The sequence below is a fragment of the Ictidomys tridecemlineatus genome, chromosome 11 (genome assembly GCF_052094955.1).
Source record: "Ictidomys tridecemlineatus isolate mIctTri1 chromosome 11, mIctTri1.hap1, whole genome shotgun sequence".
NCBI lineage: Eukaryota > Metazoa > Chordata > Mammalia > Rodentia > Sciuridae > Ictidomys > Ictidomys tridecemlineatus.
In genome coordinates, this window is record NC_135487.1 from 111142125 (window position 1) to 111279190 (window position 137066).

The 137066-nt window shown below is 42.3% G+C and overlaps 1 protein-coding gene across 1 annotated transcript; it reads right to left on the minus strand.

The window, feature by feature from the left end:
* Nucleotides 1–11084: 11084 nt before the first annotated feature.
* Tbx15 (T-box transcription factor 15) lies at nt 11085–118412 on the minus strand. The gene is made up of 8 exons (XM_005334930.4): nt 118093–118412; nt 60165–60378; nt 55440–55541; nt 53488–53659; nt 52256–52423; nt 41153–41217; nt 25252–25349; nt 11085–13544 (listed from the first exon to the last, which is right to left on the minus strand). The coding sequence occupies exons 1-8, from the start codon at nt 118295–118297 to the stop codon at nt 12760–12762; spliced, it is 1809 nt and encodes a 602-aa protein (XP_005334987.1). The 5' UTR covers nt 118298–118412; the 3' UTR covers nt 11085–12759.
* Between the last annotated feature and the right edge of the window lie 18654 nt (nt 118413–137066).

The window sequence follows — 137066 nt, forward strand, 5'->3', positions numbered from 1 at the left end:
ATCCCACTCCTCACTCTATATCCAAAGGACTTAAAACCAGCATATTATAGTGACATAGGCACAACAATGTTTTTTAATTATGTTTCATTCATATATGACAGCAGAATGCATTAAAATTCTTATTACACATATAGAGCACCATTTTTTATATCTCTGGTTGTATAAAAAGTCTATTCACACCAATTCGTGTCTTCATACATGTACTTTGGATAATTATATCCATCACATTCCACCATTATTTCTAACCCCATGCCCCCTCCCTTTCCCTGCAACCTCTCTGTCCTATCTAGAGTTTTTCTATTCCTCCCATACTCCCTCCCCCTACCCCATTATAAATCAGCCTCCTTATATCAGAGAAAACATTCAGCACTCGTTTTTTGGGGATTGACTAACTTCACTTAGCATTATCTTCTCTAATTCTATCCATTTACCTGCAAATGTCTTAATTTTATTCTCTTTTATTGCTGAGTAATATTCCATTGTGTATATATATATATACCACATTTTTTTATCCATTCATCTACTGAAGGGCATCTAGGTTGGTTCCACAGTTTAGCAATTGTGAATTGTGGCTGTGTATTGTAATGTGACTGTGTCCCTGTAGTATGCTGTTTTTAAGTCCTTTGGGTATAGGCCAAGGAGAGAGAGAGAGAGCTGGGTCAAATGGTGGTTCCATTCCCAATTTTCCAAGAAATCTCCATACTGCTTTCTCTATTGGCTGCACCAGTTTGCAGTCCCACCAGCAGTGTATGAGTGTACCTTTTTCTGGCATCCTCATCAACACTTGTTGTTGTTTGTGTTCATAATAACTGCCATTCTGACTGGAATGAGATAAAATCTTAGAGTAGTTTTGGTTTGCATTTCTCTGATTGCTAACGATGATGAACATTTTTTTATCTATTTGATTTATTTTATATCCTCTTCTGAGAAGTGTCTGTTCAAGTCCTTGGCCCATTTATTGATTGTGTTATTTGTTTTGTTTTATTTTTTGGAGTTTAACTTTTTGAGTTCTTTATATACCCTAGAGATTAATGCTCTATCTGATGTGTGAGGGGTAAAGATTTGTTCCCAAGATGTAGGCTCTCTATTCACCTCACAGATTGTTTCTTTTGCTGAGAAGAAACTTTTTAGTTTGATTCCATCCCAATGGTACAGAATAGAGGACACAGAGACTAACCCACAAAATTACAATTATCTTATATTAGACAAGGGGTCAAAAGCATGCATTGGAGAAAAGATAGCCTCTTCAACAAATGGTGCTGGGAAAACTGGAAATCCATATGCAACAAAATGAAACTAAACCCCTATATCTCACCATACACAAAACTCAAATCAAAATGGATCAAGAACTAAGGAATAAAACCAGACACCCTGCATCTAATAGAAGAAAAAGTAGGCCCTAATCTTCATCGTGTGGGATTAGGCCCCAACTTCCTTAATAAGACTCCATTGGCACAAGAATTAAAATCAAGAAACAATTAATGGGATGGACACAACAATGTTTACAGCAACTGAATTCACAATAGCTAAACTGTGGAACCAACCTAGATGCCCTTCAATAGATGAATGGATAAAGAATCCGTGGTATATATACACAATGGAATATTACTCAGCATTAAAAGAGAATAAAACTATGGCATTTGCAGGTAAATGAATGGAGTTGGAGAATATTATGCTAAGTAAAGTAAGCCAATCCCCCAAAACTAAAGGCCGAATGTTTTCTCTGATTAGTGAATGCTGATTTATGATGGAAGGGACATGGGAAGAATGGAGCAACTTTGGATTAGGCAAAGTGGAGGGTGGAGAGGGGTTATGAGGATAGGAAAGATGGTGGAATGAGATGGACATCCTTACCCTAGGTACATGTATAATTGCACGAATGGTTCATCTCTACACTGTGTGCAATCAGAGAATAGAAATGTTGCACTCCATTTGTGCATGATGAATTTAAATGTCTCCTACTGTCATGTACCACTAAATAGAACAAATAAAAAATTTAAAACAAACAACCAAAAAAGCATTTGGAAGTGCTTGGGAATTGATGAGATACCTAAGTGTTCAAGTTAACTTTTACTTATCTTCCCTTTTACTTATTTTTTTAAACCAAATCTACTCCAAAGAATCACCCAAAAAAATCATGATAAGACTTGTCTATCTTTCATGGAATATCAGAGATGGCAAAGACCTTAGAAATCACCTCCTGAGATGTCTCTATTTTAATAAAGATGGGAAATGGAGGCCCAGAAAGGCCCAAAAATGCTATAACTGCTGGTTGGCGGCAGAGTTGGGACTTGAATTTACAACTCTTTTAACCCACCCTTGCCATTATCTGCCCATGAATGACCCAGTGAAAGCTCATGCTAACATCCCTACCTTTCGCAGTCGCCAGTGAGACATTCCCACCAATTGCAATCTGGCCTAATCAAGTTTCTCCCTAGTTTACAGATTCTCCAGGTCAGTTAAATGGAGCAGGTCATCATGCTACTCTATCATGCCTTCTTTGAATCAGCTTTGGCTGACAAGGTTGTTTCCCCCTGACTTCAAGAAGACACTTTGACAAACACAAGCACAACTATCATTATCAAGTTCATATTATATCACCCTCACTGGGATTGGGACTTTGATTTCACCTTAACCCAATCTTTAACAATATGGGAGGTTAATTGTGATTTCTATCTTTTAGCTAATAAGTGATGGAAGCAAAGGCTCAAATCCAACCCTTTTAAAAATAGTTCAAGGCCTCTTTCCCTGCATGTTGCCTTCCATGGTGTAGCAGGAAAAGCACTGGATTCAACCCAAAGCCTGTAGCTTCTTTAGAGGCAAAGCATGCTAATAAAATTTCTGCTTCCAGGGGGAAGTCAATGGAAATCAAATAAGAGAGCATTTCATTCTGTCATCTCCTGACCTATAAAACAGAGGAGACCAGACTCCTGGAGAGTCACTGCTTCCGGACCCTGGAGGAGTTTTGCTCATTTCCCATTGTTACAAATTTCTGGATTTTGACCTCAAGCCAACTTCCTGATCTCTAATCACAGCACCACTCCATTTTGTGCTTGGTCAGTCTATGAAATCTATGCTCCCTTCAACAGATGAAAGACTTCAGGCTTAAAAATTCTACAAAATGTGTCCTTTGATTTTTTTGTGGTGAGTATCTAGGAGAGCTGAAGACAAAAGTAGTTGCTTATTTAGGTGACTCTACCATCTTCCTAACTGCTTCTTAATGTTGCCTAGTTCCCATTGGGGCCTGCTGCTTAATGCAGTGAGAGAAAAATGATAGTTTATGTTTGCAACAGCAGAACCCACTGGAATTCATGTTTCCTGTAGTACAACTTTTTGCAAAAAGCAGCATTTTCCAGGAGATAATGAGCTGAAACGAATGTATCCCCGACTACTGGTTCTTCTTTAATTATTTCTCCAAACAGAAAGGATTATGTCATTGAAAGTATAAAATGCACCTAAAAAAATATTCTTTGGTAAAGCCCAATAGAATCAAGGTGTGACATCCCCACGAACAGCCAAGTCACAAAAGAGCTAGTCATGCCAGAGGCCAAGTTAAATAACTCATAATTTTGGATCCATGGGTCCTGCTAGCACCCTCCAGTGTAGGTTTATGAAATGCCTGAACAAGCAAGACGGCCCCTGTTGAATCTTGCTTGACTTGGCCCCCGCAGAGGTAACTCTTCTGTGATTTGGCTGTCCCCGTGCATCTCACACCTTTCCACCAGTCCACAAGTGACCTTTTCACTCTGTGCTTGGCTTTTCTGAGGTGGGTTAAGTGTCTGCACACATTCCCGTCATCAGGTTCCAGGGTGGAGATGACGCGGTCATACATGGTACTGCTCTCCAGATAGACAAGAGAGACTGAAGTTCTGTTCAGACTCCTGCCATCTTTTCTGGGACAATTATGGATATAAGAATATGGCCAGATAATGAAGGCCCTGCATGTCACCATGTTACTGCTTCTTGTAGTCCCTTCAGCTGCAGGGCACTTTTTTATCAAACCAAATTTGCACATATCTGATTGTCCTTAGATCCTTAGAAGACTTATCTGAGGTCAAGGGTTTTTATTTCCGCATATTGTGGAGCTATTTCATCTGATATGAAATTTCCAAAATTCCACAGCCATACTGCACCAGATGGCAGAGGGCTTCTGCATTTCCTTGGAGCATGATTACAGGTCACCCTAATTATAGTCACTGGCTTCAGTTTATTCTATGTGTTGGTTAAGCAATCTTGCCTTCAACTGTCTGTCATCATTTCCAGGAACCCTGACCTGAACTCCAGGTTGACCCAGCTGCTCCCATAGATTCCATGGGTGCATCTCTTATAGCATTTCCTGACTCCAACTGTTCTTTCTCTTCCTGATCTGTCTCTGCATTAGATTGTAATCTCCTAAATGGTATGGACTGGTTCTCACTTATTTATTATTACCAAAACTTAGTCCTATCTCTGTACAAAATTGGTGTTGAGTACAAGTTGATGAGCCACTGCTGAAGGTTTAATTGAACAGGTTAGGGTGAAAATGATTTCCAGGCTTGGGAATTAATTCTGTTCCAAAAACTCTTTCAGTTGCCAGTATTACTTTGTCATGAATTATTAAGTATGGCTTGAGATGACAGACAGGACATACATCAGGCTAGAGTAGTCACTGCAGAGAAACTGATTAGTTTAATTCTCAAAGGTTAACTTTTTTTTACCAAGTCTCGTTGGAGGAAGATGACTCCCCCATGTTTCCACTTTGTAGGAGACAAGAAATTTACAAGCCACTTGGACAGACCCTTTGTTTGTTCTATACTCCACATCCTCCAGAGCATCTTCCTCTAACCTTCCCAAAGGTTGTACTGAGATTCATGAACATTATGAAACCACATCATACTCTGTCTCAATCCATGCACTCAAGGATGCTCCCACCTTAGACTCCTGTCTTAACAGCTTCTCCAGCTTTGGATCATCCCGCCTCCACGCTGGTTATTTTGCTGGACCTTCAGTTCTGAACAGTGATGGAAGTCCTTCCCTGACCATGTTTCAGGAGAATGAGGCCTTGTTAGGGTGGGTTGTGGAGAGCGTTTACAAGAAGATATAGGTAAGCTCGTGTTGCAAAGAAACCAAACCAGCATTTAGGGAAAGGTTCTATTGATGAAGCATGAAACCCTCCCCAGACCAGTAGGCTATGGAAATGGAAAATGGAACATGGGCCAGTTTAACCCATCTGTTTCTGGGAATTATTCAGGATGAAGGTATAGCTAATTTTTCCCTGACAATAAAACTAAGTGCTGAGGGGATCTGAAATATTGGTTTCTCACACAGGGAGTAATTTGGTGAGTTTCCTCTTCCAGAAACCCGGTTGAGAAGCCATGAGAGAATATGGATCCCAAACAGATTGGATCTTTGGGGATTTCCAATGACACTACGTGACCAGCATTTCATGCTTCCGCCTTAGGATAGGAAGTATCCTCTGAAGACCTGCAAACACTACAAGCTGAGTAGAGGATGATCCTGACACTAGAAAAAGCCTCCGTTGTGTGTTGTGCTTGGGCTCTTTCCGGATGAAACCAAATGAGAGGTGATTCTATTCTATTATATGCTTTTTAAAATTTTTGTTTACTATGTACTTTTTAAGGCAGAGAACATGACTTATCTATAGCATTCTCAGCATTTTTCTTTAGTAAATAAATATCTTATATTAATTAACAGTGCAAGCTCTAAATCAGACTGTCTGAGTATGACATATGGATAGATTCTTAGCCTCCCTGCATTTTTTCTTTCTCATATAATGAAGTATCATAAAACTAATTATATCAATTTTGTAAAGCAATTGCTGGGAATTAAAGAAGACCATCTATGTAAAGCATTTCACTGGCATATACTAAGCACAGGATAAGTATTTCTTATTTTGTAGCTTCTATGACTTAAGGAAAGCTCATTCTTCAATTCATGAATCCTCAAGGGCTTGTTTTAAGAGAATGGGAAGGAACTCCTACCGAAAGATATATTTACAGATGAACTAAACTCCAGCGTGGTGAACTTGGTGGCTCCAGATTTTATTTTACAAAGCAGCTGAGAAGCTGGGTCTAGAATTAAGACTTACCTTTGCCTGCTGGGTTTATAGGAAAAAAAGGATTAGATTGACTCAGGCTAGATGGCTCCTAGGCTGGCAGAGACTCCCTATTGTCTAAAAATAATATGTTTCCCTTTTGCCCAGACCCTCAGCTAGATTCTATTTCTCACTTTCCTTGCACTTTGGTGTGGTCATTCGAGTCCTGACCATTAGAGTAGGGGAGAAATCATATAACCAATTCCAGTCTTGGCTTATAAATACGTATCCAGTTCAACGTTTCATTCTTTCCCCGTCTGCTACCTGAATGGAGAGGTGCTAAGCTGTGTGTTGAAGACGGTGAAACCATAAAATGGAAAGAGCCTGGCTTCCTGAATCACTGTGGAGAAGAGCCAGTAACCCCAACGATTATGAGATGAAGGAAAAATGAACATGAATATGCTAAGATTTGGGTTTATCTATTAAGTCCCCTGGAGACAGTTTAGGAGGGGCTCTGCCTGCCTGCGTGTTGGGGAAGGTTATGAGTACAACGAGACCAGGAGGACTCCAAGGGCCTTTGTCATGGAGTCAGAACACTTTCCCTGACTGCTGGAGGTTGATTGTGGCAATCCTTTGGCAGCCCCCTTTGTCCACTTTGGCTTCACTGGGTGAAAAAAATACCGAAAAATGACTCAAAACCCCTTTGGTTTTCTGTGCCCCTGCAGAGCTTGCAATAAAGTCTAATAAAAGCAGAACGTGTGAGTAGGAAGCATCTGAAGTGGGAAACGCCGTTAGGCTGGCCCGTAAAAGATGAGTGCTACGGGTAGTAAAATGAGCTAAGAAGGAAAACATGATGAATGTTTTCTCGGATTTAAGCATCAAGGTCCCCTTTCACCGTCCCACGTGGCACTGCGTGCCTGGCTAGAGAAAGCAAGGGGTTCTGAGCAGAGTCCAACCCAAGGACTGTGGCAGCTGAGCTATCCCTGGGGCCTGGCTGGGGAGTGGGGTGGAGGTGTTGGGGGGAAGTCACTTGATGCTCCACCACCTCCCAGCCCCCACTGGTCCTTTCTAGGTTGATGTTCCCACTGAGACACGAGAGGAAATCCTGAGTTTCCCAAGTTACAGGGCCAGGACACCTCACATAGGCAAAGGAAATCCAGAGTCGTGGTGCCAGAAGCAGCAGGGAGAATATCATGACATATGACTTAGGACAGCGAATGTTTTCACCCTCGGTCTGCAGCCACAGCTCAATGACCCACACAGAGACGGGTCTGTACTGCGCTGCCCCCCACCCTCACACCAGACCACCCTCCTCTCTCCTCAGCGTCTACAGTTTCCACCAATCCTTCAGAGTTCCATTCACGTCTAACCATTTCCCCGAACCCATCTCTCTTTATTTTAGTTCCTATAAATCTCGTTTTTTAAAAAAATACAGTGTGACTTTCAAGTTCGGTGATTTTGTGCACATTACGAACCCCTATGAGTTTCAGTTTTCCCATCTATAAAATAGGGATTGAGATATAAATCCCACAGGTTGATTGCAAGGATTGTGGGATACTGCCTTGCACAATGTGTAATATGTAATAAACACTCAATAAAAATTAGTTTCCTTCTGAAATTCTGCAGCATATATGGTCTTTACCATGGATTTAATACTATAATTGCTTATACTGTTCCATATGAACCTATCTCTACTCCTCCAGCAGGTTGAAATCTCTTTCAAGATAGAAATTCCATTCCATATATCCCAATATTACATAGAAGAGTTTTGAGAAAGTTGTAGGATACCAAACCATATTTATTTTTTTATTTATTAGTTTTCATTATTAATCTGATTGTTGCTATTTGATCATTAGTTTTAGTCTTTTGCTGCAAATAAAAGGAATGCCTCTCAATCCCTGTTAAGAAAGTCATGAAAATGTGACTTTATTGGGTCCATACAGAAGATAGATTCAGAAATTAGGAGTCTCTAAATGGCCCAAACACGGAAGCCTGTGGTAAATAAGTATTGGTGCTATAAAGCCATTGTAAGGACGAAAATGCTTGGCCTCCGCTGAGGCAAAATGAGCAGAGCCTCTCTTCCAGTGAGGATATGGCCCCCTCAGCATGTCTTCAAGTGAGCAAATTCTAAGGTAACGTGTGTCCTAGCACAAATGTCACCAAGTAGAGCAGCCCTCTAGTAAATCCTACCTACGTGGACCGTCATCCCCATTCCCCAGTCACTCTCTATTATTCTATTATTTTAATTTCCTCAAAATAATTATTGCAATCTGAAATTACGTTATTTAATTACTCGCCAGTGTATTTGATATCAGCCTCCCACCAGGACATGAGCCCCTTGAAGGCATGAGCGTGTCTGATCACTGACGTCTTCTCAGTGCCTAGAGAAGCACTTGATGCAAAGCAGACATCAAGTAAATATTTATTTAATTGAACCATATTAAGGAATGAAGTTGGTCATGGATGTTGAGATAAAATCTTTCTTTATTTATTGATGACCATAAGCAAGAAAAAAAAATGCTTTTATAAAACGTATCTTTGTTCCTGGGTTTCCTTGAGAAGACAATTCTCCCATAACTTATTGAATGCAATCAGTACAGCAGAGTTTCTCTGAGATTGTCAAAGTACTAAGCAATGAATCAAACATTTGGCATTGACCAAGTAGTCTTTCTCTTGAATTTCAGCCCTCAACACTTCCACTAATGAGAAAATATTTCATAGAGGAAGATGGTAATCTGTAGTCTGCTAGAAGTTTCTGAATGTGTCCAACTTGATTAAATTGCTCATTTTTATCAAAATGCTATCTTTTTCCCTCAAAAGTTATTTAACTGCCTTTTAAAGTATTTCATTATGAAACCTACCAATTCCTTGCATCTACAAAAAACTCTGAACATCTTTTAAAGCTCAATTCAAATTCTACCTCCATAAGAAAAAAAATAACTTCAGCCTCACCTTCTTACCCTGAGTATCTTCCCTGAATAACCAGAGGCTTTCATAACGTTTGCCAGAGAGGAACCCGACTGCCTGAAAAGTGAGCCTTTTCAGGGAAGAAATCGTGGCATGTATGTTTTTATTTTTATCCTTCACTATGTATGATACCTTTTAGCTCCTAAGTTAAATGTACATTAATTTATAATAGAATACCTTATGAAGAACAATAAATCTTAGTTTAGATCCCTTTAATTTGGAGAGAATAATAATTCAGTCAAGCAATCATTTTGCGCTGACCTAGAAAAATGGATTTGATCAACAAATTGAACAATAAGAGTAGATTTGTACTGAGGCTCCGTAAAGAGGCCATGAACTGTCCCGAGCACTGGGGATGCACACATGGATGAGAAAGACTTTCCCAAGGAAACACAAGCAAGGATGGTACATCTCAACCTTTAGTGGCACAATCCTTTTAATAAATAGCCCTTTGACTGTAATTGCTGTGCCTATTACCAAGAATTTTCACTATTGCCCTAAAAGGAATTGGAAGAACATATTCTTGACAATTCTTTATTCAGTTTGTTGAAAAAATTACTTCCTCAGGTACAGATGGAAGCATATACTGTAACTCAGATGTAATTGACTGGGCTTATTCTAATAAATACTAATTACAGAAGTATTCTGTGTTTAATATTCTACAGGATTGCTTAAATGATTGTTTTTATTATTAAATGACAATTTGGAGATTTCTATGCCAAGTGACTTGCTTGCCATGTCATGACTATTATCTAAAATCTCAAAGGGCATTCAGCCAAATGGCAATGTTAAGTATGCCAATAAATCAAAAAGAAATAGTTGGTTTTGGTCTACCTTTATGCCAAAGAATAATACATGGCTTCCTAATAAGGGTGTCTTTTTAAGTTTTGAAACCGGTCATACCCAGACAGCCTGAAATACATGCAGGTAACCAGTTGGTCATTGTCTCGACAGTGTTGGCAATGACCTAAGGGTTGATAGTATTAACTGGCTTTGTTGAAGTTATTTGCAAAAATCAAAACAATGATTAAGTAAGGTTTTTGCTTCTCCAATTCAGCTCCATTTCTAATGAAAGAGTGTTATAGTTGGGAACCTGAGCCCCTCAAATTAAGTTCTGATAAAATGAATCAGTGTGAAACCAATATAGCTGTTCACCAGCAAATAGTCTGGGGTAGGGTAAGAGCAGAAGATTTCATGTCCTCATTCTGTTGCTCCCCAAACACCTAAGTATGGTCAGGTCACACTCTTTATAGTCCTACTTCCCCACATACAAACAATGCTTCCTGCTGCCCTGTTTACCCTTCATGGTTATTGTGAGCCTTAAAGGAAATATGTGAAAGTACTTGTCAATGGCATAGCTCAAACACTTTATTAGTTGTTTTTTTTAATAAATTATCAGTTGGTGCATGAAAGCTCAAAACCACTTCTCCCATGCCATAGTGATTTGTTCAATTTACAATTAAACATATCAAGCAAACTCCAATCTCAGAGGGATTCTTGCCTCAACCCCTTAGGTCATGTCTCCTTTCCTGATCATCCACATCCCTTCCAGGACTGTTGGAGCCCTGGCTAAATGACATGGTGCTAACTGCACAGACCTAAAGGTCAGACTTCCAGCTCCATCACTTGTTATCTGAGGCCATCAGCCAGTGTTTAAAAGCTTGCTTCCAGATTTACAAAATGATGATTTAATAATACCCATCTCACGGAATTGTTGGAGGACGAGATGATTATGTAAAACCCACTGTATAGTGTCTGGCACAGAGCAACAATAAGGATTATTATTATACTCACATGATTTTCTGCAGCTGAAATGAAAGAAAAAAAAATCCCATTAAAGTCAGAAGACCTGGCTTTACGTCTTAGTTCCCTCTCTGATGGATTGTATGGTCCTGGATAATTTGCTCAATCTCTCCGCAGTTCAGTTACTGATCGTAAAATGAGGATAATGATATTTACTTTCTGGAGTCTGTATGAAGATCATAGAGGGTAGTATATATGAATGTGCCATGCTCATCGTAAAGCAGAACACAAATACGCAAGCCTGTTATTTCATTTTTCTGTAAAAACAAACACTCAAAAAAAAATTGCAAAGATTTTATTTAGCGGCATTCTGTGCTTGGCACTTAGAAACAGTTCCGTGCATAAGGGCAAATTTTTATACACCTTTTCTTCATACATATTTTACACACCCTTTTATTGCCCCCTTTTTTAATATTCAATATTGGATTCCCCACTAGGCATATAAATACATTTATCTACAACACCTCAAAACCAAAAAACCTTAATATTATCTGTATTATTTTACTTGGCATTATTTGCATTTCCACACCATTTAAAAATTTTAGCTTGTACCAAGCTTCACTTTGTTTTCTTATCATTAAAGGATCTGAAGGGAAAAGGAAAGATGAAAGAAAAAACCCCAAACTTCAAAATGCAATGAACTATTTGACAAAAAATGGAGATCTACAGGCAGGTGGAAACATGTAGGAGACCCATCTGTAATTCCCTGGAACGTGACAGAGTTTCTCTGCTTTGGGGGCCAGTGGTCTGGCGGTCCAGCTCAGGCTGTGGAGGCATGTGGAGGCCAGGCCTCTATTTGCTGCCTCTACTCTTGATATCACCCCGGGGAATTATAAAATTCTTCCTTCTTCACGTTTCTTCTCTTTCCCCCCTCTGCCAGGCTGCATGCTGTGGGATCAGCGACTCCCATGTGCTGCTTCTCTCTTCTGGATCACAGTGGTCAGAACGTGGGATGGAGATACATTCCTCCTTGCCTGGGCCCCTCTCACTGGTGCCCTGACCATGCACAGTGTCCCAGAGAGATTTATTCCTCAGTAACACCATGATGCCTTCTATATCCTGCAGCGGGGAAACAAACTCTAGCGCATTTCCTTGGTGAAACTCTTCTCATTGCTCACACCTTCTCTCTATCTTGCTCTCCATTTTCTCCTTCTCTCTCTCTCTCTCTCTCTCTCTCTCTCTCTCTCTCTCTCTCTCAGAAGCTCTCACTCCCTTTTTTCCGCACCACTGGGAATATCAAGGACGGCACACTCCGTGGAGACAGCCCAAGTTTAAAAGCAATTTAAGGAAGCCAAGTCCAGTCCTAGTTCAGATGTCTTTCCACCACCCTCATAGGCAGAGAGGGATTCCAGGATACACCGTTCTTTCCAGAAGCAGATTAAGCTGCAGGCAAGAAAGGCTGATGGCTACTTCTGGCCCAGTCCATCTAGTGTTGTACATAGACAAATTCTTGGTGAAAGCACCCACTCTGGGCCTCCATCCACAGAGTTCACCCAGTTCAGAGTCAGTGTGCAGGGTGATTTGTGTATGTGTAAGTTGGTATATGTGCATGTATGTATGCATGTAAGTATGTATAGGTAGGTCTGTGTGTGTGTGTGTGTGTGTGTGTGTAACTTTTCATGGCTGCTACATGCTAGCATCTCTCTTAACATTATTATAAAACGATTATTCAGTCTCTTCAAAAGCCACTCTGGCATAGACGATGCTTTATAAAACTAAGGTTTGGGAAGGCAGGAGAATGGCCACTGAGCTGTGGATGATTCACTGCAAGTATTCTTCAGTGGCTCAAAAGTGTCTCTTGTTGTTCTTGGGTATGTGTTTTCCCCCTCCAGGAAAAAAAAAAAAAATACACAGTTCCTGTTTTCCAAAGGCACTGGGCTCCCAAAGAGGAGGATCTGCCCACGGAGACTCTGGGGGCTTGACTCCCGTAGGCTCCATGGTGTTTGGACTGACCTCTAAACCATGTGTACAGACATCTGGGAGGAGGAACCTGGGACTGCCCCGTACTGCCGGCCATCACAAGTGTTGGCTGCCTGCTGATTATTAGGTGAAGGGCTAATCATGTGCATGCTGTGCTCCATCCCTGTAGGCAGGTACTGCCTCTCTCCAAAAGCCCCATTGGAGGGAGAAGAGCAGAGTAAAGTGCTTTGAGAGGCGCTCAGTTTTTCTGGGCTTGCAGCTAGCCTAGGGGAGGTGGGGAAATTGTATCCATACAGGTTGTAGGGGTTGTGGAGAGAAAAGGCATTGTAGGAGCTCTGCTGCATGTGGCTACCCCCAAACATGTGTGGTGATGAGGAGCTGGAGGCTGCATTGCCTGCCTGCATCACATACTGAAACTGGGAAGTGGGGAAGGACCCCAGCTGACCACCGTAGGCTTCCATCTTGCTGTTGCTGGGCAACGAGGGAGGAGTTGGTATTCCTGAGATGAGGGATGGAGTCCTCTGAGGCATGAAGGTTTCAGAGGGCTGAGCGGCTGAAGCAGTTCCACTCTGGAGCCTGTTGTAGCCACTGTCACTCAGCCCCGGGTAGCTCTGCAAGGCAGCCATGTTGCTTCGGGCACAAGGTGGATAATCAGAGAGGTTTAGATTACACAGCTGGCTCTCCCGACAGCCCACGTTGAAAGTGTTGGGGGCCAAATGAAAAGTTGGAGGAGAACACGATGGAGATAAAAGATGAGAAGAAGCCGATGGGGATGGTGTCCCAGTGCTGGAGGTGGTTGGGGAAGTACCTGTGCTGCCTCCTGAAAAATAAAACATGAATACCATTGAGTATTTTTAGTTGGGTTTGCCTGGGCCAAATGCGAGCCACACAGGGTGCCTTCAAATGCCCGAGATGGACTGAATTCTATAGACCCACATCTTTATTTTCAATCAAAGTCCATACCCAGTGATTCCACCGTCTACACACACCCAAAGGCACACACTCTGCAAAAGAGAGGATGAAGAGGATGACACAAAAGAACACTAAACTCTTTATTTTTCTGTAAAAGCCTCAATCTTATTTATTCAATTATAATAAGATTTGCAATATCCATTTTTCCATTTCTTACCGTAAAATTCACTTTTTAATAAGACCTCTAGTGATCCTCATTAAAATCCACTAGCTCAACTTTTCCCATTCTCAGTGGAAATGCACGAAATGCCTATTTTAACCAGTGATTGTTTCCTACTTTTCTATCTTTAGTCTTTCCGCTCAAAATATAGCATACTAATGCAGGACTCTAATCTGAGTGGAAACCAGGTGCTGGAACAGAGTGCTGTATCGGGACTGAGGCTTGGGAGGGCAGAATAGAGAGAGAGACCAGGTGGTCAGACTTGAGGCCTGAGATTAAAGTTCTGTCTTATGAAAGACATCTGAGCATAATTATATGAGCTAAGTTATCATAAAACAGGCTAATCCACAAGAAAATCATTGTGGTCCAGAGGCTCTGCCGTTCTTCCTTCAAAGGAATCTATCCAGTGTTAGAGACTGCAACAAATCTGTGATCAGAGTCCTTGGAATCTTGATGTTTATTGGGACAAGAGGCCAAACAGTCCTTAAGCTGATGTGAAAGTCAGGAGATAATGGGCTGTACTCAAAGCTCTGCCACACTAACTACCCATATGATGCTGGGCACCTCACTTACCCTCTATGGGTTTCCGTTTATTCATCTAAGAATAAGCAATTAACTTAGCTCAGTGGCTCTCCAGCTGAGAGGACCTGCCATCTCAAAAATGATGATGCTCCAGGATTCCAACTCAGACCAACTAAAGGAGGGTTTGGGGGGGGGCATGGGACTGTCATATCAAAACCTCCTCAAATTATTCTAATGTTCAGCCAGAATTAGGAACTAATGATACAACCTGAATTCTTCATTGCATAGGACCAAAAGTAGTGATTCTGTGGCTTGAATATATGCATGAGAATCAGCTAGAGGGCTAATTAAAATACAGATGACTGACTCTCTTCCAAAGTCTCTAATTCTGTGGGTCTCAGGTAGGGTCTGAAAATTTGCATTTCTAATGAGTTCTCAAGACCAGAATCCACACTTCATCTTAAAGGACTTCTAGATCCTTCCACTTCTAAAAGTCTTTGAATCTGTATTTGAACAGTGTTGATCTTAGGACAAGTGGATATAAGATCTGGATGAGTAGTTGATACACATGCTTGTAAAGGCCAATTCATTCCAACCTATTTTAAATGTGTTCAGATTAAGAAGGCCAAAAACGACCTTTGCAAGCCTTCTCTCTTCCAGGGTCAAGAAGTCGCAGAGTGCAACATCCACTTCCTGTCTCTCCCAATGGAATTTAAAAATGGTGGTGAGTACTGGACCTGTTGAGCCCTTCACTGAATTCCAGAGTGAGCATCTGCTTTGTCTGCCTGTGGGATCTCCCTTAGTCTAATTCCCTCCCTCCTGCCATTATGGTACTGCCCCACAATAGCTTCTCACCTACTATGGTCTCCAAGGGGTGCTATACCCTTTAGGTCACCTACAACTCGACAAAGGTAAAGGGCATTTTACCAGAAGCAGAAAAAAAATGTTTTTATCAGCAAGAAAATTGCAAAGAAAAATAGGAGGATTCCAGAGATAATGAGTTATAGAGAAACCACCCACAGTGTTCTAGGGAAGGAGAAAGAGATCCCAGATGTATGGATAAAGAATCAAATGCCTCAAAGAGGAAGTTGAATTTAATTTTTAGATGGACGGAAAAAGCACTTTGCTTATATCCACAGGTATATAATACTAGTTGTTGATGTACAAATTTGGTTCTTGTTAATAATTTTTTCTACGACCAATATTTTTTCTTTTTATGATTTTTTCTTTTTTAATTTTATTTATTCTAATTTGCTATCTATGACACAGAATGCAATTCAATTCATATTACACAAATAGAGCACAATTTTTCTTGTCTCTGGTTGTACACAAAATAGAGTCACGCTATTCATGTTTCCATACGTGTACTGAGGATAATGATGTCTGTCTCATTCCATCATCTTCCCTACCCCCATTTCTCCTCCCTTGCCCTCGGTCTCCTTTGCTCTATCTAAAGTTTATCCAGGACCAATTTTTTATAAAGCCCAACTAATACCATCTCTTCCTTAGTCAAAAGAATTTTCCTAATGAACTTTCAAGATACCGTTGGATTTAGAGTTCACCCCATCAATTGTTGACTTTGAAGTCATTTCAGGAAATTTTTATATCTTGTTTCTGGTTCTCAAGTTCCTTTTACAGAAATAAACAAATTACAAACATAAACAAATTACCTTTTTGCAGAAGCAAAATGGTTTTTACTCCACAGTAATAGAAAAGACCAACACGTTAGCCAATAGCTAGCCATGGTGGGAAAAGCTCACGCCTGATTCCAGATCACTGACCTCCTCCCTGCTCAGGACCACAAGCAACACATTCTACCTCTTAATTCTCAGTTGGGAAATGAGGACTGAGACTCCGTTTCTGTCCTTCTCAGCACTGTCACTGTGCCTGAAGTTTAAAGTAATGTAAAGCATGAGTAGTCAACCGCAAGTCCTTTATAAGGAATCATTTTGATATGATGAAGGAGTTCTGGAAAGGGAAAATTCTTGGAGGAGGAGGAAGAACATCGCCTGCTTCCTGTTTTGGAACAGCCAAATACCTTAGTCCACTGTGCCTTACAGAAAGCTCAGAAATTCATGTTCTTTCTCCTTTCCGACCCTCAACACCATAAACTTCACTGAAATAAGTGCTGTGGCACAAATGGAGAAACTTGACTCCGGCTGTAAAGAGATTTGTGTTTTACGAGATAGGAATCTGGTGTCTTTTCTTTGAAAGCCTGTCCTGCTCTCCCTGATCTGGTGTTTATGTGGCCCCCGAGGAGACCACCTGTTCAGCACACTGTCCTGTCCTGCTATAGGTATGCTCCATCAGGCACTGGCCCTAGCCCTGCGGCAGGAAGTGCACGACGGAGCACAGGACTTGCTACAACTCTAAATGGTTTTCTCAGATGGCCCAAGATGGAACGAATGGTACTGATTTAAGGCCTCGATTGGTTTCACTACAAAAAAAAATAAATAAATAAATAAGAAGGGAACTATTAACAAGTTACAGGGATTTCTGCTGAGCAGATGAGAGGCACATGTTAAAAAGTTTGTAGTCAGCTTGCTTTGGCTTTTAAATGACATTCACTGGAAATGAGATTTGGTGGCCTGCTGAGCCTTAGGGGGTGGGAGCCTCCATAGAACTAGTGTTTAAAGGGGTGGGTGTGGGGGGAAGCAAGCCTGTTCAAGAGAAGGTCACATGGCTTCCATCCAGTTTGAAAAAATGTATGCACACAAGTCCTCAATACAGATAATGATTATTTTTCACAGTTGAGAGAGAGAGAGAGAGAGAGAAGACTATGGTATCCATTTTGCAAAATAGAAAACTGAGACACTGAGAAGTCTTTATTCTCTTGTGATCTAACAACCTGCCAACTGTTAAACAAGTTGGGAGTACCAGCCAAGTGCTAAATAAATTTAAAGAGGCAGACCACCTCCTCTGCATTTTAACACTTGAATGAGTGAAGACCTCTCAGCACAGCAAAGCTAGGCCAAGAAGTGCCATACAGAAGGGGTCAGAGCTGCCTCTCAAAGAAAAGCTTGCCTCCCTTTCCTGTTCAGCATAGTCTGCCTGTCACCTTCATCTCCTCCGTATCTGCCAGGTTCTGGATGCTCTCAGAGTCTTGACATGAATTTATTTTGTGATCAAACATGCTGCGGAGAGCCAGACAATCCTGGTTCCTGTCCTAGCTATCTGACTGGCTTTGGGACCTTAGCAAGTTAGCCTTCAGCTTCACATTCAAGGGGGAAAAAAAATGAAAGAATACACATTACAAAGTGCTCACAATAGCACTTGACATGCAGGCATTACGTATTCTCTTTTATGAGACAAGGAGTAAAGAAAAGAGAAAAAGAGAAATCTTGAGGGCAGTGGGCGCCAGTGAGGATGTCCCTTGGTGTTGACCTCCAACCTTAGAGCTGAGTCTCCTGGGCTCACAGAGCTACACACCCTTCCCTGACAGGCTAAAGGAGTCCCAGTGCTAGTGCTGTGAGTGACAGAGCACTGGGGTAAGAGACAATTGAGCCCTATTCCTAAAGGCTGTACCAATACTAGCTCCTCTGTGAATCCTCTCTCTTCTCAACCCAGGATGAAAACAGGCTGTTCCACAGCCTCATCTCTTCACAGATCAAGCAAAGCAAAAGAAATTGAAAGAGCACAAATTAGTGTGTCTTTCCCACTATCCTCTGAGGCCTTCATCCACCTCAGATATAATGCTATAAATATAATCCCATAATATAATGCCATAAATAACTTCATACTCTCAGTCGTTCTAGCATCAAGTTCCACTCCCCATTCCTCTCCATCCTATTTTACCCCTGGACTAAAGTAAGGAGGTACATTAAAATTCACATCTGACATTAACTTGCTTCCAAAATTCAAGGCTAAAAGGCAAAACAACCCAAACGAGTACATGTTCAGCAGTGATCCCACACAAGGACAACAACCTAGGATATATTTGTGTACCACAAATACAAGATGAATGTGATGATGAAAATCCAGAATATCAAACCTGCTGACTTTTGCATCTTTAAATTGATCATTTCCAGATTGTAATATGGGGACTTTCATATACAGTTTCCTTTGGGGTTTATTTTGTTGTGCTTCCCGCCCCCCCCCCCGAAAAAAAACAACAACATTGAAGAACAGTAAGATAAAACCCCATCTGGGATAGTAAAGGATAAATTTCCATGTTATTACTTGTTTCTAAGAGCCAGACTCTTCTCTCCTATAACTTCTCTCCTTCCCCTTAATTTTCTATTCTTGACATTAATTCTGTCACCCAAACACTTAACATTAGCTATGACAGCATAAGAAATCCTAATAATAGATAGATGAAAAAGTGACTCAATTTCAATTTTATTTTACATACTTCCCATCACACACACACACACACACACACACACACACACACACACACACATATGGACAGTCAAGGTCCTAAATGATTGACCCCAACTAGTTCTCCTGTTATTTCTACTTAGGATGTATTGGACACTTCCTTCACTATTTTTTAACCAAGATTGTTTTCTTCTTAGTTTATACCTTTAATGCTCCTTTTTTTCCCCTAATCTCTTTTCTTTTTGAATTTTAGCTTAAGTTAGTGAATTCTTGCCAAACACAATGACACTATTCCCTTCATATAGCACCCAGCAGAGTTGAGTTCACTCATTCCTTCCATGACTCTTTGAGTACCAAACATGAGCCAGATATCATGCCTGTACCCAGAATTTTTTTTCCAGTACCTGGGATTGTGCCAATCTCCCTTTTTATTTTTTTTATTTTGAGATAGGATCTCACTAAATTGCTGAGGCTGGCTTTGAACTCGTGATCCTCCTGCCTCAGTCTCTTGGGTCACTGGGATTACAGATGTGCGTCATTATGCTTGGACCCAGAAATGTAATAATCATGTGGGGGAAAATGGGTGAGAAAAATGTAAATGAAAGACATTAACCAAAGAATGACCCAGATACACCAGAGCACACTCTAAAAGAGGATTCAGCTTATTACAGATAGCAGAGAAACTTCCCCAGCGAGTGAGGTTTAAGCTGAGTTCTCAAAAATAGATAGCACTAAAAAGGCCAGGGGATGAGAGGGAGCCTCTCAGGCAAAGGAACAAGTTGTGGCAGGAAAAAGCACAGCATGCTTGAAAAGTGGCATAGGCTATAACGAGATCAGCCACCGATAATGAAAGGGACCACTCATTGATGCTTAGTAACTCCTGGGTGCTTTGGGAAGCATTCAGTTATCTAGGGCACTAACTTATCTAATTCTCATTGCCCCCATCTCTATGTTAGAGGGGAAGCAGGAAAAACAGAACATGCGAGGTCTAGTGGGCTTTGCCAAGGATATGTCTTCTACAGAGAATGTAAACTGTGACCATTGAACGTTCTCAGCATTTGGAGTAAGGGGGTGAAAGGAAGAGATGTGGAGAATGGCTCAGAGGAAAAGATAGAGGCTTGGGGGACGTCATGGTCATTCAGGTGAGAGATGACAGCAGCTCAGAGTGGGGTAGCAGAAATGGGGTTAGAGATGTGGACAGAGTCCAGAGCTTGGTAATGGTGGTTCATAGAAGGTAGGACCGGGAAAGAAATATACAGGATGACCAGCGGATGGTGGGAGGGTGCCAGGTTTATGAGGTGGATGGCAGACTTACTTCTGGAAACATTGAACAATTAGGGAAATTAGGAGGAAAAAATACAATGTTACCAATTACAGGTTGAGTTGCCCTTGACTAAAATGCTTGAGACCAGAGTGTTTTAGATTTTAGATATTTCCAGATTTTGAAATAGTTTCATATACATAATAAGATATGTTGGGGATGGGACCTAAATCTATAATTCATTTTTGTTTCATATACACTTTACACATAGAGCCTAAAGGTAATTTCATGTAATATTTTTTTAGTAATTCTGTGCATAAAACAAAGTTTCACATTATGGAATTTTCCACTTGTGAGGGTCATATTAGCGACTCAAGCAGTTTTAGATTTTGGAGCATCTCCGATTCTGGATTTGGGGATGAGAAATGCTCAGACTGTACTGTTATTTCAGAGGGTTGAATTGAGATGGTCTCTACCTCCCATGTGGAGCATCTCATTCTTACAGTGTAAACCATTCCTCAAAATCAAAATGTTCTTCTATACCATACACACACACACACACAAAAAGAGGGCTTTATGAAACCATCTAGAGCAAATCAGTGCTGGCTCTGTCCTTGGACTGGATTGTCACACAGCTCATATGGCTTGCAGGTTTATGGAGCTGAAGGAAAAGACTGATTGCCATTCTGTTAAGAAGCTAGAAGATGGCCCTAAATTCTAGAAATCTGCTGATGCTGCCGTGGTTGATATGGCTTCAGGCAAGCCCATGTGCGCTGAGAGCTTCCCTTACTCTCCTCCTCTGGGTCATTTTGGTTATTCGTGATACGAGACAGTTGTTGTGGGTGTCATCAAAGCACGGACAAACTGCTGGAACTGGCAAGGTGACCAAGTCTGCCCAGAAAGCTCAGAAGGCTAAATGAATATTACCCCTACCACCTGTCACCCTCGTCTTAAGCCGACGTGGAAGAACAGCTTAGAACTGTTTATCTCAATTGGTCATTTAAGTTTAATTAGTAAAAGGCTGGCTAATGATAACAACGCATCATAAAACCTTCAGAAGGAAAGAAGACCATTTATGGACCATTGAATGGAGGTGGCAGTTTTAACTTACTTGTTTTTAAAGTAGTTTGGAAACAACTTGACCAAAAAAAAAAAAAATCTGTCACAGAATTTTGAGACCCATTAAAACAGAGTTTAGTGGACATTGGGGAAGGAGTGCTTTACAAAATTCTGTGTGTGAATACACAGTTGCAAACTAGATAGGTAGGCATTATTCTTCATCTTAGAGATAAGCAAGGTCTGTATAAATGGACAATATTTGAATCATTACAGTGACTTTACAGTTCAAAGGCTGATTTCCATTGAATTTTGTTTTCTCAATATTTTACTAATGTGACTTGCTCACTGTCTGACCCCCTCTCACTGACCAACTCTAACTCATACAAATCAAACAGATGAAAATTTAGTCACCAATGCAGACCTCATGATTCTAATGCTTTAAAATTGCCTGACAAACACTGAAACACGTAATGCTGTGGACATCTTAGCAGAAGGGAAGCCTTCTGAAATGGAAGTCTCCTCATCTTTCCACATAGGGAAATAAATTGCCAGCTTCTGGGTCATCAGAACCATTCCTTATAGTACACGGTCATCAGATCACTTGAAGTCACTTTTCACAAAACTCTCTCAGTCTGGGCCATGCCAATGGCTCCATCATATAAAAGAGCAACCTGAGGCACACTGTATTCAAGAATGTCCAGAGCAACAACAGGATCACGTTATACTTGATTCTAATGGACCTGGGCTCTTATTTCTTCTCCTGTGTGTGTCTACATTGCCTTGGTCACCTTTCCCACGCATCGCTGACATGGTTAATTCATTTCCTACCTGCTCCTATCATCCCTCAAGCAGAGGTCATCCCTGAAAGAGAATTTCTATCTCCAGACTCTCTGAACACATAAATACCTGGCTGGTTCTAAATGAAGACACCTGAAGATAAGACCATACCATAGACTTCATTTAAAAAAAAATGGAATTCAGAACTTTTTAGAGCTAATGACCAAGTTATTGAACAATAAACCATCAATAAGAAGAGTAAACTAAACTCTTATGGAAAATTAAAGTTCTAGGGAGAAAGAATAATGTGGCCTGGAGGAGTGGAAACTGCCCTGTAAAACAAATGAGGCATATTATCGGTTTCCGCTTTTCTGAAACCTCTTAACCGAGGATAGTACTAGACCACTAAATGCCTGGGTTTCTTTTTTTGTGTCAAAGGCCGAAGACAATGAATCCTGTGAATTCTTTTCCCAATAAGAAAAAAAACGACCATTCAGAACATTCTATTCAATATGTCTTTTAAATAGAAGAATTTGAGTTTCTGCAAAACTATGATGAATTCATCAGAGTGTTTTTTCCTTGAATTTTACCAGCATATGAGTCTTAATGAAAGAAAAATAAAAATGACAGCCAGGGCAGGGAGAATAAAGCATGTTGAACCTCACCTAAGTAGAAATATTGATGCAGTCTCTACCAGTAGGAGGACAAACCTGTCCTAGGTCTACTATTTGACATGACAGATATCTCTGTGCTTGAAGCTGACCGGGGTGAGTCAGTCACTACTGGGATCTTAGGCGTGTAGCCAACATTGTCAACTCTCCCCTCACTAAAAGGGAATTACACAGGACAGTGTGCACTGAAGCTCCGCTGACAACATCACTTTCTACTCCTTCCAAGACACAGAGCAGTTCAGCATAGATGTCTACGTCTCCTTTATGCATTTTTAAAGTAATCCTGTCCAGAGCTACTGGAACTCTTAGTTCTTAAGGCAGGAGATAATGGGTTTTTTTTAACAGTCTGTTAACAAAAGGAAACCAAACCACATAGTTTTTAATAATAAGAATCTGGATCAAGTTCACTATATATTCAGAAATATATTCCAATTAAACCCACTTAATAGAAAATTTCATCAACTCTTGAATAGAAACAATTCAGTAAACTGGCTTTTCCTGTAGCCTCATTCCACTACCACATGAATCTCATAATTCAAGCTTGTTCCCCCCAATAAAAAAGAGGTCACTGAGATAGTTGTGAAATTGTGCTTTGATAGTTCAGTTTCTCCTGAACCAATTGCTATTAAAGCGTCAATAATAAGCCTTCATGCTGATATTCAATAGAAGTACCACGACACCTGCTGTACTGCATACCTAAGCATCCATGCAGGTTTCCTGTGCCTGCATCTGCCCCACAGCCTCACAGGCTGTTGCAATGCAGGTGGCCACCCCCAGCGAGCACATCATATCCACACCACATACATACAAGGCCCAGGCTGACGGCGATGCTGCCCACCTGAGCCAGGGGGTCACCAAATGATCTTATTTACATTTGTCAGGCACCTCCTGGTTCCAGACCCTGTGGCATATCTTGGAGACACAGCAGTGAACCGAACTGTCACCGTTGATGCCTGATCTTGGGAACTGACAATATCTCTGCCAACCTTGTCTACTTTCTCCACCATCCAAACTCCTGCTTAGCTAGAAACTTGGAAAGTCAGTGGTAAAGTGAAGGCAAATAAGTAACCAACCACCTCAGAAAAAGATTGGAGTAGGCGGTCTTTGGACAACACACTTCCATTTATAAAGGAACTTGATATAAATTGCCTCCCCAAAATAATTATCCGTCACTTGTGGGTGAGTCCACGGGTACTCAGAGTGAAAGAAACTTGCCAAAGTTTGATAGAGAAGACCATCCAAGGTGAGGACCCAGGCCTCCCTAACTCCAATAAAACCTATGCCTCGTAGGGGCCAGAAGGGCTCAAAGCAGTAGAAAATTATAGTAATGGACACTGCTTCTAATCACAGTCTTTTGGGAAGAAGGTAACTTCATATGAAAGGTTTCTGTTCCTCCCCATCTATTAAAAAAAGAGATGAAAATTCTGGGATTGCTAACCTCACCAGACCCTGATGAAGACAGGCAGCCTAATCATGCTTTGAATGAGTTATTATCAGAAAGACCATATTCTCCATCCCTGTTAGGAATGCTTGTCCAATGATATAAGGAGGATGAAGACGGTGATGCTGATGAGGGTGACAATGGGTAACTAGCATGTATTGAGTGCTTCAGATGATTTTAAATTCATTATCCCTTTTAATTCTCAATAAATATTCTAGCATATTCATCTATATAATGCAGAAGAGAAAAAAAAAGGGACATCAGAAATCTTGAGGGACCTGATCCAGGTCACAAAGCTAGGGAGGAATAGTGGTAAGACCCTAAAATGTCTTGACTCCTGAGTTCACGATTAAAATTACTAAACTCATCGTAAAATATAAGGGATTTCAATGATGTGTGTGCAAAGCGAGAGGGGGCCCTGCTGAGAAGAGAATTCAATATAATGTGTTATCCAGCCCTAGAATGGCCTCCTTTATGGAAGAACTCCACATTCAAAAGTCAGGCTCTATTAATGGTAGCCACAGATTGAGCTTGGTCTGTACATGTTGATCAGTGTCAATTTCGGGCAGGGGGAAGCTGGAGAAAGACATTCATACACCATCTTACACCCTGGGAAGCTCTCACTCAGGTACCAAGATGGGTAGCCCTAGGAATAGGAGTAGACCAAGAAAAGGAGTTGAAGTCCACCTAGGAACCTTCTATAGACATAGCCAGGATTTCCCAGCCTGCACTACACGGGAGGAAATATTAGAAATTGGATTAAAAAAACACAAAGACAGTGGGACATAGTCCACTTAGCCCACCAACTTGAGAGGAGTGTTGATTCACACACAAGCAAAGCACGAGAGCGCAACATTGCAAGGTTCAGATGGGCTTGAAGCACCCCGCTTTTTACTGTGAGCTCTGACTTGATGTATTCCCATTGTCTGGAGGGAAGGCTTTTTGTATCAAAAAAAAAAACAACTTAGGAATAAGAAAGCTGTTGAAGCTTCCACGAGGAATAAATGTCATTATGATGACAGTCTCTTCAAATACCAAGGCCTATGTGCACGCTTAGTAATACCCCACAATGATTTCATCACCGTCGTAATCATAAATACACAGACATGCTTTTAGGAAGGGAGAAAAGAATTTCGAATGCCAGATGAAGCGCTGCCTCTAGAACAAGCTTGTTTGCACAAGCTGGTGGTGATGCTTGGGTTATTTATGGAGCTACTGAGATCTCTTTGTTCCAGGAGAATTGGTGTGACCCATGTCTTGGCCTGGGGCCAGATGTGCTACACTCAGCTCAGGCCCCACCTCCCAATCCTGTCACCAAGCAGACGCCCTGCCCAAGGGCTTTACCTTGCTGTTTTTGCATGGTAGTGAAATCCTCAAAAGTGAGTGTGCGCACAGGAGGTCTCCAGAAAGCATAGGTTTCCATGATGGCTTCAAGTCCAGTTCTGCAGAAGGAAAAGTCAGAAAATAAAGTGGTGAGTAATCCCGAGAAATATACTGACTTTTTAAAGACCCAGAGGTGGTTTGTTTGGCAGGTGGCATTTCATAGGCACCTCAACGATTCCATTTCAACAAAAGATACCTACCTACAGGCAAAGAAAGGGCATGGTCCCAGAAGTTATACGTCAGGCCAAAAGACCAAGACAAGAGTCTACAAATATTTTACTTTGCATTTCTATAACCTAATAATTCAGCTAGTATTTGTTTGTGGTACCAAGTCTTGAACCCAGGAGCACTTAACCACTGAGCCACATCTCCACCCCACCTTTTTTTTTAAATATGTTTTAATTGTTGATGGACCTTTTATTTTTTACTTATTTATTAACTTATATGTGGCGCTGAGAATCAAACCCAGTGCCTCATATATGCTAGGCAAGCGCTCTACTACCAAGCCATAACCTCAGCCCAATCTCCACCCCCTTTTATTTTTTATCTTGAGATCGGGCCTCACTAAGTTGCTTAGGGCCTTGCTAAATTCCTGATGCTTTGAACCTGCTATCCTCCACTCTTAGCCTCCCTGAGCTGCTGGGATTACATTCAGCCGGTCTTTGGGACTTGCAAACTGCCAGAATTTAGGAAATAACCAATATTTTACAGTTAAACTCCTTGACGGTTTTGGTTCACTGGTACTAGATAAACTATCAACCAGACTATGTGCACACTGTCTGCTTTACCCTTCGATGAATTGTGTCTCTGTCATCTTTTATGAGATGCTGATATACGTGGTCCTCAGATAATTATCCAGGATGATTTCAACATATTCTTGCTGATACTCCATATCCCCCCAAACACAGTCACTGGTTGAGGCTCTGTTTCAAGCTTTGAACGCAGCATCTGATTCCTGACTTTTCTTTGCAACTGTGTCATTTCTATCTAAGTGGAGGAAGTGGGGGACTATGGGGATGGAGGAGAAGGGAAGTGAAGAAGAGCATTGGCTGAGTCTTCTTGTTGCAAAGTCACTAGAAGGCAGCACCATGCACCTTCCCGGAGCAGACAGGCTTCCGCTCCCTTGATAATACATTCACAGGTTCTCTTGAGTCTTACAAGCCAAGAATAAAGTGAGACATTTTATCTGAAGTGAGAACAACTATCCTTTCCTTATGAATGACCAGAGTATCCCCTGAGGTTCTTCTCACACGAGCTGCTGACACACGGATGGGTTCTTTGTGTTGGAAAATGTCCTCTCTGAATGGGCCTTACTTGCACAGCTAACTTTCTAAAGTCTTCCCTGGAATCTTGGAGGCTTTAAATACACCAAGGTTGGCAAACCAAACTCTGTATTTTAAGAAGAGGTTCAGAGGAGAGAGTGTCGCATGGTGTTTATTAGCTGTTAATCTGTTAGAAGTAGGAATAGAAGACATCTCCACATAGTCACTCTAAGTTCATGCTGAATACAGTACATGAAACTATTTGTGGGGAGAAAGAGCCCAGGCAATCAGGGAGTTCAGAATAATAAGGGGATAGTCAGATAAAGCCACGCTGAGCCTTGGTGGACAGAAGAAATAGACAGGCCAGGCTTAGACCTTACTGCTTTGTTGTGGAATGCTGGCGATCCACCAGAACATCTTAGGATTCCCTTTAGTGGCTCAGAAGGCTCACTCAAATGGCAGAGGTTTTATTCCGTCCTTTCCAGGAGCATGTACCAGTGATGAGACAAAATATTAGCTCAAGGACAAAGAACGATCCCTTCTCATTTCATAATCAAGTGCTAGAAGATTGTGAAATGGCAATGATACACTACTATACTGCCAATATTGTATTCATTGAAAAAAAAAAACAGAAAATGAACTTTGGATTCATTTTCATAACAGCCCCAAAGGCTGAGGCAACTTTATACTATAATCAGCTTTAAACTATAAAATAGTGCCCATGTATCTGTATACCCAAATCTAAAATCCAACTGAAAACAGAGCTATAGGACCAGATTTAAAATTTGAGAAGGGCCTCGGGTATCATCTACATTCTCCTATGACATCATCCTGTCATCCAGACTCTGTTGGCATATAAATATTCAGTGTTTTGTTAGATCTGTTAGAAAGTTCTTTCTGACATTGGGTTAGAAGCACCCTCTAGGTCCATATCAATGGGTGAATGATAGAAGTACACATTTCTACACAAAGTCTGCCTGCCACATCCTCACCCATGAGATCTTCCTTAGCTTAAGAATGCAATATATAACATGCCTCATATGAACACATCCATGGTCCATCAAAGGGTCTGTCACACAAGGATTATTTTGGTGGTAGACTTAAGTATATGGGGGTTCTGATTTTCCCCAAATAATGACTAAGACCACAACATTACTAGCCATACCTTAGTAATCCACTATGGCTCCATCTCTTACAGATTTATACTATAAAGGAAATAGTATAAATTATCCTGTGATATGCTTTATCCTACCTAGGATGATATAGATGTCACAGATTTATATTACTCAATCTGTTTATGTACTTAAAGTATACTTCTTTTTTAAAAAATTAATCCTACTTGTTTTCTGTGTGTCATATTTTTTATTCGTTCTCAAACTTTATCGAGCTTCATTGGACAGATCTAATTATTAGAAGTCACTAATTTTATACTGGTGTAGTGTTATGACAAGATGACAAAATTCCCCTCTCTCCACCACTAGCAAGTATGCACCTTAGGCTTTGGATCCATGATTCTCCATGCCCCAATGTCTACCCCAACGCCTGTTACACGATGAGATCTCAATTGATATGAAGGAAGTAGAGGAATAGATGTCTTATAACAGAGTAATCATTGCATTAATTTTTACTAGCATTCATTTTTTTCCTAAACCTAAAACTTAGGAAAACAACTTGGTACAAAATAAAGTTTCTGACAACGGAAGGAATCCTCTAGAGTTGGAGATTTGGGAATTGTTTCTATAGCTAATTATGATTAATTGTTCCTTTATTTACCTAGGTCTCAGAGAGGGTTCCATTTTCCTTTGATTTCTTCTGATTCAGTGATGGGAGTATTTGACCTTCAATAGAGTCTGAGTTCCCCTACCAGAGGCCAGTCATTTCTATCCTTCAAGGTATAAGAGACCTTGCCAACTACTTGTTAATATCTTCAGTCCTTTGGATGTCTATTCCAAGTTTTTCCTGTGGTACACATTATTTACCTACTCTCCATAATTTTATATTAGTTTTGTAAAATTTTTCATTTTTATTTTTTTAAGTGAATTCATTGCCTGAGAGATGAAGAAAAGCTGCCTTAGGCAACCATGGTTCATTGACACATGCCCCACAATGGGTCTCTTTGGGTCTGTTGCACACCAACAGATATCATCTCTGAGATTTCCAATCAGAGATGGTCAAATTGGCAAATGTCCCGCTCTTGCTCATTTTCCCCTGTGAGCCAGTTGCTCCAGTGACAACACAAGACATGCCCAAACACCCTTTCTTCAGGCCTCTGGCTGCCACTCCCTCTCTTATTTCCAGGACTTTTCTCTTTAGACCTGTCAATGTGTTTGCTGGTCAACCAAGAGAATGTGCTAAACAGAAGAGGCGGGGACGGAAGGAGGAAAAGCAAGCCAAAGAGCTCTCTCACAAATTATTGACGCCTCAAGATCGACTGATCTGGAAAAATAACCAGACTGTTAAAGAAATATCCTTCCAATCTCATTTTTTTTTAAATGGCAGGCAGGATCAACCCTCCAAAGTTCAGCAGATGTTTGAAAATTAAAACAATAATCATGAAAACATTCAGCAGACTCTGACGCATCGTTTCTGCTTTCTACTTGTCTTGAGGTAGGGAATTTCTTTTTATTGTTTCTTGCATTTATTTTCTCTTTAGTCCTCTCTGGCTCATCTTTAACTATGCTTCATACTACTTGCTGGTGATAAAGGGAACCTATGCAATGGGTTGATAAGACCATTGGTCATCTCTCAAAGGCTAAGGGTAACTTAATGTGACAGGGGTTTTGAGATCATAAAGGAGTTATTTGATCAGGGGGAGAAATATGTGCTAAGTTCAGGAGATATAAAGGGCCTTCACTCTTTAGGGGCATGATTTTCCATGCCCCAATGTCTAACACAATGCCTGTTCCACGGTGAGACCTCAACTGATATCCTTTAGGAGTATCCTGTTCAATAAAAAGAGAACAATGGGTAAATGACTAATTTCTGAGCTATGCGATACACCGGAGACACATAGATATCATGGCACCTCAAGCAAGTAGTACTTAATATACCTGGAAAACTTAAGGAAGACTCCACAAAGGGACCAGTTATTTAACCTTATTTATAAAATGTACTCAGCAGCCTTCCATTCAGACAAGAGGCATTAAGGGCTTTCTCTACTAAGAAACAGTATGTGCAATGACTTAGAGGCATGGAAGAGAAGGAGTGTTCTGGAAATTGAAAACAAGTCAAGGTGATGGAAGTTCAGGGTGTGAAATGACATAGACACCATAGGCATTTATTCCAGGTTCCGTGTTCAGATTTCAACTCATGGGTGGTGGTGTGTCTCCTTTCCTTTCTCATACTGTTCCAGTATTTGAAAAGACTCAGAACCAGGATATTGTTTCTGGTCTTATTATTACTATGACCCAACATTCTTAGACTGTCCTTGCTCCATCGAGGAGATGAGGTCAAACCTTCCACACTTCCTTCTCTTTCACTAGATTTGGAGTCAGCTCCAACATCAATAATATCTTGATTATTCAATATACTTCTTGTCCAGGAATATTCTAAAATACTTCCCAGTAGAGTTCTGCAAATTGAGTAAAAAAATCAAACATTCATTCCAATCTTAGCTTCAGTTGATACAATGAGTATATTTACACTATCAAGTAGTTGTCATCAATGTGCCTCCTCCAACAGCTTGGAAGAAGAAGTAGCCAATGGAAAGATGCTTGGAGTTAAATTAAAATTGTTCATCCCAGAGTGAGTCCCACTTTGGAATTCCTGCCCACTCCCAAAACACACACACACACACACACACACACACACACACACACACACACAGACTTGGAGTTTGAATCGGTAGTAATGACAGTCCAAGAAGAGTTTTCACTGCCTTAAGAAGTATGACCAAAATTCCATAATAATACTAAGCAGACTGGAACGTTCCTACTTGGATTTGGTAATACTAAAAATCACATGAGGGGCGGATTAGCATCACAGTTAAGAGCACTGGCTCTGGAGCTAAACTGCCTGGATTCAAATGGCAACCCTGCTTGTTATTCGTGCAACCTTGGCCAAGTTATATAACCTCTTCATGCCAAAGGCTCCCTATGTATAATATGGAGATCATGATAATATTTTCTCCTAATTGTTATTTATTAAGCACGGATTGATTGAAGACAAACTATACCCAAACAAGGAAGAAAACATAGTGAAAGACTGAGGACCACTGGTCTTAACTCCAGCAAAACAAATCTAAATCATTATGCTCAGGTGGGGGCCTGTAAGAGCAGAATACATCTTACTCCACTGGAATTCAGAACCATATGTTACCTAATTCCTTTTCTCATCTCTCCTCAAAGAACCGAAAGCTATCCTTCAAGCCCCTGTAGGCCTCATTATCTTGCAGATATTTCAGACTTCAATATGTTAGCCATTAAAGAGACGTCACTCTGCCGAATGACACCATCCCTGGGCAAGAGCCATAGATAATAAAACAATTGCCAACTTCCCCTGGCAAAGCCATACGGCCAAGAGGACAATGGTGGAAAAGGTTCACAAAAAGGGAGAGAGAACAAATAATAAGGCAGAGAAAAATGTTAAGTACTTGCTAAAAGACCACAAGCCAGGGGACATGATGAACAGCTATGGCCTCGGTGAATAGGAGGAGATCAGCGGGCTGCTGCTGCCAAAATCCAGCACAGGGCCAGCTACCTTGAACTTTAGATGCAGTGGCGCTTGCGAAGGAGTCCAGCACTGATGACTTCCATAGATCTGTGCTAAGCAGCAGAAGCCACCCACGCCAGGGACAACAAAAAAAGTATGCAAAATCTACAGGGGCTAGCGAGATTGCCAGGAAAGAGCAGGATGAGATTGGCTGGAAAAATATAGCCAATGGCTCCAGAGAGAACAAATGAAAACAGAAATTCAACAGGAGGGACACACTTGGGACATTGTGTGTGTTGAAAAAGGGCAAGTGGACAGCTTATTGGCTCTAGGTTTGCTATGTGAGCCTTCAAGAGCAACAGGGAGCCAGAGATGGATGAGGGCATGGATTCTGCTGACTGGCAAGCTGTGCCTAAAGAGGAGTGCGAAATCCTTCTCTGGATGCTGGGCCTGGCTGGATTTGCAAATACCGATAGCCAGTCTTCGCTATATTCAGTTTTACCACAGGCAAATCTCCCCAGGGGAAATGCTACACTTCAATGTGGTGGTAAAAACGAACAATTTGGACTTCAGGCACTATGTGCAGTAATTGTCGCTCTGGTTTGTATTCTTATGATTTGAATGGCTAGAAATGAATGACGTTCAGTTATATGAAATTGCTGTTATTTTGCTATTTTTGGTCAATAAATATAGCGGGGTTTCCTATGTTTAGCTCAATAGATGAAGGTGTAGATTTGAGTTACTTGTTTATAACAGACAACTGTCCTACCAGATGTTACGTAGGGTCCACCCTGCATCCTTTGCCCCCCTCCTCTCCAAGAAAAATGGTTTCATATCTAAGCAAAAATGAACAGGCCCTAGGATTTTTCTAGCTAATTTTCCCTATATACTTCTTTTCCTTTCTGCTAACATTATGTGCTTGAATTCCTCATTGTCACACTCCTCTCTCTATTGGATGTTGGAAGAAGCATCTGGGCCTATGACAGTGGTTCTTCATTTCATAACCAAGGCTTAAGCTGCTTAAGTGAGGATCCTAGAAAAATCCCTTATTCCCCAATATTTTCACCATCGCCATTAGAGAATAACTCCTTCCCTGGAGGTAAGTATTAATTTGACCAAGCATCCACTTTCAACAGATACATCTACTCTCCAGGCAGTGAAGGATCCTCAATCCCTGGAATGTTATGTATTGGGACTTAAGGCATCACAAAGGACTGCCTCCGGCCATGTTCCCAGCAAACAGGAGTGTTGGCTGGACACATTCTGAGAATGAGCTCACTCTCAGATTTCCTCTTGGACCTCATACTTATTGTTTCTTCAGTGGGGGGGGGCAACCCATTAAAATTACTTATCCATATAGAGCAACCTCCCACAAGACAGGACTTGTCCCTGGCTCCTTTCTGACAATGCCCGAGTTGTGAAACTCAATTGTTCAGGCCTCCATTAGTGGACTCCAGAAAAAACACACCCTCCCCCAAAGCTGTGGTAATTTCCTGGGCAATAGATGGGCCATTCTGTGAATCCGATCCTACTTTCCTATGTATAGATATGAATATACCACAGTGAATCTCACCTCCATGTAATATCAACAGACACTAATTTTAAAAAAAAAATGCTATAAATAGAGGAAAAATCGGTAGAGGAGAGAAAAGGGAACAGGAATACATAGAAGGAGAGGGAAAGGAGAAATCCTGAAGACTAAATCAGAGCAAATTATATTCCATGCTTGCACAATTAGGTCAAAATGAACCCTAAAATAGGTGTAACTAAAATGAACTAATAAAAAAAAAAAAGATGGGCCATTCTACCTGTGATCTGTCATGGAAATAACATCAGTGACTTCTCAGACTTGCAAACATCAACATGAACATCCAAACATGCCAGATGGAACAGCTCTCCTTGCAGCTGGAATGGAGGCTGGGAGTTCAAATACAACCCAAGGTTAAAGGTATGATGAAGGGCACTGGCAGGAAAGAACCCACTCATCGCACTTGTAAGTTCATAGAGCCCCTCACTCCACAGACAGATCATAATTTTGATCCTCTCCTTTCTGTGTATGTGTTTGTTTTGGAGGAAGTCCCCGGGAATTAATAAAATTTCCCAAGCTGACTTGGGTTTTCTGTAAAATCTTGGCAGCCACCCCTGAAAGAGACACCGCTCTCCCATCAGACATGTCTAGATGACCCATAGTGTCCTCTTGCCCTCTGCTCCTTTGGTTCCCCCTTTAACAGGTAGGGTCTCTGCAGTTGTTGCTCCCTCTAGCTGAGCAATGCTGGCTCCCCAGCCCTATGGGTAGATGTCCCTCCCAAGGCTGTTTCTCAATGGTGAGACCCTGCAGAGAGGTTTGCTTCTCTTCAGCTTCCTGACCCCTACCTTCCCTTTGGTATTCTCAGCAAGGAGGTGCTCCCCTCCACCATAAGCATAATACCTCACAGTTCCCTACCGGGCAACCTTTCTCAAAAAAAAAAAAAAAAAAACTCATTTTGCTTTAGCCCAGCTTCTGGGAACTTCTTTTCTGAGGCTCAGAGAAACTGAAAATGGGTGGATGCCCTGCTTCAGAGAGCCAGGAAGCTCAGCCATGCCCCCGCTATCTGGACTCAGATCAGATGATCTCCAGGGTGTCTAAGCAACAATCAGGCCAGGTTAGTGCCTTACAGAAGAAACCAGCCTCAGATTTAAATCCAAAGCACTGTTAGCCTTTCAGACTAACTAATAATGTTTATATGATTCACTCTATCTTCCCTTCTCACGGGATGTCCAAAACTAGCTCCCAGATGCTGCTCTCCTTAATTTGCTCTTGGTTGGGACAAGGCTTTCTCAAGCTAGTGTCCCCAGTTCTAAACTTCTCTGCCACTCATCAACACTGTTTTGAATGACGAACAATTACTTCATTCTATACACGAGGCACCGTGGGAGAAATTTATGAGCATAAACTTGAAAAGGTACAGTCCCAGCCTTCCAAGAGCTTACATTCCCACAGGGGATGAAGCCCAGGAACACAGACCATAAGACAAAACATAATCTGAAGCTAAAGGAATCTATTTTCTGAACCCAGAACTAGGAAGGTGTTACCATCTCCTCCTGGTAGCAGAGGTCTCCCGGAGGTAACTCTGGATATTGCACCCTGAGACCTGAATGAAAATGAACATACGTTGACCTCTACTCAAAATCAGATTTAGGACAAAAAGTTTTTGAGAAATCTAGAAGTGGAACAGCTTACAAATAAACACAATCTCCCTCCCGTTAAAGAGAAAATTCTTAGGAACAAAATCTGTCAGTGTCTCTACTCCAAAAGGAATAACTAGCTATTATTATTATTATTATCCTCACAACATGAACCCACACTTTCTCCTTCTCTCTCTCTCCCTCTCCCTCCCCTCTCTCTCTCTCACACATACACACCACACACACACACACACACGCCACACATACACATACACGTCTTCTTATACACATATACATATCCTTATACACACATCCTCATACACACAGAGACACGCACAGAGGCTCTCCATGAAGACTTCTCGTCAGGGGCATAATTACATGGCATGGAAGGGAGCAGCACTCCAAGTACAGCCTGAAGGGTGGAGGCCTTCTCACACCGAAGCCTGTGCCTGACGCTTCCTAAAGAAGCAGAGAGAACAATGAAAGGCTTTGATGATGGTGGCACCACTGGGCTGACCATGTGTGCTCCCTGGAGCTCCTACTGGGATTCTGGACAGTCCAGTGAATATTCCCTCTTGTCTTCCTCCAAGTTCAGAATCAATTCTGGGAAACACATAGGCACCTAACACAATGAACCCCAAGATACCAATTTTACTGCTGGGGTAATTGTCTGGGGACCGCGCAGATCGTGAGCAGGCCAGAGCTGCCCCGAAAGGTGCTGACCCCCTCCAGCTGCAGGCCTCCTCTGCTAGGCTCGCCACCCAACAGGACAGCTTGGGATGCGTGCTGTCAGCAGACAAGCAGTCACTGGTTCCCAGGAGAGGAAGAAGAAAGGGACTGGAAACCAGGACACTTCTCCCTCTTTCTATTAAAATATGAAGAATGGCAGCTAGTGTCCTTAGCCACAAGCTCCCTCCACACTCTTCTGTGTGCTTCGGAGGACACAGCTGTCAGCCGGGCTACACTCTGATGGTTTTGAGTGTGAGAGGCTCCAGGCCCAGGAGACCCTCATGAGGCATCTGAAGAAAGTGCAGTGGGTGGCTGCATCCTGCCATCTTTCCCCTCACACGCCTCCCTTCCCCAGCCTCTGGATCACGCTGGGATGGATTGAGATCGACAAACCTGAACGTGTTTTGGTTTGAGGTTTGGCAAACCCTGTAACTCCAAAGTATTCCACAAATGTTTTGTGTTCTGCAAAACCAGAAAACATTGGCCAAGCACTTTCCCCCCTAATTTTTAAGCCCATGTGTTTTTAAAGGAAATGTAATCCGTATGTCTTGGGTACATTTATATGCAACTCATCAAGCCATGCCCCTTGGTATGAGTCACTTGATGTCTAAAATGCATGGGGAAGATCTTAGATTTATAATAGCTGTTAGCACAAGAAAGGCAACAGATGAGGCACTGGCTGGAAGGTGGTAAACTGGGTCCTGATGCTGGCACAGAACCAACAGTTCCCAGGAGATTTGCAAACAATTCTCTATATCCTTGCGCATCAATCTTTCCCATCTGCAAAATGGCATTAGGAATTCTTGCCATCAGATCCTGCAAGCAGTCAGTGTGAATTAAATCACTGGGCAGCTGGTGATTATCAGGTAATTTTAAATTTTTTTCAAGAGGAAAATACAAAAGCCCTTTACTTGCCCTAACAAGTTTATTTTAATTTCTAGCTTATTTTAATCTAGCTTCTCAGAGTGCTGGAAGAGAAAAACAGCTTCTACGTTTCATCATTCATCCTTGCCCTATTGTGAGACTTCTGACTTCAGCATCATTCTCTCACAGCCTCACCTGATGGAGAAGGGCAGGCTGGCTTCCCATGCTTCACCAGGGAATCCTTGTTTACAGAGCCTACAAGTAATAGGTGAAGTCCTAGGGTACAGTTCAGAGACAGACTGAGAATATACAGGTTGCTTTATTGGGAAAGAGGTGATTCTGAGTGACTTGAGTAGTGTTTTTAAGTAAATGAAGAGTTTGTGGAGGAAGGATTATGTTCTCAATTATCTATTGAAAATACAATGTCAAGTGTAAACTGATAGCATGATAAAGCACAAAGTGCACAGGCTTCAAACTCAGGCAGATTTCGTTTTAATTCCTGCTCCAACCTTTACGGTGTGACAGTAGAAAAGCTGCTTAATCTCTCTGTGCTTCATTTTTCTTATTTGCAAGACACAGATTGTTTTGAAGATTAGAGAAAACATAAATAAAGGGTCCAGAAAACATAATTTTTAATTCACAGTTAACTGATGTGATTATTATAGTACTTAAAGTAGCTTGCAGGGTTTTCCTTTTTTTCTTTTTTTTTAAATTGACAGATTTTTATGTGGTACACATAGTGATAATTTAATACATGTATGCAATTAATCTGCTCAGGGCAATTAGCATTTCCATTTTCTTAAACACACATCACACACCATTTCTCTTTCTTTCTTTCTTTCTTTCTTTTTTTATTTCATATTAAATTTTTATTTATTTATTTAATTTATTTTAAATTTTATTTATTTTTTTTAATTTTTATTATTAGTTGTTCAAAACATTACATAGCTCTTGACATATCATATTTCATACATTTGATTCAAGTGGGTTATGAACTCCCATTTTTATTCCGTATACAGATTGCAGAATCACATCGGTTACACTCTTTTTTTATTTTGGCAGTGCTAGGGATCAAACCACCCAGCATCTCAAACACAACCATGCTAGACAGGTGCTCTACCACTGAACTATATCCCCAGCTCATACATGTTTCATTTCTTTGAATTGGGAAGCTTCAACTTCTCTCCCCTCTCTTCAAATACTTTCTAAAATATTTAAATTTTTGTGAACTCTAGTCACACTACAGTGCTAGAGAACATTCCAACTTACACTTCTTATGTAACTGCTTTTTGGTACCCATTACCCAACCTGCCTCTAACCTCGCTCCCCTCTACCCTTCCCAACCTCTAGTGACCAGGGTTCTATTCTTTGTTTCTATAAAATCAACTTTCAGCTCCCGTGAGTGAGAACATGCAGTACTTGTCTTTCTGTGCCTGGCTTATTTTACTGAACATAAGGACCAGTTCCATCCACGTTTGCACAAATGACAGGATTTCATTGTTTCTATGTAGTGTTCAGATTTTGATGAGACATTAATGAAAACTTTCCACACTATCAAAAAATAAATAAATGAAGCACTGAACTAGGCTCATGAGGATCCATGATTCTGTTTTCCTGGATTCCTTATGCAGTAAAACAGCCCACTAGGCAGGACAGACAAACAACCTTCTGCCTGAGCAGGGCAAATGATGAGTCAAGGTCCCTTCTAGCCCAGTGAGGAGCCAGAAGGACTTCAGCACTTTGCTAAGATGCCATCAGTACCTCCTGGCAGAGGGAAATCCTGTAACATGCAATGGTCTTATTCTCCAGGTGGAAGTGTGGCTCTGTTTCCTGGTGCACCGGTCTAATGCTGGTCAACATGGCCTACTTCATCATACCTTTGTACCTCCTGTTTCCATGCTGCTCAGACACGTTCTTGAGCAGGGACCCATATGCTCTAGCCACAGAGTCTCCTCTAGGTCATGCAAACACAACCAGCATATGCCTGTCTCTGCAGTTGCTATTTTCTCTACCTGGAATTAGGTAAATACCTGGATACTTCCCGAGCATCAGTCATAACACTCTGTCACAGAGACTATCACTGGGTGCCCTACAGAAGCAGCTCCCATGCCCATCCTACCTCTTAACTGATTTATATTTCTCTTAACACTGGCCAACAACTGACATATATATATTTCTTGATACCTGCACAATATAGACAAAAAACAATCACCAAAGTATATTTAGAGGGCAATTTTCAAGGGTAAGGTGAACATTAATAGGAAAATATTAGCTTTAGGAATCAACCAACCTTAGAAAAAGTGGCCAAATTCTCTGAAAAACAAGGAAGAAAATGACAAAGAAAAAACAAAAAACAATTTTCTAAGTGCCAAGAAGAAAATAAATATTAAACGCTACTGGAGATACAGAAGGAATGAAAGAGAAATAGCTGAATAACTAACGTCAGGTAGGTTTGGCTTGGAGACTGGAGACAGAGAATATATAGACAGCAGAAATTCTTAACTTTGGAGATGGTCCTTCCTGAAAATCTGAAGGAAACTATAGAATTCTCCACCAGAAAAATGTGTATCTGCTCATCCACGCACAGTTTTACATGCCATATCTTAGAATTCACAGAAATTCAATTCACTTGAAATCCATTCATGGAGTCCTAGCTGAAGATTATAAATGCCCTGGCCACATGAGGCCCACCAATCACGAATGTCCTACCCCCAAGAATCACCATCCAGGCAGGTCTAGAACCTTCCATGAAAGCCCAGCTTCTGTTTTTTTTACCTCCTCATCACTATCTAGGTCTTCAGTGAGCCCAGACTGCAGAGCCTTGGAAAAGAGGCCACAGGAAGTAGCCTTTGGTGACCTGGACATAGAATCTAAGCTAGTGGGGAGGAAGAGGATAGAATGGAAACAATAGGTATTCTCTCTTCAATGGCTTACCTCTGAAAATAGAGGCCTTCGTATTGTTTTAACTGAAAGCTCAAGAAACAGGAAAGCATTTGGCTCGAGGCCCACAGGCCTGAGTTCTAGTGTGTCTACCACTAACGAATCGCTTGACCTAGAACATATTACTCGATGTTGTTATCAGAAAACTGGAAGTTTAAGTGGATTCTCTATTCAAAGAATGTGACCTTAAGAATTTTGAGGTAAATAGAATTTTACAGAAATCTAAAATGTGTTTTGAATATATGCGAGTTTGGTAAGAAGTGCTTGCATAAATCATTTTGTAAAGGAAATGATCACCATGACTGATTTTTAACATAAATCTGAGCTATAATATAGTCGTGCATTGCTGACAGGAGCGCATTCTGAGGAATGCACCCTTAGGCAATTTAGTACTTGTGTGAACATTATAGTGTCCTTACACAAACCAGGATGGTGTAGCCTACCACCCACCTACCTTATATGGTACATAGCCTATCGTAGGAGCAATCTGTCCTTGACTAAAAACGTCATTAGGTGGCGCATGACTATATAATGAGCTACATATTTCATAAAGTGTTCTAAATATAAGTTTCTGGTTTACTCAAGAACTCTGGCAGAGAGAATACCAAAGATAACTTCTGACAATCTGTCATCCAGATGCAAAGAAATGCCGGCAAATTATGAAAGACGTCTGACCATTAAAGAGTTGTTGCAAAGCCTACTACGCACTATGAGAGACATACATGTCACATTTGCTGATATGGTGTTGTCTAAATCAGATGGAATTTTCTAATGGAATCACCTTACATAGATGTGGCTTCCCTAGCCATTTCAGCTCTCTCCTTATTTTCCGTGGCTAACTAATTTTAACTTTGCATAGGAAAAAGTGCGATAGGAAGAATTTAGAGAGAAGAAAGAAGAATCAACAGTCAGAAAAAAAGCACAGTCTCTAAGTCCAGTTACAACAGGAGTACTACGAACGTCAGCAATGCCTAGGAGTGTCACCAGATAACAACCTAGTCACACTGACAGGGCAGGACGTCAAGCAAGGCCATGTTTTAGAACCTCTCTTCTCCACCCCACCCCGACCCCATGCCAAAAATATCACTTGGTATTTTATTTCACCTTCTAAATGCAGGTAATTGCCACCGGTGATAAAATGCCAGGGGCATAGTGGGACTAGAAGGAGAAAACCAGGGAATTCAGGGTTCTGTTCTTGAACTGGAAGAACATCTTGTTCCTTTACAAACAGTAGGACAGGACGATGTTACCACCCAACCCCTAAATGTATATGATTTGAGGGATAAATCCCTTTTGTTGTGCTAGAGTTTTACATTCTCTTCCCACACTGTCTTAAAAGAATAAACATTTCTTGAAAATGGTTGGTTAACAATCCCATCCCACAGTTGTGGAATGGAACTTCTTAAAGCTTGAATTTATGCATATTATAGATTAAAATGAATAATTAAACATTCATGTGTTGTAAATGTATTTTTTAAAGGACAAATGCTAAGAGTCTTGAGTTTTACAATCAAGTAGCATTCTACTGGTCTCAGTTTGAAGTGGGTTTTTAAAATTTGCTTAGCTTCCATTTTTGAAACTTCCCCAAAGTACTGGGAATTCATCGTGTGTTTATTAAAAACAAAAACAAAGATATATGGTAGTATTTCCTAAATACAACACTGCCCTGTGTATGAAGAGGTACTTTTACTAAAATTTATGTTATGTTGTTGCTTCCAAAGAAACTCTTCATTCTAAAGCAGGAAACAGTTATGTATTTTGGGACTATTTCTTGGAGTACAAAGATTAATATATTTTTGTAAACGTTAGCTCATAAAGGTAGTAATTTTCTGTAATTTTTTATTTGTCCACAACTCCTCGTTTCCTGATCATGCAAAATGTAGGAGCTATCACTGCAAGTGCTATAGGCACTCATAGATACTTATCAGAGAAAAAAATAGGAACTTTTGGATAATCAATTACCATATACCCTGTTTTAAGAAACTGAATTACCAAATATGATTGGGAAGAGGACAGCATGAGAGATTGAATCTGGTGATGGGGATGGTGTTCACAGTGAATTTGGAGATGCGCCTATAGGGGGCAGATTTTTCCGTCCTTGGATCAGCTGTCAAATTCTCTTTGCAGGGGCGGGGTGGAGGGCACCCCAGCATTTTCAAACCATCAGGAGCCATTAGCCCCCAGGGAGGTATGGGGAAAGTTGTGTCATACAGAAAAAGAACATCACTGAGTCTCTTCCCAGTTTTTCTTACCTGTTTCTCCCAGAATCTCTGAATCCTTTAGCAAAAGGGTTTCTGTCAATTTTTAATCTGGTGATCTGAAAACAAACAGATATGAATTGTTTTGAAATCAAGTGATTTCTTTTTGTGCTACTCCCAGAAAATTAACAAAAAAGTCATTCTATTAATAACAGCTGTTGCTTTTATTTAGTTTCTTTTTAGTTTGAGATTTAAATTGAAGTTTGATATAGGACTTGGGCCTGGCATGCAGATGTGTGACTAGTTTCTCTCAAATCCAAGGTTTGCCCCGTATGTGACTGTAAAAAATCTCTCCTACTCACCTTCCTTGCCCCAAAATGGTGATAAATCACTTGCCTAGATAGACCTTGAAATGAAAAACTGGGCAATGGTCAGGTCTATGATACCTGACATACAGAGGCACTTTCAAAATACATGTTGAATGAATGTCGTGCAAGTGACTAAATAATGAATCAATCAGACCACCAGATGATCAGCCTCAGCCTGGAAGATACAAATGATAGACTACAATTCCCATTTCCCTTAAATTGTGCTTTTCTCACCACCAGGAATTTGTTCATTTAATGGCCTGAAGTGTTCTTGTAAAACAAAACAAAACAAACAAACAAAGACAGTGGTTAGACTTTTGCTAGGCTTTTACTGCAAAGGAGAAATCTTTAAATGTTTGAGTGAGGCAGGACGCAGCTCATCTCAGCAAGTCTCCAAGACTCATAAGCAAATCAGAAGAAATAGAGAAGCTGCTTAGGCTGAGCCAAGCTGGCACATCCACTTGCATCACCTATGTTGGACAGGCCCTAGGGCTGCCTAGTTTATGCCCCAGTGCACCCTTCTTAGTTCCAACAACCCCTGCCATGATTGCATATATCACCCTCCTGCCTCTGGACTAGAACAAGCCTGACCAACATATTCCATATGCACCTTAGTGTTTTTTACTTTCAGCCTCCGCCATAGGAGGCATTTTGAAACCTTTGTGTCTGAACCAGATGTTAATGTCTTACTACATTCAAGCCATAGGGGTGGGAGCTTAGGAAGCTGTGGAGAGACAGGAAGGCACTCTCAATGCAAGGTAATTCTAGAAAGAAGAAAATCTCATTATCTAAGACCATCTTCACTTTTCTGAAAACTGCAGAACTTATCACTTAAGACCACGACACTTGTCTCCTGTGCTGTGACTCTCTCCTGGTCCCTCTTCCAGCTCACTTTGTCAGAGTGGAATTTCCCAAAGCCACAGCCTTTAAAAGTCTTCCAAATGCAATGTGAGATTCTGAGGAACAGACTCTGACTTGAAAGAACCATGCTGGCTTCAAGGTTATTTTTCTCCCTCAGCGTCCCTTGCTTCTAGAACGGCACACTAATAACGTAGCACTAATAATGTAGCCAGAGCAATTTTACATCTATTTTATAGACCAGAGCAGGAGCCTGAAGGTTTGGCTTTCTAAAGTCCAGTGTCTGCCATGTGAATACTGTATTGAGTTTAAAGAGTGTCACTGCTTTTCTGTGTTTGACTTAAAATCAGTTTTTTCTTCCTTCCATAATCCACAGCAATAAACCACACACCATATTTTCTTTTCAAGTTGGGGTTATAATATTTTATTTTTCTCTTTCAAGTTGGCTTATTCTGTCCAACTCATTTATGATAGGGGTTTCTGATATATGATTGTGCTGCCACGTTTTGGGGGCCTCCGCAGACCCCGTAAATAAAACGACATTCTTATTTCATGGGGCAGCGAGAAATGGTGGAAAACCTAATTCCCACAGCTCGCTGGAGCCCAGGCCAAGGGGTCTGCGTGGAAATTTAATAGACAAATACCATCAAATGTTGGGGAACATAACACTTCTGTCCTTGTTTCAAAGCTTTTAACGGGAGATTTAGAGAGTTTTATGGGTAGCAGAGTTGTGTCATCCCTTTCCCCATGCACAAGAAAAGAGCAGGCGTGTATGCAAATAGAGACGATATAAAACAGAACTCCATCAGGTTTCCAATGAAGCAAAGTGCCCTGACGGCTCAGAGGAAGTCACAATCACGCCAAGTTGAAGGGCACTGAAGTCTCATTGAGAGACAGTAGATGAACCAGGCCCTGAAAAAAATGCATAGGATTTTAACAAAAAAAAAAAAATGCAAGAAGATGAAAAAGAGACAGGGGAAGCATTTCATAAGAAAGGCCAAATACCAGTCGGAGCGTCAAAGTGGGAAAGAAGTGCACATAGTCAAGAAACACCGAAGAGTCCGACTTAACCAGAGCCTTGGCTACGGGAAGAGAAGCAATGAAAAGAGAAGGCTCCAGAAGCTCGCTTGAGGTCACAGCATGAAAAGCCCTTTACTACTTTAATGCTCAAGCATTCAGATTACTCAAGCGGCAGAAGAGACCAATTTTAGTTATATAAACCAAATTATGATCCCAGTTAATGCTGGTGCTGAAGACTTTGGCTATGTGTACAAAGGGAAACAGGGGACGTGTTTTGGAGACCTAAATCAACGTATTCTTAACCTCAATAATCCTTAGTTTCGTCCCATGATTCCCAGATCAAGAGGCAGCCCAGTTGACTCAGATCTGCTGAGTGTCTTCCACAGGACAGAAAGATGCAAATGACAGCTGAGCCGTAAGGCTTGCTGTCCCGGTGGAAGGCAAGGATAGAATAAAAGGTGAATTCTTATCCGGTAGAAAAGGAAGTTAAAAAAATCCTTTCTCTCTGAACTGGGTGCAGTGGTGAACACCCGTAATCTCAGCTACTGATGAAGTTGAGGCAGGAAGATCACAAGTTCAAGGCCAGCTTGGGCAACTTAGCAAGACGCTGTCTCAAAATTTAAAATATTATAATAAAAAGGGCTGGAAATATACTCAGTGGTAGAATGCTAGCCTAGTGTGTTTGAGGTCCTGGGTTCAATCCCTAGGACCAAAAAAATAAAATAAAATAAAATCCTTCCTTCCCATACCATAGTGGAGCATGAGATAAAAGAAGACAGAAAGGGGAAAGCAAGCAGTTAGATGTCATGTGCCTTAGCTCTCAACTCCAAGAGACTTAGGAAACTGGCAGAGTGACCTCCATATACTCTTAGGGGTGGCTGGCCCTGACACAGATGTGCTACAGCCTCAACAGCAGTCAAACAGAGGGCCTGGGTAAGACCTGAGATGAGGCTGAGCTAGCAAGGGAGACCCACGAGGCCCTGACCAAGGCAAGAATACAAAGTTCAATCTCAGCAATCTCTTAGCAGCAGAACTTATCGGCATCAGGGAACCAAGGAAGATCAGACCAGATACCCCACAGCGGAGGACAGTAAACCTAGTGAATAGCACAGGGACCAAAGCAACCATGAAAATGATACAAAAATCTGTTACCTCTAGCCTGCGTATGCACCATACAACTAGAGGTCACGGAATACAGCAGAGAAGAGGCAAAATAACAAAAACTAAACACACCCAAAATGACTCAAGTTACACGAGGGGATACTGACCCAAAGAAGAAGTATAAAGTTACACTGTCCCTTACCCTAATATATGATCCAGGGATTTTTATAAGAAGCAGCTATAGAAATGTATACATGTATGTATACCTATGTATTATTTTATATAGCTACATAGGTTCTATATATTTGTCTACACCCAGAAAGAGAGCACATTCGACTAGTTAATTTTTAATCCTACTTCACAATTACACTTAACAATTAGAGCCAAATATGACTGTCTTATCTGTACTTTTCTGTACTTATCATCTCTTGACTGAACTACTCTGAATGACCTCAAAACTGATCTCCTTTCTTCTGCTCCTGTTGCTGTCCAATCTCTTCTCTACGCAGCAGCCCAGATGATCCCTGCTAATGCATACCTGGATCATGACGTTCTCTCGGGGCCAACCACTGTGCAGAATTCAGTGCAAGCTCCTTATGGAGGCTGCCTCCAGCTCACTCTCCAACACCAACCCCATTCCTATGCCTTGGTCCAAAGGCTCCACTGGAATGTGCTGAGCTCTTTCCCTGCATGAGGCATTCACCCTTGCACTATCCATGCACTCTACTTTTCACATAACTGACTCAGGGCTCTAAGTCTCAATCTAAACATTATGTCCTAAGAAATGGCTTCCAATCATCCCCCTCCAAAATAGGATACCTATTCATCTTTTTAACATTTTAAGTGCAACTTTTTTTTTCTTTTTGGTACTAGGGATTGAATCCAGGGATGCCTAGCCACTAAGCCACATCCCCAATCCTTTTTATTTTTTTATTTTGAGACAGGATCTCACTAAGTTACTTAGGGCCTCACTAATTTGTTAAGGTTGGCCTCGAATCTGTGCCTCAAATCTGCAACCCTCCTGTTTCAACCTCCTGAGTTGCTGAGATTACAGGCATGCACCACCACACCCAGCTTAAGTGCACCTTCTCTAATTCCATCTTTGCTCTTGACCTAATTGATAACCAGATACTTCTTTTTTTATTTACATTTTACTCACTCTCTCTCCTTTGAACTGAAAATAGGACCCATATCTATTTTAGATTCCAACTTATTAAGCAGAACCTACTATGGCACATACTGTTCCTCAATAGATATTTGTTCAATAAATACTGAGTGAATGAATGACTAAGTGGGAACCAGGGATCAGCAGTCTTGAAGCCATGACAAGATTTAGAGAGTCTAGACCTAACAACTCTCTTAGTTTTACTTACTTTCACTACAGGCATTACAGATAGAAATGTTCAATGTCCATCCAATCACAACAAGGTCTATCAACTCTCCATGCAGCTAACACTATTCACAGCTGTAGTGTCCAGATGTGGTCCAGTGATAAAGTGAAGACAGAAGATAAAGAGGCTGTGAAGCAGGTTTTCTTCCCCCACTGATTTTCTTTCCATAACCTTTCATACTGATTTGTTTCTTCTTAGTTATTGAAGACTGTAAAGTGGGGGTGGGTGTTGACTTGCTACCACTAATTTTAATCATTGTCACTGACATTTTTACATAGCAACATAGAAGCAGTTAATAAATAAGGTTTCTCTCACAGTGCACAGAGCAGACTTAAATAGCACAGTCTCCAAAGAAAGTGAACCTTGAATAACCTGCATATGATTTTACAGAACTGAGGCTAAAAGGGCCTTTCCTTATTAGCAATCTCTGAGTTTTTCTTATTTTTTTCCCATGCTGCTTGAACAGTTTTCCATCAATCAGAGGAAAAAAAAATTTAAAACCTTAGCTTATACCAAAAAAAAATCTGCATTGATTTAATTGGAAAGGTAAAGCAAAACTGGCTCTAGAGTACAGGATGTAATGAGTGACTCAGAAATCCTACAGGATCTGCTTCCACAAACCTGGCGGTGGTTTCAGAATTCCAATCTGGTTCATGTAGCCAATTCTCATCAAGAAATAAGACTGTAACCTGGGGAAAACGAGGCTACGTCTTTTTGAAATCTAGTTTCCTGTTTGGGAAAAGGAAAAAATGAACGTTGAGCAGTCTTTTCCCATAGAGAAGACAAAGACTGCAATGGAAATTCCCCCACTGAATCCATAAGGACACACAGTATCCGGGTCTTCCAAGAAAAAGCAGAGGGTATTAAGTCACCTTTCTTCCCACTCTACCAACCTACTCTCCACAATGAGATTCTGGACATGGTATACCTTTCCCCCTTCCGCAGACTTATTGATTGGCATCATGAGAGCAAATAATAGTAAATAACAACTTCAGAATTCTAGAAACCCTGAGATCTACAGGTTAGGCAGCAAAGATATGAAGATAGGATGGAAAAGCAAAAAATAGCCATGAAAATCAAAACACTTCATTCACACATCATATCCAAAGAAGCAGAAGTGCAGATGTGTACAGAAACCAGCAGTGGTGGCATGTTAGCTAATCATTCACTCAGGTATACAGTCATTTGCAAAGCATGTATCAGTGCCATGTGCTCTGGGACAGATGCAAGTATCTTAGAATTATGGACATGCCAGAATCCTTCATCTTAATTTATAGTTCTGGGCTTTAGAACTTCACAGGCCAATTCTAATCCCTCCCCAACATTTGAGGCTTCAACATTTATATCCCAATTTTTTTTGTTCTACCATATAAAGAAATCAACATCTCTCTACTTTCCTGCTATTTCACAAAACAGATGACATTCTATATCAGAAAACAGAATAATGATTAGTCCTATTAAATTGAATATTTACATCTATAAAAAGTCTCTATATTGGCTTTATTTTTTCTCATTTTTCAGGGTACCATAAAAAAATTCTCCATAGACGGACACTGATTCAGACCAAGTCATCAATTTGTGAATGAGAATCTCAAGGTAGAGTGATTTGTCAAAGGCTGTACTGTACTGTCCATCCGCTGCAGAGTTGGGTCTAGAAATGCAACTCTCTAAATTCCCAATTAGTATTCTCTACCATATCACACACCATATTTTTCGGAAAAAGTATATTCATCTCCAAAAGGTCAAAATTGAGAGGAAGATTGGACACACACATACAAGGTTCTCATACTAACACTAATGTGACAAGGGGCCATGAGAGGACAGTGCCCCCGCAGTTCTAAGGAGGCAGAGCTCATGGGCAGCTGAAAAAGGTAGAGGTTGCAGTGGGTGGCGTTTTCAACAAACTTCCAGAGCAGAAGGAATCCAGCTAGATAACGATGAGGGGGAAGAACATGCCTGGGAAAGAAAACTATATGGAGAAGAAGCAAAGCAGCTACAACGTTCGACAGTAAAAATCAAACTACTGCACTCCTACAGATAAGTGATGAAAGAAATGGAAATGAACCTAGAAATTAAGTTTATGACTAGGTACAGAGGACATTCACGAAAAGACTTGAGATCCTGGACTTTACTGCCTAGGCCCTAAAGGGTCTTGGACAATTTTTCATAGATAATTGATGCAATCAGTGCTGTGCTTTAGCAAGATCCATCTAGCAATGATGGATGGAATGGATCTTGAGACATTCTGCTTGCAGTCCAGGCGACCTGATTGGAAGCGATGTTGGGAGGCAAAGGTATGAGGAGTGCAGGGCCAGATAAGGGCAGAAGCAATGAGATTAGGGAAAAAATATATATATTCTGTCAGTAGAAGCAGAGTCTAGAAGCAGATTGCACATGGAAAGTCAGATTTCCCACCTGAGAGACAAACAGGAAGCCATCCGAAACAGAGACTTTAATGACAGGAAGGATTGGAAGGGTCAAAAATGAATAGAAGAATTGGGAACGTTTTTCTCAGAAGCAAAACAGGATATTCCTACCTCTTCAAATGTGGAGTTGCTAAGAATGTATTGGTCCAGAATATTGTAGGAGTTTCTTAAATTGTTCATAGACATGAATGTTTAGAAACATGAATGTTTACAGAATTCTAATAATTTTCAACATTTGAAAAACAGGTGTTTTGGCCTCAGTGTGAGGGTGACAAATTGCTTCTGATCCTCATTAAAAATCATGCAGAAAAAAAAAAAGAAGAAATTAGAATTCCAGAGTTATCAGGGACTTTGGAAATCATAGGCCAACTCTTTATTCTAGAAGAATTGGAAGACTAGAGAGAGAGACAGTCATATAACTTGCTCAGAGTGACATAGAGAACTAGTGAAAATTTCAGGAACAAAGTCCAGGTCTCCAATTGCTGTCTAGTACGTTGCCGTCTCTGGAACAAAATACTGCTTTTCCTTAGGAAGGCTGGAGACATTTCAGTTATTTCAGTTCCATTCCTTCTACTGTCCTTCCTTCCCTGAGTTCCTCCCAACAAGTTCCTGCGGACACTGAGGACCTACCGCTGGCTTTCATTCTCTCCACTCTCAATAAACCTCCTAACCCTTCCCTTAAAAAAGAAATGGGCAAAGTAAACACTCTATAATGTCAAAGGGAATAAAAACACAGCAATCGGTGAATTCAGCTCACAAAAGAGAACGATTGCTGCTTCCCAGGTCTTTAGTACAAGTCTGAAATTTACTGTTAGGTAATGGCTCCAATCGATAGGATACAGGGCTCAGGTTTTCCCTGGGGGAAAAACCTGTGGTTATTTTTTTTTATTAGAAGGCAATGTATTATATTAAATCATATCTACGCAGCCAAAGGGAATGTTAAACAATCGTGCTTGTTGATTTATCCAGGGACTGGGGCTTGTTGAACAGGCGAAAGCTGTTATCTTGATCTCAAAATGAGCAGAGTTGAGTTTGACTCATCTATTTTAAATGTCAGCACATCATGAATTCATCAATAGGACATGAAGAGGACAGAGAGACCAAACCAGTTAACCTATTGATCATAATCCCTTCTAGAGCCAACCGTAGCTCCTCCAATTCCCAACAACCCATTTTCTGTCTTAATGGGCAGTTCACCCTTTAAACTCACCTCTATCGGCCACTCTGCCTTGCTCCCAGTCACCGAGCAATGCAGGCTGACTACCACTAATTGTATGCCAGGTCTCTGTGGGTGAATTGAGTCCTCATGCCTCTATGAGGCAGGCACATTTTCAGGCCCGGAAACACAAGTGAAAGGGGTCTGAGCAACTTACTTAGGGTCACACAATTTGTCACTGGAAAGGTCAGAAATCAAATCAGGTTTATCTGCTGCCAGATTACATGACCTTAAACATGGCATTCTGCCCCCTCCTCAGCCAAGATGTAGGCAAAATATTTATCTGTGTGGAATGTACTCAGGTGTTAAAGGCCTACACCAAGAGAAAGTGCAGGAAGGGAAAGGAATTTCAAGTCCCCACGTTTGGTCCTCTTTCATTGTTGAAAAAAAGCTATAATTTCTGACTTTTAGCTTGTTTGCAATAGTGCCTCCCCTGAACTCTAGAACTGACCTCACTGAAGTGATACAATGTCCACTCTCCAGGGTTTTAGTTTGTTCTACAAACTAAGTCCTAAAGTTGGAATATTTATTGCTACATCACTACCCTCATGAGAAACTAATGATTAAAATAGTATCTGGGGTTATCCTGGAAAAATTCAATCAGTTACTCAAAGTATTTAGACTCTTTTTTTGGAGAGGTAGGGAGAACTGGGGACTGAACTCGGGTGTACTAGACCACTGAGCTACATCCCCAGCCTTATTCTGTAGTTTATTTAGAGACAGGGTCTCATTGAGTTGCTTAGTGCCTCGCCGTTGCTGAGGCTGTCTTTGAACTCACCATCCACCCACCTCAGGCTCCCAAGTCGCTGGGATTACAGACATGCTCCACTGTACCTGGCTCAAAGTACTTAGATTCTTATTTTCCCTCTTCTGAGCCAGGGTTAATCCCAAGGTTCCTGTTATTACAAAAGCCATATCTATGTTGCTGTTTTGTCTTGTATCAGAGCTTGAAAAATGTTGATTATTAAAGTTTCCTGTATGGTCATCCTATGGCCTCTGAAATTCCACTATCTAAAGTGTTTGAGAATGTGTTTAATAATTTATAAATCACACACAAAATAAACTAAAGCTCTTCTACCTTGGATCAAATGTGGCACCACAAGGATCATCTGAAGTTGAAAACACTGTATACCTCCTGAGGAAAGTCTGACATTCTTAGAGTATGGGACCTTTACTAGACTAAGGAATTATCATGTATCAAATTCCTCTGAGAGTAAAGAAATCTAAGGAATATTGTACAGTTAAACCAGAAAAGACAGAAATGTTCTTTCTTTCTGAGCCAAAGATCACATAACTCACCATCACCTGCCTAGCACATAGTATTTAATAAATAACTAGTATATCAATGCTATTTATTAAATTTGTTATTTATTAAATTTTTAAATGAATTATTTATTTGAAGAAAACTAGTATATAAATGTTTTCCTCACTTGCTTTGAGCACAAAACAAAGTATCCAATACAAATGATGTTAATTATAATAGTATAAGTTCATTTTGCTTTGAGCAGGCACCAAATAAAAATATGCTGATTCATAATCAAGATAAACAAAAATCTCTGTGCTTCAGAAAAGGATTCACTACAGGATCCTTTTAATTAGACAACATGCCAAAAGATAAAATGTGATTTAGAAAAATAGGTTTCACATGCAACTTGTGGAGAATTTCATAAAGTAAGATCACTTTTAAGTCCATCCAGCCACATTCTCTTCAAAAGAAGAACAATGTTTAGAAGCCCACAGTAATTCCAGACGTGACTTCCTCTGCTCCTCCCCCATCCACGCGTCTCCTGCATTAATCTGGCTAGTTCCTAAGTGTGTGTCAATTTCAGAAGAAGTGTCACAATTCCGAGAAAAGTTCCTTAATCCCCAAACCAAGAAACATCCCTTCCACATGTTTGTCATTAAAAATTATTCCACTGTATCATCATTATGTATTTATAAACTTTCACTCAACTGAAAATTCTTCTTAAGGAAAAGAAGCATCCTGATCAGCTCTATTTCTCTACTAAGGCTGAAACATAGTAACGCCTCAATGAATATTCATAGGGTGAATTCGTGTATTGCAGGCGTAAAAACTTAAAAGAGATCTTAGGAGGTGGCTGGTGATCATATGGAGGTAAATTTAATCCTCAAGTGTAAATGGAAGTGGTGAGTCTTAAAGAGTGTGATGGGCTCAATGGCTGATGTGGACTGGTAGAGCAATACACGGAAAGCTTCAGATACGAGGGAAGGAATCACAAAGGAATTCCAAACGATGAGGATTGCTTGACAGGATGTGGAAGAGGTCGTGAGCACAGGTACAAGTACAGAGAGACATGAGGATATCTCAGGAGGTTTGGTCCTCTTGGTCAACAACAGTGTCTCTGGCCGGGCATGACGGCGCACGCCTTGTAATCCCAGTGCTTTGGGAGGCTAAGACAGGAGGATCATGAGTTCAAAGCCACCCTCAGCAAAGGCAAGGCACTAAGCAACTCAGTGAGACCCTGTCTCTAAATAAAATACAAAATAGGGCAGGGAACTTGGCTCAGTGGTCGAGTGCCCCTGAGTTCAATCCCCAGTACAAAAAAAAATAAAATAAAAAATGTCTCTGGTCTAAATGAAGATACACCTGCTGTCTCCAGGCACTGCAGTATTGTCACCCCCAGAGCCCTTTGTGCACTGAAGTCTAGCGTTTCTCATTCTGTCTACCCACTGCTGTGGAGAAGAACTAAGCATTTCTGACCACAAGGAAGAATAAGCTCCTTTAAAAGCAGACACCCTCAAGGGCAGCCTCTTACCTGCTGGTTCTGATAGGCTGTGACTGTGGTGAACACAGTCTCGGGGAAGTTGAATGTTTTCACCCCATCCCCCACAGGGACAGGCTTGGTGGGCGAGAGGTCGCTGCTGAAGTCCTTGCGAATCACATGAACTCGAGGCTGGTATTTGTGCATAGAGTGCAGAATGATCTGAAATCAGAAAAGGACACATTACGCTAGGTTTGGTTTCAAGGTCCCTCTATCTTTTCAAGTTCTCATGCAAAATAAACCCAAGGTGGGACATAATGGAAAGGATACAGATTGGGGGTGAGATGTACAGAAACTGGAAATCAATGTACTCACCCACCACAGGAAGGACTAAGTCAATAGAGAGCATTGTGTGGAAACATGCCGCAAAGCATCCCTCCCATGGATGGTAGATGCGATTTGTTTGCTTTAATCGGAAAAATGCTGAATGACTGTTCTAGCACCAGAGCACATCAGTCCACTAACAGGTCTCAGAACCTCTGCTGTGTGACAGGCTGTTCCCTCCAGTTTCACATTTTCAGCATGGGTTCATGCTATCTTTAAATCCTATATGCTATTATTTGCACTCATGATTGAATTTATAGACATTCTTTCATGTCATGTGAGTATGAATGGTGTGTGTTCTCATTCCTTCAGAAATCCATCATTTCCTTGAAGATAGGAACCATGGTTTTAGCTTCTTCAATCTTGCCATAGCCCGCAGTATGGATTCTTGCAATGAGCGAAAATTCAGTGTATGTTTCCTTGCCAGAGATAAATTAATAACATCAGTTCCTCCAATTATATCTGCAAAACCTTGAGACTTGGTGTTCTCTTGTAAATTCACAAATTTCTTAACAAATCAGCCAAAACTGTCATTCACTTGTTTCCCTTAGTTTATTGCCCCGTGAGTTATTCTACTGGATGTTGTGATTTCTTCTGCCATTGTTTAATTTGTCTTGTGTTTCTGTCTTGCTTCCCTGACTGAACCGTTAAGTCCCCGGAGCAATAGGACTTTGTCTGATAAACACAAGCTGATGCGTAGCAGATGTTTGCTAAATGTTAGATTTGTAATAAATGAAATTTAACTGGATTTAAAAATAAAAATTTTTGTGCTCACTTGCTTAAAATGACTTAAAGTGGCAGAATGATTCTTCTTGTATCTACTCGATAGAGCCTGGAGTTAGTCAGCTCTAAAGCAGAAAGGGGAAGAGGGAGGCAGAGGAAGTTACAATTCTTTAACTCACATGTCCTTGATCATCCAACTCATTGTTGGTCAGCTTGAGTTTGTCGAAGCTGACCACCTGTCTCATCCAGGTGTCTCCAGAAGCAAGAGAATCCGGGTGTATGTAAACCCTGGGAGGCACAGGGGAATCCGCATTGCCAGCCACCATCCACTTGGAGCTGTGATACACGTATCTGAGACAGAGAGGGAGAGCGGAGAATTTAGAGACAGATGCAGACAGGGATGAGGACAAAGAGATGACAAGAATGGAGAAGTAACAGGAATGAGGTAGAGAATATAAATGAGAAAAAAAGAGAAAGGCAGGTAGGTATCCGGGAAAAATGGGACTGACATGGAAATGGACAAGGGAACAGAGCGGAGGAGGGCCGAGAAATGCTGTGGTCAATGATCAAAGCTACATCTCTGGTGGGGAAAACGTTCTCACAGTCCTTTTCCTTTCTTCTCCCTCTCCTTGCCGTGCACCCCTGTGTGCGCACAGGCATCCTGAGCCCGCGTGTCTAGCTAGGGAAGAGGTATTTTACTGCCACCTTTCACCTTCCAAATGCAAACCATATAATCCCTTGGCCACTTGTTCGGGATTTGGTTCCTTATTAAAAACATCTTCCATATTGTTCTATAAAAGGCAGCCATGTGTAGATACCCTCTAAGTCTCTCCTCCTTAACCATTTTCTTGCTGAGAGCCTGAATTCCGAGTGTTTCTAGGAGAACGGAGGTCCTCTGTGCAACCATTCCTACAAATACCACCAAAATCTATTAGGAGCCTCAATTTGAGATTGATCATCTTCCACATTATTTTCCCATAAACACCACTGAACACGAAATGTTGTTGGCAGCAGAAGAGATCAGTTTTCTAGACCCCTCGGCTTCCCCGTGGTACTGAAAAGCCATCTCCAGGGATCTGGTGCTTCCTTGCTTCTCAGTTCCAAAGGACCATGTGAGACCTGGACCTTGGCACACAGAGGCACTCAGTCCAGATTACAACCTCCAAGATCCTTTAAAACATACCGGAATCATCTTCTCTTTTAAGTCCTGCAATCCGGGCCTTGTGTCTCTTGACCAGTTCTCTTCCCCTATCCTGGCCTTCAAATTCAAAGGTTTGGGGCCAAGTTTTCCAACTTTGGATATTTAAAAATAAGCTTTGATTTAATGATTTGACTAGGATTTTTTTTTTCTTGGTACTGGGGATTGAATCCAGAGGTGCTTTACCACTGAACTACATCCCCAGTCCTTTATTTATTTTGCATTTTGAGACAGGTTCTCACTAAATTGCAAGGCTAGCTTCTAACTTGTGATCCTCCTGCTACAGTCTCCTGAGTAGCTGGGATTACAGGCATGCACCACCATGCCTAGCTTTCTAAAATGCTAAAGAAGCTTGGCAGCTTTTTTTTTTTTAATAAGAACTGCATACAAGTCATCCAAGAGACATGGAGATGATGATGGATTTTAGTGGCATTGAGAGAACACTATCTAGCAAACCCATACCCGTATTAAGGACAATAATTCTCACTAACTAGGTGTTCTTCTTGAGGTCTTACCCAATTCTCCATATATTAGGTGTGTGATTGAATATGCTACACTGGCCCATTTTCCCTTCCATTCTCCAAAATAATTCAATCCAACTCATTTAGCATTTCGCAAATCAAATTATTTGAGATTTTAATCAGTTTCAATGTTAACTAGATTCATTTTAGGCTCAAGATACATTTAAACACTTGCTGCCCTAAGAGACACTATAAATTCCTTTTCTGCCTGGAGACCTAGAAAGGATTCAAGATCAAACTATTACTGAGCCCTGTTTCTTATTTCCTCCCTCTAGCTACCACTTCCTGCCTGATACTCTGCCACAAGCCATTGGCATATCCTTGTTCCCTGTACAGTGTGCACTGTTAAAATGTTTCACCTAATGAGTTTAAAGAACTGTCTTGGCATGCTGGCAATTCCCACCATTCCTACCTGTATCTTTTATTGTCCACAGGTACAATGTCCATTGCTATGTAGTACTGCTGGTGTGGATCCAGGCCAGTGATTTTCACTCTCATGGCGGGAAACATCCTCCTGTGAAAAGGAACAGGAAATAAGCTCTTCAGAGTGGGGGGGGGGGAGCACCAGGAGTAAAAGTCTAACCTACTCTTAAGTTTTAAAGATTGTTGATTTGGTTTTCGCTCTGAAAATGATCACTGTGAAATATGGTGGAGACCGACCGATATTGCTGAAACACCATCTATTCTTAGTTTAAATTGCCTTATTTGACGATTCATTCGTTCACTCAAGAGGTTCTGCCATGCCCTATATCTGCTTTATATTTTTAATTAATCTTTAATGTAATATATGCGTTTAGGGGAAAGGGTATAAGCATGTCTCCACACAACATTTCCTATTAGCTATAATCGTCACAAAGATAAACACAATAATTTACCTACTTCTTATTATCCAAGGGACTTTTGACAATTTATTGTAGGTGACTGTAAAATATGTTTGACAGACTGAGTTTATTTTTAAATTGTCGCTCTAAAAATAATCTCAAAAAAGAAATGAGAAAAAGTGAAGGTGCTATCAGTCCTCGCGCCCCCCCCCAAAAAAAAAGTCCACCAAAGTTCCTTTCAATTCATAAAACTGTAGGAACATTTCTGCAAGTTCTCAGGCTGTCAACGTGTGTGTCAGAGGAAGGACCCTGTGGAATAAGGAGCAAATACCAAATGAATTCTAGTGGCCTCTGGGCACTACCTTGTTTCTACCACAATGGCTTGTTAAACTTGCCAAAGCCGGTGAGGTCAGGATATGGCACTTTACAACTTCTCTCATAATTGAGGAGAGGAGGAGAGTGAGCAGACCAAAAGAGGTATTGGGTTTCAACAAGTCTAGAATAAAGTTCACCATTCTTTATCCATAAGAAAGAAGAAAAACACCAAGCTCTTTTGCATCGAGCCAGACATAAAAAGTGCTCAGTTCAAAATTTTGGATTGCCTTGAATATGCTGTAGGGTACTTGTACACAGAATGCTGCATTAAGCTTAACCATCTGGGGCTAGTTAGTGGAGCTGGGCAAAGCACAGTGCTAATGAGGTCAAGGTCACAAGCATGATCCACATATGGCCTAATTGGCTTTGCTCCATTTCACGGCCATAGACCATACTCTGACCTCAGACAGCCATCTTCCAAATGTATGCTGGTCGATTACAGGATATGCTCTCTATGCAAGTCACACATTCCCTACTTATCCAGGAAAAACAATCCAGGAGCAAATGTCCTCTGTCAGTAAGTCGAGGATATCATGATATTTGAGGGATACAAAAGGGATCACATACCTTCAATAAGGATGATGGCTAGTTCTTAAATAGTTGCAAAATATAACATATAACCATTCCTTCTTTCCCACTTTATTACTTTTCAGAAGCTTTGGTTGTTAAATCATTTTAGATTTTTCTTCCACTACCCTTATAGAAAGCTTTATACTTTAGATTTGTGGTGGGCTATTAAAGTGTGATGGCTGGCTACTCAATGACCGAATCTAACATTCACAATAGACAGTTTGATCCACCTTAACTCTTTCCAAAAATTTGAAAAACTTGGTTAACACATTTAAATACAGATCAGTAATTCCCTCCTCAGTAAGAGTGGCTCACAATTGCCCTGTGTGTATGTATGATTGGACAGCATCTCTCCAGAGATAGAGACAAAGTCCTCTCACCTACTACCTGAGGTAAGGAAATGTGGTTCCTCCCAGTCACCTACAGAGGTTGCATTACACTGAAAGAAACTGATTTTGCTTTTGTCTTGATGACTCCAAGAAAAGGGGTTTAATGTCTTTAAGTTTTACACCTGCTTTGTCTGGAACAGTCTTGCGACCTCGAATGGAGAAGCTACCCATCCCTTCCCAGTATCCAAGCTCTAAAATAAATGAGCTGAGTGAATTTGAATAAGTCTCTAGCCCTGTCACCTATAAAACAAAGTCAAGGGATGAGATCATCTCTAAGGTGCCTCCCTGTTTAAAATTCTATGACTAAAGTTGAATTCCCTTAACAGCTTGGCAAGCATTGTTTTTCCTTTTGGCATTTTAGCACAGAATATCAAGTGGAGTCTGGAGAAATATTAATCTTTCATATTTCATAAAAGGAGTTGTGTTTGGTGTTAATTTTATGGCTTAAATTTAGGTCAGCCGTGTTTTTTTGTCTTCTCAACTCAATAATCCCTAGAAGCACCTCTGTCCATGGTGCTGACTGAATGGATTGCGTTGGTATATTCAACAATGGGGGGTTCTATAGACGGCAGTAACTCTAAATCAACAGGATTCATTTGGGTGTGGGAAATGGGTGGTGACTAAGATCTGAGTGGTAAAAAGGACAAAGAATCATATATAATAAAAATAACTAAGTAAATGCAAGTTGGAATTAAATTTAAAAAGGATACTACTTAGGAAGGAAAATGAAGTGAGAATAAACAAATTGACTAGGGGGATAAGAAGGGATGAAGAAAATTCACAGAAGAAAAAGCCTTTTTGGTATGTCTCTGAGTTGTCCAGAACAATCTGAATTGAGAGTTACATGCAGCAATAGCTGAGGCCATCCAGTACAGAAACAAAGGCCAGGCACAGTAGTGCACACCAGTAATCCCAGCTACTTGGGAGGCTAAGGCAGGAGAATCACAAGTTCAAAGTCAGCCTGGGAAACTTAGGGAGACCCTGTTCCAAAACAGAAAAAAAAAAAAAAAAAAGGACTGGTGATGTAACTCAGTGGTAAAGTGTCCTCAAGATCAATCCGTTCCCCCACACACACAACACACACCAGATTAAAATACTAAAATAAAAATAAAAGATTTCAACAGGAGTTAGGAATAATCTTTGTATGTGCTAGGGACTATGTGGGTATATCCAGGTATTGAGGTGAATTTTTAAAAACAGAAATGTGCAGAAGAAATGGTGAAATCAGCTACCAAAGAGTTGTCAAGTAGGTGCTCAAATGAACTGAATTCACTGAAGTGTAGGGGTGAGAGAGTGGGCTCAGGACAAGAGCAACTAGAAAACACAGACCCATCAGCAAAGTGAAAGCACCAACTAACAACTAGGAAAGCTTCTAAACCAAAAAGAAAAAAACAAAGACTACAATAATTTGCCTCGCCTCTCCCTAAACCAGCCTTCTTGCCAAAAATTAAAACACTAAAACTTTCAAAGAAAAACTTTTTCCTTGGATTGTTTTGTTTTCTCTCAAACTTGAACACCACAAAATATGGAAAAGGAGAACATAAAACCCAGATAACAAGAAAGAGATGGCATTGAGAATAAGTCTTCAAAGTTGCTCCGCCTAAGAAGACTTTTGATGGTTTTGTTCACTACTAAAACAAAGAAGAGGGCTCCAGAAGAGAGAGAAAATGAACAAGTTTTCAGATTCATTCTAACCTCGTATTTAATGATTTTTATTGTACTGAGAGGTTTCCCCTAAATGCATGTCGGTGAACTGGGCCAAATCAAAATATTCTTTCATTTTATTTTTATATTTCATTTTACATTTTATTTTATTTTATTTTATATAACCATGTTCATGCAAACCGTGAGGTGGATCTTTTTTGTTCCCATGACATGTGAGTCCATGTATACTGGCTCCAAAAATATAAAAGTAGCATAGTTCGTTTTGCTTTATCTCCATTAGCTATTTCTATACTCTCAAAAACTTATTCCAATTTTAATTTTATCTAAATCATTTTTATTCTGAACCCAAGGGGGGAGAACCACAACCATTTCTTAATAGTTCAGAGCTATGGGGCTGGAACTGTGACTCAGCGGTAGAGCACTCACCTAGCACGTGCGAGGCCCTGAGTTTGATCCAAAGCATCAGATAAAAATAAATAAATAAATAAAATAAAGGTATTGTGTCCAACTATAACTAAAATATAAAATGTAAGAAAAAAATAGCTCAGAGTTATAAGTCGATAACACCATTGCTTTGGAGCCACATCAATTTATGTAGACTTCTGGAACTATCTCTTACTCTCCCTGTGCCTTAATTTAGTGAATTAACCTCCTCCAGTCTTTGCATCCTTGTCCATACATGCAATGATTATGTCCTACCTCATAGGATTTCTGTGGTGTTTAAAGGACAAAATATATGTTGAGTATCCAGCACAAAACAAATACCTAACAGTGGGAGAATTGAAAATGTCAATAAAGGAGTAGTTCAACTAAAATTATATCTTTCAAGAGGAGCTTTTTGTAGATTGTATCATTTTAGGTAAACAGTTTTGCAAGAGATTCCACAGATCTCCATTCAAATTTCATAATCTTAAACCAACAACAAAGTGCAATGGATCAACCAGCAGGGCTTAGACCATACACCGTACACAAAAATGACTTATAAGATATAAGGTATTTTTTGGGGAGCAAACTTCTTGCAAACTTTGGATGTCAGAGTAAACACTGACCTTGGTAATCTGTCTTTTGGCCATGGGTACCATGGGTCCACAGAATCAGCTGATGTCCATTGTAAGTGGAAAATGTTTGGGAGAACAGAGGTGATTTCTATTTGGGTACTTGGAGGAAGATAGCAAATCACAGTAAATGCAACAGGACAACATTACCAAGTGTCCCAAGGTAGGAAATGGGGTGCAAGTTGCACGGGCTTAACTGATACTACTGCAAATATGTGGAGTCTGCGGATTTGGTTCTCCATCCAAAGAAATTCATCCTTACCTCCCGGCTTTGGTGATGATCATTTCTGTCCCAATGTCATGGAACCTCTTCCAGAGGTCAGCGCATTGCAGCTCCACCTGGATCTCTTCCATGGAGGACATGGCAGCAGGCACAGGGCCTGCGGCACCTGAGGCCAGGTCAGCGTGAGCGCTGAAGGAGCAGGAGGTTCGCTCAGTGAGCACCTCTGAGTCTGAACCAGTGCTCTGCTCGGAATCTGCAAAATAAACAATCAAGCCCTAGGTGAGAAACTGCTGAGCTGCCCCCACCCTTGGCCCTGAAAGGCGGGAGGGCCGGGGGGACTCTGTGCAGAGGGGTGAACAAAAGGAGACTTGAAGCTAGGAGCTCCAGAGCACGGCACTCAGGGTATTTTATTATTTTTTTTTTTTATGGTTTGTTTTTGTGATTTACGACCTTCTTTCAGGTTTCGTGTTTCCAACATGACATCTGGCATTTTAGTAAGTTTTAGCAACAGCTGAAGAAAATTGGTCTACCACAGGCCATATAAGGAGTACTAATGTCACTGTGTTGAAGGGAATGAGGCCAAACTGGGGTGACCAAATTAAAAAAAAAATTCCAAATTAAAGGAAAATATCAATGAGAGGTTGAATCTCCAGACCTACCTAGATTAGACAATTTCACTTGAGGTAGAAAAGATCCAAGGCTACAGACAACGTGTGTGCTTTCATTTCCCACCACTCAGTATCCCTGCCCATCGGTCAGTTGCTTTGAAACCCAGCAATTTTTCCTCCACTCATGTATGCCCTGGTCATCAAAAGTAATGAAAAGTTGTTTGGGATCGTTAGAAGCACTTTGTCACATATTTGAGTAAATGGGTTTTTTTTCCTAGGAACCCAATCAGGCCATTCTTGATGGGGAAAAAAAAAATCTCTGTTGTGAGGCAAGGATATAAGCATATGGAAAAAGTTATTCGAGAAGGCAGTTGAAACAAAAGGAATAAATGAGTTCAGGAGACACCTTGATTGGTTTCTGAAGTATGGGTGAGGGGAAGGTTGATCCAAACAGGAAGGTGGGATTCAGAGAAACCAAATAAAAAGCTGGCATGCTGGGCCAGATGGTCCTGTCCTGTGTCTTCTGTTCTCATGAAGAGAAGTGTGTGTGTGTGTGTGTGTGTGTGTGTGTGTGTGTGTGTGTGTGTGTGTAGATGGACATCGGGGGAGACAGGAGGCGGAAAGATGGAGAAGGTTGAAGTCAGATGTACCAGAGAAGATTCCTCAGGAATTTATACATTTTTCTCTGAGGAACTGGATGCCAAGAATTCTAAGGTTTTCCAAATTGAAATTAGCTAATTCAATCTTATCAGGCCAAACGGTACTGCAAACCAAGCCTAAGAACCTGTTTCTATAACACAGCCTCAATACTGAACATTCCCTCCGTAAGTAAATATTGATGAGTAAAGTCTGGATTTTTCAGAAAAAAGCATATAACTGACAAAGGACTTCTTTTTTCTTTTAACTTTTTATAAATTGACATAATAATTGTACAAATTATGGGATAGTGTTGGTGATCTGATATATGCGTACAATATACGATGATTAAATCAGACCGTTTACCATTTTCATCTTCTTAAATATTTATCACTTTTGCTAGGTTACATTATTTTTCTTTTTTCAATTAAATTTATCTTTGATCTATAAAAACACAAAAATTGTATATCTCAATGGGGGTAATATGATGTGTCAATGTTTGTATACATTTGTCACGTTTAGATCAGGTTAGACATATCTGTCTTCTCGAACACTTATCATTTCTTGGTGGTGAAAACTCAAAATTCTTATGTCTAGTTTTCTGAAATGTGCAGTACATTAGTTCCACCGTGTGACAGTGCACCAAATCTTCTTGCTTCTATATAAACATAACTGAGTGCCCATCGATCTACCTTCCCCATTCCTTCCTTCTCCTACTCTCCCCAGCCTCTCATAACCATACTCTACTCTCAATTTTTATAGGACTGAATTTTTTAGATGTGAACTCTGAGTGAGAGCATGTGGTACTTGTCTTTCTGTGCCTGTTTTATTTCACGTAACATAATGATCTCCAGTTTCATGCATGTTGACACAAATGACAGGCTTTCATTCTTTTCTTGGCTGAATAGTATTCCATTGGACATATGTACAGCATTTTCTTTATCTACTCATCAGTTGATGAACATAGGTTGTTCCCATGTCTTGGCTCTTGGAAATAGTGCTGCAACGAACCTGAAAGTGTAGATGTCTCTTTGACATACCAATTTCATTTCCTTTAGATATATAGCCAGTAGTAGAATTGCCGGATCACATAAGAGTTCAGTTTTAAGTTTATTTTTCGTTGTTTCCCATAAGGTTTGTACTAATTTACTCTCCCACTGAGAGCACTCAAGTGTTTTCTTTCTTCCACATTCTCATCCACACTTTCTCAGTGTCTATTTTAATCACAGACATTCTTACTAGAGTGAGGTGATATGGGATTGTGATTTTCATTTGCTTTTCCTGGAGGATTAATGATATTGAACATTTTTTCATGTACTTGCTGGCCACTCATCTGCCTTCTTGTGAGCAACGTCTGTGTAAGAATTGACAAGTGACTTTGTCATGCTGTCAAGATTCAGAGCTTCTCGCAGGTCAGTCTTTGACCAATAAAATGGAAGAAAGAAGGTCCAAAATGCCCACCCATCTTGCTACCACCCTTACTCAACTGCAACAGGTCTCTACAGCTGTGAACAACATGTCCCATGGGTTCTTTGTCTTTCTTTCTAACCCTGGATTTTTTTCTCTGTCAAACTTAGGCAGCATCCTTGGCAAGAGTATCTTACAGTCTTGTCAGTGTCCACAGGGAACAAAGTGTCAGTTCTATCCATCCTCCCCTGTTCCTCATCTGTCACTTCTACATACCTTCAGAGAGCTGCAGAATGGAACCAGACCTCCTAGAAAAAAAGTTTCTTACCAACACTAGTCCAGCTAATATCCTCTCCAAAAAAAAATTTTTAAATCTATAAAGTTTTATAATAGGTTCTACATGTCTAAGCATATAACTTTGTGTCTCAGGACCAAACAGGAGCTATTTTTTTGGTCTCCTTAAAGCACAGAAAAGTACAGCTACTTATCTAAGATAAGAGCTGCTTCCGAGTGACAAATCTTAGCCTGACTCCGTATCATTACACACTCAGCAAAACATAGTACTTCAGATTCCCCAAGAAGTGGATTTCCAAATCCCATTTTGTTTCCGTAATATCCCAAGAGCTGCTCGTTTACCATAAATATTATGAATTGTTATAAACCTCTCAAAACAAGGTTTTTTTAAATAAAAAAAATCTTAACCTCCATTTGGAGCAAAGAATTACAAAATCTCCTCACCATAGAGTTCTCCCATGATGAAAAGGTTAAAAGTGGACACCCTAGGTAGAGCCCAGCAGAAGTTTTAGAGATGATTTCTCTAATGTATGTTTAGGAAGGGGGAAGGGAGGCAAGAAATCACCGAGCCAAGTCATAAATATTTAATGGTAGTCTAGTTGAGGCTGTGATTGAAATAGGGACTGTCACTGGAGAATTAGGAAATAGGAGACTCAACTCTTAACTCATTATGTCATCTGGAATAAAAGGAGACTCAAAATTTAACATTAAAGGATTAACAAATAACCTTAAATAAGTCGCTTAACCACAAAGGTCCTGTTTCCTCATTGTGCAGTGAGAAGAACTGAACTGAAAACTTTTTGAATCTCTTCTCTCTCTCTCTCTCTCTGATGATTTGAAGAAAGTAAATTAGGAAATGCAAGTGATTACCCAGGAAACCTCAATTAGAAGCATCAAATTTAAACCTGTTTGGGCAAGACAGGATAAATAAGGAAAAAGACTAGGGAAACAGATTCACAATATCATAGGGATTAAAGAATTGAGTGGCTATGCCTAAGGGTTTACAGTTTCAATCAAACCAATCAATAAGCACCTGTGAGCATATGGCTCTAGATGAGGTACCATATAGATAATTAGAAACAGAATTTCAGACCTTGAGAAGTTTCCTAGTTAGTGTTGATTAATTATGTGTTTATTGAGTGCTTACTATGTGCCCAGCACTGTGCTAGATTCTGAAATACCAAGTCCACAAAGGGACTCCATTTCAAGGTATTTACAATAGAGGTGGGCGCTGGGTATATTCATAAATAATCAAAAAATAACACAAATGACTATCATACAGTTTTCCACAACATTACGTATCATCTCAAATATCTTGTAGAAATCCAGAAGGAAAAAAAACAACAGGAATTTGAGGAGATTGGAACAGTCCTGATAATCCATGGATACTAGTAAGGAAATGAAAAAACATCTATGCAAGCAAAGGCAGTGTGGTGAGAATTTACAAAGACAGCTATTTACACCCCCAGAAATACTCTGCCCTCCAAAATTCTCACTATCACAGAGGAGAACTAGTGACTGTTATTACAGATAGTAGGCACCAGCCACCTTCGCAATAATTTGAATATGCCATGAAGTTTTCCAATCCCAGTTGTTTATTATATATCATAATTTGAATAATATAATATTGATATTATATTAAGTAACTAATGTATAGTTTATTTAAATTTCTAGAAGAGTTAAGGTTACCTGTGAGATATGCTGCCCTCTAATACCCTTAAAACAGTAACCTCAGAGTCAAGATCAATAGGCTTGGTAAACATAAAGTTTAATCCTTTGGAACACTTACATGCTGTTGGTACAATGGCAAATTAAAACTTCCACTATGGAGATCAAAATGGAAGTTCCTTGAAAGACTAAGAATGGAACCACCAAATGACCCAGCTGTACCACTCCTGGGTATTTATCCAAAAGAATTAAAGTTAGTGTGATACAGCAATACACAAATTTCTCATGTTTAGAGCAGCAGAATTTACAATAGTCAAATTATGGAACCAACCTAGGTGCCTGTCAACAGATGAATAGATAAAATAAAATGTGGTAAATACACACTAAGTGTTTTACTCATCCACAAAGGAGAAAGAAATGATGTCATGTGCAGGAAAATGGATGGAACTAGAGAATATCATGCTAAGTGAGATAAGCCAGACTCAGAAAGTCAAGGGTCACATGTTTTCTCTCATATATGGAAGCTAAATAGAAAAAAGAAAAGAGACCTCGTGAAAATAGAAGAGAGACACTAAAGTAGATTAAGGAGTTCAGAGGGGGGAGAAGGGAAAGAAAGGGGGGTACAGTGAATGAAGCAGACTGAATTAGGCTATGAACATATGTGGATATATCAATGAGTACCACTATTACGTATAAGTATAATGCACCCAGAAAAAAATCGATAACAAAAAGTTTAATCCTTTGGATGAACACATTTCTGAATCCTAGTTATGTCTTATGCTAAGCAAATTTATAAATTTAGTTATTAAATTAAAATATGTAATCCAGCTACCTAAGTGATGAACATAAGAAATACATAGTTGATTTTCTTCATAAAATCATGTCATTCGTTCAAAAAACAATCCCTTGAAGTCTTAGAGATTAAAAAAAAAAGACCTTTGCTCTTTCAAAATAAGCATGAAGAACTCATTTGAATGACCCAGAAAGCTTTGCTGGCCATCAGATGCATTTTATGAATAGCATTTCACCATGGGGAGTTTCAGTAAATCGGGAACATAAACAATAAAGTGACATTTCACAAAGAAGTTAAAGGAGAAACTCAGGAAACCTATAGTGAGCCAATCACATAGTGTGATTTGTAAGATCAAACCAACATAGTTCCATTCCCCGCCCGAAATCCTTATATCAGTTCATAGCTCTGCTCACTTTCTATCCCACTGATAAAATGGATACTGTAAGATGAAGTTCGTAAACAGTTGAGTTTATTCATAAATAATAGTAATGACAAAACAGTTTCTGAATTTATATTTTATACATGTCATACATCCTTCCAATTGACGAGGTAGAAAGCGCATATGTTTATGTCCATTTTGTAGATGAAGAAATTGAAACCAAGAGAAATTGAAAGCTAACAGGGTAGAACACCGGCCTTCTGCTTCCTAATTAAATGATCAGATGTCCCTGAGCTCAAACTAGGTTTGACCCTGGCCAAAGCAGCTGGCAATTCTGCTAACACTTCTCAACTATTTTAACCATCCCCACAACTGAAATGGTTTAAACATGTTTGATCTTGGCTGAGTCACATAACTATTCTGGTTCCCAATTTCCTTAATCTTTATAGCACTGCACATGCACATTTAATTAGAGGTGCTATAAAGGCCCTTTCAACTCTAATGTTTAATGGATGGATTAGTAGTGCAGCTTAGAGACCACCAAGTCTAACAACAGCAAACCAACCACAATAAATTGATTTGGTTATCATACATACAAATGCCTAAATTGCCTACACTTGATTTTAATGAACAGTTATTATCAAGATTGGAGATATTTTTAGCACATTTTTACAGTCAGCCAACTGATGTGCATCTGCACTTAACAGATAATTTTGAAGAATCATTCAAGAATGCAGTGAACAAAGCATGTTTAGTTCTGTGCCTCTGCTATTCACCAGGAGTGGGAAACTTGCAAGTCTCTTTGGTTCATTTGACCTGTTTCCTTATCTTTAATGTCAGAAGCTGAGGGTCTAAGACATGATCCAGCTTTAAAAATTATATTTGTAGCTATAACAAAACACAATCTAATGATTCTGTTGATAACCGTGTAATTGGCTTTGAATAGTGAGATGAATATGAGCTCACAAGAACTATCCCCAAATGTTAGTAGGTAACATTTATTGAGCTCCTACTATGTGTCAGGCACTCTGCTAAGACTTTATATATATAAAATATCATTTATGCCAAAGTTTAGATTACACCAGTTCTACTGTCTAAGGATTTCAGACACATGGGACTATATTTAATTACATTTTTATTTCACCAAATGTTCGACTTTTTATAGACCAGGTTATATACTAATGGTTCAAGACAGTTAAACCAAGTTCTTGCCCTTAAGGAACTCACATGGTAGGAAGGACCTACTTAAAAAGACTAATGATGCTAGCTGCTCCCAACAAAGGTGGGAAAAAAATGTGTTAAGAAGCTTTGAGAAGGAAGCAACAATTATAAGAGAACTGAGGAGACTTCATGAGGTGACATTTTTTTTAATTAAAGAGAGAGAGAGAATTTTTTAATATTTGTTTTTTAGTTTTCGGTGGGCACAACATCTTTATTTTATTTTTTTATGTGGTGCTGAGGATCGAACCCAGCGCCCCGTGCATGCCAGGTGATCGCGCTACCGCTTAAGCCACATCCCCAGCCCATGAGGTGACATCTGAGTAAGAAGTTGAAATGTAAGTTCAGTATCAATGAGCAAGGAATGGTGGGGAAAGAATTTCATGTAGTAAGCATCAATAACATCAATAAGGATTTGACATTTTTAAGGGGCTGATAAGCAAACTGATACGGCCAAAGTTTATAATATGTAAAGAAAATTAGAGATGAAGGTGGAAAGTCAGGTTCAACTCAACTAAACAACCATTTATTGAACATTGACTGTTTTCTACTCATTCTTCTAGGCTCTTTGGACATCAAAGAACAAATGATTCCTGGACAGATTGAGTTTGGAGAATCATGGATGTCAGAACATTCAATTCTCCACAAACTCAAATTTTTATCTTGTATTATAGTGATGATGGTTCTGCTACCCAGACTCTGAATTCCATAAGCCAAGCCTGATGCTTTGCCACATCTTCTGTGTGAATGAAATATCATAGCCTGGTTTTCAGTATGGCAGAGGGGTGCTAGAAGACAATGGCAGAGGTAGAATTTTCTGAGATTAGATGCACAATGCCACTTCTGTAGAATTGAACACCAACTCTCATCTATTCCCCCAAGGAAAAAGATAATTGAAACAATTAAAGGAGAAAGACTCAACTGAAATTTTAATCTAAACACTTTATCTGTTTCTTTCCCTCACACCAAGGGCTGATGCCTGACCATATTGAGTGTTATTTTCTACTTGATTTTGTAGGAAAGTGATTCCTTGGTCTAGTTCCTAAATTTCAACGTTCCCCATCCCAAAATTCCATGGCCATCTCAGGTCTTCCATTCACATCAGGGCAAACCTCAGAATCTTATACACAAGCAGCACTCTTGGTATCAAGTAGAAGTGGAATCCTATTTCCAGAGGACCTCTGCAGTGCAAATTATCAGATAGCTTAGTGAAAGCTGGTGATGAAACTTCATAGAGTCATTCTAAATATGGCCGAAGCAGAGCATTTGGCACTATCCTGAGTACGGACTGAGCCCAAATTTGATACTCCGTCCAGAGCTTCAAGGGAATGAACTATAACCCAAGTTGGATTAAACTAAAATTACGATAATAGCAAACACTCAAATAAGCCTGTGTAGATGACTTCAGTAATGGAATGGAGTCTTTGAGCTCTCTGTGCCCTCCAAGTTCTATTTGGGAGAAAGGGGGTTGGTAACCTGAAGCCAGCAATTCCCATGCCAATAAGCCAATTAAGGAGACTAAGAGCTCATATCTCTTTAGCTGCCTAAAGCATTCTCTAACTAACAACCAGCACCTCTCTCAGTGATGCATAGAACACAGCAAGGACTTGAAGTCATCTCTGAGATCTAAGCCTTTTTTTTTTAATATCTATTTTTAGTTGTAGCTGGACACAATATCTTTATTTATTTTTATGTAGTGCTGAAGATCGAACCCAGGGCCTCGCACGTGCTAGGCCAGCGCTCTACCGCTGAGCCACAACCCCAGCCCTGAGAACTAAGCCTTTTAAAGAAGCTTTAAAAGTGAAGCAGTGATTATTATTTTTTTTAATCTATTTCTGGGTGAACAGGCAAAGGTTCGCTGACACTAAAAGTTTCACCTCTCACATTCCAGAATGCTTTGAAGGTGGAGGGAATTTACAAAAAAAAAAAAAAAAAGGAAAAGATATAATGGGTATTCTATTAGACCTTTTATTTATGGTCTTACATAAATTTCCCAGAAACCCTATGAAGTAGGCATTAATGCTGCCACTTTTCAAACGTGTAGGCAGAGGCATGGCATGACTAGAAGACTTCCCTCATCATGTGAGCAGGACAAGTCAGAGAGGGATGCCAGTCAGTTCACACTGAAGTTGATGTTCTTCCCACTGTGGACTGTGGCTGCCTTTCAGAGCTAGCACTGAATAGCTGTGCACTTGCAGACTGCTAGGAAGACAGCTCTATGCAAACAAAAACATTGTCAGTTCTTTGAGGGGGGGGGGTGCAAATCCAAACCAAGGTGTTGGGGGGGGGGCAGATTTTCCTTTCTCAATACCAGGGCAGTTATGTCGGGGAATGACTTAATTCCCTTCACCAACCTAACATTATTTAACACCTAAGTTTAAGTGTAAAAGGCTTCTTTTGTTGTATTTTACCTTCTATCCCTAGTCCAACCTGGGTCAAGTATCCAAATGTGACACTGAGGATCACTGTTGATGTCAAATTGCCCTTTTTCTTTAGCCTAGATCAATAAACCAAATAAGATTAAAAGGTACAGTACTTGGAAAATATTTGGGCTTTGAGAAATGTTTAATGACAGCAATGAAAGACAGGACAGGGCCTTTGAGTTAGTTCCTATTTGTGCAAAATTTGTTTGTTTAGAGGCTAAACTCAGATCAAAGTGTCGAGGCCCAAAAGTTTTTAATGGTCTTTAGTGAATGTGTATGTTTGAAGAGAATTCAGCTGATAATAATGTATGTCAAAGAACTTTCCAAACAGAAAAGTGTCAAATTAACATAGGAGGTTCTATGCCAAAGTCAGGGAAACAACAACAAAAAATAAGACAAATATGAGCTCTGGATTATCTAAAATTGTCTTGATTTCAAATATTTTTTAGTTTCCCATAAAGTTAAGAATAGTGAGACCATTTTTTTTGGTTTAAAAGATATTCCTGATTCATGCACAACAACACATAAATGAAATAATCAAAATGGGCCATCAGCCACATGGCTATAGAGCCAACCTAAATACCTCTTGGACCAGAGGCCTTCCAAAAGTTGATTCTGATCAACGGGGTGGCCTTGAAAATTTACCAGTTGATTTTAAGCTACCAACTGTCAACACAGCCCCTCCTTGAGGGGCTTGGCATTTTTCCTGGGCAAAGGGACACACTAACTCATCCCCAAGCCAGTGCTTATTTAGCTCTTTGCAACCTTGACTTCCAACCTCCCACCACCACTCCCACCACCAGCCACTGCCATGGCACCATATTACAACTGCCATCCTGGTCTTTTAAATTTCGTGAAGTGAAAAGTAGGCTTTCCTCCCAAGGCCCTAGAAGCTCTTACCCAGTACCTTGTTAGAATGTTCCCATTCAACAACAGTAAGTAAATTCGTGCTGATGTCCTAAAGGGGAAGAACTAAACAGTCAATTGCTAAGCAACGAGAATAATTTAACTATGACTCCTGGAGACAGTGTCCTTGGAGGTGGTAATTTCAAGCATGTGAGTAGGATAGACATGTGAGCACAGCCAGGAATATACAATGCCCTTTAAATGACACTCAGGAGACCTCCAGCTACACCAAGTTTAAAATACACCCACCCTGACATACAAACAGAGAGCTAGTCTGTTGGGTGAATATGAGCAGTACATAGCTAACACCTATAATAACCTCCTCAGTAACCTGCTGAGTTCTTTCATTCAATCAATCATTTATTTGTTCAACAAGAGAAAAGTAGGCTTTCCTCCAAAGCCCCTGAAAGCTCTTACCCTATACCTTGTTAGAATGTTCCTATTAAAACAACAGTAAGTAAATTCACGCTGAGTGTGGAGGTGAGTTTGTGTGTTTCCTAGGTGCTTGATCATGACGGATACTTATTAAAGTGACTGAACTCACTGCACTTGATTTGAAGACCTCAAAAGCTTTCAGGGCAGACCTTGCCTATTAGTGTAACACAAATCACAGCCATGGAAAAAAAGCTGGTAGGATTCCATCAGTTCACGATATGAAGTCGATGCTTGAGGATGTCTAGCCTAGGTTTGGCAATGCACAGGTGCTGTGAGGGGCACCAAATTGAAAAAGATATGACCTATGCCAGTAGGTGCTTACAAAATACACTAAAAGTAGAAAAGTTAAAACCCAGCATGACACCTAGCACACTCGGGCTTGGCATCCAAAAGATGAAGGTCCACAGTTCATCTCTTCTCTTTCTAACTGCCTAACCTTGAGCAAATCACTCGCCCTCTTTAAGCTTTAGTTTTATCATTTGTAAAAATAAGGATACCTACTTTGTGAAAACTTTTATGAATTGCAACAAGATGTGTGCATTTGTGTATTTACACAAACACTGTGTAGATAGAAAAAGATTTGAATATATGAATACTACTTTTCATATACTGTTATCTCAGAGAAATAGGAACAAAATGCCATGGTGTTTACAGGTGAGGGGAACCTCTTCCATTCCAGAAGTCTTTTGTGGGCATAAGGAAGAGATGTCTGAAATGCAAAGACAAAGATGAGAAAAGAGGAGAAGGCTCTTCCAGGAAAAAAAGAAAGCTGTGGCAGAAGCATGTGTTTAGAGAACGGCAACATATTATATACCCAGATCTCATCTGCATTGTCCCACTCGTCTCCTTAGCACCTGGAACTGTGTCTGGCACCTATTACACACTCAATAAAATGTTATTTTGTTGAATGAATAAAATGTCTGTTTAACAACACAGGTGGAGAAGAGCTGGGAGGGTAGCTGGTGCCACATGAACAATCCTCAATGCCGTTCTTCCAGTCTTCCTCCAGGAGACAAATAAGACCCTAGTAAAGACGTGTCTTAATTATGGACTATGTTCCCAGTGAAATCCCTATTAAATCCCAGGGTTGCCTCCTGACTTCAGATGGTGAACTGTTGGGATCCTACCAGCTCTTCTTTTCATGACTGCGATTTGTGTTGTACTAAAAGGCAAGGTCTGCCCTGAAAGCTTTTGGGGTCTTCAAATGAAGTGCAGTGAGTTCAGTCACTCGAATGAGTATCCGTCGTGATCAAGCACCTAGGAAACACACAAACTCACCTCCACACTCACCTGAGAAGCAAAAGGTGCTACACTCATGAGGATAAAATGGATAGAAGATCAACCCCTTCTACAAATGCTAGAGCTAGTGAGGCTGAGGGAAAAGCAGGTAAGAGATGCCCTCCTCCAGGTTCACAGGGACTCCTGATAAACAGCGCCTGCACCCCAGGCCCCCACACTTTGACCATCCCTGCTGACTTCAGTGGAGTGGCATTTCCAGAGATGCCCCCGGGGGGTATGGGAAAGAGCCTGGACCATCTTCAGAATCATACGGACTCACTACCCTGCAAGCAACTTACCTTTTCCAGCCACTTTCCTCATCTAAAATGGGAATAATAATAATCAAGAGATACTGACGCTTCTCAAGGAAGTCCCTGCACAGCACAGGAATACATTTAATTCTTTTCCATAGTTTAGAAAGGGAGGTGACCGTAAGATTGACATTTTTTTTTCCCCAATCAATTTTCCTACTCATCTCTGAAAAGAAGAAAGAAAGTGTGTGTCCCTTTTAAATGAAGAAAAACATATCCCAATAGAGAAAATATAAAATGGAAGATGGGGAAAAGGTCACAAAGCAAAAAGAATAAAAATAATTCAGGGCCTAATGGGGAAAAATAAAACATTAAAATTGAATAGCGTTAGTGGACATGGTAAAAAGGCAGAAGGAGAAAAAGCCAAAAAGAATACAAACACACACACACACACGCACACACACACACACACACACACAATGAAAATGCCCACATAAGAAAGCCTGTTTTGTGTGAAACTTTCAAGGGATTATCTCCTGGTTTGCACTGCTTGAGAAGGAAACTAACCAGGTCTAGAGAGAAGAAAGATGGAGGCAGACTGCTAAGGAAAGACTTGGGTCGGATCTTCAGTAAAGAAAGTGGCCGGGGAGGCAAACTCTAGCCTTGAGCAGCGAAGCAGGGAGAGTGTCTTAGGCTGAAGCAGCAACCCAAGGACACTTCTCCAGGGAGGCAGAGAGGCCAGAAGGAACAGGGAGGCTGTAGGGAGCCCTGACTCCAGCTCAGCTGTGTTCTGGAGAGCACTCACTCCCTGCCTCTAGAGAGGGAAGTACACACGAGGGAGGCAGAAAAGATCCAGAGCTTAGGTGAGGCTCCCAGGGGCCAGAAGGGGGAGGCCCAAGAATTGGGTGGTATAACCCTATTTTTCACCAGCGAGATTATTGAGACTCAGACAAGCTATCGTGCCCACGAGCACCACCACCCGGAAACACCTGAGAGAAAATAAGGCCCCAAGTCTTTCTTTACTCCAAAACTAGAAACTCATCCACCATCACACATCACCCTCAGGAAACCCTAAAATCAAATGCTTTCACAGAAGAAAGAAGCCTACTCCGGGATACAGGAATACTCTGGATTCATGATATTAATAGCCTTCTCTTTTAATTCACAACTCACCCCAAATGGCTGAAGACACTTGCAAAATTTAGAATTCCACCTTTGCATCCTACGGTCCCAGACCCTCCAGTAAAACTCTTCCTCTTGAATGTCTCTTGTCGGGATTTTTTTTTTTCTTTCTAAAACCTTTTCCAAAAGGGAATGAGTCATCAAAGGATCCTAACCCCAGGTAAACCCAGGGTAGATTTTTTTCCCGCCGGCCAAGGACAGGGCGGGATGAGGTAGAAAGTGCTTCTGCAGGTAGAAGGCTGGTTGAGGAATTTCAAAGTCAACCTGTTATTCCTAACTCCCATCTCTAACTCCCTTCATCTTCCCCGGGTCACTTGAATAATCCACCTGCTCCCAAGTCAACACCTTGACTACAGCATGCCTCTGTTTCCCCCCCGCCCGCCCCCAGGCCTACCTACCTTGACGGGTCAGGATGACCCCTGGAGACACAGTGTCCTCCAAGTGTGTCAGCAATTCAGAAGCTGACAGCTTCTAAAATAGCTGGTGTGTTCTTGGGTGTCGGTTGCCCTCAGAAGGAGTGGTGGTGTCACCGAGGCAGCAAGGGGGTTCCCTGCCAAAGCTGCTCCTACCCTCCTCCCCATAAGGCTCTGCACTGCCTCTCCCCATCCCGGCCTCGGAAGACTTTGAGCCCAGGGGCCATGGCATTTAAGCACTGTCAGAGTTCCCACTTCGATTCCCGTGGTGGTGCCAGTTCAGCATCTGGCAGGATGACCCAGCCTGAACTGTATTTAGAAGCTTCAGACATGGCACCACGTTCCAACCCATCTCAGAGTGACAGGAGATTTCCTGAGCACCTGGGCTTATGATTCAAGCACTCCTCCTCCCAGGGAATGAGGGTCCAAATGACTTTCCTCTGATGATCTATTTTTCTTATCAGGAGGCTAGTCTTCTGCCGCAGACCTATTCTCAGAATCAATCTCTATCAATACTATGATATCATGCGATGTTTTTAAATCCACCGTTTTTATACAGCTGACAACACACGGCACGGAAACAGAGAATACTGGGGAAAAAAAAATCATTCAGAAAATGTGTTCGGTGTTGCGTTCATGGACTCTTCTTGCAAAGATAAACTTCCCTAGAAATACATTCTGGGGGTGCTCAGCATCTAGCAGATATTATCAGTGAATAAAGAGATCCAGTCCATGGTTTCACTTTATGAGATGGTGATGATAATTTACTTCATCTTCCTGGCAGCCTCAAAGGCAGTCTTAAAAGTAGTCTAGGAGAGTCTCAAAAAAAAAAAAATGACAAGCTATTTCTGATGAGCAGTTAAAAACAAAAACCTAAGTCTCATCTATTTATACTTTAATAGAATCTCCACCTAGACATGCATACTGATAATTGTATAACACTAATCAGGTGGGCTGTCGGTTTCAAGGGTTACGGCACACAGGTTCCCAACTCTGATAGGTCACAGGAGCCAGAAAGATTGACCCCTAACTCTCTGTCCCAGTGTCCCTGAGCAGAGTCCCATAGAGACACCCTGTCATTTAAAAGGCATCAGTGTTTGGACTCTTCCCATTTCTGGGCAAAGACCCAACACTCAGAGAATGTGGTTTTAGGATCATGGCATCTAATCCATTCAAGGATTATTTTCCCCCCTACTGCTCAGATGGGTGTGTTAATCATCACCTCCCTTTGTTCTGTAATAAATTCAGCCCTGGCTAATTCCAAGTCTCTATGCATCACTGAAGTTTAAAGATGGCGTTTTGACAGGTCAGATATTCAGAATCAATGGACCACCAACCAGTCAAATATTTTAAGTAGTTTTAGGAACATGTGGAAGTAATTTTTTCCAAGTATTCACAAGTCTGAGGATGAGATCTTATTGATGGCATATGAGCTGTTGTATATATTAAAGTATTACTTTATATACTATATTCTACATATAATCAAAATTGATCCAACAGTAAAGCAGATTTTCCTCATTATACTGAGTATTACACAAGTGTTATCATACAAACTAGAATGAAGTACACACTCTATAGAATCTTTTTTAAAAAGCAATAAAGGACTAAGGTAAAACTATAAGTGAAGTGCAATGGGTACATATTTAAAATACAAATGTTATATAGGTGAGATTATTTCATAGAAACCAGAATATTTTGTGACACTGACGACCCACCTGCATTTAACTACAATCATCTGAAACAGATGCAGTGAATTTATTGAAAGGAAAAATTATTCTATAAAGTATTTCTAATTTAAGTCAAGAGGTTCTTAACCTAAAAATCAATGGATAGCTTTGGGGTCTGTGTCACCTAAAAATGGTCATTTGTAAGAGCTTGTATTTTTCTGGGAAGAGGATGCATCCGAGTTATGGGATTCTCCAAGAGAAGCACACTATTTAGCCAGTTTGCTTCAATGGGGGACAAAGGTTCATTTTTCCAAGCCCTCTTCCATAATATAGTGTTTCCTCACAGCCAAATATTTATAATGGGAGAAATATTCAAAAGAAACAATAAAGAATATGACAGTGCATCTTAATTTTAAAAAATGCATTTTTTTTCTCCCTGGTGAAAATGAAGTGGTTGTGTTTTCCTGTGCAACGGTGACTGTTAAATAGTCACATGAGATCACCTCTTTTTCTCTGCATGTCTCCTTATTTCCAATTTATCCTTATGACAGCCACACATACGTGTGCATAGAAATAGGGTCAATGATACCCATATCAGATCTTTTGGGAGAAGTCAATGGATTATAAATTATATATTTTTATATGTAATAACAAATGGGGTTTCTCCTTTAGCCTGGCTGCTTTTCCTCTCTCAGTCTCTCACTCTCCTTCCCCCTTTGTCTCAGAAAAACACCAGTGGCACAGAAACCCTCCATTCATCAGGCCATTTCCTCCTATGTAGGCTAAAACCACAGCAAGTTTTCTGTCGGGGGACACACCGTCCAGTCTTCTCCCTGGGGAGTGCTCTCTGTCGGGAGTCCCCATCCCCAGAAGAAATCCCTCGCCCTGTGTCCTCTGAGGCCGAGCCTGCATCTGGCCCTGGGGCAGAGAAGCAGCTCCCCAGGGAAAGCCGGGCGCAGAGCACAGCCTGTCAGCGAGGCTGCCCACACCGAGCCTTTCCTAAAGGCCACGGCAACCTGGCTGCCAGGGGAGAGAACATTTTGGTGAGCTCAGTTTGTTTGCTGTGAGAACCACCCTGCCCTCGCAGCTAAATGTCTATTTTTATCACCCCCTGTGACACTGAAGACACGCTGCTGTCGTTAACGAGAATGACAAATAGACTCAACTCTGCATTATTTGTCCTTCTATGGGGGGAAAGACCCCGGTTCAAAATCTGGAAGCAAGAGTGTGAGCTCTGGTTCTAACTCTCGGTAGCACCCTTTAACCGTGAAGAAGCCGTTTAGCCCCGCAGAGGCTCTGTTGACCCACTTGTGAACAGTGGAGGTGGAATCCTACTGCCCTACCCCAACTGGATGAGTCACCAGCAGAGTGAGATAATGCAGAGGGAAGCACTTTGTCAACTACAAAGGGCTTTAGAAACGTAAGTTATCGGCATTACAAGTGACCCATTTTTAACCCACAGCACTTTCTCTGCGGGCTCCAAAGATGGTGCCGCATCCATGCAGCGCCCATTAAAGATGAGGAAACGGAGAAACAAAGTGGTGAAGTGAGAAGTCCTGATCCCTGGGAGCCTGATTCTCTCCTGTCACTCATCCACACCTCCCTCAGATTGGCTACTTCATTTCCTCTGGCTGGGCAACTATTGCTTGGTCTTTAAAATGAAAATGATCATTGCTTGCTCCTGTGAGTCAAAGATATAGACACAATAGCCTCCCCAATGTTTTTTTCCCCCCTTGACCTATGGTTCTGCAAGATGTAATTAAGCCAGGTCAAGGGTTACCTTGTGGTGGAGTGTGGACTAGTAGCCAGGACTGCTGACCCACAGACCTTGTCTTAATCATTGTTCCTTTGGCCTCTGAATCACAGCATCTGGCCATCTCCCGTGTGGTTTTACTGTATTTTGATCTTCTGTTAATCAATAAATATAGAAACTAATCACTGATTCAGAAAAATAGCCCATTACCCAATGAGAGCAGGCAGATATTTCTTTAAATGGTCAGACGGCAATTCATTTGAAGATATTAGTTCTGTGATGTACCCATTTATAGAGAGGTCACTTAGGCAGCAGGAAAATTGGGTTATAATTAACCAAACTGCTTTACTCACGAAAAGTGATAGGAGGCTTTGCTCAACACAGTGGCAAAATGCTCCGTGGACAAGCCCATGGGATTCCAGGCCGGAGCAGAGCTGGCGTTCTGCTCCTCTAGTGTGAAAGGAAACTCTAGCCCACGGAACCTCGGGTTCATTTTCCATAAAGTCACTCGGGTTTTTCCAGGTCCGATATTCCCGTGTATTTTCTCCTTTGGGTCTTAGCACTTCTTCTTTGCCCCACCGAGTCTGCTTAGTGAGAGAAGTTACCACCGGTTCTCATTTCTTAAAAGGATCTTCTGAAAAATGCTGCTTGTTGTCTCAGAGTGATTGATTTCCCTTCTCTCCAGAAAGACCCCCACGGTGGTTTGGATTGGGCTGACATAGGCGGATGCAGTTCTCTCAAAACTATTTATTTCTAGAGACAGATGTTCTTCCAACTCAGTCCTTGGAAGAAGAAAGAATGTGACATGTTTCTTGTCATGTTCTTAAGCCAAGTATGAAGACGTCCTTCTTATCATTATTTGTAATTTAGTTCTAAGCCAATGCGGTCCATAAAATATACCATTTTAGGCAGGGAGGGCAAATGAGTTTCAATATAGATGTCATTTCTGATCATTTGATGGCGGAAGTTCAAAGTACAAAACTGAGAAGAATGAGGCCCGATCCAAGCTTAGAGGGGAAAGTTCTAGATTGATTAGTGATGTCTGCCATGAACAGAGAAGGAAGGAATAGCAGCCTATGTGTTGACTATTCCCTATCCTATTCCTTCTCAGGTTTCTACCAAAATGCTGCTATCCATGAATTGTCATGGTATTCCTCTTACCAGATCTCCGGGAGTAAAGACATAATATTACGGTAGTGTCCGTATTTTATACTATCCTTTCCAAGTGGTCCGGGTTTTCCAGGGGACTCAGAGAAGCCACTCATCTTTCTCCTCTAGCAATAAGGTCATCATGTTAGCAAATTTCTGCTCTGACACAGTTGTGGTTTTAATGGAGAACTAATGTCTTCATCAGTATCTGTGCTATTTCACACTTCATTTCCTCCCCAACTCTTGGATGAAAACCATCCAGTCCTGGTGATTTACTTTATGGGAGCTTCTTTCAAGTGAGTTTCCTTCTCTAGAGATGCCGTGCAAGCATTTTCAGGGCTCCAGCTGGGGAGCACCCAGCCTTGAAACATCAGTGTGGGATCAGGTCATTCAAGAAAGCCAAAGGCCTTGGCAGCAACCTGGCCGTGAGGCCCTTCGCCGAGGCCCTCAAGTCTGAGGCTAACAGAAGCAGCTGCTGTTTCCTGCCTCTCTGTCAGCGCTGGGTCAGTGGCTCAAGGTGGTCTAGCCTGCCGGGACCTGAGAACTGGAGGAGATGGGAGGAAAACACAGACGCTCTCAACTTGTGATCCGCAACTCACACTGTCTTCAGTGAGTTTCACAAGTCTCAAAACGAGGCAAGAATGGCCTTAAACTTCTTTTAGGGGACCAATTTTTGTAACCGTCATCCAAACCATATATTCTTCAAGACACTCCTAATCCCCATTCCTCAAGATAAATCTGGATTTAAAATATTCTATCTGGGCTAGGGGTGTAGCTCAGTGGGGGAGCACTTGCCTAGCGTGAGCAAGGCCCTAGGTTCTTCCTTTCCTAGCATCATCACAAAATAAATACATCTTCCAATGACTGGCTTGAAAAACACAGTCCCAGTATGAGTGCACAATAAATACTTTGCTTTTAGCTTTGATAAAATTCTGGCCGGATGGTATAACTCAGAGGAGTGAATAGGGAGGATGAAGGAAGAAACATTACGACCTCACAATTTTACAGGACTGCTCTTGGGAGAAGGAGGGTCCCCTTCAGGGTAACCATCTGACAGTCTTGGTATCTAGTCATTCATATCTGCTGATTTGAGGCTTCAAATCAGAGAAGGGCCAGGTCTGATTTCCCTGGGAGGGGACAAAGAAAGGATTGAGGAGAAGGACCCAAGCTGAAGCCAGCTAATGACGAGCCAGCACTGGCATGAAGACGACCCCTTCTTCCGACACCTTCGTGGCAGAAGCCCACGTGATGTGGCCTCATTTGGGTCTTCAATATAGCTTAAATGAGGACAAGAGAATACGTTGCACCATTGAAATATTTGCCAATATCAGCAGAAGAAAATATGTAGACACCTTCTCACAGGCCAAACTCCAAATTCAGGGCCAGATGGCTGCCTTCTCAGAGAAACCTGTGCGAGTGGCACCGGCGTGCACTGCAGGACCTCTAATGTGGTCGTGTTGTTGCTATTTTGTTATTAAATGATTATCTGCACTCATGCCTTGATAAAGATGGGCCTCTCCTCACCCTTCTGCAACAGGAAAATATTACTCAGAATGCCAGAGTTCAAAGACGATGGTCAAGGAAAATAAGAAAAATAAAGGCTTCAGTGACTCCATGCTCCCTGGTATAGCAACACAATATGCTTCATATTCCTCACTGGGGAAGCAGTCGGTTTGTACTGTGTGTGCTCTTAGTTCCCTGCCAAATGAGGCAGTGAGGATAGGAAAGTCCAGCACATTCCTGTGGCACTCTGAAAAGGCACTGGCACCTACTGTCCCCCAAAACACAACTCACGGGAGCCACCTTTATACTGCAAAAGTTTAAACTCTGAAGAACAAATAGAATCATCACCCAATTCAAAAGCCGAGTGGTGATATGCAATAAGAACAGAACACTTGGTCTGAGGTTGTAGCTCAGTGGTTGAGTGCATGAGGCACTGGGTTCGACCCTCAGCACCACATAAAAAAGTAAATAAATAAAACAAAGAGATTGTGTCCATCTACAACTTAAAAAAAGTTTTAAAAAAACAGAACATTTTAGAAAACAAACAATTAGAAATTATAAACTATGACTATATCTATAATGTCATCAAACACCAAGTTTGGAACAAATTTCCTCAACAAGAAAGAAAAGATTCTGCTCACCCGAGACTTGAAATGTTCCAACTCCAACTGTCAGGATAATAAAATAATAGGAAAGAAGATTATCTCTCTACAGTAGGAGATTCCCCCACCAATTGCTTTGTATTCTAAATTCTTAGAGTAGTCCTCCATTCAGCTCTGTGGAGTTTCACAAATACACAACAGCTAATGTGCAATTCCCCTGAGAAGGGAACAAGGACAGCTGAAGAACAGAAGTAACCTGTGCCACCTCTTTCTCCCAGCTGGAGAAAGGCCACTGGGTGGGGGGTCTGAGTAACAATAATAACAGGCTCTGGGCCAGGGGCAGGATCTGTGGAATCCCAGGCCCTAGTCCTCTTTCTCTGGCTGGCAGGGTCTCCACACAGCTCTTGAGCTCTCCTTGGCAGTCCTTAAAGTTCACCTGCTACAACCACAGGTGCTATTTTCTGCTTCCACTTGTGTGGACTAAGTTGCAACACTCCATTGTTCCTGATTCCAGGTAACAAAACCTAAAGGTCATGGTTAACCTGGGCTGAGATTGCTTCCTGCCCCCATCCCTGACAACCTGCACTGGTGTCCTCCAAAAGTCAATCGCTGGAGGTCAGCGGCCCGTGTCCCCAGAGGGGGCTTGCTGCTTCTCCATATCTCCAGCCATGAGAAGGTAGGTCTCTGGCCTGGGCCTTCCCCCAATGCAAATGTGAGAGGACCCTGCCCCCATCCAGGTCAGAAACCTGAATGTGGTTCTTGGTGCCTCAGAAATGTAGGGCTGCAGTGGAAGATGAAATAAGTGTACAACAGGAGTGAAATTTTTAAAAAAATAATTTTCTGTGATAAAATCAGCTATGTTTTCAGATTGAAACTAAGATTCTCAATTCCTCATTCTTTTAGGTATGAGTTCTCCTCCCACACAGAGTGCTGCTCAGAGCAACGGCCTCAGACCCACTCTTTTCAGAAGACCCTTTGCTGTCCTGGACCAGCCATCAGTTCCTGGTATTTAATTCCTTTCTCCTGGACAGTCTGCCTTAATGTACCTCTCTACACACCCACAGTGACCAGACTGGGCACCCACATGAAGTCTGGCTCAAGCTCCCAAGCAGGCCAACCAGAGGAGGCTCAGCAAATAGAATAATTGCTCCTCTTTGACTCAGAAATCTAAGAAGGACTTCATGCCATGGTCAAAATCCTGCACCAGGCAGGACCCACAAAAGACAGAAATCAAACAGTTCTTTTACTTGAAATTCTGCTGTCTCAGAAAATGAGGTGTAAGAAACCACCAAGGAAAGACTGTGTCCTCCAAACAACTTTAGCACTTGAAAAAAATGGCACATTCCATATTTAGATCCTCCCTCAGTTCAGGCCTCTTACAGCAGTATATAAATAGGGAAAGCAGTTACAAAAGAAGGCAGGAGGAAAGGGACACATTTCTTTCTCTTTTCTTTTTAATATATAGATTCAATACTGACATTTTTCCACATTGCCAAGATTTGGTTTCTGTAGAAAACCTATGGATAACTAAAGGTATTCTCTTTGAGATTTGATTATAAGACTAAATTCATTAAGGCCACTGGTATTTTTTCAGACTAGTGAGCTTTTGGTTGTCCTATAAACCTTCCCCTCATAAATGAGTCGCTGGAATTTAATTCACTCTCAATGCGCCCCTTTTATTTTAACTCTCTATAACACCTGATTAAGTCAGCCGACCAAATATAAAATACAAAATGTAGTATAAAATAGAATATAAAAATAAGGAGATACAAAATAGTCTTGGGGCAAATTCCAAGTCCTGTACAGGCCCAGTAGAAACATGGATCTCTGCCGTTTCATCAATCCCCAACCTCCTGTCCCCCACACTTAGGGCTTCAGGACCCTCAGAGCTTCACTCCAACTAGAAAGAGAGGTAAAAATGACTTACCCAAAATTCTACTTTTAAAATGAACTCTCATTATTTCATGACTCATATAATACGATTTCAAGTGGAGATGAAAGAAAGGTCATGTGCTTATGGGTAAGTTTACACCATAGGAATTATCTGAAACCCATGCCTTCCTATGCAGAACTAACACTTTATACACAGGATCATTTAAAGTTTTTAGCTTCTTCTTATTATTCTTTTTTTTTTTTTTTAATCTATTGGTCTCGACTCAAGAAAGTCAACAATTCTCTATTACATGAAATTTCTTGATAAACACCGATGAATATTTTCTTGCTCCCTTCAAAGGTAGACATTATTTCAGGAGATAGGTAGTTCTAAATAGTCTAAAATTAACAGGATCAAGGGGTTGTCTGTATTTGGAGTGGGAATGGACCCAAGGTGAGTACTGTAAGCTGTCAATAGTGACCTCTATTCATCCTTCTAAGTTCTCATAATCAGAAAGACCAAATGGGGCCGAGGTTCTAGCTCTCAAAAATTGTCACTATTCAGGCAGTTACTGGAAGGAACACGAATTCTCACATGGACACTTGGAAGAGCATCACTCTGATCAGCTACTTTCCAATGGGCTGTCAAAGCCTCCACCTGCAATCAAATCAAACTGTAATGGGAAGACTAAATATCACAACTGACAAAGTCAGATGAAGCTTTGGGGACCAAGGAAAGCTAAGGAGTTCCCTGGCTTCACTTGCCAAAGCAAGGATCAAAGGGAGCTTGGAGTGGGTGCAATATCACAGTCCTGGAACGGAGGTCAGGTATTTGGCCTTTTCCTGGCTTCCAATGATATTGAATACAACAGATAAATTAAGATCAAGGCACAAGGCAGTTCTAAAAGCACCAGCTTGTCCCTAAGAGATCCCAGGGGCAGAGCTATCATCTATGAGCCAGATTTTGTCCTCACTTGGAAGAAAGCCTGTTAACATGTTGGGGGAATTATAACAACTCGAGCCTTACAGCATGATCATGGGAAGGGGCAAACTCATTGAGCATTCACTTGGCCCAGGAAGAGATTCTACGGCAGGCTCAGAACAAAGTCGATGAAATTCACTGTGCTCCAGCTCCTGATTAAGCATATGTGTGTGTGGAGAGGTGAGTACCCAAAATAGCAAGGGAGCTCAAGTGCTTACGGGAAAATCTGACCCTTTAACTTCAGGCAAGCATGACCTACCAGCAAATCTCAAAAACAGGAAATATTTCTGGGATTAAAAACTCAAGCTGATATTCATTTCAGGTTGGGGGATTTCCTAATCCAACTGTTGGGTTTCCATAATTAATGTACATGGGTACCTCAGCCGGGTTCACTGCATGATCTCATAGGTCCTTATTCACGACAGCCCTCAAGTGGCACCAGAACCTACACCGTCATAAAGAGGCAGAGTCCCAGCACCTTCTTGGTTGAAAGAATTACAAGATATGTCGCTTCAGGTTTTAGCAGGCCCAGAAGTGTAGGACATCTTACCAGAGTCCGTTTTCATGGACAGCAAGGGGTGATGGTTGTCAGAAATGGCCTGTTTGCCTGCAGCTCATGATTCAAGATCGTCCAGGCTGTAGTTTTATTTATATTTAAAAGAGACTTTTTTTGACCTCATGCCTTTGTTTTATTTGCTTATGTTTTGTATGGTGCTAAGGATTGAACCCAGTGCCTTACACATTTTAGGCAAGCACTCTACCACCAAGCCACAACCCCATCCCCTAAAAAGGATTTTTTAATATATAGAAGTCCCATTCTTTTAAATGGCTGTCTGTCTTTTAAATAGGGAGAATATTTAAAAAAAAAATTTGTTTAGGAAAAGGCAAATCTGGAATTGCTATAGTGATTTTGATCCTATAAAGGAAAGTGCAGAACTACCCCAGGGCCATGAGGTTAACCTAAAACAGCAAAAAACTTCATATTTACATGAGTCAACAAATCTCACTCTATCTCCCATCTCTCACATCCCAAAGCAGTTGGGGCTGTTCCAGAAAAATCAATGAATAATTTACTAAGCACATACAATGGGGAATGTCAGTATAATTCAGGGCCCTGCCCCCAAGGCATTTACAATATAGTGTGTAGACAGTGTGGAAATATAAAACTGTTGGACCAGAAAAACATCCTGGCATGCTTTACTGCTACACGATACTCTTTCTGCTAGGTTCTGGAAACACAGCTGTCCGCCCAGAGTTAAGAACTCCCTGCTCTAGGGCCATGAGGGAGTGAAAAAAAGTCAGAGAATGGCTCAGGGTCATGCTCCTCTGATTTATTCCATGACCCTGTTCTAAGTTCCAAGAACTGTTTGTCTGCAGCAATTTAGTGAACCCAAGGCTTAGTTACACTAGCCCACTCTTCCCTAAGAGTGTCCCATAAATATTTATAGTACAGTTATAAAAGGTCATCTACCAAACAGTTCATCCTTCCAACAAAGCAATGGACACAGAATTCATCCTAGGTCTCATCCTAATGGTTATGGCTATGCATCTTGCCTGCCTCTTCCTCAGAACTGATATAGACTTGCTGTTGGCACCCACATAATATGGTTTAGAGCTATATATTCTCGGATGGGATTTGCCATGTCATCTTATAGGCTCTTCTTGTCTTTCCTACCAGAATGTAAACTTTCTAGGAGCAGGGATCCGTTTTTACCCTTTATACAATCAACAAAGGCTGAGCCCAAAACCAACAGAAGCGTATTCTGGGAATTTATTGCAATTCTTAACAAACATACCCAAATAAACCAACAATTTAAAAATTAAAGTGATACATGAACACAGCTGTGTGAATCACACCCAGGATTTTGATACAAAACCAAAGCAAAACAACAGATTCCAAGAAGGCTCACGGATGATGCCTCTTCAAGGTGGATCCCAATGGCCTCTGATAGAGAATATGCTGCCTAGTACAGTGGAGATGACAGATGAACCCAGACAAACGACTGCCCAAATCCCATTCTCCGCTCAAATAACTTCCCATAAAAAGAAAACGGTATATGTAATAATATTATTTTTGAAAAATTAAAGGTGAGCCTGGAATATTTTATGGCCCCATAAGGTGAGGAAATGCTCAAAGAATGTTGGTGTCACAAACCAGCACACTGGGGGTCATTTGAAAGGATTCCCACCAAGTCAGGGGTAATTTGAGCATCAAAATAAAGAAGACAGACTACAATCAGTTAAGTAAAATAGAAACACATTTAGTCCACTCCAAAGAAATAAATACAAAGGAATAGCTGTTCCTTACAGTGAAAGATCAACTAATAAATTCAGACAGAATGATGGAGACAAAAAACACCAGTGGACACTAAAGTATGATTAGGAAAAAGACGTTTACATGGTATCAAACTATTTCCCAAAAATATCCTCCTTATTTATCAATTTCAATAACAAACTACCTTTACCGTGGAGAGAACTAGTTGACACTGCTTAATTAAGTTACCAAATTAAGATAACCAAATTCGGGATAGACCAACAACGCAAGGCTTTGATATGGGGCACTGAAGACACCTCACATACTGCTCAGATATTTCTACCCAGAATGTATGATCTGAATCTAAACAGGAGAAAACATCATAAAAAAATATTAAGGGACAGTCTACAAAATAACTGGTCTCTGCCCTTCAAACTATAACCAGATCACCATAAAGCACCTCTGGGTTCAATCCCTAATACCAAATAAATAAATAAATAATATGATCAATAAAGTCAAAGAAAGGTTACAGAACTCTTTCAGATTAAAGGAGGCTAACGAAACTTGAAAATTCAACACATTTTGTGATTTCTATGGTCTGATTGTCCCCTAAAGATGTACATGTTGAAACCTAAGTGCCAACATGATGGTGTTAAGACGTGGGATTACTGGAAGGTGATCAGGTCATGGAGACAGATCCCTCATGAGTAGGATCAGTGCCTTTATAAAAGAGGCCCCAGAGAGCTGTCCTGCCCCTTCTACCACGTGGGGACCCACTAGAAAGGCCCCTAATATGAAACAAGAAATAGTGTTCACCACATACTGAATCTGCTGGTACCTTGATCTTGGACTTTTCTAGCCTTTGGAACTGTAGGAAATAAATTCCTGTTTATAATCTACCCAGTTCACAGAATTTAAGTTATAGCAGTCTAAAGGAATTAAGATGACTATTAATATCCAATAGTTATTGGATTAGATCTTGGATCAGGAAAAAAAATATTAGTAATAAATATGAAGACAAATGATAAAATTTCAATATAGACTATGGATGAGATAAATTTTTGAAAATGTTTAATCATTTTGGAAAAAAACATCAAAAATATTTTTGAAAACATAACCACATCATCAGAGAACTTAAAAACTTTGAAAGTCTTTAAAATTAGATTAAATATGCTAACATTCCGAAATTTCAGAATTCACAACAGCGCTTGCTTAACAAAACTGAAAATTTAGGTTCTCTGGTTCCTGCTGACCTCTATTCGTATGAGAAGTTTTAAGAACTTAGACTTGGTTATTGACTATTATATTTGCCCAACTATTGCAGTGGTGGATAAAAGGTAAATTCCTATAGAACAATGAAGCTAATTGTGTGGACAATGCAACTATGCACCTGAAATGAAGCAAAGAATAAAAAAGAAATGAAAAGCGTGGGGAGTTTTGGACCAATCCAGTGAGGAGTCACACCTTGCCCTTTTTGCTCAGAGTGATGGCTTAATCCACAGTCCCCACCCCAAGTCTAGCAGTTGGGGTTTTCCTAGGGAAAAGCCAAGAGTGGAGTGAAATTATTGAGACACTGGCGTGGTGTATAAAATTCAGTAGTCAAAGATAATGCAATAATTTTAAGGTCAAATATGAAAATGTATGATGAAAAAATTATCAAAATATTAAATAAAGACAGTGTTGTGACTTGAATGTGTTTGTCTCCTCAAAATTCTTATGTCAAATCTCTAACCCCTCAATGTGACAATTTGGGGGAATAGAACTTTGGGGAGGTAATCAGGTTAGATTACGTCATGAGGATGGGATGTGGTCCAATGGAATTAGTGCCCTTATAAGAAAAGACACCAAAGAGTTTATTTATATTTCTACCATGTGAGAATACAAACAGAGGGTTGTGCCTGCAAATCAGAAAAGGCACCTTCACCAGGCTCCTGCTAGACCTTGGTCTGGGACTTAAGCCTCCAAAATTATGAGTTTCTGTTGTTGAAGCTACCTAGTCTATTATATTTTGTTATAGCTTGAGAAAGCTAACACAGATAGGATCAGTATTAGTTATTTCTTCTTTTACCTCAAGCTCTAATATCACTCCGATATTTTGATATTTGCTTATCATGAATTTGTTAACATTAATTTAAATTTTTTTAAAATTGTTTAGTTTTAGATGAACACAATACCTTTACTTTATTATTTATTTGTTTTTATGTGGTGCTGAGAATGGGATTCAGTGCCTCACACATGCTAGGTAAGCACTCTACCACTGAGCCACATCCCCAGCCTCTAATTTAAATTTTTAAGTATTGCATTAAAATATCATTTTCCTTAATTAGTGAAGTGAGTTTTGCTTCACCCTGTTTCTGGCCTTGCCCTAGGAAACACACACAAGGCCTTCAATCATACACACCCTAATATCTTTACATATGCCCACCAGTCCCATCTCTCACAGAGAAGTACCCAAATCTCTATGGTCTCTGGACCTGCAGTTTACCAATGTCTTATCCTGTTAGGCCATGCTGAAGTGTTCACCAAAACCCATCCAACTCCATTTGGCCCATAATACCTACCCTGCTTTCCAATTGCCTGGTTCTAAAGAAAGAAAATATTAAATAGCTGTCTCATATTTGGAGAATCAAAGATATAGGCTGGAATAGTAATCAAGAGGGCAGAATGGTAAGGGATGAAAAGAACATCATGATTAGTGTCCCAGTATTTTAAAAGCTAGTTAATAGGAAGTTTCTACCGTGGAGAGAAGCCCAACCAGTCATTAAATGGTATAACATCTTCCAATAGATGATAAGTTAGATGAGATAGATAATAGATAGATAGGGCTGGGGATGTGGCTTAAGCGGTAGCACGCTCCCTGGCATGTGTGCAGCCCTGGTTTGATCCTCAGCACCACATACAAACAAAGATGTTGTGTCCGCCGAAAACTAAAAATAAATATTAAAACTCTCTCTCTCTCTCTCTAAAAAAAGATGATAGATAGATAGATAGATAGATAGATAGATAGATAGATAGATAGATAGATAGATAGATAAATTAGATGAGATAGATAATAGATAAATGGATGGATGGATAGATAGATAAATAGATAGATAGATGATAGATAGATTAAATGAATGTTCTGGTCACAAGTTGTGGGAGAAGGTGGGAATAAGGAAGAAAAGGGATTGTGGAAGAGAGAGGGGAAGGTCAACAATTAAATACCTCTTCTGCACCAGGATCTATGCTAGATGCTTCCCACATTACCTCACCAAATCCTCCCCAACTCTGAATGCTAGACTGCAGAGGATGCACTCTGCTCCTCTGCCAGAAAGCTTTCAGGCAAATAAGAGTTTGTATTTATAGACATCTGTGAGAGAGACGTCAGCATTCCTTTGGAAGACAGAAGGCTGTGTTCTGCCAGGTGTTCAGTGTTTCTGCATCTGAACATGAAATGTACGAAGTGTCTCGGCTGGTGCATGAGAGATGATGGTGCTTGATATTTCCAGTACCTGACCTCTGTCAGCACTGTAGGGGCTCCAGTCTCTGTAACTGGAAAAAAAAAAAAAAAAGACAATATGCCTGCCAAGTTGATCTGAGCCCTCCCTGGAGTTACTGCCACACACAGCACCTGTTTCATTACTCTTGAGTTTGCCCATCTCCTAAAATCACCTTAACATGTTGAGAATTAGCAAAATAGCTTTATTTTCCAGAACAATGTCAGTCCTATTCCAGCCCCTTAATTCATCATTATTAGGTAGTGAATGAACTCAGTTCAGTAAGCAATGAGCACATATAGAGACTGAATAAGAAAGGGATGAAATCTGCCTGTAAAACCAGAATAAGCACAAATATCTGCAATAAACTCGACACATCCAAAAACACCCTGATTAAAATTGGAGTTGGGAGCCAATTCCTCCTCCTCGTACGGACACCTGGAATATATTGTGTGGGAATGGAATAAGGGAGCATGTTTCCTGTGGCTTCCCTGAGAAAAGAAGCCCTTGATGGAGACCAGCCTCTCTGAATCTAGTGACCAGCTTCTCTGAATCTCTCCTGCATTCCAAGAAAAGGTCCAGCAATCTGGGGACTGGCAAGACAACTGAAGCCCTGTAGGGAAGCTGAAGAGTCCATGGAGAAAAATAAACCTTGCAGAGAGAAACAAAGAAAAGGAAGGGGGAAGGTCTGAGCAAGGGAGAACTGTGTCTGGCAGGGGCTGGTGGTGTGACTGAGGCAGGATAAGGGACCCCCAGCTATTTCTGCCTCTGCTTTTGGCGGCCTTCTCCGTCTCCCTGTGTTTATGGGCCTGACGTGACTTTCCACCAATGTACTCCCGCTAGGCTTGCACTGGAAAACCTGCCACCTTCCGCTCAGTTCAGGTTTCATCCGATTCACACCATGAAGCTCTGGTTTCAAGAGCTCTGTACATTTTTGCAACTGAATGGAAACAACTGCATACAGAGCAGACCTACAGAACACCTGCAACTCTCCTCTGCATTGCATTTCATCTTTACCACCAGTGCCAACTTCTAACCTCTGGGGTGATGGAGACTTGGGAGGCCAGACTCAGTAACTGAGCTTCTCCAGGCTTTGATGTCCACAGCTACTAGCTTCCCAGGACCCCAGAAGAGGGAGCCGGTCCCAAGTAGTGCCAACGTTTGCACAACATGGTAGGGTGACCAGAAGGCCACGTTGGAGAAGGAGGGGAAGGACTGTGGGGAAGGCGTGCCAGGGCAGAAAGCACAAGATTGTCATTTATAGGAGATGACACAGTCTCCCAAGCAGGCTGTTGAGTGAGCCGGCAGGTTCCCCTCAGGATCGGGGCTTCGTGTTCTGAAGTTGAGAGGGTGTGAGGAAATAGGGACAAGTGGCCACTCTGACTCAATCATCCTGAATGTTTGCTGCTCGTTGCTTTGAAGGGAGGAGCGAGGGCAGTAACCGAGGTCTGGTCAACACGGTCATAGCTGGAAGTGCAATTTAATCATCCTGGATGTGGTCCAACCTATCCTCTTGGTGTGAGAGAGGAGCAATTTGTTACTTCTGCTGTCATCAACCCTGGGCAGCCATAGCTGGAGATCTTGCAGGCAGCAATAGCAGGCAAGGCTGGTGAGAAGCGGGTGGGAGGTTCCTGGGCTGAAAGGACAACAGGGCTCCCAGGGATTGGAGTGTCTTTCTTCATCCAGGCCCCACTGCAGAGAAACCTGGTTAGGAATCAGGAAACTAAAAATGACTTTTTAGTTCCCCTTTCCTAGACCAGACTCTGCGCTCCCAGATTCTGTCCATATCCTGCTGGGGTATCCATCAACCTATAATACCTTTATTTGATGATGCATCTGTCTTCTAGAGAGCAGGGATTGCATTTTTCCATCCTGTGCTGCTCAGAATCTAGCCTTATGACTAGATTGTATGAAAGTGTGATTCATTCCCTCCACTGAAATGGAGGGGACTGCCGAGCTGCAGATCAGCCTCATGTTTGCACAGCACTAGTTGGGATGAGGCAGCCCTCTTCCTCGTGGTAAAGGATCATTATTCAAAGGGCATAGGGGGAAGAGAGCAATCAGAAGAATGCCCCAGTTGCTATTTAAAATTCAGATTTCTGCGCCCTCCCTCTGACTCTCTGAAGCAGAACTTGGCTCTACAGACTTAACAAGGACCGAAAGTTTTATCTCACTAGCTCCCTTTATTTGACATGTAAGAATCTCTCGAGGCCTAGGAAAATCAAGTGATTTGTTCTAAGTCTCCTATCTAATTCTGGCTTTGTCACGTAAGATGAGTCATCTCTGTGAACATCTCTGGAGAATCTTGGCTGAGCTTGGAGGGGGAAATGCAAGGATGGTTGTGGCTCAATCCCTGACCGGGTATGTATTGTCCAGGAGCTAAGACTCACTTCCACTCTCACAGCAGATTATGGTACCTGTGCTGAAGCAGAGGGCACCAGCTCTGGCTCTCTGAAAAATCTAACTTGTACTGTTCAGAAGACCACATTTTCGGTACGGGCGACTTCCCTTTTTTCAGCACTCTAAGGAATAAGATGTGTTTAACATTTATATCATGAAGATATGCCAATTTTCAAGAAGTTCTAATACAGTAAACCTGAATCTTACTAAATTAAAAAAAAATTTAAGGTACCAGGAGCACTCTACCACTGAACTATACCTCCAGACCTTTTTTTTTTAAATTTTTTATTTTGAGACAGGGTCTTGCTAAATTTCCCAGGTTGATCTTAAACTTGAGATCCTCCTGCCCCACCCTCCCAAATCACTGAGATTACCAGCGTGGGCCACAGCACCAAGCCTTTTCTTCATTGATGCCAGAGTTCTAAAGAAGGCACGTTAAATTTTTGTTTTTCAGAACTGTAAAGAAGATTATGCAGAGTTCAAATATCGCTGTCCAGTACTAGCCAAAAACTTGAGCTCTGTAAGCTTACAATTATTTCTCCCATTTCCCATGAAGAGAAATTGACTGTAGCTTTTCCAGGTGAAGTGTAGAAGCAGCCTTGAGTTTCCGCCATTCCAAATAGTACACACACACAGACACACACCCTCACTACACAATAACAATTCGGACGACATGAGAAGGACGACTACCATCACTCCCTACAGACGTGAACCAGGCTGCCACTGTAGTCTCTGTGGCCAGAGCCACGCCCAGTCCTTCCCAGTGTATTCAAATGACAAGGAAGCTTTGACCCAAGGCCTCAGAATCTTCTGGACAGATGAGAGAAATGATGAAGCTCCATGAATCTTCGTGAGATATGTCGCTACCTCCAATCAGCTGTGAAATACTGATGCGTCGCTCACAAGAAGGGTCCCAAGTCTAAACTGAAGTCTTCACGGCCCATAACAGACAACATCTGGGCTTTTAGATATTTCTCTATACCCCTCTCCAGTTTCCTCAGCTCATTTGCTTGTTGGTAGCACAATATCTATTCCTACTTTAAAGGGAATCTGTAAAGTTGATGTCAGTGTCAATCTCTAGAGAAATATGAATCAGAAACACTGACGATTGTGTCAATTATGTGTATAAATTGTGTCAATTATGTGTATAAATTTGCGATACATAAATTTTGTTGTCTCATGAATGGGAGAGATCTCAAAAGCAGAACTCGTTCATATCAATCCTTTCACTCCATTAAGATTAACGCTTTCCAGTGGAGCATGGGGGGTACACACACACACACACACACACACACACACACGCCTGCAATACCAGTGGCTAGGATAGCTAAGGCAGGAGGAGCCCAAGTTCAAAGCCAGCCTGGGCAAGTTAGCAAGATCCTATCTCAAAATATTTTTTTAAATTTATTTTGAATAAACAGTTAAATAAGGCTGGGGATGTAATGTCATAGTAAAATGCCTCTGAGTTCAATCCCCAGAACAAAACAAAACAAACAAACAAGCAAACCCAAAACTTTCCAGAAAAAAAGAAAAATGAGACTTTTAAGGGAGTACTTCTCAGGAAGATGAGCTATCTGGAAAGTAGAGATAAGAATCAAGTTCTTTTAAAAGTTTAAATATTCGCATTTGACACTAAATGGTTGAATCCTTGAAAGTCTTTTGAAGATTTACGTTGTGGAGGCTAAATATTTGTTGGGAAAAAAAAAAAAAGACAGAATCTATGTCTAAGTCAAGAAAATAAGCCATGAGGAGGACTCTACATCCTTGAAGAAACACCCCAGCCATAATATTAACTTAAAGAGATGAAGAAAAATATAAATTGTGTTTTCATGAGGGGAAAAAGTATATCCCTGAAAGGTGAAAGATCTAGAGTATTATTTTATCTAAGTTCTTATTAATCATACAATTAAAGGACTCTTTCATTGAATCAATCCTCCCCTTTCAGTCCATAAGGAAGTTCCTTAGGAAGGAACTCTACTTGCGCAGATCTTTCCCATGCTGACTCGGTTTGGTCATGAGACTTGATTTAGCCAATAAGGTTTCTGTAAACATGATGCAAGGCTTGATACATATTTGCACAGTAAAGCTTCTCCTCCGAGTACACATGCCCTCAAAGCCCAGTTGCCATGCAGTAAGGAAGCCCAAGCTAGCAACAGGGAAGAACAGGGAGACCAGAGGAGACCCTCCAGCAGCCAAAACTGAGACTACAGACATTTTCCCATTATGCCCTCTCAGCCAGCCCTTGAGACACCCCAGCTCAAGCTCCAGACATCATGCAGCAAGATGCATGATGTGCTCTGAACGCCTGACCCACAGAAGCAAGAACAAATAAAATGGTTGTTGTGCTCCACTATTTTAAGTCACTGAGTGCAGCAACTGATAAATGAAATAGTGGGGAAGAAATAAGCGTATAAATATTCAGCTTCCAAGACTTCCTGGTTTGTTCATCACTGCCAAGAGACCTAACTTAACTAAGCCATTATTTGAAATGGCCTGGAAACAGCCTTGATTTTATTTATTTTATTTTTAAATATTTTTTAGTGGTAGATGGACACAATATCTTTATTTACTTCTATGTGGTGCTGAGGATTGAACCCAGGACCTTACCCATGTGAGGCAAGCGCTCTACCACTGAGCTACAACCCCAGCCCCAGCATTGACTTTAAGCATCTGAAGATAATTGAACCAAAGTTGCACCCAAAAACTCTGAGCGACGTGCCCTTTAATCTCTCCCTTGTTAATAAGAAATGTTTGCTGCCATTTCTTATTTATCCAACACCTTGACAGCCTCTGGCAATGAAGACTTGCACCTCGGGATCCACCCATTTATTACCTTCCCCCATTCCATGCTTTAGCATCTTACTACCCTCACAGAAATTGTCCTAAGGAGCAGCCCCCAATCATATAATATTTACTAAAACTAATGGATTGTTAACCGTGTGTGACTTTGTATAATTTTTTGAGAACAAACCTCTGTAGATAAGGAAATTGTGGTCAAGAGAAGTCAAGCAATCAAATTTTCAGAGCTGGTAAAGAACAGAGACCCCGTTCAAGCTCAGCCTAAGCTCTTACCACTATTGTCCTCAAAATCTGAAGCAGCTCTAAAGACCTACTCAATTATCTTTTGCACCTAGGTTTTAAAGTTCTTAGAACAGGGATTATTCCTTAGTCATCTACGTACTATAAGTACGCAGTAAATGATTGTTGAATTTAATCAAATGGTTATTTGCCTCCCGGATTCAAAAAAACAATCTGATGCACTTGAACATGGGTCAAAGCAGGCTGAAGCCCTGGGTGGAACACACAATAAGGCTCCTAACTGCTTACAGCCATTCTTCAGAGTTGGGTGGGAACAGCCAGTGGGAGTCATTGTCCGGGTCCCCTCCAGGCTTTTCCAATTCTTTCCTACTACAGGAAGGGATAAACACCCTTCATATATTTCCTCTCACCCCCAACTGCAAGGAAAACAGTAACACTAATTAGTTGTAACGGGGTGTTCATTTCACACAGGTCTCAGCAGGCAGCCCTGCCGTTCTTTGAAATGGTCTGGAAACAGCCTTGATTTTAAACATCTGAAGATAATTGAACCAAAGTTGCACCCAAAAACTCTGAGTGACATGCCCTTTATTCTCTGCCTCGCTAATAAGAAATGTTTGCTGCCATTTCTTATTTACCCAACACCTTGACGGCTTCTGGCAATGAAGACTTGCACCCCAGGATCCTAAAAGAATAAAGTTAAAGTAATGATGGTTAATAAATGGAGGAGCAGGGGAATTTGAGATTAAACAAACCCTGTGCCTATTTGAAGGGGAGAAGGAATAGCCTTACAGTTCTATAAACTAAAGCTCGATATCTGGGGGAAGAAAATGGGAAAGTTGGTGAGAGAGCAGGAAAATTTATGATAAAATCAACTTGTAAGCATTTTTCAAAGACACGGATATTAGTTAGCAAAGATGAAAATGTTTTCTAATATATAATTGGCAAGCAGATAGGAAAATAGTCCGTCACACACCATGGATGGAAGTGTAAATCGAACATCCTTCGGGGAGAGTAATCTGGAATTCCCATCAAAATTTTAAATGCGATAACTTTAACTCTACTTCTAGAATTTACTCTATAAATGCCACAACAAGAGTACTCAAAATAATCATGGAACTTTATGTAAAGAAACGAAGGATTGAAAACAACCTAAAAGCTCATTAAAATAACATTGATAAAAATTATGATTGATCAACAAAATGTAATGCATTGTGACCTTTAAAACATGGGGAAGAGAAGTCTCAAGTATGGCTTTCCAATAAAATAGCTCAAAACTAAACCATAAAAGTACTGTACATATCATGCCACAATTTGTGTTTTCACTTTAAAAAATTCATACATATACATGTATGTGAGTGTGGATATGACTTTTCATATACATCATTCATATAATGACTGAGATGCATACACCTGGAATAATGCGAAAGAAACTGGTCACTGGCCATCCCAGGACCATAAACTAGGAGACTCAGAATGGGAGACTAATTTTCACTTAATGTTTTTCCTTGAGTTCTTTGTTTGGGCTGTTTGAATTTTTTAACATGTGTACAAACTATCTGAATTTTTAAAAATTTATAAGGAAAAGAACTGAATAAGTAACACCTATCACAGCTTATTAGAGGAATGGAGACCTACGGGCCAACAGGATCTTCTAAGGCACAGAGGTGGGACTTTTAGTATTTGAAAAGGAAAAAGAAAGAATAGAACCAGCCAGGCACAGTGGTGCTGCACATCTAGAATCCAAGCTACTCAGAAGGCTGAGGCAGGACCATGGCAAGTTCAAGGACAGTCTGAGAAAATTACCAAGATCTTGTCTCAAAATAAGATAAAAATTGCTGAGGGTATAGCTTAGTGGTAAAACACTTATGCAGGAGGCTCTGGGCCTAAGTATCAAAAATAAAAACTAAAAATAGAAAAGAAGAATAAAACTGATCTTGTGATTTCAAGCTTCGATTCAGATTTTCAGAGAAAACCTATGAATACACTTGCCAAGCAAATAGCAATCCAATGGTGTAAAGACAGCCAGAGGTTCATCCCCTGAAGAAGGTAACCTAATGGTCACTGAGAGTGAACAAAACTCTACATGTCATTACTACATGGCTGCAGGTAATGACATGGCTGCAGCCCTGAATTTGACCCCTACCAAACTAGAAGAAAACCTCTTGCACTTTCAGAGGTTCTCAGAGAATAAAATGGTATTCTGACTTCCCCCAGCACATCATTAAACCTCCCACACCCACGACTCATGTTAAGGAAAGAGGATACACCAAGGTTGGGCATGCTTTTTTTTAAATTTTGTTTTTTAGTTATAAATGGACACACTATCTTTATTTTGTTTGCTCATTTTTATGTGGTGCTGAAGATCGAACCCAGTGCCTCACATGTTCGAGGCAAGTGCTCTGCCACTGAGCCCCAGCCCCAGCCCAAGGTTGGGCATCTTAATGGGGAAGCAACAGATCTACCCCAGAGCTCTGTTCATACCTGATTGCCATTTTGGACAAGTCTTCATTTGTTTTCTGACATCTAAGATAAAATGACTAGTGGCTTCATTTTTTTATGGGTGTGAACATGATTCTTAGTATGATTATCCATCCGGGGACAAACAGTACTTTGAGAAAATAAACTGCTATACAAATGTGATATTAGTGGTATTACACAAATGATCTTTTTGGAAGAAAGACAACAGTGTGTCTAAATTTTCCTTTCCGTTGGTTCAATCAAAACAGTCAATATGATACCCCAACACAAAACAAAACCCCGAAATATGATTGATTCATTTATTGACACACATATGTATTGATTGTTTATTGCAAGCCAAGGGGAATGTGAGAACTAGAGATTCACAGGTAAAGAAGACAGACTCCTGATGTGTAGGAAAGACAAAATCAGTGAAGGGGATAGACAAATACATAGTCACATTCCAATGTCATCACTGCAGTATTCTATTAGAGGTACAAGCAAAGTTCTCCAGAAGAAAAAAGGACTGGCCTGTGGTCCCTGTCAATATTACAGACTCACCAAATATCGAGGTACACAGACTAATAACAGCTGTTCATCAGAGGGCACAGTTATTGGTTGACAGAATCTGCAAATTATTTAGTAATTTTGTGCAGCTAGATATTAATCAACATGTTTGTTAAGCATTGTTTCAACTTAGCCAAGCATCTAATTGAATAATTCCAGAACTGAAGGACCAGCATGACTCAATAATTTGAGGTTATTTCAGATTTCATAGGGTATTACAATTATAAAAATGACCTATAAGTGGCAGCACTATTAGAAAAATCTTTCAGCTGAAATGAGTTAAAATAATGTGTTCAGCACCATCAAGCTCAAGTTTTAGGTCCTCTGTGTGCCTGACCAATTGTATTCTGTCAAACAACAGCTCATCCACCGCCTCTGTGCACCAAGGATGAGGGAGAAGATAAAATTGCCAAAGCTTTGTGACAAAATTGTGAGAACTATGCAGACAAAAGAAAAGGTTAACCAAAATGCTTCACTTGTAGACTCGTGTGGTATTCAATTTGGTGTTTCATTCAGGTCTAAATATTCTACAGTTGCAAACATTGGGGCAGATTTCCCTGAGTTAATCTGCACACAATTAGATTTCACTCTCATTTAATTCACTTCCAGAATCGTATTCAATTGTCAATGTTAAAACCCTGAAGGAGTCTCATTTTCCATGACCTCTAGAAAATTACAAGTTGTATTTGCCACAACCAGAAAAACATCCTGAGCCTCATTTGCCTAGGGAGTCTGTAATCAGATATTACTTACTGCCTCCCATTATTTCAATAGCCACAAATCATTCTTATTAAAACCAAAAAAAAAATGTAAGTTTTTGACCTTGCCACAGTAATGAATGTTCTCAGTTTGGACATTTGTTTGGGCGCTGACAGAACGGTTACCATAGCTTCAAAAATACAGATTCCAGAGCACTCCGGATCATGCACTTTCCAGTCCCGTGTCCCGAAGGCACCCCTAAGAAGAGGGTAGGCACAGAATACTGGTTTCCAAAACTTGCTGCTCAACAAAATCACCTAAGAACTTTTCTAAAAGAAAGTCTTCAATCCTTCCTCCCCATCCAGACCTCCTCCAAGGATACTGCACAAATGAGGACCCCAAAACTGGGCTACAACACACACTTCAGGTAACTTCAGGTAGGTTTGGTGGTGAGGCTAACCTAGACCCTCATCACCTAAATGGTCTCCTTAAGAGAACTGCATAAGCAGATCAGAGTAGAAGAGTTGGTGGCCACAGTGCTTGACAGTTTCTGAACAAATCAGGGAAATTCGAGCATGGACTAAGATAGTTATCAAGAAATTAGTATTAACCATGTTATGTGGGATGATGGTATTATGATTTTTTTTTGAAGTCTACTCAAGTACTGAAATATTTAGTGATGAAATTTCACGATAACTGAGGTTCACTTTAAAATGCTCCAACAAATGTCCATTTATGGATATTCTGCAATAAATCCTGCGTTTATATGTAATTATAATTCACAAATTATAATAATAATAATAATAATGGAAGAGAGATCAGTAGAGTAGAGCAAACAGATGAGGGGGAAGAGAGAGAGGCGGGAAGGAACTGGAGAATGGGATTGATCACACGATGTTATATGCACATATGGAATATGGCATAACAAAACCCACTATTACATATGATTAAAATGCATGAATTTAAAAAAATAAAGAAAAAAGAAGAGAGATTGGAGGCAAACATGGCAAAAATATTGATGGCACTGAAGGTAGATAATGGGTTCATAAGGATTCATGGTACTTGCATATTTAGAAATTTTCATAATAAAACGTTTTTTTTTTAATTGTCTAAAAGGGAACAATAAGAAACAGAGCCCATATTTGTCATGCAATACTATTCCCCACTACCACTGAGAGAACTCATGGCATGATGCACTCTCCATTTACATAGAGGAAGCTAGGATTTGGAAGGCAAAAGATTTACATATATTGTCAGCTTCCTGCTTCTAGTAGGTATCTGAAATTTTTCCTCTTAAGAGCCTTCCCATTTAACATTGCACTCTGAAAATGGAAGTAGGGACTTTTCCTTGACCGCAACTTAATCAATGTTTTAGAAGTTCACCTCTAAAAAGTATTTTGCATTTTATCTTAAGAAATTTCACAAAGGGCTGGGATGTAGCTCAATGGCATGTTCAAGGCCCTGGATTCAGCTGGGCACAGTGGCATATGTCTGTAATCCCAGGAGCTCTGGAAGCTAAGGTAGGAGGATTGCAAGTTCAAGGCCAGCTTCAGCAACTTATCAAGAACCTATGCAATTTAGTGAGACCCTGTCTCTAAATAAAACATAAGAGCTGGGGATGTGACTCAGTGGTTAAGTGCCCCTAGGTTCAATCCCCAGTACCAAACGAAACCAACAAACAACAGGCCCTGGATTTAATCTCCAGTAACAAAGAAAGAAAGTAGACAATTTTATTTTCAAGCAGAAATACACTGAAAATTCACTAAATATATGATCTTGGCAAAGCAGGAGTTGAAATTCAAGTCATCAAGTATTCAAAATTAGTCAATTTTCAAGCCTGAACTAAAATATGAAACTCATTATATGAAAACATAACATAGCTTCTAACAAATTTGGTGTATAAAAATGTGGCTTTACCTAAACAGGCATTTGAGTTCATTTTATCAATTGAAAAAAAAAAAAAGTTTTTTATCCTGAAGAGCATTTCACTCTAGATGACCAAAAAAAAAAAAAAAAAGAAAAGAAAGAAAGAAAGAAATATTCTTGTGCAATGAAAAATAATTTTGTCATCCAAAAATTCTATGTATACGTTGTGTAAAAATGCATATACTTCAAAAATAGATACAGTAGTACCTAAGCATAGTCCTACAGATGAAAATAAAATACAGATATCTTTATAGATACTGTGCTAAGCGTATCAGAAGAGTTGGTGCTGATAATATCTCACACTCATAGGTAGGTAGACTGTTTAGCCAATATTTTGGGGTAAAGAAGAAAAGACCCTAAAGCTCTTAGCATAGAAACTAGTTTGAGGGTCTTGTGGTTCTGATTTGGGCTCCTAAAACAGCATATTGGTGCCACCATTGCCACCTGAAGATATGCACAGGGGGTGGATGTTGGATCGTGGTCTGCAATAAGCACACAGAGCTTCCCTGTTTGCCTTGACTAGTTTTCAGATAAATACATCAGGTCTCAAAACTCTATCTTGAGTACCATGCACTTCAAACTCTTTTGGAAAGTACAAATGTAAGTGGGATTAGGAAGTCAGTTTTTAGTTTTCCCTGTGATAGAAAGAATGGCTCTAATGTCCTAATCCATAATCATCTAACACAGACTATGGGAAAGAGCTGGGTTAAAGAGAGGCCCCTCAGCAAGTCACGTAAGGCAACTGGCACAACGTACAGAACCCTCTCTCTCCTCGAAGTATCTGCACCAATCCCCTGAGCAAATGTACTCACTCTCTGTACACCACGCAGCTCAAAAGACAGACCTCTCTCAAAACCTGATGGCTCAGATTCATCCCATCTTCCCCCTTATTCAACAGGGTCCCCATCTTTGTGAATCAGAGAAAAGTGGGTCTCAGTCTGTATGGTTTTTATAGGGAACTCAAGGCAGCGACCTTCTAGTGTTACTCCTTGTGGGGGTCAAGCCTGACTTTCTGAACCCGGAGAGACCTGAAAGGAAGCCTATAATTTAATGAAGACTCAGAATGCTGATGAATGAATAGGAACTTTCAAATCTTTATGAACAATCTATCGTACTTGCAATGTGCTCCAGCAGGTAAAATACTCTGCTTCCGAGATGGGCAAATGGGATCTTCTAGGGTTTCCAGCTAGACCATGAGGAGTAATAATGGGCCCCCCTCGTTGGGTTGAGATTCTTAGTCACAGTTCCCTTTGAAAGGAGATCCAGACTAAGTGCCATTTTGTAGTGGTGCGCTCTCAAAAGATATCAGGATATTCGAGATGCATCTTGAAGACATATTCTTACAATTTAGGATCAAAGGCTCTCAACTAGAGAAAGACTCAGCCATTCTACTTGTTTACAAAGTAAAATGCAGAGAGATTCTTTTCCCATGCTGGGAGCTTAAGGCATCAGCTCCCCCAGATCTGTCAGGCTTCCTGTGGAAGTTTGGCTCTCAAAGGTTATCTCCGCTCTGCAATGCTTAGAACCATGACTTGAAAGCCACCAGCCCTGCAGAATCCACAATGACACTGGATCAGCCCCAACCATCCACCACCAATGTGGGTAGAGTAGCTAAAAAAAAGTCCAAAGGCAAGTTTGGAGAACTCTTCTATAGCAAGTTTCAGCTACAGGCAGCAGTGAGTTAGGTCAGAAGATGTAAAGGACAAAAGGAAATAGAAATCCAAGACTGTTTTCTTCCTTGACCATCTGAGTCAGACCCAGTAGTTGATGAGGACAAAAAAAGTACCTGGCACTCTGTGTATCCCCACCCCTTACTCTCTATGACAGCGCTGTTTCTGAAATGCATTCTCACGGAGCTGCCTCACATGCCTCAGCCTCTCAGCCTGATCAAAGATAGCCTTGAGCTTCAGGGGCGTTTTCTCCTTTTTTTCCTCCCAATAACCTGCTTTCCCCCAGTCGAGGAGCTAGGCCCTGAACTGGGACCTCCTGTCAGTTCACTCACATATTCCCTACTACTCATGGGAAGGAAAAAAAAAAAACAAAAGAATTTCTATCATTCTGTTTGAGTTTAACCCAACTCTGCTTCTCAAGCAAACATATGCAATCTGTCTTTCATTTAGAGATATTTTTTACACTTCTGTTTAACACTGGGGATTTTCAGATTTCCTTTTATTCTACTTCTTTCTCTTCTTTGCTGGGCAGAAAACAAGCTGCTGTGGCTACAAGGTCTGAAAAAAAATAGGGAAAGATGGGACAAAGATACTCCCACCAACTAAACGTGCTAATTAAACTAATTCTAAATGCTGATGTTAAATTAAATGAAATTTTTAACTAAACTGATTCTAAATGCTGATACCTCATCAGGCAAAAGCTCCAGAACAAATGCCATGCAGAGTATTCGGCAATTTCTCTCTACAAAAATTCCTTCTAATAGTACAATTAGATAATCTTTCTTCCTTACTCAAATCCAGTGGTCTCATCCCAATTATAGATGGAGACTTCAGGGTGTAGAGAAATTAACTGACATGTCTAAGAACCAATGCTAAAACGTTGAAAAGATCCATGGAAAGCACGGCATGTGTATGTATTAACATGTGCAGGAAGATGGCCACAGAACAAAGAACACCCAAACCAATGAATGCCTCTGCGGGTATCCGCATTGATTATTCAATAGTTTAAAGGTTAAGGCAAATCTAATAGGAAAAAAATAATATTTAACAGGTGTGTATATTGCCAAGGAAAGAGCCGATTGCTGGTAGTGGGAAGCTTGCAGTTATTCTATGAAGACCAAAGCAGGAGAAGAGCCTTGCTCAGAAAAGACCTCCCCATTAAGAGTTTTCTAATGTTGGCAGCCAAAGGGAGACCCTGGCATTTGTATACACATTTGGAAGTTGCAGATTACCCAGCCAGGACTCCCTTGTGATCATAAAATCGTGCAAGCACCCTGGCATCGTGGTGACACAGAGAAGCCCCTCATAAAGGAGATCCCTAAGCAGACTCCCAGTGAAGATAAAACTGGCAGCATCCAAGAACTTTCCTCCATTATGGTAATACTCAAACCCGAGAAATCTGCATGGGCACATACTTTTCTGACTCACATTTTATTTGGACATGATGTCAATTAACATTTATATCCACCTCTCCTTCTCCATCTGGAATATTCCTGTCATATTGAGTGCTTAGGAGGGGTCTTGAAAAATAGGATGGACTTCCTTCAGTATTTTAGGGGGTACAGTAGGAGGAGAGGTGCTCCAGAAGCAGCAAGAGAGGGTGGCAATGGAGGAAGAAGGCCTGTGAGGAAGGAGAACCACAAATAGAGCAGCAGGGCAGATAGGGTAAGAAGGGGAGTTGGGAACAATCCTGTGCCCGATACTCTCCAGATGGTTTCTCATAAAAACACGGAGGAGTTTCTAAGTTTTCTCAGCTTACCAAAAGCATAATTAGGAGCAAGGTAAACAGATGACAATATGGGGAGCACTTTGCTTGTATCAGGCACTGTTCCAAGCATTTTACATTTATCTCACTTAATTCTCAAAGAGTCCTGAAGCAGTGTTACTACCTTCATTTTAGTACACAACGGAGGCACAGAGTGGCTAAGTGGCTTGCCCAAGGTCACACTGTCAGAACCATATGCTCAAGTCAAGTCCCCCTAAACCCAAAGCCCACATTTCCCCACAACACACCATTGCCTTCACTGTTTGGGATTTCCACACCAGCTAGTTTCTTCTGCTTCTAGGATATAAAAAGCCACTTGCACACATCTCCCCACAGAGGCCATCAAATGGCCTCAGGACCTTAAAATCCAGAAAAGATGCTGAGTGAAACCCCCCCCACCAAGAGTCTACACCTATACATGTGCCCAAAACTTGCCTGTGGAATAAAGCAGATCTTTCCACTCAGTATTCACCACCAATGAGCCCCACAGCTGTGGAGGCCTAACAATTTGGGCAGGAAAACAGACAGGCAAAGAAAAAGAAGAATGTAGTCAAGCCCCAAGGAAAAAATGTTAACATCCGGAACCAATTCACCCACGCAGGCTGGGGAGCCGTTACACCCAGCTCTCCATAACACCCCTCATCATCCCCCAGCCCTTCCCTACACGTACACACACACATGCACATACACACACACACACACACACACACACACACACACACACACACACTTACCAAGACTTGGCTATTTGCTATTTGCTCACCCCCTTCAGCAGATTGGCCTGTGTCTGTTGGGAGTGCCTCCTGCAGTACCTACCACCCAGTCTGAATATCACAGAGATGCCTTAAATCTCTGTGATGTCACAGTCTAATCTGGGTAATGCACAGTTGCACCATATGGAATCTAATGTTCCCAAGGATTAATGCTGGTCATGCAACTACTGCTCTGAACTCTGAAGGAAAAAAATGAAATCACCAAGACCTGACTGGCTGCACATCTTAAAGAATCTACATTTCTAATTGGACAGATCTCATGGATGAGATCCAGTAAATCATTCAAGATTGCAGCATTGATCTCATCCTCTGCCACACTCTATATTTCAAGAGTTTGGCTCCATATAAGTTCCTTGGGAAAGGAAATAGGCTTAGAGATTCATATGCTTCTATTGCTGCAAGAGTGTATCAAATCCTATCAATCACTTGCTTGCACAGAGTGAGGCTGGCAGTAGGAGAAAGCAAAGCTTTAAAACAGAGATGGACTTTACATCTTTCTCCTTTTAGCTTCTAAAAGCCACTTTTCTAACATTGGACACAACAGACAAGCCTTCAGCAGACTGTACAATTAACAGCCAAGAGATGCATTAATGGTAAAAGTCCACCATGGAAATCTGTGGGGTAGGGAGTGTAGATTTTCTCCAAATCCCTTCTGGAGACATCAGACTTCCTAAGAGAGGAAGGTTGCTTGGAGTGGGAGGAAAAGTGATGGAAAGACAGTGAACAGGTGGAAAAAAAAAAAAGAAAAGAAACTCACTGTTAAGTTCTCTGAAACTCATTGCTGGTATCTTTCAGTGGTAGAAGAAAAATGGAGTACAGAGTTTAAGTGTTTGTTGGAATGAGATTTCTGCAAATAACTGATCCCATACCAAACAAGGCTGCTCTAAATAGAGCTGTTAAAAAAAAAATAAATGAATCAGAGCAGTCACTCAGAGGTTAAAGTTAAAGCCGTGACTCTAAGAGCGGGTGTACTTGCCGTGGGTCCTCAAGGCGGTTTTCTAATCCTCAGGCATTAAAAAGAAGCCACTGTGGAAATCAGAATCTCTTCCTTTGTAAATTCAATCCATGGCAAAGGGATTTCAGCTGTGATTGCTGAGTTTGAAAAAATCAACAGTACTTAGAAATGCACGAATTGCCAGTCACTGCAACTGATATGTTTCTAAGCTGTTCCATTTTGAATCAATTACCAATGAGATTCCATCCATCCCGTTGTGAATGGAGGAGGGAATGGGTAAAACAGAGCAGTTAAAGTTTCCCCTGAATTTCACTGCACAAGGGGATTTAGGATGGAGAGATTTTAGATCAAATTCAATATGTAGCCACTGCCCTTCAGACACTGAGAATTCTGAACATTAAAGTCAAAGAAATGCAAGTCACATTGGGAAGGCTGCTTATGGTCCCATTCCAAACATCATGGCATGGAAACTCATGTACTGCTGCCACAGGGTGCCCTCTACTAGCAGATATGGAGACATCACTTTAGGGATATAAGGACTAATAATAACAAGGAGAAGTGGGGAGATCTACAAACTGTAAGTTAGCTCTCATTTATGATTGAACAATTTCTGCTGGGAACAGCACAGGCAGAAAGCATGAATTTTCTTCCATAAAGCATTCTTCCTAGAGCACTTAAGAGTCATCTTCAAGTAGACAATCTACTCAAATAGTTACTATTACCCTGAGCTAGGCACAGTGGCACACACCTGTAATCCCAATGACTGGAGAGGCTGAGGCAGGAAATACAAAGCCTAAGGCCAGCCTGGGCAATTTAGTGAGACTCTGTCTCAAAATATAAAATAAAAAGGGATAGAGATGTAGCTCAGTACTAAAGTACCCCTGGTTCAATTCCCAGTACCCCACAAATATATATATATATATATATATATATATATATATATATATATATATATATATATAGAGAGAGAGAGAGAGAGAGAGAGAGAGAGAGAGAGAGAGAGAGAGACCCTGTAGCTACACAAGGCTGTTTTAATTCTGGCTGGATCACTTAAAATGAACCAGAGCTAGGAGACTATGGGTAAGTTATTTCATTGAACATCAATTTCCTCCTCTGTAAAATGGGGAAACAATTACTTCCCTCCAAGCACCACTGAGTGGATATAATGAGGATGTGAATAAAACCACCAGCGCAGGACCTGGCGTAGAGTGTGCCCTCAATCCATAAAAGCTTGGTTGGAGTTTTGGACACTCTCAGCTAAGATGAAACTTATAAGATTGGGACCGTATAGGGACATCTGTCCCGAGACCTCAATCCCTGTAAGAAAGAGTAGCTTCCTTCAGTGGAGAGTCGGGGTCTGAGAGCTCGTGATGAAGGGCAGGGGGCTGCTTCAAGGAGGCTAAGAGAAGGATTCCTTCTCTCTTCCTCTTTGCTGAGGAAGATACCTTATCCCTCTGCTGCCAGAAAAAAAAAATACAAACAAAGTCTAGGGTGTAACAAGTTTTTAAAATAATAATAATAATAAATAATAATCAAATTCAAGCTTCTTTTTTCTAAAAGGAAGAAAAGTGGGCAGAACAAGGCAGCTAGATGTGGGTATCACAAGACTGGGGCATCTGCTGTTTCTCTTTAAAAAGATTTCCCTAGTCTCTTCTGTCCTTAGTTCTTCAGCTTAGTTATAGGTTTTCCCTTAATTTATTTCCTTCTCTCTCTCTCTCTCTCTCTCTCTCTCTCTCTCTCTCTCTCTCTCTCTCTCTCTCTCTCTCTCTCTCTCTCTCTCTCTCGCAGCATGCACTAATCCTTTACTACAGACTCAGTTGATACAGCTGGTTCAGTTTGTCCAGAATCCTGGGGTTCCGTCAGAATATGGCTTTACAAACAAAGAATGAATCTTTCTACTTCCTATTAGGCAAAACCTGACCTTTGGAGAATTTCTGAGCTTCAGGTAGAAATATCAGAAACTAATCAAAGAGAAACCTACTTCTATTATTCCATGTCCCTGCAACCGAGAAGGCAAAAAATCAACAGTACTTAGAAATGCAAGAATTGCCAGTCCCTGGGGAGTCCTTGAAGTCTCCCCAACCCCATTTTCAGCCCAACCCTTCCTCCTACTATGTGCTAGCCACAGATCCCCACCCTTGGACACCATCCCTCCCTTAGATGCCCACTCCGGCTCTGGCTTTTTGCCTCGCTGCAACTTGAATAGCAACAGATCTCCATTCTATTTCACTTTATTAGCCACACGTACTCAAATTCAGTACTGCTTCTAACCATAGCCTATAAACAGAATGAGGATCCCATTCCAAATCCCAAACCCTCCACTTAAAGCCAAAGGACAGGGAAAGGGGCAGTGTTTCCTTATAGATTACAATTTGCAAACATTTCTTATCCAAACTAGTCACTAAGATGAGTAATCATTAATTCAGCTGATAGAAATAACAGGCACGAGCTAAATCCTTTCTTTTTATATATATGCACACTATCTCATTTGATCCTGTCTACCATTTGATGAACACATTTATTATTCCATGTCACAGCTACAGAAGCTGGAGCTAAAGGGGATTAACCTGCCCAAGGTCATACAACCAGTAAGTGTTAGAACTGGGGCTCAGACACAAGCAGACTGACCTGAAGAATCTGAGTTTGTAAGACCATACTGTATAATTGATGCACTCATTTCACCAAATAGAAATGATAACATAAGAGTATTTCAAAAATGTTTGACTATATATAATTGCTACATATTATTAATTAGAATGCATATATGCATATATAAAATAAGCTTAGCACAATGGCTGGCACATAGCACAGGTTCAATGAATGTTGCTATTTGTTATCTTCATATGGTACTATTATCATTATCATATTTTATTATTAATTAAATGCTTTCTGTGTGCCAGCCACTTGTACTAAGTCCTATAACAACAAGGCAATGACAACTAGGTCTCAGACCTACAGCAGTTTACAGAATAGTAGTGAGAAAGCAACCAGTAACTCCACACACTTCATGATTACAGAGATCTGCACAGGGGCTTTGCCAAATGGGATCAGCAAACGAGGGTGGGGAGCCATCATTGGGGTTTGAACCCAGCTGCAGAAGTCTGTAAGGAAATGAAACCTCACAAGACAGAAACATGAGACCCACTCCTAGGTGTGTGCTGGGCTCAGTCTTGCATCTGACCCTGCCCTCAAGTTCAGCTGCTATGAATAGAGGTCTTGAATGCTAAGCTGTCTTCTGATCTATCTTGTTGACAAGCGTTTTGCCTGTTACTAAGTCATCCTTTTAGCATTCTCACATCTCTGCCAGATCAAGATCTCGGCTTAGCAGACTAGACATGGAAAATAGTTACTAGTGCTTTCCATCAGTCTCCAATAGTAATAGGGGGTAACCAATTTGTCTTTTTGGCCCATTAAATCAATTCACTAATGGCAAAGTTGTTTTTTTTAATGCTCATTTTTCAAATGCACAGTTTTTACAGTTATTTATGGGAAGGACCAAAAAAATGTTCAAAACATGAATAACTTATATTTCCTTTCAATTCACTCATGCCATAGAATGCTTTTAGCATCATTCACGTGGGTCCTGATCCAGGACTTTCTGAACATGTGATATTAATATAAATCTTTTTCAAGATCTTTATGAAAGCTCTTAATTTTAGCTAAAAAAAAAAAGTTGTTTTTGTTTTGTTTTGTTTTGGCTTTGTGTTACTATTGCTATTACTTTCTACAACCACAATAAAACTTTCCTCATTCCACAAGAGTAAGGAATGGGTCAAGTAATGGCCAAGGTGCACTGGGAGAATATGTAAAAATACTCAAAAACAAAACAAAAGTTAACATAATCAAAATAAAAGTTAAAAGAATCTTATAGAAAAGGGGCCTCGGTTTTCATTTAAGACCAGCCCTCTCATCTCACAAACCAAGAATAGTGGCTATGAAACAACTTTAAAGCATTTTTTTTCAAAATTAATGTCTGCCTTTATATCGTTGATTCCAACATTAATGGTAAAGTTAGCACTTTACTAAATGCTAAGTGATAAGAATCTAGGACTCCTAAACTAATCCAGACTTCTACCATAATACACAGATATGACATAGAATATAAGGGTCTGTGTTGAAAGTTTTGCAGTATAGTAGAGACTTATAGTTATTCACATAAGCAACTAAGGTTTCTGAAATGTTTTACTATTCAATATTCCTATGCAATCTTGTTTACACCTTTACTTTTCTAACTAAACCATTTTTTCTAAATAGTAAATAGGTATAGCCTCTCCCTTGTTCGTGGTCAAAAAAAGGAAAGACCATATTATTAATTAAGTTTCTGACTTGAGGAAACTATTGGAACCCAGGCAAAGCATTTCTATGCTCACAATGGCTTAGCCCCTCCCTATTGTGAAAATCACTATTTCTTTTTCAGGAACAAGTAACCACTAGGTTTACAATTCTGGGACCTGCATAGTGGTGAGACTGAGGCTTTGGAGCCAGAATGGCGCCTAGGATAGGGCTTCCCTCTCCCCACTAATCTGAGGTCCAGAGAGAAGATTGCTCCCACTGGCTTCTTACAGAACTTAAGTCATTTCTCGGTGACTAGTAGTCACTTATCATTCTACTTTGTAGAGTTGGTGGTTTCTCTTTGAAGAAAATAATAACTTCCTTGTTTTTAGTCTCCAAGAACAGCATGAAGGACAGTCGGACATTTACTCTCCCTCTGTCTCAGTGGGTGATTCCCAGTTTCGACTGGGGCATTTCTACCTTTAAGGACCCTCTTAGGCAACTGCGGAACCTCTGGGTCCCGCCGGAATGGCAGAATGACTTACCTTTTAACTGACTGGCTATGATATTCACTGACCCTAGAATTACCCATTTGGAAATGGTTAGGGATTAAAAGTTCTGCAGGCCGAGGGATTCTTGGTTTCTAATTGCTAATGTTTGAAGTCAGTCTGATTCCTCGGAAATTTGTTTAGCCTGATGAAAGCAAAACTCAAAACTCCCCTCAGGGCTCGAGGTGTAAGATCCTTGGGTTCCGTTTAGGGATTTTTTTTTTTTTTTTTTTGGATTTGTTGTTTTTCGGGGGTCTGTTTTGGGGGCGACGTCTTTTACCAAGGCTTCCCGGTTACCCCAGCATCCCCACATTTCCCCCAGGATGTAATCAGAGTTAAGAGGAGCACAGATCATCCCTCAGGATTCCGTTCTCCCAGATTTCAAAGGCTTCTCCGCAGTCCCGGGCGCTCGCTCGTGGCTGGGACCGGCAGGCGGGGAGCCGCGCTCCAGGACCCAGAGCAGGACCTCGCGGCTGGCGCACCCAGGCGGGCAGCCCGGCCACCCCACCGGCCGTCCCCACCCGTGCCCCTAGGCGCCTGGAGGCCTGGGCAGGAGCAGAGCGCGGGCAGACGCAGCAGCCGTCGCCCAACTTGGACTTGGTGAAGGTCACCCAAACTGCCCAGTTTTCCCAGGGACGGGTTAGCAGGAAGGGATGCAATCCCAGTTCCTTCCGCGGTGAAATATCATCTGCAAACTTTTTGAACGGGGGCGGAGGAGATGGACGTTTTCAATGTGTGCGGAGGAAATTTGGGAGGAGAAAGTAAGGGGGTAGCTGTTTTCTGAGACCCTATCTGAGGCTGGAACCGAGTTCCTGGCTGCGGGACAGTAGAGAAGGCAGCGGTGGTGGGATTAAGAAAATCAGTGCCCACAGTGGAGAAGTGGGCGTTAAAATTCTAGGGCTCGGGCTGGGTATCTAATAGGGACCTCTAATGATCCCTTTTGAAAGGAAACTACAGAGATAATTATTGAGTTTGTTTTTGCTTTGTTTTTTAATCCTAAAGAATACAGTAACTTTCTGGAAACAGCTTATTTGAGCCTCAGCGACTATATGGTAGGAGAAAAATGTAAAATAAATGGGGGTAGAATTTCTTATGCTTTTAAACTACTTTCCCCAGATCGCAATGTTTCTCTGGTTATTTCCATACACGTAATTATTGTCCAGATCTCTCTTAGCTTATTCCGTTTACTTTTTGCGTGACGAAATTACTCTTCAAAATTAAAACCAGTATTTTGTCCATCCAAAATAAAGATGGCGTTATTCGCAAAATTAAATGCCTAATTTAGTTAGAAAAATGTCCACTGTTCCTGTTCATTTTCAATTAGAAAAATTTTAACTGTCCCTGTCCAGGCTCATTATCTGGTGTTTTCTCTGAGATTTTAGTCAAAGTCATCAGCTAAATTAAGAGTTAAATGAAAATAGTGCTGAGAAGTTTCCAAGCTGGGTTTCTCTAGGATTTTCAAAAGTAATACCCAAAGGTGACAAAACTTTTGGCCTCCCAAATTTTATGTGTTCCCAATTTGTTAAATTGGCTATGTGCACACACACACACACACACACACACACACACACAGCAGTTTCTTGTTTCTGAAATGTTATCTATATTCCACTCAAAGGGGCATTTTGTAGATAAAGCATTCTCATGGTATTATGGTGTTCACATGCACAAATTTATATATAAACACACCTAAACACACTTTTTATACAATTCTTTCTAAAGGACAAAATTAGACACTGACCAGTTTTTCAAATGTAAGATAAAAAGTAGAGGTTGCAAGGCTTGTTTTCACTTTTGGTATCAAAAGTTCATCACCAGTTTGTAGTCAGCAAAATATACTTTGTCAAAGTGAAGCCATTAATGACACCAAGTAAGTGTTGATTAGTCCTCACCAGTTGCTTAAATTCCCCACCTCTTACCATTTCACAGCGGGTCCTCCCTACCAAGTCTCATTTTCCACTCAGAGCATGGGCCTCACTTAAATTAACTAATCATTATCCTTCTGGAAAGAAGTGTAAACAGACCCTGATTTATAAATTTGCTAATTGCTGTTCCCAATGCAGACCCCTGTGCATCACAATCATGCACATATAAAACTCCAGGCTTACTAAAAACTAGTGAAAGGAAAGCCAAAAGTAAACCACACTGGTGAAGGAAATAAGGAAAAGAGATTCCACGTTCCACCAGTTTTCTACTTTTCCCTTTTGTGAAAAGCATCCTAAAAGGTCAAAACTTAAGCCTCAGGTGGGAAAGCTGCTTAAATATTCTCTGTATTAAGTCTTTTGAGAGTAAGAAATCAGTAATCAGCTATACTTCCAGAATGACCAGCAAATGGATTTCTGCATTTCTAGGAAGGAAAACGCCATGTCAATCTGCTCTTTATCCCTGTGGAATTTGCACAAGTCAGGCCTGCCTCCTTCCCTTCCTTTCTTTCTTTCTTCCCTTCCTTCTTTCTTTCTTTCATCTGAAGCCACCCTGAGAATTCACTCACAGATATAAAAGGTAATTGGTTTTTTCCTCCAACATAATGAAGTTTCATCAGAGCCCATAATCAGGAAATGAAAAGGGTTTTTTTTCATCCATCGTATTAATATGAGAAATTCTGTCAATAGAGCGATTATGATGGATTTGGAATATTCTGCTCTTTTATAATAGTAATGAACACCCTAGTAGAGACTTGTATAAACATCATGTTTACGTCTTCTGAACCAAAGCATATTTGTCTTTTTCTCATTGTGGCTCAGTATAAGGAGACTTGCTTGTATTAGATTTGTGTTCACACATGCAAAGGAAATTATAGAGAGACCATCAATACCTGATATTTTTTAGTTTAGTTTTGACCCTCGCTTCTTGTCATTCTTCACTGGATCCTCTTACTATGTATGTATTAAAAATATTTTAACTAAATTTCATAATTTAAAATTTTATAACTTGAAAATAATTAGTATAGGGAAGAGGGTGTGTCCGAAAAACAGCATTGGATCAGTGTTAATACAATTACAGTCCAAAATCCACTTTAAGAAACTTCCTTCCTTCTTGCATAAACATCGCTCCGTGAACTTTTCTTTTTTGGAAATCCCATGTATAAAATCAGTAAACCCAAAGCGGCCAGCCGGGAACCCCCACCTAGTGTTCAAAGAGAAACAGCGTTGGGTCGGGGGTGGAGAGGTGAAAGATTTAACTTGAGAATGGAAGTGCCGGGAAACTGTGGGCTGATCCGCTCAAGAAAGCCTTTGCCTCGCATGGGGTACTCCAGGAGGAGTAAGGGAGCTCTCCGAAATGCTAAGTGGGCGGCAGAGGCAGGTGAGGGTCTCCGCTGAGCGAGAGACCCTTCCCCCGCACGCCCCTCGGCTATCCCTGAGCCTAACCCACTAGCTTCTGAAGCTCGGATGAAGCTCAGAAGGTGCAAACGACAGCAGAATTCACCTTCCTCCCGGTCACAGCCCAAAGTGTGGGCATCCGGGTTTACCCCATTCCCCGTCCTCCAGCGGTTTACTGTCGTCATTTCTTAAGAGATGGAGCAGGCTTAGAATTTCTTCCCTTTTCTACTGGTTTCTATTGTGCCAGGGTTCCAGGCACAGAACATCTCCATAACCTGCCCTCCACGGCCGGCTGGGAGCCCTCGCCGTGCTCTGTCCCAGCCCCGCTCTCCTCTAGCCCTGGTCTTCTTTAGCCAGGGTCTGACCAGCACTCCAAGAAGGCGCCTGACAGCCATGCCCCACCGCCAACACTCATCCTCACCTACGGAAGACAAATTCAGACTTTACCTCCTCCCTTACACAAAGTCGCTTACCCAATGGGTGCCCTCTGCGGAAGGCCATTTTGACCTAACAGGCCAAAACCTTGGATATGTCCATCAGGCACTTTCTTGACTCATTGGCGGCTTGGGGCCCTGCAGCCTGGAGGCCTGCTTGCATGCCAAGGCACACGCAGCACTGAGAACTAGGGTTCCTAGCCCCGGCCCCCTACCCTAGACAAAGGCTAAGCCTATAGCCTAGTATGCCACACACCTTGTCCCTGCAGTTTGAGCCCCGGTGTGTCCTGACTGATGCCTGCACTACACGTTTCCCCCGCTGGCTTCTTGTAATCAACACTTTTTATTATCCTTACTTAATCGATTAAGAGTCGCTTCCACCTTTTCACCCAGTTTCCCCGTCGGGAGTCGGGCAGGTAAAGAAGTAATGTCAGGATTAAAATCTCAGAATTTTACTCTGAACCAACATATAAACTAGCGGATTAATTCACGTGACCAGTCGATCTCGGGAACTCAGAAGAAGGAAGTGCCTCGAGGCAGCGTAGACTTCAGCTTGTTTTGTTTTGTTTTTCTGTCTGTCTCATTTCTGTAGCGTAGGGGAGGGTGGGTACAGGAGAAAATGCACGAGCCTGCGCGTGTGCACCTGGGCACAGAGTGCCAATCCCCCTGCGTGTCACTGAGGGTGCCTGTCTATGCGTGCTCACCCCCTGTGTGCTGCCACCTCTTCAGGCCTACATAGCGCCACGGCTGCAAGGTTTTGGCCTGCAAACTCAGAAGGGGGAAAATACTTCCGCAGAAGGTTTGAATTATTTCGCTCCGCAGGAGACCCGGACTCGGCCGCACGGCTGAGGATTCAGGCGAGAAAGGCCCAAGCCAGAGTTGGGGAGGCTGGGTGGAGCTGGGGATGGGGTCCCCGGCGCAGATGGCGCCTCCGCGCGCCCAAAATACACTTCTAAGGCCGCAGTCACAGCAGCTGTTCTGTCCGATCCTGGCTCGAAAGTTTCCTGTTGCTTAGCGAGAGGCGGGGGCGAGTAAGCTCGAGAGCCAGATTCCTCCGAAATGGTACTTGAGACCCTCTCCAGCCAGTAGTGGCTGAGTCCTAGAGGTTTCTCCAAAAAACAGCGAGGGTGGGTGTGGGTATGACCGTAAGAGTACCTCATAAGCCCCCTCCCAAGCCTGGCGGGCCTCGGTATTTGGGGGGCCACCAGACTCGGTGGAAATTTTTGAAATACATACTGTGTCCTCTGAACGGTGAGTGCCTACAGCAAGCCGGGCTGGTCCCCCGCTGCTACAGGTTGGCGCCCCAGGCTGCGGGTGCTCAGGCGCCAACTAAAGCCAGCTCTGTCCAGACGCGGAAAGAAAAAGGGGCTGTGAAAAAGCAAAAGGCCACGTCTTTGAATTAAAGTTAAGCATTACAATCCGAGCCTCGGGTTGTCTGAGGATCCTGGGGATTTTCAGGCTCCGGAAGGGAGGACTGAAAACGGTGGTACCAGTCAAAAGAGTATGGAGATGAGAATCACAAACGCAGTTACACTAGGCGGTTATCCGTGTGCTCAGGGGGCAGGGGTCCTTCCCTATCCCCCCTGTCTGTTTTGGTTTTATTTTTTATTTTTTTTTCCCCTGCTCCTAGCTTGCTATGGGCCTGAGGCCTGTGAGCCTCACAGCAACCTCCCTGTCCTGGAGGAACAAATTGAACAGAATTATGAGGTCCAGCACGGCATGGATAGAATGAGTCGTATACACCACTCCTTCATATAAACATCTTTAAATGTGGCCCTGTGTGTCTGTTAGGGCGCTATATTAGAGGAGAAAGCAAAGGTCTGAAAAAGATCCCCATCCCTGGTCTGAATCCAGAGCCTGGCAGCTCTGCCTCCCCTGCTCCTGAACAGCTTCATCTCAAGGACACCATGGCTGCCCTTAGTCCGAAAGATCTTTCCTCATCCTATTTTTATTTCATACAGATCACTGTAAGAAAGCCTTAGCCATTGCCAGGGCTCCAACTTGGGGATCTCCTCCGCCTTCAACCAACCTAACCAAGCCATCGCCAGACTCTGCAGAAAGCCAGCAAAAGTATTCCTGATTTCCGTTTCTTCCTTCTCCTGGACCCTTGCCCCTAAATATATTTTGTTTTCTGTAATCAAAATGTTCATCTTTTTTTTTAAAAAAAAAAAGGTAATAAAGTAAGGGAACTGACCCGCTGAACTCTGTTACATAAAGTTAGTTCTATATTAGGTCTTCCACCCCACCCAACCCCAACCCCATGGGGCAGGAGCTATAGAACAGAATTTTGAAAACCAATTCCCAATGTTCTTGCCCCTCTCTCTTTGCCCAGATTCCCTCACTTTCCTCTCCTCCTTTCCAGATGAGAAGAGCCGGAAAAAGAAACTATGAACTCAGTCCCTTATTATGACCCCACATATTGGCCCTTTTGAACATAAGACCCTAGACAGACTCAGCGACCTGCAGACTTCCAAGAGTGAAGTCTCCACGAACAGGGCAGCTGCCGTACACAGTTAAATAACTTCTGCTTTTTCCACTTATTGGGAAAAATCAAAGAGAACCTCCCCAATTGCAAATTGTATAAGGGCCTGCAAAAACTTCCACTAACGATATGAAGGCCCTAGTGAGATGTTGACAACAGATAAATTAGGTGAGGAAATTGGGTCTGGCCATCGAAGGGAAACACATTAGCAACGCTGTTCCTTCCTGAATCATTCACGCAGCATGGACCTGTACCCGCATCCAAATACAGAGAAAGACTTGGATGGATGGAATAAATCCTCCTTTTAATTTTCTTTTCATCGACTAATAAAAATAATTCCCCAGCACTAAACCCAAATTCCGTAACGGGCCGCAAGAACACGCAGAATTCATAAAACCCAGTCTCTGCAGGTCACTTGCTAATCGCGTTATTATTAGCCTCGGGAGCGTGGAAATTGAACTGTCACTGCATAAAGAGAAAATGTAAGCGACAGCTGTCCCTCCTCGAGTTTGGCCAGAGTTGCGGCTGGGATCCCCAAGCTCCAGAGTCCATAGACTCTCCTACCACTGTGCGGGCCGCCGCCCCGCTACCCTGCTCTTGCCAGCACATGGACCTGAGTCTATTTCCCCAGCCCCGGCTGGTCAGCAAGAGCACCTCTAGCATGGTCATAGAAGTCTAGGCTGGAAATTTTCTGAAACCGCTAAACCAAGCCGCGAGCCTTCTGTTTGCGTACGCACGAAGTTCTTCCGACAACAGCTGTTCCCCCAGGCTGTTTTGCACAGTTGAAATCTTGGCAGTTAACGCAAAACATTAAGTTGTTTTTCCCTTTTCTAGGGTTCTGCAAAAATCAGACATCGACGTCCGCCCTGCATTTTACGTGTTCTCTGTGCATTCTAGGCATAGGATACGCATAAATCGAGACACCAATTAATCGAATCCCCCCCCAATTACACAGATAGGAGCCGTGAAATTTGATCCAAGCTCAGGACAAGAGGGTCTAACATCCATTCCAGTTTCCAAACGTGGTAGAAATATAATTACATTCCACTATCTAAAAGTTGGAAGAAGAGTGAGGACTGAGACTGAAAGCTAAACTGGGCATTTCCAGAGAAAGACTGAAGTATCGGTGCCGGGAATGACGTGCCAGTCCTCCGGAGCGTTCCAAATCCAGCCCAGGCTTCTGGGTCTCTCGCTATCGCCTTAGATCCCGCACTTCCTAACCCAGGGGCCTGCGGTCCCTTCCGTTTAGGGCAACCCAAACTCTGAGCTCCTCTCTAGAAGGGGATGCGGGTCAGTAGGTTTCCTTGCCTGAAGTTGGCGAAATGTAAGGCTCGGGCCAGTCTCCCAAATTGGTTCGGGCGACTTTAGGGAAGCTCAAAGCATTTGCTCCAAGGAAAAGGAACCCGTGTTGGAGCCAGGCGGGGCGTCAGCGGCGAGGCCTCAGTCCACACCCGCGGACGCTGTTCGGCGTCCCCTCTCTGCCCGCCTCGCGCACTCTGGCCCGACGCACTCACCCGGGTGGGGCTCCAGGCCGTGTGCCGCCGAGTCCTCAGAGTCTCCGAGTGGGCCTGTGGGGCTCAGCGCCTCCATGGACAGGTCCAGCCCCTTCTCCTCCCAGTCTCGCAGTTTCCGCTTTTTATTTGAGCCGATCAAGGCTTCAACGGAGAAGGCATGTGCTCGCGAGCTCAGGGCTACTGCAGATCTTCTCCTTTCACTCATTTTAGCCGCCCGCACCCCGGCCTCTGCTCGCCCCCGCTACTGAGGGAGCAGCCCGCGCCCTCACGCTCCGAGCGCCCGCCGGGCCCGGCCCGAGAGAGGCGGCGGCAAGGCTGGCCGAGGCTGAAGCTGCGGCTCCGTACCCTCCCCCTGCGTCCTCCCCCGCCCTTCGCCGCCGGATCGGATCCGCGCCCCCAGCTGCCCCAGCCTCTAGGAACTAGCGCCCGGAGCGCCGCCCGCTAGCTGCATGAGCGCGGGAGTCCTGCTTCCCACCCACCCGGGCAGGCGCTCACAGGCTGTGCCGACTGGACTTCATTTTTTTTTTTTTTTAATTCTCTCCCTCTCTTTCTCCTCCCTCTCCCTTTCTCTCCTCCCTCTCCCTCTTCCCCTCTCGGTCTTCCCGTCCTTCCTCTGATCCAAACTTCTGGGAAAGTTTTTTTTTTTTTTTTTCCCCTCTCCTAAATTCCTCCCTTCCCAAGGAACTGGGGGCAGGCAGTGCGCTCCCGTCCGAGGGGTGAGGGAGAGGGAGGGGGAAGGAAGAAAAAGACTGAGGGGGGAAAAAGCCAGCCCCCAACCAATAGCAAGAAAGGAACAGGAGAAACCCTGAGGGCTTGAGCCAATGAGGGAAGGGGAGAGACTGAGGCTCGGGCCAAGGCTGCGTGCGGGTCGTCGGCTGGACGCTTCGGGGCCGACTTTAACCCCTGGTTTCCCGGTCCGGTCCACGTAGGTTACTTGATGGGGGAAGGGAACTGGAAGTTGAGGTCTGATCTGCGCCGTTACAAACTCCTGCAAAGACCAAATCTGCACATTTTCCTCTCTAATCTGCTGGATCTCCTAGATACTCCAAGCCCAGAATCATTTTAGCTGCAGATCTGAATTTGTGTAGCTCTGCCAAAATGTTAACCTGTCCAAAAACGCTAGAAAATTCTTGTTATAATCTCACGCTCGCCCCAGGTGCTTTCGGACCTGCCGATTCTGCCCAGTTTTCCGTCACACAGGTTCCTATGCTCCTATTTAACGTTTCCTGAGCGACTCTGGTTAAGGCAAAACGAAACAAACAAAAAAGTGCCGTGACTATCCAGGGTCTTGTAACTGAAAATTCAAACACTGTTTCTTCTTTCCAGCTCTACCTGGTGGAGGAGGATCCACAAGCACCCTGAGAGCTGGAGACCCGCGGTGGAGCGTTTGGCTTACCGCGCTCTGAAAGCATCTCTCCGCTAGGCCCATAGGCAGAAAATACTCGCTTTCCCTGCAGCGCAGACGCTGGGCTGCGCTTCGCCTATTCCGGACTCTTAGTCCAGAGAACCCACGGAGGGGTGCCGGGCAAGGACAGCTAGGAACTTTAATAATTAAGGAGGCACTTTTTCAAAATTTTCTGCATATTGGGTCACCTCCAGAGCCTGGCTCTCCGCCCCGCTTATCATTTTCCTTCTCCTTTATTTTTTAACCTCTTAGGACTATACTTTCATCAGGAATATCTAAAGAATTTAACATCCAGCACTCCTGGCCCTTACCAAACACTCCTGTTTCCCACATTCCCACCCACATTCTACAACTGGTCGCGGGTGGCAGTAGACCCCGAGCGCAGTTTTGTGCGCGGCAAGCTCAGGGCCGAGAAATTGGTCCTGCCAAGCTGGAAAAACGTCTCCGATTTCTCTGGCGGCGGCCTGGACACAGCCTCGTCTTCCAGTCAGGACGCACGGTTCTATCCCCGCTCAAAGAAGCCAAAAAGAGTCTGGTCCTTGGGGCAGGCGACGGATTAAGAGGACAAGCAAGTAAGTACCGTCAACAGCCAGGCCTTGAGCAGGTTCGGAAAACCTACAAGTTTAGGCCACGTGGAGGATCCATCCACGGTGTGTTAGAGGACCTGGAGAACCAAATCCCACATTTCCTCCGACCTTGGGGCGAGAAAAGACGACCCAAGGGGCCTCTGAAACACCATATTCACCACCTTACTGTCAAGGGCCGGAGGAAATACAGTACTGGCTATTATTATAATAAGTGCTCTGGTGCTGGCAGCTGGAGTGTGGTGACTATGACTTGGGCCTCTTTGGAGGAAAGCAAAAGGCTACTTGGGGATCTCCCTCAAATTGGGCTCTAACCTTAATGAGAGAAAGATGGAAGAACAGCAAATGCAAGATGATGATGATGATGATGATGATGATGATGATGATAATGATGGAGGAAAAGCACTGAATAAGTGGGATCCAGCAAGGCCTGGCCTCCCCCAAGAACCTGAGTTTTCAACTTGGAGATCCCCCAGGAGAAAGAACCCAGGAAGTCTGGAAACCATGCACTGAGCCCTTAATGACTTCTGCCACTCTACTTGCAGACTCTGACAACCTGGGAGGGGGGGGCGTGCAGGGTCTCCAACCTCCGTCACCACTGGAATTGTTTGCACTAGCTGTCCCCAAAAGTGACTGCTTTCACTATTACCTGGCTTTAGCAAAAAATACTGGAGACAAGAAAAGCCAGAAATGTGCAGTTCCTTTCCCCAGTGGCTCAAGCCTCACTCTGGACTCTGATCCACTGTTGGCCTGGCAAATGCCCAGATTAGAGCCTGCTTGGACCAGGCCAAGTGAGAAATGGCTAGAGAAGCCCTCTAAACTTTCCTGGGTCTTTCTTCAACCCCACCCTCCCCACTTTTCTGGCAGCTTCTCCCCTTCTTACTTTCTCACAGGTCACACATTCTTCCCTGAGCCCACAACAATTGAGAGAGAGAGAGAGAGAGAGAGAGAGAGAGAGAGAGAGAGAGAGAGAAACACAAATTTTGGTTACCCACCAACAAAAAGGCAAATCTGGAGGCCTGAACCTATATATAAGGGTTCCTGGACATAATTTTCCAGAAACATACAAAGAAGAACAGTGCTTTCATTGGTCTGCCTGAGTACCCTAACCCAGAGCATAAGCACCTCAGAGTTCTGGAAGAATTCCTACACTCCTCTATTTAGGTTGAACTTGGGTTGCTCCCACTCCAACATATCCTGCAATTTCAGGTTAGGCCACAAAAACTGACCCAAGTGAAGACAAACTGGCTTAAAAGAATCATGAATATAGGGATTTCCTGTAGGTAAATGGGAAGGTGAAATTCTGCCACTGTATAGGGGTTATGTAAGATTTTTTACCCCCTGGGGATACACACTCCTTAGTGTATAACTCTGTGATGATGGAGAGTAAGGTCTGGAGGAGATTAAGAGGGACGGTTCAATGTGTATGGCTCAAGTGTATGATAGTATACAGTTGGGGATAGAAAGAAGGTTGCAGGGGTTAAATGTAAGAAGATAAAAATGTAGTCTGTTATTATTCTATTGATTACTCACAGAGTTTTCAAAATATCCTCTCATTACCCTAGTATCTTTCTCTTTTAACCCTTAGGGATGAGTGGAGTCCCCAGATGAAGCTAATAGTCTAGGCACTCCCCAAGTTTCCCAGCTACAAGCACCAACCTTATGCCCTCTGTGGATCCTGTAGGTGTTGAGCTCACTTCAAGTCTTTTTCAGACCTGAAACTGATTGACAAGGGCTCACCCCAGCCCCTGTAGGATGCTAAAGAACAACTAGGTGTTGAGCACCTGGAAAGTCTGAGATCACTGGGTATCACTGACCACCTGCATAGACAGAAGGAATGGAAGCCCAGGCCTAATGCTAGCAGCAGAAAACACAGGAAAGAAAGGCCAGCACAGTGATTGCTCACCTAAAACTGGCCATGACTATATATTCTGATTTTTTTTTTTAAGAAAAAACAGTTCTGTATCATCAGGGCAAGAATCATAGAGACAACTCAAAAAAGGAAACCCCACATCCTGCATATATCTGTCTTCCCCCCCCCATCACCCCATACCAAAATACCACCTTAAATTCCACCACTGATAATGCCTCAAAATTAAGGTGAGCCACCAGCAGGCTTTGCTATTGGAATTCTGATTGAGTAATTGAAAACAAAGTTAAAAATAGTTGACCAGCAGGATGTGTTAGGCTGCTCCTAAACACGTGGGCAGGACACCCTGTGGGGGCAAGGGAATTGTAATGAATCCGGCCATCATGGGAGGTATAAAACATTATGAGGCGACTATGGGGTGGGAAGAAACAATTGGGTCTCCAAATTGAAGCGGAGCCTAGGACCAGGCTTGGTTTGGCCCCAAACTGTGTGACCTTAGGCAAGTCCATTAACAGGCCAGTGCCTCCGTTTCCACGACCTGGGACTGAAGAGGTCCTAAATTGGTCGGGGGAATGGTCACATTTGAGGCTTTATTCTCGCTGAGATCGAAATCTTCTTGGAATGGGAAGGCAACATCCCCCATTTTTTTTTTCACTTCTTTTCCCAAACTGGAGCCCCCCCCCCAACAACAAAAGAGCATAAAACAGGTAGGCATAAGTGGTCTGGGACCCTCAGGCATAGTGGGAGGGAGTAGGTTTCTGGAATCTCCTGCCCAAGGCCAGTTCCGCCGAGACGACGTGGGCCCACTCGGTAGACCGCATCTCCAGTCGTCCGATTGGTTCAGGTCGCCCGAGAGCTGCGGGACCGTCGTGCGTCGTTGACTATTCAACCACCCCCCTCACACTTTTAAAAAATAAAAGTCCGTGGGGGCAAAAGGTCTTTAATGATGTTTTTTTGTTTTCACGAAATAAAATCTTCTATTTTTATTTTAAACCAGCAGCGTGCCCACCTCTCGGTCCTTCCAGATGTTTGCAATAAAATCGCAGGTTTTGCCTTTGGGACTGGAAATAAAATTTAACGGCCTTCACCCTGTAATTATTCTCTTAGCTCGCCCTTCATAAATTTATCTGCTTTCTATCGGCGTTGGGGCAAGAGGCGAGCGAAAGGGGGGAAAGCCCCGATTTTATATTTGTGACTATAAAAAAGCGCCACCCGGTTTCCTCGCCTTCGGCCGCCGCGGTGTGGCCAGGAGAGCCGGGCCCGGCGGGCGGCAACATTGCACTATTGTTCGCTGACTTGGGTCTGCGCAGGAGCAGGGCCCCTCCACAAAGGGAGCCTTGTGTGGCCTGGCCGGGAGCGGCAGCGCCCAAGAGGCAAGGAAATCCTGTTCCCCCAGGCCCAGCTCCTCTTTCCCTCTGCGTTTGGCGCAAGCGGCAGCTCCACCTTGGCCTTCGGTGTGCGCGGGCCCTGCTGGAAGCCAGCCTTGGTCTGCCACCCTTCGCAGGAAGCGAAACTCCAAGCCTGAGCTGATCCCACCGAGTGCGAGAGAGAGTAACCTGCCTCTGGATGCCAAAGCTTGAACCGCGGGCCTGGGGACAAAGGGGCTTCCTGGGAGGCTTTCCAAATCCTCTCTTCAACCTTGCTTGGGCTAGAAGCTGGAAGGTAACTTTACACGCTCTCTCAGGAGCTCAAGGTTGCTTAGGAACCCCAGAGAAGACATCCATCCAAAGCCCCCGGGGTTTTGACGCTACCCGTGTGAACCCCCAAATTAATGTGTAACCATCACTACCCTATCCTTACATAGGAAACTTGTAAGTTAAGGTTCATACATGTATCATGAGTGATTTTACAAAACCATGTATGTACCTATCCTGCAACACTCGTGCACATGTACACCTTGCACACTCACATGCCTGTCTTTCTAGAATCAAACATAAATGCATAAACAGCGCGTCCTTGGGTTCCCGGGATTATCCCTAGGCATATGGGGAAACATTCTAGCCCACACATTCCATTTCCCCTGAAATCTAAAGAAATCAAGTAGTTCCACCTGTTTTATTTCTTGCCCCCAATCCTCAGTAATCTCAGGCTTTTCCTGGTATCCTAAAACTTAATCCAAAAGACTGTCCACTAACCACCTCTCCTTCATCTGCATAGAGTTACCTTTTTGGTCAAAGTCTCTGAACTATGTAAAAAGGGGAAAATAAGGAGCATCCTGCCTCAAGGATTCACCCATTTAGAGAGCCACCCTTGCCTAGAGGAGGTCAGAGGTTTTAGCAAAGCCCCAGAACCTGGAACAGGGTTCTGGCAGATGGGCAAGGAGAAATGGTAAAACCAAGTAAGAGCAGCAAGCCTCTGTCTTTTTTTTTTTTTTTTTAATCATGTGCAATGTTTTCTCCCTTCTGATAGCAAGCCTGGGACCAGAAAGTCAAATCCAGGAGCTAGATACATCCTGGGGAAAAATTCCAGAGAATTTTTTCAGGCTCTTTCTGATCCCAGAATTCCCTGCTTTTCCAGGTTCACTTCCCAAATGTGACTCCATTCTCTTCTTCCTGCTAGTTTTGCAGGTGCTTAGTTAAATAAGTTCTTTTGCTTCCCTCCCTCCCTCCCTCCCCTCTCCCCCCTCCCCCTCCCCCCCTCTCTCTTTCTCTTTCTTTCTTGTCTTTTCCAAGAGGGAAAGTTATCTAAAGGTTATTAGATGAAGAAGTACCAGTTTCTCCGTGTACCTCGGCCACAGCCTTGAGACATAAAGAAGGGGAAGACTGAGGCTGACAGAAGTGAGGCACAAGAGAGGGGCACCTAGGACAAAATCCAGGACAGCACAATGACCAGTAGCTAAAGGCAACCAACATAAGAGCTTGAGGGCCTTGATGTAATGATGACATTTATTTTTTTCTTGGAGGTCTGGATTTCATTCATCACCAATAAAAGGGCCACCTAGGACAAAATGTCCTCAGTGGAACAATGGGAGCCTACCCTAAAGGCCATCACCCACAAAGCCTGACTGGTAGATTTTTATAGTGTCCCCCTCTCCAACAATTGAAGAATAAACTGTTCAAGAGAACAGAATACAACTCTCTATGTAAGATAGCCATGCAGCTCAAATCAGAGAATTACATCTTCTTGTGTACAAAGTTCAGGTAGTTAGGTGGCTGGAATTATGCTTCCTTTGCTCTTGGACTCAGGTAGGGATAGAGATGCTGGTAGGTTTGTGAGTTAGGTCATGGATAAGTTTCCCTTCTTTTCAGCCCATAATTCATGGGCTACCTCTTCTACCCAAAACAAAGTCAAAGGGGATAGGAAGGGATACAGAATTCTTGCATGGTATACACAGTATCCCTGGTGATGCAGAAACTGGTTGGGGTAAGGAGATTATCATCCCAGAAGCCTGGTTGCCCTGGACAAATGAGCCTGCAAGATGATTGACATGTTCTTTTATAATGAGATTGACCTTTCAGAGCAGATACTTATGTGGGTGTCTGTGGAGAGGCAGGCATGGCCAGAGCCTATGGGCAGACTGTTGGGGAAGAGATGGGGTGGTGCAGTCCACTGATAGCTCTGAAACTGGCTCAGTCAAGTACCCTAGAAAATCTGGAGTAGGAAAATTGTCTGTCCCTAAGCAGGAAAAAATATTTATGTAATTCACATTCTTTGCAAGGACCTCACCACAGCCTACAAATCCAGGTGAAGAAAGGCATTCTCAGAATGGAACAATCCACGACTCTATGTTCTAACTGTCACAGCATCTTCCACATCAGGGGACAAGGAGGTTGGAGGACTTTGAGAAGCAGACACTAGGATGGGCTGGAACTGCACCAACACCAAATATCATTATCCTTGGCTGCTTTCACCACTGACCCAGCTCAGAGAATAACAGAAGGCAAAGATCATCCAGCAGCCACACCTTCCAGGAAAAATAGAGAGAGAAAAGATAAGAAGTTATCTATTTCCACGGCTTTCCTCTATTGCCACCAAGTCTCATCTGTATCTCCCCTTTTCCTGGTCTACACCACTTCTGAAGAGCTAATATTTATCGAGCCTTTTACTCTGTGCCAGGCCTGCACTAAGTGCTTTACAGGCACCACCTCACTCCACCCATTTGAGTTCTATGAGCCAAGAACTAGTATTACCAGCCGCATTTTACACATGGGAAAACTGTGAGGTACAAAGGAGTTATGTAACTTGGCAAGGATCTCACAGCTTTTAGGGCAGGTAATCTGGCTCCACAGCCAGAATTCTTAACCCTTACACCCCCCAGTTTCTTTCTACATAATACTTACACAACGTGAACACCGAGGTGCTCTCTGGCTGCAAGACACTCAAAGGGCGGGGGAGGGTGGGGGTTGGTGGAATTGTCTTCTAGAAGCTGAAAATTGCCTGGCTTGATGTAAAATACACATAGGAGTGATTCCCAGTTTGAGCATAGCTTCTTCAAGGGCAAGGGGAGAAAGAGGCAGGGGCCTCCATCAAATTTTGACTCCCGTGGTGGAAGTGCAGCCCTGTGCTCATCTGAACTGAAATCACTTCACAAGAATCAGTGGCTGCTTCCTGGAAGTGAACCCAGGACAATCTCTTGACTAAGGCTAGACTTCATCATACAAGATGCTTCAAAGATTTCTTGGGCTCTCTGGACTCTGGGGTGCCCACCTGGCCTTCCCTGGAGGACCCAGTACCCGTTGGCTATGGGCAGCTTCACTTCAGAAAAGTCCCCATTCCATGTCTCTGATCCTTTTCTGGTTCAACCATGAAGTCACCTATTCCCTGAAGGTGACCTTCCTGACCCCCAATCCCATCCTCCAGTAATTTCTGGCCTGATAACCCCCAACACACATGGGCTGGTAAATGAACAATCTCTTAGAATGCAAAAGGAAAGTCTTTGGAGCCTCCAGCTCAGTTCAAATCACCTGTCCTTCGAGGAATATTGGTTGGCATAGTGGTGGACTGTACCCAGTATCTGGCAGACACCCTCAGATTAAAAGCTTCTAGAAGACAGTGAATGCAAAGTTCAGGGTAGTTATGTGGCTGGAATTATTTCGTCTTGAGGGCTATCTCAACTGCATAGCTACTACTGAGATGCTGCTACCTATAGTGGGTCTTCAAATGTTTTCAAACTAAGTTTCCCTCTGGTCTCCCAAGCCCACCCACCCCCCACACTCTCTCTCTCTCCCTCTCTCTCTCTCTCTCTCTCTCTCTCTCTCTCTCTCTCTCTCTCTCTCTCTCACACACACACACACACACACACACACACACAGAGATCTGAACTTGATGGAGAACTACTTATACTTTAATCATCACTCCTACAGCTCATATTCACTTAAACTACAAGTAAGAAATGAGTCTGAGGGCTCCAAACACTCGTTGGTATCAATCATTTATTTCTGAGTAGCTGAGGCCTCAGAAATCCGATTTGTTAGTGAGAAGGAACAAGAAGAGAAAAAACCCAGGTCCTTGGGAATAAAGCATAGGAAGCAGAATATCAGAGTTCCAAAGGGGGGGGGGGGAACTCTTGGATTTGGAAGAAGGAGATTTGGCTTAATTTGGTAGAAAAGAGAAGAAAAGTAGAGGTCTCTGCTCTCAGGGAGGGCTTCCATGGAGCCATAGACCAACCCTGGAACACTTGTCTGGGCAGAAGATACAGACTGGCCCTCAGGAGTTCCCATTTCTCAAAGAGTGCACCTCCCAGGCAATGCTGTAAAGTCCCACACAGCCTATGGGCTGGAGGAGGCTCTAGTTGGGGGACTGAATTTAGTGGTGTTTGGTCTCTGAGTGGCTTCAGCTTCCTTCCCTCAAAGAAACCACAGGCCTAACTCTCCCCCCCCCCACCTCAACCCATTGCAAACACTGGCCTGTGGAGGTCCAGTTCCAGGTGTGGTTAAAAGATTTGGGTGACAGGTAACCAGTCCCTGTGACCAGCTGGGGGCCTGCAGAATCCAGGAGAAGGAAGAGGGTGAAACTTAAGAAGAGCTCCCCTCTTTCTTTCCTCCTTTCCCCCACTTTAGGTTTCTCAGTGGAATGTTTGTAACTTCTCTCCTTGGCTGTTTTTCCCCCCTCTCCTTTTGATGGCAAATCCAGTTTCATTGAGGGACTTACTATTTTCAGATACAGATTAAAACTCTTGTCAAAGTAATGTCGTGTTGCCCCTGGACTGAGCTCCTTTCTGCTCCTCCATCTCACTAGTACACTCACTAGTGACACTGGCAGGTGTTTTCCCCTCCAAGAAGCGTTCCTCCATGCTACAGACAAACTTTTTCTTTGCCCAATCTTCAGACTGCTCCAACTCTCCTATCAGCCTGGGATTCCTGGTTGCTGTTTTTCTGTCCATTTTTCCTGAAGTTTTTGCATATATCACTGAAAATCCAGTTTGCATGTGTTTGATGGGGAAGACTTTGGAGAAGGAAGTAAGTTGGGTTAGAGGGAAAAGGAGTAGAAAGGTATGTACAGGGAGGACCCCTCCAGGCCAAGCCCTTGACCTGGCCCCCTGAGGGCTTCAACATCCCCTATCTTTGGTTTTCTCCATCTCCCACCATATCCCCTACAAGATCTCTCTAGGTCTAGCCATGCAAGTGGACAGGTTCATTAGCAACCTCCTTTCGGCCTGAGGAAGGTGTACTGTGGACTTTGGGGACTGAGAAAGGCTCAAGAAATATAGGGGGAGGACAGAAATCAGAAAAGGGGGAGAAAGGAAACAGAAATAACAAAAGAAAAGGAAAAACAAAACTAAAGGAAAGAAAAATGAAAGGAAAGAGGGCAGAACTGCTGCCTCTCAACTACTAAACCCTGGGATAACATATAATCAATGCCCCAACTCTCACTTAACTCCCCCAAACAGATGGGCATTCTCCAGGTTGGAGATGAATGGGGCAGAGGACTAGGGGGTCCTAAAACAGTCTCCTGGGCAAGCATCTCATTTCAGGTATAGCAGAACCAGGCTAGTCTACTGCCTGTGGTCTGAAGTACCCTGCTAAGGCAAAGAGTTCTTAACACAGAGCCCACTCTTGCTGAAACCTGAGAGGTCTAGAAGCATCTCCATTCAGGCTGAAGAACAGGCATGGATGGATCTCCTGCTCCTGCACCCTTTACTTCAAGCACTGATGTGCTGTGTACAGAGTTCCATGGACTTGGAAGAGAGGAAAGAAGAGAACCCCGTTAGAGAAACAACTATGGGGAGAAAGGGCCCAGAGTACCTGGGAGACCAGGAGGCAGACCCTAAATAGGTATGTTTAGCCAAGTTGGCCTCGCAGAAGAGGGAGGTACCTTAGAATGGATATGAGGCGTGGGAAGGCCATAGTGTTTGGCGCTCGCTTTTAATAGTTTCCCCAATCTTTATCCAATTTGAGGTTATTAGGCAAAATGCTGAGTAAAGTTGCACGTTGGTCTTATTTCGATAAATCCCCAAGCTCTCAGTGGCTAGTTAGATAGATGAAAACCGGCTAAAATTGACCTTCCACCCACCCAGTCTGCTGCTGTCCCAGCCTTCCTCCATCGGAGTTCTCCTCTGCAAGGAAAGAGGTGGTTTTCTATGAGAGGTCATCCTCCCCTCTCTTCCAAATCACCTCCCCAACCCAAGCCTCAGCCTTAGCTTTTCTTCAAGCACTCCTCCCCACCTTTCCACACCTACTATACCAGCATATCTCAGTCAAAGACAAATAAAGCCCGGCTTCCTCCCTGGGGTGAATCACACCAATCGGTCCACAGGGGGAGGGGAAGAAAAACCCTGGAGAAGAATAATGTGCTGCAAACGCGGGAGAACAGATGTGCCCCTGCCGGTGCCCAGCCCCGACCCAGAAAGCTGCTCCTCAGCCATGCGTCCGCGGAATTACATTATTTTCTTCCCGGTCCAAACATCGTTTTATAGAAAAAAATTAAATATAAATTGCTGCTTTGCAAGATCAAAGTGCCGCTTTCTGGTGCATCTGGAGGAATGGGGAGACCAGGAGGAGGGAAAGGGGGAGAGTGGCTCTGTCACGGTTGCCCAACTTCAAAGTGTTCTCAATAGTGAGTTTTGGACATTGTATTTTAAAATCTCTTCCCTTCCAACTTCTCCGGGGCGCGGAGCAGGAAAACACGCGCTAGTTGGGTCGCTCCAAGGAACTTTGTCTTGACCCGTGGGACTCAGCTATGAGGCCCAGCACACACTGACTCGCGGAGGGATGGGGGGGGGCGTGGTGAAGCAAAGGTAGGATTGGGAGGTGCTGTTCCCACACCATGGAGTTACCAAATACCCGTGTAAATCGCAGAAAAGCCACAGAGTTGCCACGTCCCTGCACATCTAGCTGTTGGACGTTCCGTGTCAGCTTTCTGGCACTTAGGCTGGCTGCTCGGCTACAAGGACTGGGGAGAACTACTAGGTTAGGATTCGGATTATTCGGGGGATCCGGGTCACTCCCAGCAAGAGGTTGGCGGGGCTCTTGATTGTAGGTTTATTTCTGTGTGACCCAGTCAACTGGGAGACTAGGCAGGCCAGGTAGGCAAGGCCAGAGTTCCCTCGGGGCCCCATGCCCTTTCCTTAATCCAAGAGCCGGTATACGCGGGCCACGCGGGGGGCTCGGAAGTGCGACCAGAGCGCCCACGCCGGAAGCCACCAGAGCAGCGCGCGGAGTTCGCACGGCTTGGGAGTTTTTGCGGCGGAAGAAGCTGAACGCAGACTGAGCTGAGGCCCCGGGAGGGGCTCGCCGCTTCTGCGCTTTCGCTGGGAGATTATCTTGGAGCCAAGTTGAAGGGACGAGGGCTCTTTCTCTCGCGTTCAGCGGAACCTGCCTCTCAAGCAAGACGCGCAGGGGGACCCCCACGTCCCCCACCGAGCTCCTGGCGACCTTTGGGACGGGCCAGAGGACAGCCAGATCACTCGGCTTCTCCCAAAGCGCGGTGGGTCTTTCCTGGAAAGACCAAGTGCTCAATGTCAGCTCCGCTGCACTTGATCTAAATTGTCCCTGCGTGACCATTTCTGATGTTTTAAAATTTAAGAGCTTTATACTAAAGTAGGATGGATTAAAATAATCGAGCTCCTGATCTCTCCTGCCCTGGGTTCCACATCTCCCCAGCCACCCACCAGAGCTGTCAACCCCCTTGGGAGGCAGGAGGCAGCAGGATGTTATTATTGTCATTTCTGGATAAGGAAACCAAAGTCGCTACAGCTACGTTGATTGGTCCTATAGGTTCCTAAACGGCAAACTTCTATGGACCCCATACCCAGGGTCACCTAAAAATCCGTGCTCTTCCCATTCCTCCTGAGTGATTCCACCCGCTTTGCACTCCCTTCTCCCGACCTTCGCTGGAGGGAGTCGACCCTGGCCGCCCGAGTAATTCGGCGCTGGCTTGTGCGCACCAACCTCACTGTGCGCGCCAGGCATCTCACCTCAGCCAGGCAGGTGCAGAAGTGGCGGGGTGCGGCAGCCTCGAGTCGTCCGGCCGGCCGAGGGGCAGGAGTAGGCTGGCCGCCTCCTTCTGCTGCCCGGCGGCTGAGGGGGCAGGGGAGGGGGGAACTGGGCTGGGGAAACCGCCGTCAGCGGGTCCGGGCCCCGCCTCCCGAACACAACGTCCAGGAAATCTCGGAACTTTCCATTGTCTGAGGAGCTTCACTAAACAAATTGTCGTTACAACTATAGGGCTGCGAAGAGCGGGCCTGGCAAGCTCTGATGGAGCCATTTTCCGGGAGCCTGTCTGGCGAGAAGTGTGCCCGGACGCCCTCCACCATTAAGGCACAGAGAGGAGGGAAGAGCGCAGCGTCTTAGTGCCTACGCAAGCCGTGGCGAGGAAGGTGGGCACGTGGCGTCGAGGACCCGGGAGGAAGGGGATCTGTCCTTGGGTACTTGGTTCCAAATGGCAAAGGGCCCTGAAGTCCTCAGCAGCGGGTGCCTGTAGAGAGTACCTCTACCTTAGAAAATCCTTGCCAGGCTACCCATCCCAGCGCCAGGATTCCCAGTGCTTCAAGGAGAGTGCATTTACCATGACCCCCACCCTAGAGGGCGGACCATGGTAAATCTTCCCACTTCCTGGTCTACACAGAATACATACACACAAATACACACGCACGCGCGCGCGAATGTTTGCCTTCGATTTCTGCAAATATCTTTCTCTGGTTCACTTTCCCAGGTTCGCTACTTCTTGCAGCACACACCACTTGGAGGAGGCTCGGGAGAGAACCAGAGATTCTGTGAATGCCAACCCTTTATTCTTGTCACCACCTGGGGTTGGGGGGGGGGAGAAACTATCCACCTTCCCCCGGGGAAACAGCGGGTGTAGACCTGATGTGGGTGTAGATCTGACTCCTTGGGCTTTTGAGTCGCAAGCTAACTTTGCCCAAGACTCCAGATTCACGTTCCTCATTTATAAAATCGGGGCGATTGGGGAAGGCTGTTGGTTCCTGAGACCCGTCAGCTGTGCATTTGAGCACACTTTCTGAGCACATATGACACGTGTCTACATCTAACATATGGATCCCACCACCTGAGCACCGCTAACACCAGCGCACAGACTTAAGCTGTCTTTCCGTCCCTCAGCTACTTTCTTGCATGCTGTTTCTACTGGGTGATTAACGACCCCAGATAGTGCAAGGAATTCTACTTCTCAAGCTCAGCATTTTCAATTCCTTAATTTGTCCCTAGGTGACCATTAGCGATCACGGCTGTAGATCACATCGGGGCGGGCCAGGTAGAGTGAGCAGCTGATTCAACACTGTTGAGTTGGAGTTTGGTTTCCTTTTTTAAAGCGACTCAGAAAGTAGCCCCCAGAGAACTTCACGAAGGCAGCAGTCTGCAGTCTGCAGAGGTCCCTGCACTAGACGCCTTTGGGTTGTCACCACTCTGATTCTTTATAAACAGTAAAGCACGAGCAAATAACAAAGCCCTTCTGGACTTTACCCTCTGATGTGGGTGAAGCTGGTGGGTGAAGAAACAGATGCTCCCAGGTTTCCTTCCCCTAATCAGAGGCCTCACTAGAACCATGCTCTATCTGGGTCTAACCTTATTTTATGTGAGGATTCTTCAATATGCTGTTCTGGGGACTAATGGTGTGAGCTCTGTGGAGGCCAGAAGGTGCCCACTTTAGGGCTGCTCTAGAGGATATTACAGTTTGGCATTTTTGTACCAGGTTTGATTAGAAACAAGTGAGACACCCCTGTCCTACCTACAATACCTACTCCAAGTCCTGACTCTGCTCCATTTCCTGTTTGCCATCACCCTCCTGATTAAACAGGTAGCTAATCTGGGGGCAAAATCTTTGGAGACTACTATCTTCACAGGACTCTGGGACTATCAAATGCTAAGGGGAATATGAAAGGAGAGGTGGGACATAAGGAAAGGAAGAGTAGAGAGGAAAGAGAATGGGAAAAGTCTTTATCCTGTTTTCCTGAGTCTTGCAGGCTGCCATAGACCGATTTTGCTCTAAGGGACAGGAATTAGCTTGTTCCTCCCCTGTGCATTGGCTGGCTGCTCCTTCCAGCCTGCTATCCTTCAGAAATAGTCTGGGGAAGTAGGAAGAAGAAGGTATCAGCATCCTCTAGGTGGCAGTAGGCCTGGCTGGGGTAAAGGAGGATACTCCAGCTTTCTCAGAGAGATAAGAATCTCTGGATGGAGTCCACTGAATGGCAAGAGCTCTAAGATCTGATCTCTCATTTATGAAGTCACACTCTATTGCCACTAAATACATACTTTCCTAAAATAAACCTGGAATATAGAACCAGTCTCAGCTAGCAGTAGAGGCAGTGGCTTCTCTTCTTTCTGGATCTGGAGATCATCTCCCAAATTAAGACTCTGAGCTTTCCTGAGAACTTCAGCCACTTTGTGAAATTGCCTGAGGCTGAGTAAGCTAATGGTGCCACCTGCCTGCCTGCAGACCTGTGAAACCCAAGCAATATACCTCCTAGAAAGTATGTACAGGAATGTGGGGGTTTGCAGGGTGAAGTCAGCTGAAGGACTTTTATAGAAACATGAGGGTGATCTATGAAGAAGGACATGACAAAGTAATGCATTTGCTTTTACTGACTGTCTGACAGGCTTTGGGGAGTGTGTTCTGATCTGTTTACCAACTGGTTGCAGAGACATGGCTGAAATGTGGAGGAGGGAAGCCACAAGGGATAGGTATAAAACAAATCTATATTCTGTGCCCATAATTTTATCACATTTACACACATGTATAGGCTTAGTTTTATAAACAGGGCTTTGGTCAGAATAGATATGCACATAAGCTCATTCATTCACTCAAAAATAATCATTAAATGTCTACCACCAACATAGTTTTTTGTTTGTTTTTGGTACCAGGGATTGAACCCCTGAACCACATCCCCAATTCTTTTATTTTTTATTTTGAAACAGGGTCCCACTAAGATGCTTAGGGCCTCGCTAAGTTGTAGAACTAGCTTTGAACTTGCCATCCGCCTATCGCAGGCTCCCAGAGGCTGGAATTGTAGGTGTGTGCCACCGTGCCTGGCTACAACACGATTTTCATAGACTCTCCTTTATAAATATGTGTACACAAGAGTGTGCGGATACAAATTCAACCAGTAAACTCCAATCTGGTTTCATTGTAGGTTTGTGGGATTTCAGCTGGAAACCGTCAGAGTGATGAGGCTCAGATTTGCGGATGGATATATACACAATTGCCAGAGATGGTAACGAGTTTGCTGACACTCTAGGAGTTCACGCTTTTCCTCTTGTGCAATTGTGGAAGTGGGGATGAGACAACTTGAGTTCCAGTCCTATTACCTTTAGGGGTAATGCTGAGAAGCAGTATGCTAAATCCTTTTAAAATAATGTTTTCCATTCCTAAAGCCTGTTCTTCCAGGAGCTCTATAAGGAACTTGGTAACCATAGACCCTGCATTCAATATTTTTAATGCATATTATGGAAAGAGGAAAAACAGATTTCCACAATTGTACACTTCAGTAACATGCACACACAATGGCACATGTACACACAAGTACACATATGACTATACAAATTCACTTTATAAAATGTAATCAGACTAGGAAAAAAGCAGAATGGGAGGAAGTTATATCCAGCTTTTTCTATTTTCTGAATACAGAAACTCCCAAAATAGGTTCAAAATACCACTCAGTTCTTTAAAAAAGTAATTTATTTAATTGACAAAATAATGTACATATATGTTGTTTTGAAATACATAGACATTATGAAACAGCTAAACTGAACTAATTAACATAGCATACTTCACATACATTTTTTTTGTGGGAAGAATACTTAAAATATATCCTCTTAGCATCTCTTCTTTCTCTGCATGTGGGGAGCACTGGGGATTGAATCCTGTGGTGCTCTACCACTGAGCTATATCCCTAGTCCTTTTAATTTTTAAATTTTGAAACAGTGCCTTGCACTGACCTCTTAGCAATTATCAAGAATAAAACTTATGGTTAATTATAATCACCCTGTTGTGCTATAGATCTCTTGACTTACGCCTCCTAACTGAAGTTTTGTTTGACTAGTCGTTTAATTTTTAAACAGTAATTTTTATGTGCTCTTACCAACTTATGTTTTATCAGTGCATAACCAGCCAGCAGACACTCGTACTTGAGTTATAGGACCTCGATGCCTGTGGCTCCAAGGAATAGTGTGTAAAATCCAATCCACACTCCTTGGTATAGAATGCTCAGACTCTGCCTAGCAGAGCTAGAAGGGGAATCTTAAAAGATTTGGTTTTAGGCATCTGCAGATACTGGCGTATTCCCGGGTAGTGAATTTGCATTGTGCGACCCAGGTCGAACAAAGAGATGTAGCCAGCCACATAAAACTTCAGTGGAAAATAATGCCACTGGTGGGATTGAGGGGAAAGTGAGGATGGAGGTTGAGTGCCACCCGAACTCGTCCTGAAGCAGCTGAGTTAAAGCACGTCCCAGCTAGCATCGCGATAGACAGAATTCTAATGCGGAGAGGGCATTGCAACCGGAAGACTTTCCTTTTACGGATTAAGAAGGCCTTGTAAACTGCACTCGACAAGATGGTCCATTCATCCTAGCTATGTCTAATGAGATAAAACAAACAAACAACAACAACAACAAAACCAGAAAATCGTCCAGTTTTATCAAGCTGAAAACATTCTCAATTTTATTTTACTACTGAAGCAAAACGACTTTTCAGAGCATACTACTTATTTTCCCTACTCTCCTTTGGGAACGTAGCCTCAGATTTAAATGCATTCGATTATTCCCACGACACCTGTACAGGTGAGACGGGTTCATACACTTGTAACCGTCGGAGAGCCGAATTATGGATCCGGGACGCTGAGACACAAGGAGAACCCTGGTCGCGCGCTTCCTCCTCTGGCCAGAGTTCAGCAGCAGGGGCCGCGGTGGTGCGTGCCTTTGGGGGAGGCAGGGAGGCTGTCAGCGCGCTGCAGCGAGGCGGGCCAGGAAGTCCCTCAGTCTGCCGCTGCTGCACAGCAACTCTGCGCTTTTTCTCTCGTCTGAGGAGAACCAGAGCTTCTGCGTCTGGCTCAGTTCGCACCCAGAGAAGTGGAGGACGCCAAACTCAATTCCCCCCCACCCCCGTGTCCTTGATATTCCGTCGCTGGCCCAGCTGCCTAGATCCAGGACGGGCAGTTGGGAGCTCTGGTGGGCTGCGAGGAAGAGCAGTAAAGTGGGGTGGGGTGGGGGAGTAGCCGGCGGAGCTCCTGCTAGGCCTTTCTAGATGCTTGCCCTGCGCGCAACACATCGCTGATCAGCATCAGCTGATCTCCCAAGCTCTTTGGGAGATGCTCAAGGACTTTGATGCCCCGCGACCCAGAGCCCTGTTTCTAGATTTCCGTTCATGAGCTTCTCCTTTTCCTAACCCAGCCGCACAACTTCTGCATGTAAGCGGGAAAGCACGGTGCCTTCGCTTTACCTCGTCCACCCTACCCGGGTTGCACTTTCTCTGTCTACGAGAGGGGAAGGGGAAGAATGCCAATTTGAACTTAAACATTGTTTTTTTCCTTCAGATTTTGAGAGGAGACAATCCTTCCCCTTTTTTTCCTAAAAAGGGCCTACCTCGAAGAGCACAGGTTCTAGAGAACTGGGTGGGTGCTGGATGGAGACTGCGACTGAACCTTGGGGTTCTGATTGCCCACTTCGCCGGGAGCGGACATCGTGTGGGGAAGGTGGCCAGAGGAAGCCTCAAGGACCGGTTCA

Excerpts from the sequence above, each read along its gene's own strand:
- Tbx15 (XM_005334930.4), bottom strand. The coding sequence starts at position 118,297 with ATGAGTGAAAGGAGAAGATCTGCAGTAGCCCTGAGCTCGCGAGCACAT. Across the intron at positions 52,424-53,487 it reads AGTTGGATGATCAAGGACAT|ATCATTCTGCACTCTATGCA; the intron begins GTGAGTTAAAGA and ends TTCTGATTTCAG. Across the intron at positions 41,218-52,255 it reads CAGCCTATCAGAACCAGCAG|ATCACCAGATTAAAAATTGA; the intron begins GTAAGAGGCTGC and ends GTTTGTTTTCAG.